Below are 144,179 nucleotides of genomic sequence, written 5' to 3'. Positions count from 1 at the left end.
CACTTAAATTGGCTAACTCTTTTATTTTAGATGCCGCTTTGCAATTAGCCAGATTAGCGGCGAAAAATTCAGGGTTTGCTATCGTGGCGCGCAGAGCGCTTTGGCTAAAGTCTTGGTCAGCGGATGTGTCATCCAAGACAAAATTACTTAACATCCCTTTCAAAGGTAAAACTTTATTTGGACCAGAATTGAAAGAGATTATTTCAGACATCACTGGAGGAAAGGGCCACGCCCTTCCACAGGATAGGTCTTTTAAGGCTAAAAATAAGCCTAATTTTCGTCCCTTTCGCAGAAATGGACCAGCCTCTAATTCTGCATCCTCTAAGCAAGAGGGTAATGCCTCACAACCCAAACCAGCCTGGAAACCAATGCAAGGCTGGAACAAGGGTAAGCAGGCCAAGAAGCCTGCCACTGCTAACAAAACAGCATGAAGGAGTAGCCCCCGATCCGGGACCGGATCTGGTGGGGGGCAGGCTCTCTCTCTTTGCTCAGGCTTGGGCAAGAGATGTTCAGGATCCTTGGGCGCTAGAAATAGTTTCTCAAGGTTATCTCCTGGAATTCAAGGAACTACCCCCAAGGGGAAGGTTCCACAAGTCTCACTTATCCTCAAACCAAATAAAGAGACAGTCATTCTTACATTGTGTAGAAGACCTGTTAAAGATGGGAGTGATACATCCAGTTCCAATAAAGGAACAAGGAATGGGATTTTATTCCAATCTGTTCGTAGTTCCCAAAAAAGAGGGAACGTTCAGACCAATTTTGGATTTGAAGATCCTAAACAAATTTCTCAGGGTACCATCGTTCAAAATGGAAACTATTCGAACGATTCTACCCACCATCCAGGAAAGTCAATTTATGACTACTGTGGATCTAAAGGATGCGTACCTACATATTCCTATCCACAAAGAACATCATCAGTTCCTAAGGTTCGCTTTTCTGGACAAACATTACCAGTTTGTGGCCCTCCCATTCGGATTAGCCACTGCTCCAAGGATTTTCACAAAGGTGCTAGGGTCCCTTCTAGCGGTTCTAAGACCAAGGGGCATTACAGTAGTACCTTACTTGGACGACATTCTAATACAAGCGTCGTCCCTGTCAAAAGCAAAGGCTCATACGGACATCGTTCTAGCCTTTCTCAGATCTCACGGATGGAAGGTGAACAAAGAAAAAAGTTCCTTAGAAATGAGGATTTTTCTGACAGAGGTCAGAAAGTCAAAACTTCTAAGCTCTTGTCAAGTGCTTCATTCTGTTCCTCGTCCTTCCATAGCGCAGTGCATGGAAGTAGTAGGATTGATGGTTGCAACAATGGACATAGTTCCTTTTGCACGAATTCATCTAAGACCATTACAACTGTGCATGCTCAAACAGTGGAATGGGGATTATACAGACTTGTCTCCAATGATTCAAGTAGATCAAAAGACCAGAGATTCACTCCGTTGGTGGCTGACCCTGGACCATCTGTCCCAGGGAATGAGCTTCCGCAGGCCAGAGTGGGTCATTGTCACGACCGACGCCAGTCTAGTGGGCTGGGGCGCGGTCTGGGAATCCCTGAAAGCTCAGGGTCTATGGTCTCGGGAAGAGTCTCTTCTCCCGATAAACATTCTGGAACTGAGAGCGATATTCAATGCTCTCAGAGCTTGGCCTCAACTAGCAAAGGCCAAATTCATAAGGTTCTAATCAGACAACATGACGACCGTTGCTTATATCAATCATCAGGGGGGAACAAAGAGTTCCCTGGCGATGAAAGAAGTGACCAAAATAATTCAATGGGCGGAGGATCACTCCTGCCACTTGTCTGCGATCCACATCCCAGGAGTGGAAAATTGGGAAGCGGATTTTCTGAGTCGTCAGACATTCCATCCGGGGGCGTGGGAACTCCATCCGGAAATCTTTGCCCAAATAACTCAATTATGGGGCATTCCAGACATGGATCTGATGGCGTCTCGTCAGAACTTCAAGGTTCCTTGCTACGGGTCCAGATCCAGGGATCCCAAGGCGACTCTAGTAGATGCACTAGTAGCACCTTGGACCTTCAACCTAGCTTATGTATTCCCACCGTTTCCTCTCATTCCCAGGCTGGTAGCCAGGATCAGTCAGGAGAGGGCCTCGGTGATTTTGATAGCTCCTGCGTGGCCACGCAGGACTTGGTATGCAGACCTGGTGAATATGTCATCGGCTCCACCATGGAAGCTACCTTTGAGACAGGACCTTCTTGTTCAGGGTCCATTCGAACATCCAAATCTGGTCTCCCTCCAACTGACGGCTTGGAGATTGAACGCTTGATTCTATCAAAGCGTGGGTTTTCAGATTCTGTTATAGATACTCTGGTTCAGGCCAGAAAACCTGTGACTAGAAAAATTTACCATAAAATATGGGAAAAATATATCTGTTGGTGTGAATCCAAAGGATTCCCATGGAATAAGATAAAAATTCCTAAGATTCTCTCCTTTCTACAAGAAGGTTTGGAGAAAGGATTATCTGCAAGTTCTCTAAAGGGACAGATCTCTGCTTTATCTGTCTTACTACACAAAAGACTGGCAGCTGTGCCAGATGTTCAAGCTTTTGTTCAGGCTCTGGTTAGGATCAAGCCTGTTTACAGACCTTTGACTCCTCCCTGGAGTCTAAATCTAGTTATTTCAGTTCTTCAAGGGGTTCCGTTTGAACCTTTACATTCCATAGATATTAAGTTTCTATTTTGGAAAGTTTTGTTTTTAGTTTCAGATTTATCTGCTCTGCAGTGTTCTCCGCCCTATCTGGTTTTCCATGCAGATAAGGTGGTTTTGCGTACTAAGCCTGGTTTTCTTCCTAAAGTTGTTTCTAACAAAAATATTAACCAGGAGATAGTTGTACCTTCTTTGTGTCCGAATCCAGTTTCAAAGAAGGAACGTTTGTTACACAATTTGGACGTTGTCCGTGCTCTAAAGTTCTATTTAGAGGCTACTAAAGATTTCAGACAAACATCTTCCTTGTTTGTTGTTTATTCTGGTAAAAGGAGAGGTCAAAAAGCGACTTCTACCTCTCTTTCCTTTTGGCTTAAAAGTATTATCCGATTGGCTTATGAGACTGCCGGACGGCAACCTCCTGAAAGAATCACAGCTCACTCCACTAGGGCTGTGGCTTCCACATGGGCCTTCAAGAACGAGGCTTCTGTTGACCAGATATGTAAGGCAGCGACTTGGTCTTCACTGCACACTTTTGCCAAATTTTACAAATTTGATACTTTTGCTTCTTCGGAGGCTATTTTTGGGAGAAAGGTTTTGCAAGCTGTGGTGCCTTCCGTTTAGGTGACCTGATTTGCTCCCTCCCTTCATCCGTGTCCTAAAGCTTTGGTATTGGTTCCCACAAGTAAGGATGACGCCGTGGACCGGACACACCAATGTTGGAGAAAACAGAATTTATGCTTACCTGATAAATTACTTTCTCCAACGGTGTGTCCGGTCCACGGCCTGCCCTGGTTTTTTAATCAGGTCTGATGAATTATTTTCTCTAACTACAGTCACCACGGTACCATATGGTTTCTCCTATATATATTTCCTCCTGTCCGTCGGTCGAATGACTGGGTGGGCGGAGCCTAGGAGGGATCATGTGACCAGCTTTGCTGGGACTCTTTGCCATTTCCTGTTGGGGAGGAGAATATCCCACAAGTAAGGATGACGCCGTGGACCGGACACACCGTTGGAGAAAGTAATTTATCAGGTAAGCATAAATTCTGTTTTTCTCTCATTAGTACTGCTTTTTTGCTTCCTTAACCCTGTCTGCAGCAGAGGCTAAGTATTTTGAAGTGTCTTTAGAGGTCTTCTTTCTACATAGATAGGTCACTTACAGATAATTACTCATTTTATATAAACAAGTTTTTATGCATTTATTTATGTACATTTAGTATTGCCTTTTTATATTTATCTCATTGTATGAATTATTTCGCTTACAACTCTTTTAATACATTTAGTATTAAATTATATTTTAACATTCATTTCAATTGGCTGTTGTTTTTTTCCTTGATCATTTACCTATCATTTGTTAAAAGATTTTTTTCATATGTATTAAAACATAATCAACTCATATATTTTTTTACCTGCCCTTTAAGGAGCCCACAGTACTTGTTTTTTTCACTTCAATATTCCTTTTGCTAGTTTGTAGGGAACTAGTATCCATCTGTGGTGCTGGTCCTTGCTGTTGGATTTATAGCGCAAGAAGTTTAATCTCTTTTCCAATATAGTCGGTATCCTTCTTCTAACAGTTTCATCTAGAATAGCTATCCTTTGTTACGAGTTACTAAAAAAGTTAGTAATGTCACTTAGGTTTGAAAAAAATACTCGAACTTGTTGATTCTGACTGCTTGCTTGGCTGACAATTAAATTGAGCTGATGTGCGTAGCAATGCACAAAATGTGCATTCTTGTAGGTACGTTTAATTATAGCCTGAACACCTGCATGCTGACCACTCATCACGCTTGCACCGTCGTAACTCTGGGATATCAGTTTCTCTGGGTTGTCTAGAACTTTTTCCAAAGTAGCTTGAATACACATAGCTATAGATTCTGCATCATGTCCAGCTGGATTAGTGAATTCCCAGAATCTCTCAACCGGTTGTCCGTTACCTATAATGTATCTAAAAACAACAACCAATTGGAAGGCAGATGAAACATCAGTAGTTTCATCTGCTATCACTGCTACAAAACTTGCATTTGAGATTTCCTTCTTTATTTGGTTCTGGCAAACAGTAAGCATACAGGCTAATAAATCGTTTTGAATTTCTTTTGACATTCCTTTAAAAACAGTGGCACTAGCGAGATGTTCTTTAAGAGATGCATCAAGCTCTGCTGAGAAGTTTATAAGACCTCTGAAAATGCCTGGATTTAATGAATCATCGCGTTCGTCATGTCATGATATCCTATCTTTTCAATGGGATCTTTCTAACGCCGGTATTTAGAGTCTTGGCTGAAGTGAGCGTTAGAAATCTAACGACAAAACTCCAGCCGCAGAGAAAAGCCAGGAGTTAAGAGCTTTCTGGGCTAACGCCGGTTCATAAAGCTCTTAACTACTGTGCTCTAAAACACACTAACACCCATAAACTACCTATGAACCCCTAAACCGAGGCCCCCCCACATTGCCGCCACTCTATTAAATTTTTTTAACCCCTAATCTGCCGACTGCACACCGCCGCAACCTACATTATACCTATGTACCCCTAATCTGCTGCCCCTAACACCGCCGACCCCTATATTATATTTATTAACCCCTAATCTGCCGCCCCCAACGTCGCCGCCACCTACCTACAATTATTAAGCCCTAATCTGCCGACCGGACCTCACCGATACTATAATAAAGTTATTAACCCCTAAAGCTAAGTCTAACACTAACACCCCCTAAGTTAAATATAAGTTTTATCTAACGAAATAAAATAACTCTTATTAAATAAATTATTCCTATTTAAATCTAAATACGTACCTGTAAAATAAACCCTAATATAGCTACAATATAAATTATAATTATATTGTAGCTATTTTAGGATTAATATTTATTTTACAGGTAACTTTGTATTTATTTTAACCAGGTACAATAGCTATTAAATAGTTAATAACTATTTTATAGCTACCTAGTCAAAATAATTACAAAATTACCTGTAAAATAAATCCTAACCTAAGTTACAATTAAACCTAACACTACACTATCAATAAATTAATTAAATAAAATACCTACAATTATCTACAATTAAACCTAACACTACACTATCAATAAATTAATTACATACAAATACCTACAAATAAATACAATTAAATAAACTAACTAAAGTACAAAAAATAAAAAAAGAACTAAGTTACAAAAAATAAAAAAATAATTTACAAACATTATAAAAATATTACAACAATTTTAAGCTAATTACACCTACTCTAAGCCCCCTAATAAAATAACAAAGGCCCCCAAAATAAAAAAATGCCCTACCCTATTCTAAAATAAAAATAGAAAAGCTCTTTTACCTTACCAGCCCTTAAAAGGGTCTTTTGCGGGGCATGCCCCAAAGAATTCTGCTCTTTTGCCTGTAAAAAAAACATACAATACCCCCCCCAACATTACAACCCACCACCCACATACCCCTAATCTAACCCAAACCCCCCTTAAATAAACCTAACACTAAGCCCCTGAAGATCTTCCTACCCTGTCTTCACCACGCCGGGTATCACCGATCTGTCCAGAGGAGGCTCCGAAGTCTTCATCCAAGCCCAAGTGGGGGCTGAAGAGGTCCATCATCCGGCTGAAGTCTTGATCCAAGCGGGGGCTGAAGAGATCCATCATCCGGCTGAAGTCTTCTATCAAGCGGCATCTTCAATCTTCTTTCTTCCGGATCCATCTCCATTCCGCCGACGCAGAACATCCATCCTGGCCGACGACTTCCCGATGAGTGACGGTTCCTTTAAGGGACGTCATCCAAGATGGCGTCCCTCGAATTCCGATTGGCTGATAGGATTCTATCAGCCAATCGGAATTAAGGTAGGAAAATTCTGATTGGCTGATGGAATCAGCCAATCAGATTGAGCTTGCATTCTATTGGCTGTTCTGATCAGCCAATAGAATGCGAGCTCAATCTGATTGGCTGATTGGATCAGCCAATTGGATTGAACTTGAAACTGATTGGCTGATTCCATCAGCCAATAAGAATTTTCCTACCTTAATTCCGATTGGCTGATAGAATCCTATCAGCCAATCGGAATTCGAGGGACGCCATCTTGGATGACGTTCCTTTTAAAGAACCGTCATTCGTCGGGAAGTCGTCGGCCAGGATGGATGTTCCTCGTCGGCAGAATGAAGATGGATCCGGAAGAAAGAAGATTGAAGATGCCGCTTGATAGAAGACTTCAGCCGGATGATGGATCTCTTCAGCCCCCGCTTGGATCAAGACTTCAGCCGGATGATGGATCTCTTCAGCCCCCGCTTGGATCAAGACTTCAGCTGGATGATGGACCTCTTCAGCCCGATGATGGACCTCTTCAGCCCCCGCTAGGGCTTGGATGAAGATTTAGGAGCCTCTTCTGGACGGATCGGTGATACCAGGCGTGGTGAAGATAAGGTAGGGAGATCTTCAGGGGCTTAGTGTTAGGTTTATTTAAGGGGGGTTTGGGTTAGATTAGGGGTATGTGGGTGGTGGGTTGTAATGTTGGGGGGGTATTGTATGTTTTTTTTTTTCAGGCAAAAGAGCAGAATTCTTTGGGGCATGCCCCGCAAAAGGCCCTTTTAAGGGCTGGTAAGGTAAAAGAGCTTTTCTATTTTTATTTTAGAATAGGGTAGGGCATTTTCTCCAACATTGGTGTGTCCGGTCCACGGCGTCATCCTTACTTGTGGGAATATCTCTTCCCCAACAGGAAATGGCAAAGAGTCCCAGCAAAGCTGGCCATATAGTCCCTCCTAGGCTCCGCCCACCCCAGTCATTCTCTTTGCCGTTGCACAGGCAACATCTCCACGGAGATGGTTAAGAATATGTGGTGTTCAGTTGTAGTTTTTTATTCTACTATCAAGAGTTTGTTATTTTAAAATAGTGCTGGTATGTACTATTTACTCTGAAACAGAAAAGGATGAAGATTTCTGTTTGTGAGAGGAAGATGATTTTAGCAGACAGTAACTAAAATCGATTGCTGTTTCCACATAGGACTGTTGAGATGAAGTAACTTCAGTTGGGGGAAACAGCTAGCAGACTTTTCTGCTTAAGGTATGACTAGCCATATTTCTAACAAGACTGTGTAATGCTGGAAGGCTGTCATTTCCCCTCATGGGGACCGGTAAGCCATTTTTCTTAGTTTCAAACAGAATAACAGGCTTAATATGGGCTATAAAACTGGTAGACACTTTTATGGGCTAAATCGATTGCTTTATTTGGACATTTTATTCATGTTTATGCTGATAATTCACACTTATAAACTTGGGGAACGTTTTTTAACGGCAGGCACTGTGTTAGACACCTTTTCCAGTCAGGGAGGGCCTTCCCAGTTGTAGGCTGAGCCTCATTTTTGCGCCATTACTGCGCAGTTGTTTTTGAGAGCAAGACATGCAGATGCATGTGTGAGGACCAGAAAGTTGTTGGAAAAGTGTCTGGAAGGCGTCATTTGGTATCGTATTCCCCTCTGGGCTTGGTAAAGTCACAGCAAAGGCTGTAGCTGGGACTGTATAGGGGTTAAATTTGTAAACGGCTCCGGTTCTGATATTTTAAGGGTTAAAGCTCTGAAAATTGGTATGCAATACTATTAAGGCTTTAAGAAACTGTGGTGAAATTTTGAACAATTCCTTCATACTTTTTCACATATTCAGTAATAAAGTGTAACGGTTTTGTTTTAAAACGTTTTTTTTGTGCTTTATTGACAAGTTTAAGTCTGTTTTTCATGTCTGTGCCTTCGGATAAGCTATGTTCTATATGTGTGAAAGCCAATGTGTCTCCCCACTCAAAATTGTGTGATAATTGTGCCATAGCGTCCAAACAAAGTAAGGACAGTACTGCCACAGATAATGAAATTGCCCAAGATGATTCCTCAGATGAGGGGAGTAGACATGATACTACATCATCCCCTACTGTGTCTACACCAGTTTTGCCCACGCAGGAGGCCCCTAGTACATCTAGCGCGCCAATTCTTATTACCATGCAAAAATTGACGGCTGTAATGGATAACTCCATAGCAAATATTTTATCCAAAATGCCTGCATATCAGAGAAAGCGCGATTGCTCTGTTTTAAACACTGAAGAGCAGGAGGGCGCTGATGATAATTGTTCTGTCATACCCTCACACCAATCTGAAGTGGCCATGAGGGAGGTTCTGTCAGATGGGGAAATTTCAGATTCAGGAAAAATTTCTCAACAAGCTGAACCTGATGTTGTGACATTTAAATTTAAATTAGAACATCTCCGCGCACTGCTTAAGGAGGTGTTATCTACTCTGGATGATTGTGACAACTTGGTCATCCCAGAGAAATTATGCAAGATGGACAAGTTTCTAGAGGTACCGGTGCAGCCCGACGCTTTTCCTATACCCAAGCGGGTGGCGGACATAGTGAATAAGGAGTGGGAGAAGCCCGGCATACCTTTTGTTCCCCCACCTATATTTAAGAAATTATTTCCTATGGTCGACCCCAGAAAGGACTTATGGCAGACAGTCCCTAAGGTCGAGGGGGCAGTTTCTACTCTAAACAAGCGCACTACTATCCCTATTGAGGATAGTTGTGCTTTCAAAGATCCTATGGATAAAAAATTGGAAGGTTTGCTTAAGAGGATTTTTGTACAGCAAGGTTACCTTCTACAACCCATTTCGTGCATTGTTCCTGTCACTACAGCAGCGTGGTTCTGGTTCGAGGAACTAGAAAAGTCACTCAGTAGAGAGACTCCGTATGAGGAGGTTATGGACAGAGTTCACGCACTTAAGTTGGCTAACTCTTTTATTTTAGATGCCGCTTTGCAATTAGCTAGATTAGCAGCGAAAAATTCAGGGTTTGCAATTGTGGCGCGCAGAGCGCTTTGGCTAAAGTCTTGGTCAGCGGATGTATCATCCAAGACGAAATTGCTTAACATCCCTTTCAAAGGTAAAACTCTCTTTGGACCAGAATTGAAAGAGATTATCTCAGACATTACTGGGGGAAAGGGCCACGCCCTTCCACAAGATAGGCCTTTCAAGGCCAAGAATAAGTCTAATTTTCGTTCCTTTCGCAATTTCAGGAACGGACCAACCTCTAATTCCGCATCCTCTAAGCAAGAGGGTAATGCCTCACAGCCCAAACCAGCCTGGAAACCTATGCAAGGCTAGAACAAGGGTAAGCAGGCCAAGAAGCCTGCTGCTGCTAACAAAACAGCATGAAGGAGTAGCCCCCGATCCGGGACCGGATCTAGTAGGGGGCAGACTCTCTCTCTTTGCTCAGGCTTGGGCAAGAGATGTTCAGGATCCCTGGGCACTAGAAATAGTTTCTCAGGGTTATCCTCTGGAATTCAAGGAACTACCCCCAAGGGGAAGGTTTCACATGTCTCACTTATCCTTAAACCAAATAAAGAGACAGGCGTTCTTACATTGTGTAGAAGACCTGTTAAAGATGGGAGTGATACACCCTGTTCCAATGACGGAACAAGGAATGGGATTTTACTCAAATCTGTTCGTAGTTCCCAAAAAAGAGGGAACCTTCAGACCAATTCTGAATTTAAAGATCCTAAACAAATTTCTCAGGGTACCATCGTTCAAAATGGAAACCATTCAAACGATTCTACCCACTATCCAGGAAGGTCAATTTATGACTACCGTGGATCTAAAGGATGCGTACCTACATATTCCTATCCACAAAGAACATCATCAGTTCCTAAGGTTCGCCTTTCTGGACAAACATTACCAGTTTGTGGCCCTCCCATTCGGGTTAGCCACTGCTCCAAGGATTTTCACAAAGGTACTCGGGTCCCTTCTAGCGGTTCTAAGACCAAGGGGCATTGCAGTAGTACCGTACTTGGACGACATTCTAATACAAGCGTCGTCCCTTTCAAAAGCAAAGGCTCATACAGACATCGTTCTGGCCTTTCTCAGATCTCACGGATGGAAGTTGAACATAGAAAAGAGTTCTCTGTCTCCGTCAACAAGAGTTCCCTTCTTGGGAAAAATAATAGATTCCTTAGAAATGAGGATTTTTCTGACAGATGTCAGAAAGTCAAAACTTCTAAGCGCTTGTCAAGTTCTTCACTCTGTTCCACGTCCTTCCATAGCTCAGTGCATGGAAGTGGTAGGGTTGATGGTTGCAGCAATGGACATAGTTCCTTTTGCACGAATTCATCTAAGACCATTACAACTGTGCATGCTCAAACAGTGGAATGGGGACTATACAGACTTGTCTCCAGTGATTCAAGTAGATCAGAAGACCAGAGAGTCATTGGTGGCTGACCCTGGACCATCTATCCCAGGGAATGAGCTTCCGCAGACCAGAGTGGGTCATTGTCACGACCGACGCCAGTCTAGTGGGCTGGGGCGCGGTCTGGGAATCCCTGAAAGCTCAGGGACTATGGTCTCGGGAAGAGTCTCTTCTCCCGATAAACATTCTGGAACTAAGAGCGATATTCAATGCTCTCAGGGCTTGCCCTCAGCTTGCAAAGGCCAGATTCATAAGATTCCAATCAGATAACATAACGACTGTTGCGTATATCAATCATCAGGGGGGAACAAGGAGTTCCTTAGCGATGAAAGAAGTGACCAAAATAATACAATGGGCGGAGGATCACTCCTGCCATCTATCTGCGATCCACATCCCAGGTGTCAGACTTTCCATCCGGGGGAGTGGGAACTCCACCCGGAGATCTTTGCCCAGTTGACTCAATTATGGGGCATTCCAGACATGGATCTGATGGCGTCTCGTCAGAACTTCAAGGTTCCTTGTTACGGGTCCAGATCCAGGGATCCCAAGGCGACTCTAGTAGATGCACTAGTAGCACCTTGGACTTTCAACCTAGCTTATGTGTTCCCACCGTTTCCTCTCATTCCCAGGCTGGTAGCCGGGATCAAACAGGAGAGAGCCTCGGTGATCTTGATAGCTCCTGCGTGGCCACGCAGGACTTGGTATGCAGACCTGGTGAATATGTCATCGGTTCCACCATGGAAGCTGCCTTTGAGACAGGACCTTCTTGTTCAGGGTCCATTCGAACATCCAAATCTGGTCTCCCTCCAGCTGACGGCTTGGAGATTGAACGCTTGATTCTATCAAAGCGTGGGTTTTCAGATTCTGTGATAGATACTCTGGTTCAGGCCAGAAAACCGGTAACTAGAAAGATTTACCATAAAATATGGAAAAGATTTATCTGTTGGTGTGAATCCAAGGGATTCCCATGGAATAAGATAAAAATTCCTAAGATTCTTTCCTTTCTGCAGGAAGGTTTGGATAAAGGATTATCTGCGAGTTCTCTAAAGGGACAGATTTCTGCTTTATCTGTCTTACTACACAAAAGACTGGCAGCTGTGCCAGATGTTCAAGCATTTGTTCAGGCTCTGGTCAGGATCAAGCCTGTTTACAGACCTTTGACTCCTCCTTGGAGTCTAAATCTAGTTCTTTCAGTTCTTCAAGGGGTTCCGTTTGAACCTCTACATTCCATAGATATTAAGTTATTATCTTGGAAAGTTTTGTTTTTGGTTGCTATTTCTTCTGCTAGAAGAGTTTCAGAGTTATCTGCTCTGCAGTGTACTCCGCCCTATCTGGTGTTCCATTCAGATAAGGTTGTTTTGCGTACTAAGCCTGGTTTTCTTCCAAAGGTTGTTTCCAACAAGAATATTAACTAGGAGATAGTTGTACCTTCTTTGTGTCCGAAACCAGTTTCAAAGAAGGAACGTTTGCTACACAACTTAGATGTAGTCCGTGCTCTAAAGTTCTACTTAGAAGCTACAAAAGATTTCAGACAAACATCTTCTCTGTTTGTCGTTTATTCTGGTAAAAGGAGAGGTCAAAAAGCGACTTCTACCTCTCATTCCTTTTGGCTTAAAAGCATCATCCGATTGGCTTACAAGACTGCCGGACGGCAGCCTCCTGAAAGAATCACAGCTCACTCCACTAGGGCTGTGGCTTCCACATGGGCCTTCAAGAACGAGGCTTCTGTTGATCAGATATGTAAGGCAGCGACTTGGTCTTCACTGCACACCTTTGCCAAATTTTACAAATTTTATACTTTTGCTTCTTCGGAGGCTATTTTTGGGAGAAAGGTTTTGCAAGCCGTGGTGCCTTCCGTTTAGGTAACCTGATTTGCTCCCTCCCTTCATCCGTGTCCTAAAGCTTTGGTATTGGTTCCCACAAGTAAGGATGACGCCGTGGACCGGACACACCAATGTTGGAGAAAACAGAATTTATGCTTACCTGATAAATTACTTTCTCCAACGGTGTGTCCGGTCCACGGCCCGCCCTGGTTTTTTAATCAGGTCTGATGAATTATTTTTTCTAACTACAGTCACCATGGTACCATATGGTTTCTCCTATAATTTTCCTCCTGTCCGTCGGTCGAATGACTGGGGTGGGCGGAGCCTAGGAGGGACTATATGGCCAGCTTTGCTGGGACTCTTTGCCATTTCCTGTTGGGGAAGAGATATTCCCACAAGTAAGGATGACGCCGTGGACCGGACACACCGTTGTAGAAAGTAATTTATCAGGTAAGCATAAATTCAGTTTTTTTTATTTTGGGGGGCTTTGTTATTTTATTAGGGGGCTTAGAGTAGGTGTAATTTGCTTAACAATGTTGTAATATTTTTATAATGTTTGTAAATTATTTTTTTATTTTTTGTAACAGTTCTTTTTTTATTTTTTGTACTTTAGTTAGTTTATTTAATTGCATTTATTTGTAGGTATTTGTATGTAATTAATTTATTGATAGTCTAGTGTTAGGTTTAATTGTAGATAATTGTAGGTATTTTATTTAATTTATTTAATGATAGTGTAGTGTTAGGTTTAATTGTAACTTAGGTTAGGATTTATTTTACAGGTAATTTTGTAATTATTTTAACTAGGTAGCTATTAAATAGTTATTAACTATTTAATAGCTATTGTACCTGGTTAAAATAAATACAAAGTTACCTGTAAAATAAATATTAATCCTAAAATAGCTACAATATAATTATAATTTATATTGTAGCTATATTAGGGTTTATTTTACAGGTAAGTATTTAGCTTTAAATAGGAATAATTTATTTAATAAGAGTTAATTTATTTAGTTAGATAAAAATTATATTTAACTTAGGGGGGTGTTAGTGTTAGGGTTAGACTTAGCTTTAGGGGTTAATAAATTTATTAGAGTAGTGGTGAGGTCCGGTCGGCAGATTAGGGGTTAAGACTTGAAGTTAGGTGTCGGTGATGTTAGGGAGGGCAGATTAGGGGTTAATACTATTTATTATAGGGTTATTGAGACGGGAGTGAGGTGGATTAGGGGTTAAAAACTTTATTATAGTAGCGGTGAGGTCCGGTCGGCAGATTAGGGGTTAATAATTGTAGGTAGGTGGCGGGGACGTTGGGGGCGGCAGATTAGGGGTTAATAAATATAATATAGGGGTTGGCGGTGTTAGGGGCAGCAGATTAGGGGTACATAGGGATAACGAAGGTTGCGGCGGCGTACTGAGCAGCAGATTAGGGGTTAATAATAAAATGCAGGGGTCAGCGATAGCGGGGGCGGCAGATTAGTGGTTAATAAGTGTAAGGTTAGGGGTGTTTAGACTCGGGGTACATGTTAGGGTGTTAGGTGCAGACTTAGGAAGTGTTTCCCCATAGGAAACAATGGGGCTGCGTTAGGAGCTGAACGCTGCTTTTTTGCAGGTGTTAGGTTTTTTTCAGCTCAAACTGCCCCATTGTTTCCTATGGGGAAATCGTGCACGAGCACGTTTTTTAAGCTGGCCACGTCCGTAAGCACTGCTGGTATTTAGAGTTGCAGTGGCAGTAAATTATGCTCTACGCTCCCTTTTTGGAGCCTAACGCAGCCCTTCTGTGAACTCTAAATACCAGCGGTATTTAAAAGGTGCGGGGGGGAAAAAAAACATGCGTAGCTAACGAACCCCTTTGGCCACAGAACTCTAAATCTAGCGGTATGTTTTTTAATATTCAAACGATATGCACTGTCAAGTTGTTGCCGAATATCAACCCTTCCTAGCAAATTAAACTCTAATGTAGAGTTTAAATGTGATTGGGAGCAATTATGTTTATTTGTTTTTTGACTTAAATGTGATAAATCTGCGACACCGTAACTCACCCAGCTTGAATCCCCACTTTGTTTTGCAAACAGGAGACAATAAAAACAAAAGAGCCTGTTAGATAATTCACAGCCACAAATCCATGGATATTTATCATATACCTCAGGTTTGAATTCTCTTTTGTAATCTCTAGTTTTCTCCAACATTGGTGTGTCCGGTCCACGGCATCATCCTTACTTGTGGGATATTCTCTTCCCCAACAGGAAATGGCAAAGAGTCCCAGCAAAGCTGGTCACATGATCCCTCCTAGGCTCCGCCCACCCCAGTCATTCTCTTTGCCGTTGCACAGGCAACATCTCCACGGAGATGGTTAAGAGTTTTTTGGTGTTTAAATGTAGTTTTTATTCTTCTATCAAGTGTTTGTTATTTTAAAATAGTGCTGGTATGTACTATTTACTCTGAAACAGAAAAGGATGAAGATTTCTGTTTGTAAGAGGAAGATGATTTTAGCAGACAGTAACTAAAATCGATTGCTGTTTCCACATAGGACTGTTGAGATGAAGTAACTTCAGTTGGGGGAAACAGTTAGCAGACTTTTCTGCTTAAGGTATGACTAGCCATATTTCTAACAAGACTGTGTAATGCTGGAAGGCTGTCATTTCCCCTCATGGGGACCGGTAAGCCATTTTCTTAGTCAAAAACAAACAGAATAAAGGGCTTATTATGGGCTAAAAAACTGGTAGACATTTTTATGGGCTAAATCGATTGCTTTATTTGTGCATATTATTCAAATTTAGGCTAACTATTGACATTTATAATCTTGGGGAACGTTTATAAAACGGCAGGCACTGTATTGGACACCTTTTTCAGTCAGGGGGCCTTTCTAGTCATAGACTGAGCCTCATTTTCGCGCCATTAATGCGCAGTTGTTTTTTAAGAGCAGGGCATGCAGATGCATGTGTGAGGATCTAAGAATCTCTGAAAAAGCTTTTAGAAGGCGTCATTTGGTATAGTATTCCCCTCAGGGCTTGGTTGGGTCTTAGCAAAGACTGTATCTGGGACTGTATAGGGGTTAAATTGAAAAACGGCTCCGGTTCCGTTATTTTAAGGGTTAAAGCTCTGAAATTTGGTGTGCAATACTTTTAAGGCTTTAAGATACTGTGGTGAAAATTTGGTAATTTTTGAACAATTCCTTCATACTTTTTCACATATTCAGTAATAAAGTGTTTTCTGTTTGAAATTTAAAGTGACAGTAACGGTTTTATTTTAAAACGTTTTTTGTGCATTGTTGACAAGTTTAAGCCTGTTTAACATGTCTGTACCTTTAGATAAGCTATGCTCTATATGTATGAAAGCAAATGTGTCTCCCCTTTTAAATTTATGTGATAATTGTGCCATAGCGTCCAAACAAAGTAAGGACAGTACTGCCACAAATAATGATATTGCCCAAGATGATTCCTCAAATGAGGGGAGTAAACATGATACTACATCATCTCCTACTGTGTCTACACCAGTTTTGCCCATGCAGGAGGCCCCTAGTACATCTAGTGCGCCAATACTTATTACCATGCAACAATTAACGGCTGTAATGGATAACTCCATAGTAAATCTTTTATCCAAAATGCCTACTTATCAGAGAAAGCACGATTGCTCTGTTTTAAACACTGAAGAGCAAGAGGACGCTGATGATAATTGTTCTGTCATACCCTCACACCAATCTGAAGGGGCCATGAGGGAGGTTTTGTCTGAGGGAGAAATTTCAGATTCAGGAAAAATTTCTCATCAAGCTGAACCTGATGTTGTGACATTTAAATTTAAATTAGAACATCTCCGCGCACTGCTTAAGGAGGTATTATCTACTCTGGATGATTGTGACAATTTGGTCATTCCAGAGAAATTATGCAAGATGGACAGGTTCCTAGAGGTTCCGGTGCCCCCCGACGCTTTTCCTATACCCAAGCGGGTGGCGGACATAGTAAATAAAGAGTGGGAAAAGCCTGGCATACCTTTTGTTCCTCCCCCTATATTTAAGAAATTATTTCCTATGGTCGACCCCAGAAAGGACTTATGGCAGACAGTCCCCAAGGTCGAGCGGGCAGTTTCTACTCTAAACAAACGCACTACTATTCCTATCGAAGATAGTTGTGCTTTTAAAGATCCTATGGATAAAAAATTGGAAGGTTTGCTTAAAAAGATTTTTGTACAGCAAGGCTACCTTCTACAACCAATTTCATGCATTGTTCCTGTCACTACGGCAGCGTGGTTCTGGTTCGAGGAACTAGAAAAGTCGCTCAGTAGAGAAACTCCATATGAGGAGGTTATGGACAGAGTTCACGCACTTAAATTGGCTAACTCTTTTATTTTAGATGCCGCTTTGCAATTAGCAAAATTAGCGGCGAAAAATTCAGGGTTTGCTATTGTGGCGCACAGAGCGCTTTGGCTAAAGTCTTGGTCAGCGGATGTGTCATCCAAGACAAAATTACTTAACATTCCTTTCAAAGGTACAACTTTATTTGGACCTGATTTGAAAGAGATTATTTCAGACATCACTGGGGGAAAGGGCCACGCCCTTCCACAGGATAGGTCTTTTAAGGCTAAAAATAAGCCTAATTTTCGTCCCTTTCGCAGAAATGGACCAGCCTCTAATTCTGCATCCTCTAAGCAAGAGGGTAATGCCTCACAACCCAAACCAGCTTGGAAACCAATGCAAGGCTGGAACAAGGGTAAGCAGGCCAAGAAGCCTGCCACTGCTAACAAGACAGCATGAAGGAGTAGCCCCCGATCCGGGACCGGATCTGGTGGGGGGCAGACTCTCTCTCTTTGCTCAGGCTTGGACAAGAGATGTTCAGGATCCTTGGGCGCTAGAAATAGTTTCTCAAGGTTATCTCCTGGAATTCAAGGAACTGCCCCCAAGGGGAAGGTTCCACAAGTCTCACTTATCCTCAAACCAAATAAAAAGACAGGCATTCTTACATTGTGTAGAAGACCTGTTAAAGAGGGGAGTGATACACCCAGTTCCAATAAAGGAACAAGGAATGGGATTTTATTCCAATCTGTTCGTAGTTCCCAAAAAAGAGGGAACGTTCAGACCAATTTTGGATTTGAAGATCCTAAACAAATTTCTCAGGGTACCATCGTTCAAAATGGAAACTATTCGAACGATTCTACCCACCATCCAGGAAAGTCAATTTATGACTACCGTGGATCTAAAGGATGCGTACCTACATATCCCTATCCACAAGGAACATCATCAGTTCCTAAGGTTCACTTTTCTGGACAAACATTACCAGTTTGTGGCTCTTCCATTCGGATTAGCCACTGCTCCAAGGATTTTCACAAAGGTGCTAGGGTCCCTTCTAGCGGTTCTAAGACCAAGGGGCATTGCAGTAGTACCTTACTTGGACGACATTCTAATACAAGCGTCGTCCCTGTCAAAGGCAAAGGCTCATACGGACATCGTTCTAGCCTTTCTCACATCTCATGGATGGAAGGTGAACAAAGAAAAGAGTTCTCTGTCCCCGTCAACAAGAGTTCCCTTCTTGGGAACAATAATAGATTCCTTAGAAATGAGGATTTTTCTGACAGAGGTCAGAAAATCAAAACTTCTAAGCTCTTGTCAAGTGCTTCATTCTGTTCCTCGTCCTTCCATAGCGCAGTGCATGGAAGTAATAGGATTGATAGTTGCAACAATGGACATAGTTCCTTTTGCACGAATTCATCTAAGACCATTACAACTGTGCATGCTCAAACAGTGGATTGGGGATTATACAGACTTGTCTCCAATGATTCAAGTAGATCAAAAGACCAGAGATTCACTCCGTTGGTGGCTGACCCTGGACCATCTGTCCCAGGGAATGAGCTTCCGCAGGCCAGAGTGGGTCATTGTCACGACCGATGCCAGTCTAGTGGGCTGGGGTGCGGTCTGGGAATCCCTGAAAGCTCAGGGTCTATGGTCTCGGGAAGAGTCTCTTCTCCCGATAAACATTCTGGAACTGAGAGCGATATTCAATGCTCTCAGAGCTTGGCCTCAACTAGCAAAGGCCAAATTCATAAGGTTCCAATCAGACAACATGACGACTGTTGCTTATATCAATCATCAAGGGCGAACAAAGAGTTCCCTGGCGATGAAAGAAGTGACCAAAATTATTCAATGGGCGGAGGATCACTCCTGCCACTTGTCTGCGATCCACATCCCAGGAGTGGAAAATTGGGAAGCGGATTTTCTGAGTCGTCAGACATTTCATCCGGAAATCTTTGCCCAAATAACTCAATTATGGGGCATTCCAGACATGGATCTGATGGCGTCTCGTCAGAACTTCAAGGTTCCTTGCTACGGGTCCAGATCCAGGGATCCCAAGGCGACTCTAGTAGATGCACTAGTAGCACCTTGGACTTTCAACCTAGCTTACGTATTCCCACCGTTTCCTCTCATTCCCAGGCTGGTAGCCAGGATCAATCAGGAGAGGGCCTCGGTGATTTTGATAGCTCCTGCGTGGCCACGCAGGACTTGGTATGCAGACCTGGTGAATATGTCATCGGCTCCACCATGGAAGCTACCTTTGAGACAGGACCTTCTTGTTCAAGGTCCATTCGAACACCCAAATCTGGTCTCCCTCCAACTGACGGCTTGGAGATTGAACGCTTGATTCTATCAAAGCGTGGGTTTTCAGATTCGGTGATAGATACTCTGGTTCAGGCCAGAAAACCTGTAACTAGAAAAATTTACCATAAAATATGGAAAAAATATATCTGTTGGTGTGAATCCAAAGGATTCCCATGGAATAAGATAAAAATTCCTAAGATTCTCTCTTTTCTTCAAGAAGGTTTGGAGAAAGGATTATCTGCAAGTTCTCTAAAGGGACAGATCTCTGCTTTATCTGTCTTACTACACAAAAGACTGGCAGCTGTGCCAGATGTTCAAGCATTTGTTCAGGCTCTGGTTAGGATCAAGCCTGTTTACAGACCTTTGACTCCTCCCTGGAGTCTAAATCTAGTTCTTTCAGTTCTTCAAGGGGTTCCGTTTGAACCTTTACATTCCATAGATATTAAGTTACTATCTTGGAAAGTTTTGTTTTTGGTTGCAATTTCTTCTGCTAGAAGAGTTTCAGAGTTATCTGCTCTGCAGTGTTCTCCTCCTTATCTGGTGTTCCATGCAGATAAGGTGGTTTTGCGTACTAAGCCTGGTTTTCTTCCTAAAGTTGTTTCTAACAAAAATATTAACCAGGAGATAGTTGTACCTTCTTTGTGTCCGAATCCAGTTTCAAAGAAGGAACGTTTGTTACACAATTTGGACGTTGTCCGTGCTCTAAAGTTCTATTTAGAGGCTACTAAAGATTTCAGACAAACATCTTCCTTGTTTGTTGTTTATTCTGGTAAAAGGAGAGGTCAAAAAGCGACTTCTACCTCTCTTTCCTTTTGGCTTAAAAGCATTATCCGTTTGGCTTATGAGACTGCCGGACGGCAGCCTCCTGAAAGAATCACAGCTCACTCCACTAGGGCTGTGGCTTCCACATGGGCCTTCAAGAACGAGGCTTCTGTTGACCAGATATGTAAGGCAGCGACTTGGTCTTCACTGCACACTTTTGCCAAATTTTACAAATTTGATACTTTTGCTTCTTCGGAGGCTATTTTTGGGAGAAAGGTTTTGCAAGCTGTGGTGCCTTCCGTTTAGGTGACCTGATTTGCTCCCTCCCTTCATCCGTGTCCTAAAGCTTTGGTATTGGTTCTCACAAGTAAGGATGATGCCGTGGACCGGACACACCAATGTTGGAGAAAACAGAATTTATGCTTACCTGATAAATTACTTTCTCCAACGGTGTGTCCGGTCCACGGCCCGCCCTGGTTTTTTAATCAGGTCTGATGAATTATTTTCTCTAACTACAGTCACCACGGTATCATATGGTTTCTCCTATATATATTTCCTCCTGTCCGTCGGTCGAATGACTGGGGTGGGCGGAGCCTAGGAGGGATCATGTGACCAGCTTTGCTGGGACTCTTTGCCATTTCCTGTTGGGGAAGAGAATATCCCACAAGTAAGGATGATGCCGTGGACCGGACACACCGTTGGAGAAAGTAATTTATCAGGTAAGCATAAATTCTGTTTTACATTTTGTCACCTGGGTAAGGTTAAGCATAGGTGTTGGCCTGAGCATTTTAATTTCAATTTTTCTTTCAATGGGCAACGTTGAAAATGTAATTGCTTTAGCCCAGACACACTAATTTTACTAAGTGCCATCTTAACTGTTAGTTTACACACAAAGAACAGTCCTTTGCTCTTATCTAATATATAACTTGTAGGCAGGTAGCTCTGCAGCTGTTAGAAAATATACAACTTAATAGTTTAATAGTTTTGCGGTTGTTATGTAATATATAACTTGTAGGTAGGTAGCTCTGCTTCTCTGCAGCTGTTAGAAAATATACAACTCAACTTGAAGTAATAGTTTAATAGTTTGGCGGTTGTTATCTAATATATAACTTGTAGGTAGGTAGCTCTGCAGCTGTTAGAAAATATACAACTTAAAAGTTTAATAGTTTTGCGGTTGTTATGTAATATATAACTTGTAGGTAGGTATCTCTGCTGCTCTGCAGCTGTTAGAAAATATACAACTCAACTTGAAGTAATAGTTTAATAGTTTGGCGGTTGTTATCTAATATATAACTTTTAGGTAGGCAGCTCTGCAGCTGTTAGAAAATATACAACTTAATAGTATAATAGTTTTGCGGTTGTTATGTAATATATAACTTGTAGGTAGGTAGCTCTGCTGCTCTGCAGCTGTTAGAAAATATACAACTCAACTTGAAGTAATAGTTTAATAGTTTGGCGGTTGTTATCTAATATATAACTTTTAGGTAGGCAGCTCTGCAGCTGTTAGAAAATATACAACTTAATAGTATAATAGTTTTGCGGTTGTTATGTAATATATAACTTGTAGGTAGGTAGCTCTGCTGCTCTGCAGCTGTTAGAAAATATACAACTCAACTTGAAGTAATAGTTTAATAGTTTGGCGGTTGTTATCTAATATATAACTTGTAGGTAGGTAGCTCTGCAGCTGTTAGAAAATATACAACTTAATAGTTTAATAGTTTTGGGGTTGTTATGTAATATATAACTTGTAGGTAGGTAGCTCTGCTGCTCTGCAGCTGTTAGAAAATATACAACTCAACTTGAAGTAATAGTTTAATAGTTTGGTGGTTGTTATCTAATGTATAACTTGTAGGTAGGTAGCTCTGCAGCTGTTAGAAAATATACAACTTAATAGTTTAATAGTTTTGCGGTTGTTATGTAATATATAACTTGTAGGTAGGTAGCTCTGCTGCTCTGCAGCTGTTAGAAAATATACAACTCAACTTGAAGTAATAGTTTAATAGTTTGGCGGTTGTTATCTAATATATAACTTGTAGGTAGGTAGCTCTGCAGCTGTTAGAAAATATACAACTTAATAGTTTAATAGTTTTGCGGTTGTTATCTAATATATAACTTGTAGGTAGGTAGCTCTGCAGCTGTTAGAAAATATACAACTGAACTTGAAGTAATAGTTTAATAGTTTTGCGGTTCTTATCTAATATATAACTTGTAGGTAGGTAGCTCTGCAGCTGTTAGAAAATATACAACTAAAAGTAATAGTTTAATAGTTTTGTGGTTCTTATCTAATATATAACTTGTAGGTAAGTAACTCTGCAGCTGTTAGAAAATATACAACACTAGTAGGCAACGGCAAGCAGTTTTGCGGTGCCGGTTGCTATAAAATATATTGCAGCTGTTAGAAAATATCAACTAGAACTAATAAGTAATATCTTATAATAATTATAATAATATAGCTCACTAGAGATAAAATATAAAATGTTAAATATGCAGGTTACTGCCTAATTTTAGTATCAGCAGCAGCACAGCAGTTAACTGCTTTTTTTTTTCAAAAAAACTTTTACCTTTTTTTTGCAAAACTTATAATTGCAATCTGCTAATTAATTAAGCTGCTAAAATACTTAAATTTATTAATGGTAAGCAACCGTGACAGCCGTCAACGTTCAACAACTAGTATCAGCAGCAGCAGCAGCAGCAGCACAGCAGTTAACTGTTTTTTAAAAAAAAAAAACTTTTACCTTTTTTTGCAAAACTTCTAATTGCAATCTGCTAATTAATTAATGTGCTAAAAGACTTAAATTTATTAATGGTAAGCAGCCGTGACAGCCGTCAATGGACAACTAGTATCAGCAGCAGCACAGCAGTTAACTGTTTAAAAAAAAAATAAAAAAAAAATTACCTTTCTTTGCAAAACTTCTAATTTCAATCTGCTAATTAATCTGCTAAAATACTTTTTTTTTTTTTAATAGTAAGCAGCCGTGACAGCCGTCAACGGTCAAGGTCAACTAGTATCAGCAGGCAGCAGCACAGCAGCAGTTAACTGCTTTTTGTAAAAAAAAAAAACTTTTTACTTATTTTGCAAAACTTCTAATTGCAATGAATCTGCATTAATTTATCTGATAAAAAATTGTTATTTTATTATTCCCAAATTACTCCACTAAAGAACTCCCTAAATACTCCTAATCTGTCTGTCTGTATCTGTTTTAAGAAAATATAAAAATGAATTTTTTTTAAAAATGACAGACACTGTCTTCTAATTCTACTACTCTCTGACTACTAACTGTTTTTTTTAATTAAACTTAAACTGTCTGTCTGACTCACTCACTCTCTCTCTTCAACTTCAAACAACTGTAGTGTAAACTATTAACTATTATAATAAGCTGCAGGCTTGCAGCAAAAAATATTAGGCTTCTCAGTCCCTACCCTGCCTACTATATCTCTAATCTATTCTCACTCACTCAGGCAGGCAGCAACACAACACAGTCTGTCTGTATTGTATAGTATTTATATCGAGATTGCAGCCAAAGCGGGTTAGCACCAGCAGCAACAATTAGAAATTAAGTAAATATCGATATTTTGGCTTTGTAAATGCAACAACAAAACCAACACAGAGCTCTGTAAAACAAGGCTCCTCTCCTCAACGGCTATCTCCTCAATGAGATTTTCGTGCCGTTGAGTGGGAGGAGCCTCGTGGGGGCCGTCACGTGGACGCAACAGCGTATCAGAGTGAGGCTGGCTAAGGCAGTGGGAGGAGGCAGAGGCAGAGCACAGGCTGAAGTCCAACACCGCACACTTCAGCCTGTGCGATTAAGGCTCTATGAGCAGTGCCGGGTTGGGAGGAGCTACGCCTGCACAGTGAAGCATAGGATCACTGTGCAGGATAGGGGCTCTCTCTATTCGCACGTGCAAATCTTAGGTGTGTCTGTGCACAGCAGCCTGCCTGGTTGGGAGAGGAGGAGTGACAGAAGAGGCTAGTCGCTAGTGACGTCACGCATGACGCAGCTGTTGTGAGGCAGAGCCAAATACTGTCTCCCTCTGCTATGCTCGCAGCTCTGTGTCCGCCCGGTCCTAGCTCCCTCCCTCCTGCCTTCCTAGTATGTAAAATTGTAAATATAGTGGCAGAACTTAGGAAGTTGCTGGGGAATCTGGGGATATAATAATAAAATATGAATTTTTCAGATAGGATCATAGGATGTTATTTGAAAAGTTATATTTTATTAAACAAATATTATTATTTTTTGCCAAAAAAATTTTTGCCAAATTTTATTTTCTCCTTGCCCTGGCTGGGGGTTCACGTGCGAATGTGCACAAATGGAGGAGCCTCCACTGCCTATGCATAGGGTGGATGCTAAACTGCTTTCTTGGAAAGTTTTATTCATTTTGGCTATCTCTTTAGCTAAAAGAGTTTCAGAATTGTCAGTTCTTTCCTAAGACCCTCTTTATCTTACTTTTTAGCAGGATAAGGCAGTTTTAAGGACTTCATTTTACTTTTCACCTAAAGTTGTTTCTTCAGACAATATCAGCAGGGAAATTGTTGTTCCTTCTATGGGGCCTATTTATCAAGCTGTCAACTTACTTGCATTCGACGGCACCAATACGTTCGCCTAAGATTGCCAAACATTGCTGCTGCGGACCTGAATATGCTCTCCAAAGTTACCAAAAAAGCTGTCAAAAAGCCATGCACCAAGTACGGGGCGATGAGCAGAGGACTGTTGTTAACTAACAGTCATCGATCTCGCTGCTCTTCGGCTTTTTCCCAGCTTTATTGGTATACTGTCACTAAACACCCACACTATACTACACAGTTTTACCCCTATCCCGCTGCTCCAGGACCCCGCCGCAACTAAATAAAGTTATTAACCCCTAAACCGCCACTCCCGGAGCCCACTGCCACGCTAATAAATTTATTAACCCCTATCCTGCTGCTCCCGGAACCCACCGCCACCTACATTATGTTATTAACCCCTAATCTGCCCCCCCTACACCGCCGCCACCTACATTATTTTATTAACCCCTAATCTGCCCCCCCGACACCGCCGACACCTACATTATGTTATTAACCCCTAATCTGCCCCTCCCGACACCGTTGCCACCTACATTATACTTATTAACACCTAATCTGCCGTCCCCAATGTCGCCGCCACTATATTAAATGTATTAACCCCTAAACCAAAGTCTAACCCTAACACCCCTAACTTAAATCTAATTTAAATAAATCTAAATACAATTCCTATCATTACCTAAATAATTCCTATTTAAAACTAATCTATAAAATAAACCCTAAGCTAGCTACAATATAACTAATAGTTACATTGTAGCTATCTTAGGGTTTATTTTTATTTTACAGGCAAGTTTATTTTAACTAGGTAGAATAGTTATTAAATAGTTATTAACTATTTAATAACTACCTAGCTAAAATAATTACAAAAGTACCTGTAAAATAAAACCTAACCTAAGTTACAATAAAACCAAACACTACACTATAATTAAATAAACTAAATTAAATACAATTACCTAAATTAAATTATCTAAAGTACAAAAAAACAAACACTAAATTACAGAAAATAAAAAACAAATTACATATATTTAAACTAATTACACCTAAATCTAATAGCCCTATCAAAATAAAAAAGGCCCCCCCCCCCAAAATAAAAAAGCCCTAGCCTAAACTAAACTACCAATAACCCTTAAATGGGCCTTTTGCGGGGCATTGCCCCTAAGTAATCAGCTCTTTTACCTGGAAAAAAAATACAAACACCCACCCAACAGTAAAACCCACCACCCACACAACCAACCCCCCTAAAAAAACTAACTAAAAAAAACCTAAGCTCCCCATTGCCCTGAAAAGGGCATTTGGATGGGCATTGCCCTTAAAAGGGCAGTTAGCTCTTTTGCGGCCCAAAGCCCTAACCTAAAAATAAAACCCACCCAATACACCCTTAAAAAACCTAACACTAGATCGACTTACCGAGAGACATCTTCATCCAAGCCGGGCGAAGTGGTCCTCCAGACGGGCAGAAGTCTTCATCCAAGCCAGGCAGAAGTGGTCCTCCAGATGGCAGAAGTCTTCATCCAGACGGCATCTTCTATCTTTATCCATCCGGCGCGGAGCGGGTCCATCTTCAAGACATCCGACGCGGAGCATCCTCTTCTGCCTATGACTACCCGACGAATAAAGGTTCCTTTAAGTGACGTCATCCAAGATGGCGTCCCTTAGATTCCGATTGGCTGATAGAATTCTATCCGCCAATTGGAATTAAGGTAGAAAAATTCCTATTGGCTGATTCAATTCGTCGGGTAGTCGTCGGCAGAAGAGGATGCTCCGCATCGGATGTCTTGAAGATGGATCCGCTCCACGCCATATGGATGAAGATAGAAGATCCCGTCTGGATGAAGACTTCTGCCGTCTGGAGGACCACTTCTGCCCGGCTTGGATGAAGACTTCTGCCCATCTGGAGGACCACTTCTCCCGGCTTGGATGAAGACGTTTCCCGGTAAGTTGATCTTCAGGAGGTTAGTGTTAGGTTTTTTTAAGGGTGTATTGGGTGGGTTTTATTTTTAGATTAGGGCTTTGGGCCGCAAAAGAGCTAACTGCCCTTTTAAGGGCAATGCCCATCCAAATGCCCTTTTCAGGGCAATGGGGAGCTTAGGTTTTTTAGTTATTTTTTTTTTTAGGGGGGTTGGTTGTGTGGGTGGTGGGTTTTACTGTTGGGGGGTTGTTTGTATTTTTTTTTCCAGGTAAAAGAGCTGATTACTTTGGGGCAATGCCCCGCAAAAGGTCCTTTTAAGGGCTGTTGGTAGTTTAGTTTAGGCTAGGGTTTGTTTATTTTGGGGGGGCTTTTTTATTTTGATAGGGCTATTAGATTAGGTGTAATTAGTTTAAATATCTGTAATTTGTTTTTTATTTTCTGTAATTTAGTGTTTGTTTTTTTGTACTTAATTTAATTTAGGTAATTGTATTTAGTTTAGTTAATTTATTTAATTATAGAGTAGTGTTAGGTTTTATTGTAACTTAGGTTAGGTTTTATTTTACAGGTACTTTTGTATTTATTTTAGCTAGGTAGTTATTAAATAGTTAATAACTATTTAGTAACTATTCTACCTAGTTAAAATAAATACAAACTTGCTTGTAAAATAAAAATAAACCCTAAGATAGCTACAATGTAACTATTAGTTATATTGTAGCTAGCTTAGGGTTTATTTTATAGGTAAGTATTTAGTTTTAAATAGGAATTATTTAGGTAATGATAGGAATTTTATTTAGATTTATTTAAATTAGATTTAAGTTAGGGGGTGTTAGGGTTAGACTTAGGTTTAGGGGTTAAATAAATTTAATATAGTGGTGGCGACGTTGGGGACGGCAGATTAGGGGTTAATAAGTGTAATGTAGGTGTTGGCGATGTCGGGGGGGGCAGATAAGGGGTTAATAAGTATAATGTAGGTGGCGGCGGTGTCGGGGCTGCATATTAGGGGTTAATAAGTATAATGTAGGTGGCGGCGGTGTCGGGGCGGCATATTAGAGGTTAATAAGTATAATGTAGGTGGCGGCGGTGTCGGGCTGCATATTAGGGGTTAATAAGTATAATGTAGGTGGCGGCCGTGTCGGGGCGGCATATTAGAGGTTAATAAGTATAATGTAGGTGTCGGCGGTGTTGGGAGGCAGATTAGGGGTTAATAAGTATAATGTAGGTGGCGGCGGTGTCAGGGCGGCAGATTAAGGGTTAATAAGTATAAGGTAGGTAGCAGCGATATCGGGGACGGCAGATTAGGGGTGTTTAGACTCTGGGCTTATGTTAGGGTGTTAGGTGTAAACATAACTTTCGCTGCTTTCAGACTCCCATTGATTGCTATGGCATCCGCCGCCTCCAGGGCGGCGGATTGAAAACCAGGTACGCTGGGCCGGAATAGTGCCAAGCGTACCTGGTAGAATTTTGATAACTAGCAAAAGTAGTCAGATAGTGCCGAATTTGCATTCGGAACATCTGTAGTGACGTAAGCATCAATCTGTGTCGGACTGAGACAGGCGGATCGTATGTTACGTCACAAAATTCTACTTCTGCCAGTCTGTAGCCTTTGATAAATAAGGCGAATCAGGCTCGCCACAATTACACTGCGGAATTCCAGCATATTGGCGGTTGACGGCTTGATAAATAGGGGCCTTTGTGTCCAAATCTGAAAGATATTTGCATAATTTGTATGTTGTAAGAGCATTGCTTGTTAATTTTTCTGGTACTAGAAAAGGTCAAAGTGTGCTTCTTGGTTGAAACTTTTGATTCACAAGACTTACTTAGAGGCAGGTCAGCCTCCATCACAACAGATGGCCACATCTTGGGCTTTCAAGAATGAGGCTTCAGTTGAGCAAGGCAGCAACTTGGTCTTCTTTGCATACCTTTACCTAATTCTACCATTTTTATGTTTTTGCTTCTTCTGAGGCAATCCTTAAGATAGTAAGCCCAAATATTTTCTGTCATGCTTCAGATAGAGCATGCACTTTTAAGCAACTTTCTAATTTACTCCTATTATCAAGTTTTTTTCATTCTCTTGGTATCTATGTTTGAAAAAGCAGAAATTAAAGCTTTGGAGCCGGACTTTTTTTGGTTCAGTACCCTGAATAGGGCTTGCTGATTGGTGGCTACATTTAGCCATCCAATCAGCAAGCACAACCCAAGTTCTGAACCGAAAATTGGCCGGCTCCAAGGCTTTCATTCCTGCTTTTTCAAATACAGATACCAAGAGAACGAAGAAAAAATGATACTAGGAGTAAATTAGAAAGTTGCTTAAAATTGCATGCTCTATCTAAAAAAAATTGGGTTTACTATCCCTTTAAAGGGACAGTTTACCCAAAACAAGAATTAATTTTAATAGAATTTGCAGACATACTGAAATATATTAGTGCTGGGCAAACATTTAACATCACTTTGTATGTTTAAAAAAACATTTTTTATAATATTCCGTTTTTGAATAGTGTTTCCATACCCCTTACCATTTTTGTTGGCCATATGGCCACTTCAGTCACGCTCCCTGTAGTGCAGTATGCATGCGCCCGGCCCTCAAAATTACGTCACTAAGGGCTGCAACTCATTGCACAGCAATGTCCTGAGCCCTCTCTGGTAGCTAAGTGGTAAATATTTGAGGTTCTAAACAAAGACCAGATGGAAAAGTAAAACCCAGCAACCTGAAGGCAAACTTAGATTGAACAGTGCGATGCACGTCTGTGTTCAGTAATTAGTTTTCACTTCGAGCATAGTGCTGAAAGGCTAAAAGGCAACTGCAACTGCATAACATTTTTTTTATATATTATATGTCAGGGTATCTGTGAATGTCAGTAGATAATACATATATATATACTGTATATATATATATATATATATATATATATATATATAAAAATAAGATAACATACGTATGCAGTCTATAAATATTAAATTTGAGCATGCTTAATACCATTGCTGGATACATTCTGTGTATTGCAAATCTGAGGTCAAACATGAGATGCCTTGCTGATTACACATCAGGATTCAGCTCAGACCCCCTCCCCACTCAATATGCTAAAATTACATTTGCTCAGATCAAAATCTATGTAATAATAGTTACCAGATAGTCAACTCTTTGAAGCTTAAATGTATGCACAAGAAACAGGTTTTTTCATGGACAGGGAACCACTCATCATCTAGATGTTAAATTATCCCTTGCTGAGGTCACGTCACCGTAAAATATTAAAGAAAGTCTTAATAGCAAAATGTGTACTTTGAAAGCATAAAGGTCTTGGAGAGTTAAAGTTTAGACAAACTATCTATATAGTTTTCAAATATTTAATAATATATTTAATATCTGAGAAAAATGCCTAACAGTAATATATTAGATAAATATTTGCTGAATTTAATAAGTAGCTATATAGTCAATTTAAAATGTTTAACTGTGTCAGAATAACAACATTGTTTCTTTCATTTCAGACCGAGGAGAAAACAGTAAATTGTCCCATAAATTATATATAAATTGTGTTTTCATGCACTCAAAATAACACTATCAAGAGATGTGCAAAGATGTGGGCTATATTTATATTGAAAATGAATGAGACTCTAATAAGCATATTTAATATAGAATTGATAATATACTCGTGTTTGATCTCAAATTGTACATTTTCAATGATATTAAATGTTACCATATGTACTGTGCATATAATTTATTAATATCAGAAAATAGTGAGTATATTTCATATACATTTGAAGATATATAGTAATCTATATTTTCTGTGGCGCTTTGATGGTGAAATAGTTTTTCTGTGTCTGCTGCCCCCTAGTGGACTAAAACTGCTATGACAGCCAAACGAATTGACTGTTAAAACATATACATTTCCCAATAAGCCTAAAGCCAATTGAATGTTCAGATCCAAGGGCCAATGAAGGAACAAGCATCTGGTTGGGGCGTATCCAAAACACTCACCAGTGATTACAAAATGAAAGCAGGCTGATCACTTGATAAAAGCTCATGCAATAGGAGAGAAAGGGTTCTTTTGTCTTGGCTGCTAAATTTTGACTGATAACCTTGCTGCCTTTTGGAACGCAGCCACTATATATGCTAACCTTCTTTTTCCAGAAATCTAGAAAGGACAACTAAATCCACCGAAGTCAGATTTATTACGCAATTTAATTGTAACCATAATTTGATTAGTGAAGTCCTTAATAAACATTGGAGGATATTGAAACGAGATCCTATTCTAAATGAATTAATTGGTGAGAAACCTTCAATAGTATTTAAAAGAGCACCAAATTTTAAAAATATTTTAGCTCCAAGCAAAATAGTAAAACATAAAAAGATTTCCAAAGCCAATCAGGGTGAGAATAGAAAAAACAGTCATCAGTCAACTGTCAAAAGAGGAGCCTATAAATGTAACATCAAAAATTGCAAAATGTGTGACCATATTGAGGATAGAAAAACAGCATTCCATTATTTTGTTAATAAGAAAATCTATAAAATCAAAAGTAAACTGTCTTGTGCTTCACATTATGTGGTTTATTTATTGTCCTGCTAATGTGGGATTCAATATGTAGGTCGCATCATCAGACGTCTCAGTAACAGATGGTCCGAACACTATTGCAGTATTCTTAGAAATAAAAAATCCCACAGTGTGATTAAGCATTGTCACACTAAACATAGGGGCAACCCTAATTGTTATAAAACCATACCTATTGAAGAGATTCCCACTTCACATTTATATAACAGGTTCATGAGACTTAGACAAAGAGAGACCTACTGGATCCACAAGCTCAAAACAATCCACCCTATGGGACTAAATATGAATGTGGATCTAGCGGCTTTCTGATCAGTATATCATAATCCTAGTTAGTTCAGTAAGGATATAGGTTCTTTATTAGTTTTAAAGTAAATTATATATTCAGTTTTACAATGCGTATAGGTCACAATAGATACATCTTACAATTTCTATATATATACTTCAATATAATTTTTAGCTTTAATATTAGATAATTTTTGTAGTTTTCACTATATTATTAATTATATAGGTTACACTGAATTCAAACACACATATACACGTATCCAGAGATACATTCGCATTATTCACCATATATATTCTATAATTAATACACCTGACATTAGTTCATTTGATTTAACACTTTTTGGGTTTTAGGTATATTTGTACTATATCCTATAGACACATGACATAAAGCACTTATGGTTTTTATAGTTTATAATTTTATTTTTATTTAGGTACCAATAGCTTAAGTTAATAGATCATTATATATTATCACACTATCGAGACTAAGAGGTTAACACCTACGCAACACCACTCATATCACTAGTGTTAATAAATCACACTTTAGTATAGGTACTGATAATTATACACTTTAGTTTAGTCACTTTAGACACATTAAGTAGTATGGTATAGTTATCATTCTCACACGACAAGCATATAAGTAGAGCACGTTATAGTTTTTATAAGGCAGTACCCCGACATAACTGTACACATTAGGAATTAATTTAGTTGAGTTTAGTTTAATATTTATTATTAATATATTTTTTATGAAGCATGTATATTATGTTTAGATTTAAATATTATTATATTTATCCACGTTCTTAGTATAGTATTGATGAATGCCAAAAATTAAATATATGTAGATAGTGTATTATAAAGATTAAGGAATATTGCACATTGTCATGTTTTAGTATTATTTTTATTTTTTTTATTTAATGTAATTTATGAAATTATCCTAAAGTTTTTTTTTATTAATTATCATTATATATTATATATACTTATAAGTTTACTATTTGTAAACATTGGCTGTTATTATGAATTGCCACAATTCGCTAATGTTTAGCACACCCTTATAAATTTTGGATTGCTTATCATAGTACAATCTGCAATCTTTTTAAAGCATAATGTGTATTAGAATATACTTTTTGTATAACATTTGTTTTATATATATATATATATATATATATATATATATATATATATATATATATACTTTTTAGATATTTTGCATTATTATGATGTATATATGATTGTTAGCATTGTTATGAACTGTTATTATGTTGTTTATAGGGAGCATGTATAATAGTAGTTATGTTCGCCACTGCTAAAACACTGATTTGCAATCCGGAGAGGTATGTCACCATTGTACAATGTGATTGGATTTAATGCACACGTCATTATGGGAGGTGTGTGAATTCTCTAATGTTTGATTGGTCATAGGGGGTACAAATAGAGCAAGGTATCATAAGAAACATATAGCCTGATGAAACGGCACTCAGCCGAGAAACGTGTTGCTAAGCAACAATTTTAATTGTTTTAAATAAAGTGTTCTATACTTTTATCCTTGCTCTGGACCTCGTATATTTTCAAACTCCTTTGTTGGGACAATCCGCCTGGTTGGATTCACACTATTTGGGGCCATTCGTATGCGAGTGGTTTTGTTAGCGTCCTGTATTGGGACTTGATATCAGAAGAAGCTGGTTGTTGGGAGCCTCGCTTTGGTTACAGCGTACACAGCCTTGGAGAGTCAGCTGAACGACTCTGAAGTTTCGGCTTGTCTAATATTGCCCTGGATGTGCAATTCCCTTTGTGAGTATATGATCACCATCGTTCTGTCATTAGTGTCTGCATAGAACTTGCTGCACCAAGAGCGCCTCTCGTTTTTTTGTCTTTCAGGACTTGTTTATTTTTCCATAATTGCAAATGCTTTTCATATGAGGTGAACTGGATTTATCTGAAAAAGCTTAACTTCAAATTGATTTATTTGGTGATGTATATGATTGCTTTATATTTTTATTATTTTAAATCATAGGTATTCTAAAGCTATAGTTAGACTGCAGCTGATAATTTAAAGAGCATATTTGGTATTTTAAGTTCATATCCATAGTCCTGTGTAGTTTAGAACTAGTCAAATTAATGCAAAATAATTTTATTTGCTAGAAAAGAACTTGTATTTTATATTTATAAATCAGTTTTACTATTGTGAATATAAATTGGTTATTGTAGTTAAATTCCTCTGGTGTATTAAGTTATTTGTAGCTATTGTAATATATTTTAAAACTTGTTTATGGTGGCTAAATAAGAGGTTATTTCAGCTCAGATTAATTGGCTAATTATAGACATATTATCTAGTGGCACTGCAGTTGATATTATTATCTTTATCACATTGATGTAATATATTTGTATTAAATAGAAATTATTATCTAGAAAAAAAATATATTTTTTTGGGAGGAAAAAAAAAATTCAAAAAATTATTTATTTTTTTGTTAATATTTCAAAATATTTTTTTTTCCGTTAGTCAAAATTGTATTAGCGTTTTAATTTAACCAAATACTAAGCCAAAATAATAATGTCTGTTACTAGAAGTGAATCAAATGAATTTATACTCAGTGTTGAGATATGTTCCCCAAAATTACCCCATATTTGAAAACTCAGACTTTGTGAATTTATTTTATGAAACATTGCCCGCACACATCAAACTTAATTTGGCTAGAGATTTTGATGAGAACTGCTCATTGGACTGGCTGATCAAAGAGAGTACAAAGTTCTACTCTATTCAGCAGTCCAGTGAACAGAGTGTTTAAAAGGGAACCATGGCCCAGCCCCAAAATTGTGGCAGAAACTAGGGTGTCACCTAGCCCCCTCAATTTGGAGTCTAAAAAGAAAACTTATGCAGAGGTGGTCAGAGAAAACAGGCCTTCCCCACAAAGTTTTAACTCTGTCCCTCCCCCAACACGGGCCGAGGTGCAGAGAGAATATACTTAAAATGGGGGGCATACCCAGACAAATAGTTATCCCCAAAGACATGAAAAAAAGTGTCTCTCAGGGTAACCAGACACCCCAAGTAAATAGTGCTTCCCAAGATATTAATGCTGAACAAGTTGAACCCCAAAGACAAGCACATCAAAATAGAAATAATAGCTATGATTCTGAGGGATCCCAAAGATCCAGGAATCAATACCCTGGGATATCAAAAAATCAGTCCATGGGTAAAAAGAGCTTGTACAAGTGGGCCAACTTAGTATACAGTTAAATCAATTATGTACACTATTTACTAATATGAGTCAAGTTTTGACGACTCACCACCCTAATAATCCTTTTTTAGGGGTACAGCAAGTGGCCAGCAGGTGGGCCACAGGCACAGTCATAAATACTCCGTTATTACCTGAGAGAGAGGGGAGAGATATACCAAACGAAATTATAAATGTTAATAATGATACTAATCATGTTCTCTCCCTACAGACTAGAGACGGAAAGGTTTAGCTGTGACGATGGGCCGCCTCAGCCTGGAAGCTCTAACAATCCTCTTCTTTTGTAGTTTTCTCCTAACCTTATTCCCACAGATGCACTACACAAGAACCCTGTCCAGCCCTATTATAGAAGAAAGGACTGGCAAGAATGAAAATTCTTCTGCATCAGGTAAAGTGGTTGATACAGGTAATTTGTGGCAAAGCCCACAGAAGTGTAAATCATGCTAATTTTATGTGTGAATTGGTAGAAACTGCAGGGAGGTATTATGTATTAGCTGAGCTTCAGAATTCAGCCTCCAACCCTATCATGGAATGTATTGATACTGTATCTCAGGCAACTATTTTTCCCATAGGTACTACACACAGCTAAATGAGCTAACACCCCACAAACCTAAAATAAAAGAATTTGATGGTTCACTAATAGGTGTTGGGGGGTGACTCTCTCAAAGTCTACCATACTGCATGGTTAAAGCTAAAGCTGGAAAACAGGGTAATAAGACACCCTGTCATTATAGTGGATATGCTAACTGATCGTTTAATAATTGGAGGTGATCTCCTGAAGCAATTAAGTTCCATAATTGATTGCATAAATATTGTAATTCGGTCACAAGTAAAAAGATTGCATAAATAATGTAATTCGGTCACAAGTAAAAAGACCCATTAATTATGAGCGGTCCGGCATATCTCGCACCAGACATAACTGTCACATGGTGGAAGAGAAGCCAGATACTGTGGAGATTTATTTCAGGAATAACTCTGTACCTGAAATCACTATCCTACAAATAGATGATCAGACTCCCCTAAGCAGCTTTGATGGTAATGCTTCTAAAATTTCACCTGGAAAGATAGCCAATATTTCCTTAGACGGCGATGTATTAGCCATATCTCTCCACAAGGGGGACGCTAAGTCCCCTAAAGGGGGAGAGCATGCTCAATTCCTCGCAGAAATTGAGAAAGTTAAAGATGATCTATTTATCCTTATGCAAGTGCATGCATTGGAAAGACCAAGTATGCCAAATTGAGCTTAAAACAGGAAGCTAGCTATATAAGCAAAGGCTTATTAGCGCAGATAGCTGAACCTAAAGTGACAAAATATATTTTCCCCAAGATCTCTTTGTCCATAACCTGGATGACAAGTGTGAAAGCTATAACATCACAGCTAAGTGTTTATTATCTATCTCCATAGGTAATAAATCAGTGAAGCACCTGTTTTTAGTTTTAAATACTCACCATAATCAAATATACATTGGCAATGATCTCTTACATAGATATGCCATACAAATAAATTTGATTAACTTTTGCCTCTGGAGCAGGTTAAAGGGGGACCCTGAAGTATTTCAGGATGAAAATGCAGCCCTGAAATCAAACCAGTAACTGCCATATGCTGTAAATATGCAGGTGTATAATGATGTTGTAATCCCTGCTGGGGCTGATAAATTCCTCTTATCCTTACAGGTAAAAAGAAGTCAGAAATTAAAAACTTCTGAAACACTAATTTGCCTCTCCCATAGAATGCAAAGTCTGGGTATAAAAACGACCCATACTCCTATGGTAAATATTGGAACTATTTCAATACATGTTATTGTGCATAACATGACCCCACAGGATATCACCTTATCCAAGGGAACTACCATAGGATATGCGCTGGAATCGAGTTGAGTTATTACATTTTTGGAGTTCTAGAATAATGTAATGGGGCTAATACCTGAAGGATACTTAACTGAAGAACAGTTAATAGAACAATCCTTTGCATCTATGCCAGAGGGATTGTTTACAATTCAGTATATTTATCCCTTTAGCTCAGAGGAAGGCATCTGTAAAATTGAAGAAGCCTCCCAAGTGTTTGATCAGCCGATCAAAGAGGAAGAATACCCAAATACCCAGAATCATGAGGGCAATGTAAACTATAATCATGGGAATCTCACCTCTAGGTTAGAAGAAGCCTATGAGATAGGACAGCCTGAAATCTTTCCAGGATTTCAGCAAATAGTCGAAGAGCAAATCTCCTTAGCTAATGGCTGTTTCAGTGATGATGAACCGCTGACAGCTACGAGAACTCCTGATGGAGTACAAGGATATTTTGCTAGGGATTCTTATGACTGTGGGACTACAGACTATACACATTGCAAGAATCCAAACAGATACCAATGCACCACCTGTCTTTGTTAAGCAATACAGACTTCTTTAGCCTATATGAGTCTCTTGCAGAAATTATAAGAAAGTTGGAAAAAAGGGGAATAGAAAGTTGAGGAAACGTGTCAGGGGTTGTAGAGCTACTTCTAATAACATGTGGATTTGTGGACCGCACTAAGCGGCAATAATAAATTAATTTAAAGGCAGCATAAGCAGTTACATCTGCAGAGCAGCCTGTTACTTAAAATTATCGAGTGTAAATGTGGACCGCACTAAGCGGCAATGACAATTTAACTCAGTGCTGTGCATGTAATCACGTCTGCAAACAGACTGCTACTTAAAATACCGAATGTGAATACAAACCGCATTAAGCGACAATAACATTGCAATTTCAGCGAATAGTAATACCCAGCAGTAACTCTATCACTGGCAATATACAATGTATAAAGGGAACTACACCCGGAGCAGTATCAAGTTTAACAAAAGCGTTTGCTGTACAAAATTATAACAGCCACTAGTACATAAAAGCTATCTCAGAGTTGTGTATGCAGTTTCATCCCACAGGCAGCTGCTACTCATAATAACAAGTGGATTTGTGGACCGCACCTAGCGGGGCAATAATAATTTAAGTTAAAGTAGCATATGCAGTTACATCTGCAAGCAGTGCCCTGTTACTTAAATTATCAAATGCGAATGTGGACCGCACTAATCGGCACTGACAATTTAACTCAATGTTGTGCATGCAATCATGTCTGTAAACAAGAGCAAGTTTTCTCTGTGAAAAAAATCACAAAAAGACAAAGGCGCCTCCTGGTGTAATACAGTTGGTGAAAGAGGTTTGTTAGGTTATCAAAAAGGTACTCACAGTGGAGCAGCACCCAATTGTGCTAAATCAAAAAGACTGGATCTCACAGTGTCCCAGCTCACTGACACTGCAAGGAAACTGTTTTTCTCCAACGTCTTGCCGGACTGACAGAGCTCAGACTCTCACAAAGAGGTTTACATAAAACCAAATTTTATTAATAAGAATAAAATCTCAGTGTCTATTGACACTAGATATTAAAAGAACAGCAACGCGTTTCTCAGAGCTCGCTCTCTGTTTCATCAGACTGCTACTTAAAATACCTGATTATGAATGCAAACCGCACTACGTGGCAATAACAGTGCAATTTCAGTGAATAGTAATACCCTTTAGTAGCTCTATCACTGCATATACAATGTACAAGGGGAATTACCCCCGGCATCCATTAATGTCAACAACAAAGTATAACCTGTACAAAGTATAACAGTCATTAGTAGTTATACTACAGGCATTACTAAGTGTGAATTGTGAACTATATATAACACTTATAATAATATCAACAAAAACATTAATTGCTGATATAGTTTTCTCAATTTAACTCAACAAATCATACCAAATACAACTTAATTAACTCTGCTGTTTCCATTCCAACTAATTAGTGTATTTTATTATTCAACACTGATAAGGGATCACACAAACTATATCAAGTATAAGCAGTCTGTTATTCTAGTAAAAAGAGTTGATGCTAACTGTAGAAGAGGCACTAACAGTGCTGTAACACAAATATACAAATACAGAGGCAGGTGGTTATATTTACAACCAGTAAACATACCTATAATATGTACTCAGTTACAAAAAACTCATTTTTCTGCTGCCTCACGGCCACATTAGCAAACCTAATAAACATAACTATATGGGATTGAAAGTACTGCAGTATTACTAACATATGAAACAATCTTTATTAAATTTTACAAGACAGCAGCAACTCATACATTACACTTATATTTATTTATTACTCTGAGAGGAGTTGAATATTATTGACACTCATTACAGATGATAATGAAATACATGCCAATATTAATCAGCTATAAAGCCATTGTATATTTGGTCAACTAGTCTATCATCATTACAATGGAAGGATAGACCCCAATAAGAGATATAGGTCTTCCCTTAGCTAATGACTTTTTAGTGATCACAATTAATAATTTCCAATCCTATTGCAGATATTATAAGACGTGAATATATGTATAACACACTCACTTCATCATATTCTGCACTAGATAAACTCTGTGTAAATGCATCCCATCTGTATACCATCCCTAAATCACCCTTTAACATATCAAAGGCTTACTGTACATTGAGGATGGGGCTTATAGTTCTGTAGTGGTTTTTAACTTTGAGTCCTTTCAATTTTAATATTCATCAATAAAAGTAAATTTTTAAATTCCCCAATTTCTCATATTTAGTCCAGGCACAGAGTGCTAGATGTGCAGTCTTTTAGTGGGGATCTTTTCCTCTTTTTGCTAAACGAGTATACATGTCTGGCTGGCCTGTGCCATATATTGACCAGTGCCCTAGCGCAGATGCAGGGATCCAAAAATATTCACTGTCCCTCAATTGTGCACAGAGATATTGGACCATAAAGGTACATGAGGTAGTACCAGTATAAGCTCTGCATTCTTGTTCAAAAGGTTCCAATATGCATTCCAAAGGCTCCCGTTTGGATACATAAATTCAGGACATAAATTTGCTGTATTCATGCATAAGGCTATTCCTGATGCACTGGAAAGGGGACGTTTTCCTATGTTGATGTTTTGATCACAGACTTTGGAAAAACACATCACAGAGCTTAAACATGTCCTCAGCCAACTTAAAAGGGCAGGTGACAAATTATCCCTACAAAAAGCTCAATGGTGCCGCAACTCGTGGTAAACTTCTCTGGGACATGAAGTTACTTACTGAAGGGACTAAACTCCTCAGAAGAAAAAGGTGGAAGCTATAATAAATTCTAAGAACCAACTAACAGTAAAGCAATTGAGATTATTCCTGGGTTTGACAAATTATTCTCGCAAATTTATTGATAACTTACTGCAGAATTAGCTAAACCACTGCTACTTCTTTTAAAGAAGGATGTGAAATGGCACTGGAGTGAGGACTCAAGAGACAGCCTTCAGAGAGCTAAAGAGAAAAACTCAAGCACCTTGCTTAGCGTACCCTGTAGGGAGTAAACATTTCTAATTAGAGACAGGTTACACAGATATAAGCATAAGTGCTGTTTTATACCAAAAGCATGATAATTTAAGCAAAGTAATTGCTAATGTGAGCAAAACTTTATCCCCAGTAGAAATAATACTTAGTGATTGCGAAAAAGCCCTCTTAATCTACTGTATGGGCTCTACAAAATTTCCGCAGCTATATACAGGGCGAGAAAATTATTGTAGAAATGCCCCCACCAGCCTTTGCTATATCTGCAAAGTGAGAGAATAAGATGATGGGAACTTGTCCAATAGCCGCCATAAACAGATTGGACTCTTTCCTTACAAGGCTGGCCTTTAGAAATTTGCTACAAACAAAATAAAAGAAATCCAGTCACACAGGGCTTGCTGAGCTCCACGACTGTACTGCTAAGAATCATGGGGAAGAGTTATTAGAAGATGATTTCCTGGAGGAACAATTGCTTTTCCCCATAAAAAATATACAATGAGGACCATTGTCAAACATTACCTTGGGTATATGTTGATGGTTGTTCGTACCCATGCCATTATTGAAAATGAGCGCAGAATTAGTTGCCGGCATGGGTATAAATTGGGCCAATGGATTCCCAAATATTTCTGTAGGTTTTAACATTGGACCAAGATCCAGACAAGTTGCAGAACTACTGTCCTAAAAACCATGAGATGGATATTGAACAAGGTATTCATGAATTGGGTGATCATTACTGACTCAAATTATGTGCGTGACCAGTTTTGTTGAATACCTGCCAACTTGGAAATGAAATGGCATGCAGAAAACTAACAACAAACCAGTCAAACATGGCAAGTTGTTCTGCGAGATTGATAATCTAGTGATATCCAATGGGTTAACCAAACACTGGAAAAAGACAAGGGTCATTCAGAATTCAAGGTCCTGATACGGAAGGCAATGATCTTGCGGATTCATTAGCCAAACAAGGAGCATAACTGGAGAACCACCTTAATGGGTACAATTCCGGTATGAAGGCCATTACCAGAAACAGGCTAAACAACAAAGTGAGCCTAACCTGTTACAATGGAGTCAGGATTCTCTAGTGAGGACCCTGTTTACTAGTCAAAAATAAGACCCCATTACAGGTATCTTCTATAAAACATATAAAAGATCCTGAAAACAACTCCCATCCTCCAAAGAGGACGGTATTGGCAAGGAAGATCTTAGAATTTTAAAGAAGTCCAGATCACACTTCAAGTTACAGGATGGGTTTGTTAATTTGAACCTCCAAAACTGGCATCCAACAATGGGTGGTAGCTACCAGTTCAGAGGTCTCATGCTTCAAAATGCCCATGATGCTCCCACATCTGGTCATCGTGGCGCTAAATTAATTATCAAATATTGCGTGATTATGCCTTTTGGCTGCATATGTTGAAGGATGTTCAAACCTACTGTCAAGGTTGTCTAATCTGTCCACAGTTCCAAACCCACTGCGCCAACGCATAGAGCGCCATTGCAGAAAGGGGGATGGTATTGCCATGGTCAGATATCCAAATTGATTTCTATTGGTCCAGTAACTAGGTCAACAAGAGGTAACAAATACATGTTAAAAGTGCCATGCCTGTTCACTAAATGGGTAGAGTGCATCAGTTCACCTAATACTAGTGCTGAAACATGCACAGCATTGCTCATCAACCACATGTTTTCCATATTTGGTTTACCCCAGAGAATCGAATATGATCGGGGGACCCACTTCACTAGCGAAGTGATGACCGAAATGTGGAAAATACTAAGGGTCAAAAGAAAGCTCCATATTGCATATAGAGTTGCCTCTAGTGGTGGTGTAGAGTGTTACAACAGTCCCACTGTGAAAATCCTCACAAAGTTTGTGAGTGAAACAGGTAAAGACTGGGATCTAAAATTACCTCTAGTCCTAATGGCATGAAGAGCAACTCCAAGTAGTGCTACTAAGATGTCACCTTTTGAATTGATGACTGGTAGAAGAATGGTTCTACCCTCAACATCTATTGTACCGTAAATCAGACTATTACTTGATAAATGCTGCCAATATGCCATCAATATGTGGAGAACCTAAGGAAGCACCTGCAATATGCCTTTGCATTTTCTCAAAGGAACATAGAAAAGTCTGCTAAAACCTATTATGATCTCAAAACGTTCAAAAGGAATATGGAATAAATTATAACATTTATCTTTTATAACTTTGGAAGAGATCAGGTTAAAGATAAGAAATATCTTCCATCATGGAAGGGTTCATTTTGTAATTACTGACAAAATATCTCCAGTTGCCTAGGATACCTAAAAATGATACCTTTATGGATAAATGGGTCCAAATTAATCATTTCCAAGCGTGCCATCCTAGATCCCAACTACAAGTGATAGAGGGAGAATGAAGGTTCATATCCCCCAAATGCACTAAAGAAATATTGTAGTTTAAAGGTGCCTACCTAACGAACATAAATATGAGGATTCGAAAATAACGGACTTTCTTCATAATAAGATTGTCTCTGGTGGATACCATCAATACACTCACCAAAATACCACTGGCTTTAAGCAAATTAAAAATACATGTGTTCTACAAATATTGAAATTAGAAAGGGGGGAATTGTCCAGGGTATCTCTTGAATGTCAGTAGGTAATACACCACACACACACACACACACATATATATATATATATATATATATATATATATATATATATATATATATATATATATATATATATATAATAATAAGATAAAATAAGTATGCAATCTATCAAATATTAATTTGAGCATGCTTAATACCATTGCTGGATACATTCTGTGTATTGCCAATTCTGAGGTCAGACATGAGATACCATGCTGATTACAAATCAGAATTCAGCCTCAGTCCCCCCTCCGCACTCAATATGCTAATCACATTTGCTCAGATAAAAATCTATGTAATAAAAGTTACTAGATATTCAACTCTTTGAAGCTTAAGTGTATGCACAATAAACAGGTTTTTCATGATAGGGATCCACTCTCATCATCTAGATGTTAAATTATCCCCCTGCTTAGCTACATACACATCTCCTCAGATGTCACATCACCGTAAAATAGTAAAGAAAGTCTTAATGTGTACTTTGAAAGCATAAAGGTCTTGGAGAGTTAAAGTTTAGACAAACTATCTATATAGTTTTCAAAATATTCCATATGTGTCTCAGACTGTACAAATAAATTGTATAAATATTGTAATTGTGGATATGAGAAAAATGCCTAACAGTAATATATTAGATAAATATTTGCTGAATGTAATAAGTAGCTATATAGTCAATTTAAATGTTTAACTGTGCCAGAATAACAAAATTGTTTCTTTTATTTCAGACTGAGGAAAAAACAGTAAATTGTCCCATAAATTACATATAAATTGTGTTTTCCTGCACTCAAAATAACACTATCAAGAGATGTACAAAGATGTGGGGCTCATATTATATTGAAAAGGAATGAGACTCCAATAAGCATATTTTAATATAGAATTGATAATATAATTTTTTTTGCTATGAATTAAACTTGGTAGATATATGGAGGCTAAAAAATCCATGTGACATGTGAGTCAAAAGTTCATAAGACCTTTTCTAGAATTGATATATTCTTAATTTCAAAATCATTGGCTATTTGTAAATCAGAAGCGAGTATTAATGACATTGTCATATCGGACCATGCAACGATATCAGTTACGTTCTTTGCGGCATCTACTTCTAAGAACCAAAACTCTTCATATCTCTTTCCCCCGCTTCCTGGTAAATAGTTCTAGATTTGTTAATTGGTTAAAACAGAAGTGGAAGGATTATGCCACATTTAATATTACCTATTTTAACAAAATAAGACTTATTAGGAAGCATGCAAGGCTGTCATGAGGGGGGGAAATTAAATCTTAACTTTGCAGCTGGAGAAAGTCTTGGCTACGGAATCTCCAATTAGCTTCACAAGTTAGAAACGCAGTAGTCAGGTGTTATTATGTTGATAAATCTGTGTACAACTGGGATAAATATTGTAAGGCAAGAAGGGAAAGAGATATCTTTTTAAAACAAAGATCTCAGGAAGAAGAACAACTGAAGATTAACTTCATTTTAGAGGATTCCATGGGAACTCTGCCAAGTAATTATTTGGCTAAATTAGTAAAAATCAGAAAGAATAAAAATCTTATTCAGCTATTAAAGTGGATAGTACAAGATATTCTAACCCAGATGACATTAATATAGTTTTTTTTTAGGTTTTTCAGAAACTTTATGCAGAATCAGAGAATCGATTTGGATAATTCTTACTAACTTTTGGACTAAGATTAAAATACCCAGGATTCTCTAAAGAACTCCAAGTGCTGAATCAGCCTATTTCGGAAGACGAAGATTCTGGAGCTATTCAATCAGCCAGTATTAATAAGGCCCCTGGACCCGACTTTTTACCGATAGACTTCTATAAAATCTTAAAAGATTAATCAAAGTTAGTGAGTTTATTTAATCATTTTTATTTTAGTAATAAAATGTCAAATTATTTTTCTGCTGGTCGTATTTCGCTAATATGAAGATAAGGATAGGATCTAGAGGATCTAGCGGCCTACAGGCCAATTTCAGTCCTTAATGCTGACTATTAAAATATTGACTGCCATTATCCTAACGTAGGTTAGCTGTTTTGCTGGATAAAATTATTCACCCATATCCGACAGGGGTTATGAAAGCAAGAAATTCAGTAAATATTCGGAAAGTTACACCTCCTTTCTAGACTAAGTCTGGAACCTAGATTCAAATAAGCTGAATATTGAATGATATAAGGGTGCGGCCTATACTTACGTTGACGCAGAAAAAGCATTCAACACAATTAATTGGAATTATCTATTTGTAGCTTTAGAGAAATTTGGATTTAGAAATCAATTTGCGGAATTTATTCAAAATCTTTATAAAAATTCCCATATCATACTTATTTATCAATGGTGCATTGTCACCAAGGATATATCTTAGGAGAGGGACAAGGGTCTCTCTCCTATACTTTTAATTTGGCATTGGAGCCCATTTGCCATATTGTTGAGGAATAGTTTACCAGAACTCTCTATGGGTACTCATAGTTTAAAATTCTTCTTTATGCAGATGACCTACTTCTTTTTTTGACAATGCACAACAAAACAATTCCGTTAGTTTACGATTATTCCACTTCTCTTCATTTTCTGGCTATAAAATAAACTTTGCTAAGAGTGAATTGTTATGGCTTTGTAAAACTGGGACTAATTTCTCAGATCATCCATTCAAAGTAGTGGACTCTTTTTGCTATCTAGGTATTGTCCTACAAAGAAATCCAGAAAATTGGTACAAATTGAATTTTCATCTGCTGTTCCAGAAAGTTAAATCTGACCTGGAATTGTGGTCCTGGTCCTCTCTCTTAATTTCTATCTAGGCAAGAGTAAATCTGATAAAAATGATTATCTTTCTGGTGAATACTCTACCTCCTACAAAATCTCCCACTGCTATTATCTAATAGAGATATTTCTGATTTATATTATTGGCAGTCCAAATTTATTTGGGGTAATAAGAAGGATTATATGTAAACAAATTATGCAATTTTTTTGTTGGGGGGGGGGTGTTCCCACTATAGAGTAGGACAGGATAAAACAAAGCTTTTCAGCTCTAGATAAATTACAGATCTCCATGTCATGGAAAGAATCATACTTAAAATTAATTAATAATTATTATTTATCTCCATATAAAATGTCCAGATTCTACCCCATCACCATCCTTTGTGTGCTCACGTTGTTCATTTATAAAGCTGATATTTTTCATCTGTTTTGGTCATGTCCTAAAATTTTGGCAATCTTTGGCAGAATATAGGGTAGGGTATAATAAAAATTATAGGGATTCAAGTCCCTGTTCACAGATTAGAGATATTCTTCTTAACAAGTCTATGAGCTTAGACCCAAGATGGCTGTTAAAGCCCTAAACACTATTATTTTACCCTCAAAACACCTAATAGTTAAAAGTTGGAAAGACCATGCAGCCCCCTAGCTTTTCATTTTTCTTGAAACAAATCCAAATTCTTTTTGAATCCTTATCATACGAAATTCTCAGTAGAGACTACGATAAAAAGCTTTTTACTGGACTGGCTCCCAATAATTAAATCTTACTCTCTCCCAATCTCAAAGACGTATTCTCACCCCATTTCTACAATTCTATTTCTTTTGCTGAGCTTTGTGTTAGTTAATTTATTTCCTCCAGCGTGGCTGGCTAGATCTAGGGAGGTTGGTGTCAGATATTGAGGGGAAGGTTAAGAGCACATGAGTAAACTGAGCCTGAATAAGTTGATAGGTCATTATTAAGTAGTGCCCACCATCAGTTATATGAGATTAAGTAAGAATATAGTTGATAGGTCATTATGAAGTAGTGCCCGCCCATCCGTTTATATGGATTAAGTAAGAATATCTCTCGGTTGCAAGGGTGAACCCGGCAGGATGGGGGGAGCTCCCTCCCCCCCCCCCCCCTCGTTTTCTCCCCCTCCCCCTTTTTTCTTTTTTTCCTCCCCCTCTCTTTTATATGATTTGTCCTAGGGTAAGTTGGGTGTTTCTTAGATAAGATGAAAAGCCCCAACGAGTGTATATCTTGCTTAAATACAGCGACTCAGATTTGATTACAAGGTGTCTACTAATGTAATTTTAGAGTGAATATGAGCTCTTATTTTTGATTAATCTAGCACTGAACGTTCAGACTACTATAATTCTTCTTTTTATAACATATGTTATACTGTATTATTATGTTATTTTTAATGATGTATAGAAAGATTGCTAGTTATGATATTACTTGGAAAAAAATATGACACAGAGGTTATTTCATAATAATGATGTATGGATTATTGCAATGTGGATCTGATGTCAATTTTTGTTTGACGCTTTTTCTTTCTTTTCTCTGGGCATCCCTGCATGATGCAAGGGAAAATGAATGGTTTATGATTTACACTGTTGGGTTATAAATAAAATTAAAAAAATAAATAAAATAAAAAATGGATCGTGGACTCTTGCCACCTGTATTAAAGAAAACATAATTTATGCTTACCTGATACATTTCTTTCATTGTGGTAAGAGTCACAAGACCCCACCCTCTGTTTTGTTGATCGTTTTTTGCTCTGAGCAACATATTTTTTCCCCTGCTCCTTTTATGGTTCTTATTCCTTTTTCATACCTCATTTTGCTTGGCTATATGCTAGACTTAAGGTAACTGTGAAGTGGGAGTGGTATTATATAGAGCTCTTGGGGTTTGGAAATATTTGCCTCCTCCTAGTGGTAAGGAAGAGTAATTTCCAGGAGTAATGGATCGTGGATTCTCACCACCAGGAATTTTTAAGGTAAGCATAAATTATGTTTGTCACGGATACCGGGCTGCAAGGGTTAAACTTCTACCCCCTACTACCTAACCCCTCTCTGGTTCTTGGTGGTTTTGGGCTCAGAGCAACCGCGATCTTCCTTTTGTAAGAATTTGTGTGAGAACCTGATCTTGAAAGAGCTGGTCTCTGACAGACCTATCCCTCTCCAGCTGGCCGGGCACCTGGATCTACCGACCGGCCACCACACCCAGCATCCTCCGGAGATCTTTACTTCCGGCCGCTTCAGAGGCCCCTTGCCCCAGAGCTCAGCTCTTTTGGGGATTGGTACCCCGTGGAAAGGGTAAGACGTGGGCAAATTGCCGGAGGTGAGCTCCATAAGGAACTGGGGTTTCCAAGCCCTATTCAGCAGATGGCCGGCCCCGTGGAATTACCGGCCGGCCATAGCAGCTTGGATTCCCGGTCCCCTTTGACCCAGGTCGCTCCAGCGGCCCCTCATACTAGGGCTCCGCTATTTTTGGGACTGATACCTCTCAGGGAGGACTAGAGTTGGGGTTCCTTCCAGGGGTGAGCCCTCTTAGAAATCGGGGTTTCGGACCTCCCCTCAATACCCATTTCCCAGTGGTCTTCCCGGTGTATGCTGGGTAGCCCCTAACTCCGACCCCCAGTCAAGTATCAAGGCGCTTCTTGGACTGAAGCAACTGGGGGCCAAAGGCTTTTCAGCAGCGACACCCTGGAAGTACCGCCGCTCCCCTGGGATCAACCCGAATGCACCCTCCCTGTACCACTGGACACTTAGGGCCATTGGACATTATGGAGGCGCCAGCCTGTCTGGAGGGGTGGGAATGGCGGGAGATTTGTGGGACCGATAAGACTCTTATCAAGATCAGTTTCTGTATTAATGTGTTGTTTTCCTAATAAAATATACTTCTTGTTTCACCTGAATGCTAGTCTGTCTAGTTATTTGGGTGGGAACTGCTAAAATCACTATTCTCCGCTACTAGCAGCAGGTTCCAGGTATCGGAAGAACCCTCGGATGGAGCTGCCCAGTCGGGGTAGCCGGAATCAATGTTTTTTTTTTCCTGCTTCGTTAAAGTTACAGGAAAATAAAATTTGATATATGCATGTGTCCTAAGATATTTATAGCATAGTTGTATCAAGAATCAGGATAGCAGATGTTAAAAATAAATCCTTTTTAGAAGATTTCTGACTTCCATTTTTTGGTATTGGGTAAAAGAATCAATATTAACTTGACAAGATGTACAGAAGTGTCCTCTTTATCTAATCATTTGGTGGTTTTAAAGTAATACTGTGTACGTTTTGTGGTTAGTGGGGGACATGTGATACCACTGCTCAAGAGGTTGAGAAGCACTTATATAAAAGAGTTGTAACCCCCCATGTGCCCGTCGTCTGGTTAAAAAAAATGCAGCAAATATAAGCTAACATTTCTGGGGTGGCAGTAAGGAAGCAGACAAGTGGTATATATACTAAATACACCACTGCGGCAATACATATAGATACAATTAGATAGCATGAAATCCCTATTACAAAATTGCACACACCACCAAAGCTGACTGATCAATCACCAAGGCCCGATTCTCAGAAACATGGAGAGAAGTGAGCAGCTTATTTTACTGAGCTCTATATTGTAAAGTAAGTATCTCTACTTGATGTAAAGAATATTAGCGAACTCCCCTTAAAGGGACAGTAAACACCTAGCGATTTTTATATAAAATGTTTAGTACTGCGTAATGAAACAACTTTGCAATATATTTTGATTATTTTTTTAGCCTCATTTTCATGTAATTTAGATCTAAACATTTAACAATTTCTAATTCTCAGAACTTCAAATTCACCCTGCTGAGTTCTCAACACTAACTATGCTACATATCTGTCAATAATTGGCTTTAACAGATAACTGCAAAAAAATCCACTTTACACTAACTTTATGACAGTGGCTAGCCTTGCTGTCTGTGGACTAAAAATCAAGATTGGCTTCTCCAAATAAGGCAAATGGTAAGTGAAGTTTGGCTATTAAAAATGCAGAAAAAAAGGATGTTAGTTTGATTTAAAAATGTTTAGATTTGGTTGGTATGTTTTTTCTATAGTAACAACATAAATATCTTGGGCTTCCGGTGTTTGACGTCAGGCTGAGGAGGAGGTGCAGTTGGGAGGAGCGCGTGGATGAGTGCGCTAACAAACACTGTTGTAGATTTCCTAGGCCGGGATCATAGCGGATCTGGACAGGCCGGAAAAGATTACACCTTACAAGGACACCTGGTGGTCCTGAAGCCCGCATCAAAGAACAGCGAGTGGGAATACTCACGGTAGTCCGTCACATACGGACCGGAGGCTTGGAGGCTGCATATGAGCCGGTATTGGCCCTATGGCAGGAGGCAGAAACACCGCTTCAGGATACACTGTGGACCCGTCTAGGCAGTCCTCTCCCTCTCGCGGAGGAATCGGCTGGAAGGGGGACAGCCTACGGGATAGGTGCAGCTGCAGCTGGCAGCAAGACTGAATCAGAGTCGGCGGAGGTGAGAAATACCCTGTCACAGGTAGGGCCATACCATAATAAATAAGTTATTCTGGCTTTCTGTATGGGACATCCATAAGGGCCCTAGGAAAAAGGGGCTTAATAGAGGAAAGGAAATTACCCGCGAAACTGAGACTATCTTGCTTGGCTTATTGATATATCCCTGAGTACATGGAAAAGGCTTTATTGTCTCTGCATACATAAGAGGCATTAAAGGGACACTGTACCCAAAAATTTTCTTTCATGATTCAGATAGAGCATGTAATTTTAAGCAACTTTCTAATTTACTCCTATTATCAAATCTTCTTTATTCTCTTGGTATCTTTATTTGAAATGCAAGAATGTAAGTTTAGATGCCGGCCCATTTTTGGTGAACAACCTAGGTTGTCCTTGCTGATTGGTGGATAAATTCATCCACCAATCAAAAACTGCTGTCCAGAGTGCTGAACCAAGAAAAAATCTTAGATGCCTTCTTTTTCATATAAAGATAGCAAGAGAACAAAGAAAAATTGATAATAGGAGTAAATTAGAAAGTTGCTTAAAATTGCATGCTCTATCTGAAACACAAAAGAAAATTTTTGGGTACAGTGTCCCTTTAAGAGAAGTTACAGAACTGTTCTATTTTTTTTGTCGATAAATACCTTCAGAAGCAGGGGGACATGATAGAAGGGACACTATCAGAATAAAAATATACTGTCACCTTTTACGGGACTATATGGAGCTCAAAAAGAAGTTTGATATGTGAGACATAAGACGCATTAACTTACTAGTGCCAGGGCTTGATATGAATACTTGGATGTTGGACTTCAATACAACGCTAGCAAGGGAAAGTGTGCCATAAAAATAAAAACCCAAAAGTTATTCAGGGATCTCTATAAATAAGTGCCTGAAAAAAAAAAAAAAAAAAAAAAAAAAAGGGGGAACCTGATACTTTCCCAGAAACTTTTTCTACTCTCAAAAAAAAAAAAAAAAAAAAAAAAAAAAAAGAGAAAGAAAAAGAAAAGTCTGCAACAAGATCTGAGAGTTGTGGAAAGTGTCTACTACTGCATATATGTTAATGTCACGATCTATATTGTTAATGATTATTAAGCTCTAAATGTTATCTCTATGCTCAAGAGGTATAATACAGTTAATCATTTTTAAGAAGGTTTATATACGTATTATATTGCTGTAAGGGTTCTGTCGATAGAATTATATTAAAACGTATCTATAGCATATAAGTACAGATATAGGAGGTTATCTGAATCTAGCCTGCATCATAGAATTATGTATGTAGGTGTAGGCGTAGATGTAAATACATATACATATATGCATAAGAACTCTAACTAATCACTGTGTGGAAAATAATAACAGCAGTCTATGTATAGCTACCTCGATAATGTTATGAATTTCGCAGTGCTTTAAATATAGTGCACAAACACTTACACTTGTTTTACTCAACGCACTATTGCATTCTTAAAAAAAAAAAAAAAGTATCACATAAGGAAAAGTACTTTTTCTATCTATCCCATTTGGGGAATATTGCTAAGTTTGTATCACTACACACACACATATATATATATATATATATATATATATATATATATATATATATATATATATATATAGTTTTTTCTACATTTTTTTTTAATTCACCATTTTTTCTTTCTTATATTCACATATGGATAGATTCCTATCTAATAAATCACCTGTAATGCCTGCTAAAAACAGAGATAAAAGGGTAACAATGAGGAACAGTGTAGAGAATAGCGCAGAGATTAGGACAGAAACCGTAGGTATAGGTATTAACCCTGCAGATATAAGTGAAATTTCAAAGCAAGTAGCAAACCTGCTGCTACCTCAATTTGATAAAATTAGACAAGATGTGGCAGCATTAACAATAGAAACCAAACAGTTTATAACAAGAATTACAGAGGCTGAAAACAGGATTTCAGTAGTAGAGGACACATTGGTCACACAGGAACAGAATGTACAATCACATAGTGAGCAAATTGCAGACATGCAGAGGAAGATTGAGGAACTCGAAGACAGGTCACGTAGGAATAACCTGAGGGTTGTAGGGTACCTGAGATTGCTTTTCAGGATCTAATGAAGTTTGCATCCACTATCTTGCCACAGGCTTTGGGAATAAACACACAAGAAAGAGTAATACCAATAGAAAGGGCACATAGAACAGGTTATTCAAAAGCCCCATCAGAAAATGGAGTATATAGGAGACCAATTATGATTAAGTTCTTGAATTTTCAAGATAAAGTAACCATTCTTAGAGCCTATAGAGGATAACAATTTGGAAATAGCACAAAATAAGGTATTAATTTTCCAAGATTTTTCGGCCCATGTCTAAAAGGAGAGAAATGGCTCCATACTGTACAAAATTGATACAGGAAGGCTTTTAGCTAGAATGATATACCCTGCTAATATAAAGATCATTGCAGAAGATAAAATAGCTTTCTCAGATCAAGTCAGGAGGTATTAGAATTTAAAAAAAAAATGGCGATGGGAGCCACTGAAAAATGGTTTTATAGAATAAATTTTTATCTGGAAAATTGGAAAAAAAAATTTTCTCTCTCCGTGGTTTTTTTTTTTTTCTCTCCCTCTCTCTGTCACTCTCGTTCATGAATATAGAGTTAATTTTTAGGTATGGCTAACACTAAAATAATATCATGGAATGTGGGCGGTATAACCAGCCCGATAAAGAGGAAACGCTTACTTGCTGATATTAAAAAAAGTAAAGCTGATATAGCTCTAATCCAAGAGACACATCTCACCAAAGCTGAAAGTGATAAATTAAAGGTAAATTGGGTCCAAGAAGTAATAGCCACACCATGTACATCTAGGAAAAGAGGAGTGGCAATTTTATTCCATCGAAACTTGGAATACCAAATTCTATCTAAAGAGATTGACATTAAAGAAAGATATATAAAATTAAAATCCAAGTCAAAGACAGAATATTTGTAATTTGTAATGTATATGGTCCAAATAAAAATGATCCAATCTTTTGGTTAGAGTTAAGAAATAAGTTATATCAATTTTTGGATTTTACCATGATAATAGCCGGTGATCTTAATATGACATTTAATAACATAGACAGATTGAAAACTGCAAATAAGGAGACTGAAAACAGGACATCAAATAAATTGCTTAAGAAATTTTGAAAGACCTTAATTTAACTGATGCTTGGCGTTTATAATCCCTACACGAGCATATACATGTCAAGCTAAGAAGTATAAGTCACTTTCTAGAATTACTTTTTTTAGTCTCAACAGCAGTGCTAGGTTTAAAACCAGAATTAGAGATTGGAGATTTCACAATCTCAGACCACGCCATAATCTCTCAAGATGTACTGGGGGGAAAGAATGTATGATATAGCTAGAAGCTACAAATTCCCAACATATCTTGCATCCAATCTTAAATTTAAGAATTGGATAATTCAACAATGGCATACATACAAATTAAATAATCCAGCAGATAATTATAGAGAGGAAACTTTTTGGGAAACAGCCAAAGTTGTTTTAAGGGGGGAATTAGAAAATATTCTATGAATTGTAGGAAAGATGCAAATCGGAAAGAAAACCAATGTTCAAGTTATTTAAAAAAAGATATAATGCTTATATCGGTACCCCTACAAAAGAGAACTGGGACAGATATATAAAGCAAGAGCGGAATGGGCATTAATAATAGAACAAAAAAATAATATTAAAGATCTTAGACTCAGAGCGAAATTCTATCGCTTTGGGGATAAAATTGGGAAACTATTGGCTAATTGCGTTAAGATACAGAGTACAAAAAATGTTATCAAAAGGATCAAAGTAATGATAAATATAACAGACCCTGTCAAGATACAGGAGGAATTCTTTAAATTTTTAAAAAATTATACTCTAATCCAGAAATAAATTTAACAAACAAGGATAGTTTTGGCAGGATACTCCCCTACCACAAATAGATACAGAAAACTTAGAAACTTTAAATACACCAATATCTCTCACAGAAGTTTTGGGGCGATTGACAACATAAAACTTAATAAGGCGGCAGGTCCGGATCTATTACCTGGAGAATTTTATAAAATACTGAAAGCTCAGATTGCCCCCAGTTTGATGAATCTTTTTAATTTCTATCTTATCAAAGGAGAAGTTCCTTCAAGATTTTTCTCAGAATCTTTAATTACAGTGATACATAAGAAAGGGAAAAACCCTGAACTTATAGATTCTTATAGACCTATTTCTTTATTGAACGCCGATTATAAAATTTTTACAAGTATTCTGGCTAAAAGATTGAAAAAGATTATTTCTCCTTTGGTAAGTATAGATCAAACTGGATTCATGCCTAATCGTAATCCGTCAGCCAATTTACGTAAAGTTTTTCTACTGTTAGATGCATGTGCAAATCTATCTAAAAACAATAGGGAAAGTAGGTCACTACAGAACTCTGCCATACTATCAATTGACGCACAAAAAGCATTTGATTCAATAATTTGGGATCACCTGTTTTTTACGCTACACGGTTTGGGTTTAAGCATCAGTTTGTAGAATGTATTAAAGCTGTATATTCTAATGCATCATCGGCCCTATTAATTAATGGTATCAGAAAACAACTTTGAATTAGCAAAAGGGACAAGACAAGGCTGTCCAATATCACCACTCTTGTTTAACTTGGCAATTGAGCCTTTAGCAATTAAGCTTAGAGAGCGCTTAGAAGGAATATCCTTAGGAAAGCAGAAATTTATACTGTTACTATATGCGGACGATTTACTTTTATTTATTAAAGATGTTAACTTAGAGTGGGTAAGGTATTAGAGACTATACAAATTTGGCTCATTTTCTGGATATCAGATTAATACAGCAAAATCGAGTTATTTTGGATCTTGCAAAATGTGAAACGAATTATACAAACCCCATTCAAAGAAGTAAATACACAATTCACATATCTGGGTATAAATATATGTAGTGACCCTGAATTATGGTATAAAATAAACTATATTCCATTGATTAATAAAATCAAGCGAGATCTGGAAAGCTGGGCTAAACTACCACTCTCACTCACTGCCAAAGTAAATCTAATTAAAATGATATTAATACCCAAGTTTTTATATCTTATGCATAATATACCCGCTCTGATGCCCAAAAAGGATATTGAAAATGTGTACAAAAATTTTAGACTCTTTATATGGGGCAAGGGACGCAATAAAATCGCATTGAATACATTAATGCAAGCTAAGAATATGGGGGGTCTTTCACTCCCTTCACTTAAGATATACAATAGTATTTGTCTAGGGAAAGTGGCATTAGACTGGCTCACACAAGGTAATTATATTGCTTCTTTGGTGGCGGAGGAATATATGGTAGCCCCATATAGCTTGCAAGCACTGCTACATTGCCATGTAAGAAAGTTACCAGCCAATGTAAAAAACACTATGCCTATATGTAATATTTTTAAAGCTTGGCACCGTATCTGTGACTGGCTTAAAGCTGACCTATACGGTCTCCAAACTATTTACCGATAGTTGGGAACCCGTATTTTATAGCCGGAATTAATAATAAACTATTTAAAAATTGGGCCAATAGGGGCTTAAAGTATATTTATCAACCTAAAAGAACGGGAGGCCCTAATATACAAACGTTTCTAGAACTTAGGCAGCAATAGGTCTATCTAACCTAGACTTTTACGCGGTACTTGCAAATACGTTACTGGTATAATTCAATAACTAGGAGGCCAAATCATATCTGGGTAAACCCTCATAATAACATTCTGGATTAATTCTATATCAAGCCGGTATCCATTCCTTAAAATACTGGCTCAACGTAATACTAGAACAGTCAGGTGAAGAGAACCTCAGGCGCTTGGTCCATATTTGGACTTCAGAGTTCCAAGATATACAAATAGAAGATAATAGTAGAAGTATACAGAAAGCAGAAAATGCTACGTTGGCAGCAAGTTGGAGAGAAAGTCACTTAAATTGATAAATTAAAGCTATATTGCACCTGTTACCTTAAATAAATGGTATCATAACTCTGAACATCTATGTCCTAGATGCGCAAACAGTGACGCTGATATAATACATAGGTTTTGGATGTTGCCCTAAAATCTATCAATCCTGGGCCAAGATAAGCTAATTGGCTAAGCAAATATTAAAGGTTACTGTTAAATTGGAAAAAAGGACATATATTTTTCTTGGTTGACTATGATAATAGTAGACAAAATAAATGTGCGTTTTATTAATAGCATGATATTAGGTGGTAGATATTTGATCCTTAAAGGATGGAAAGATAAAAAAAACCCTTCAATACATAACTTAACGCATATTGATGATGAAACAAGGCTGTAATGGAACAATTTGATTGTTCCGTCGGGCTCTGAGTCATGTTATCAAGAAATATTGTAATAAATGGATACAGTTTCATAAAATCATATGATAAAAATACACAAGCTAAGTTTTTAGTCCTTTTCTCACACTGTAAATATGTGGACTATCTTTTACAGAGGAGCCAGATATGAATGGATGACGGGGTGGAGTGGTAGGGGAGAGAGATAGAGAAAGAGAGAGGAAAATATATATATAATTTTTATTTTTTTTTTTGTCTGCTTGTTGGCCATTTCCAATACCGATTTTGGCATATCCTTTCTATTACCCACGGCCAATTGTTAAGATGATCTGAACTACTAGTATGTGTATGGACTTAATGTTCTAGATGAGGTGATAACCCAAATCCTGTATAGATTAGTTGTGAAAATAAAGATGTTAGAGGTGTAGAGGTATTGCATTAGTCAGATAGACGAAGGTGCTGGATGCTAAGTATTTTTCTTTCAAATTACTTTACATACATGGATGTAATGTATTTCCTTTGCTATATGTTGATAAAGGAACTTTATGATTAGAAATTAAGATGGAAACAGAATGTTTTTGACTATTGAGCCTTATGAAATGCATAATGTAAATTGCAACAACACTTTTTCTAAGTTTTGTGTTTCTTTTTGCTGTACACTCTCTAATGTTGCAATAAAAATTAAATATAAAAAAACAAAACAAAAAAAACAAACAATATCTTGTAATTGCAAAAGTGTTTACTGTCCCTTGAAGGGACAGTAAACACAGAATTTTTGTTGTTTAAAAAGATAGATAATCCCTTTATTACCCATTCCCCACATTTTGCATAACCAACACCGTTATAAAAATACACTTTTTACCTCTGTGATTACCTTGTATTATGGCTCTGCAAACTGCCCCCTTATTTCAGTTCTTTTGACAGACTTGCATTTTCTAGCCAATCAGTGCTTGCTCTTAGCTTCACGAGCCTGAGCTCATGTTATCTATATGAAACACTGAACTACTGCCCTATAGTGGTGAAAAACTGTCAAAATGTATTCAGATTAGAGGTGGTCTTCAAGGTCTAAGAAATTAGCATATATACCTCCTAGATTTAGCTTTCAACTAGAATACCAAGAGAACAAAGCAAAATTGGTAATAAAAGTAAATTGGAAAGTTGTTTAAAATGACACCAGAGAGCTTTAGAGATCCAGGCCCCAATGAGCACAGCAGTTACATCTGCATATACAAAATACAGCACACCCACTAAACTGTTACATTACACCCTCAACTGCAATGGTCTGGTAATATCTACAACAAAAAAGACAGAAAATGCACATTAACATTTATTAAAAGCAGATGTTCTGTAGTTAGTTTTGTAATTCTCCTTCTACAAATACACCTCTGCCCCTTACACATGCCATCTCATCACGCCTCCTGATTAATTGTATCCTCTTCATTCTTTAGGCTCATTTATATTCTACGGGCGGACAAGGGTTGTACATATTCGCCCCTATCGTACAGCTTCTCCTTTGGTGGGCAGAAATTTGCTTTCCATTGCACACAGCTCTCCTGTGCACCTCATGTGCAACCCCCGACCGCACACAGTCAATCACGAGCGACAGGAGTCTGTCAAACTCCCCGGTCAGAAGAGACTGGGGACATTGAAATTCTCCACATATGAGGTGGATAACATGGCAGGTAAGCAGGGGTCTGATGACCGCTGCTTGATAAATTGCTTGTGCAAACTTGCAGTTGAAGGGCTTAAAAATCAAGCCCTTTCTGTCTTTACTATACCATATATGCCCTATAGGGTGACCAGATGTCCCGATTTTAGGGGACAGTCCCCGGAATAAGGAGACTGTCCCCAGACAATATGTCCCTGGAATGTCCCCGGAAAGACAGTCGGAGCCCCCGTGCATGTTAGAGGTGCTTGTGGGAGTTGATCGATTTATCTGTTTTAGACATTGATTCGTTACGTAGATATACAGCTGCGGGTTCCGCTTTCCCTGGATACTTCACCACTGGTGCTCACAGTGCAACTGAAGCTAAAAAGCTTTGCAAAGGGATCAAAGGTGCAAGGTAAGCCTCTCATTGGTTGTTAGTGTTAACTTAATAGCGGAAGTATGTTATATATGTGCCTGCGCAATGGAATCGAGAGGCTGAGCCCATGTTAGGTAGGTCTAGTATGTTAAATTGGCATGTTTAGAAGTACGTAATCTTTCTAAGATTTTGATTGGTCATCTTCTGGTGAATGATCTTTACTAGTGGCCTATATTAGGCAATATTACTAAAGCGTTAGTATTAGAGATTTGTATCTTTGGCTATGAGTAATGCCGCGTGTTAAAACCTGAAAGGTACTGCATTGCTTGTAGGGGTATGTTATAGTATACGTTTGACATTTTTATTCGTGTTTTTTTGGGAAAAAAGGGATTATAGTTCTCTATCAAAGAATAAGATTATCAAGAAATAACTTTTTTTTTTTTTATGTCAGTGTTTGAGCTGGTCTTATACAGGCCTGGGATCCTTGACCTTGATTAATGGATCATGCTGCTTGGACTGGTGGTAGAAGATAGGTCAGCAATGTGGTAAATCCCCTGGCTTTCTAAATTTTACTAAGCTTTTTTTTTTGAGGGGAACAAAGCAGGGATTAAACACATAAGCGGGATTTGACCTGGCTGGTTCGTTTTGCAAGTGATAATTGTAGGGGCAAAATCTAATTTACTGTAAGGGGCTTAAAAAAATGTCCCCGGATTTCATTTTAAAAATCTGGTCATCTTATATCACTACCTAAATTACATTTACCTTCCTCAACTTCACTATAACTTAAAATGCATTTTAAGGAACATGAAAGCCACAATTTTTATTTCATGATTCAGAGTGCAAAATTACAAAAATAAATAAATTGCAATTTACTTCTTTTTATCAAATTTACATTATTCTCTTGGTACTCTTTCTTGAAATTAGTAGGTAGGTTCAGGAGCATAAACGTGTCTGGAGCACTATTTTGCAGCTACAATGCTTATAACACTGTCATACATTGAGAAAAAAATTGCTGACATCTAGTCCACAAAAGCTTTCTAGCAAAAGTGCTGCATCTCTCCAGTTGTGCAAGCTACTAAGATTCTATAAGTGTTATCCGAAGAAGGATAGATAGAACAAAGTACATTTTTGTTTGGGCTATTTGAATCGAATAGAAATATTGCAAACGCTATTTTCACTTCGAGCTATTACTAAACAGCCCATCACATTGAAAAAGTCCCTTATTCACTGCTATCCAGCTGGCACCTTACATGATCTGTGATTATATAAAACAAAGCTTTACTGCCCAAACAAAATATAACGCACAAAGTCTGACTTCTTGGAACAGTAACAAAACGCGTTTCCGGTTGACTGCCGGAAGTGATTCTTGTTCCCTATAGGGAGTTTTGGCAATGGCGGCGGGAGGGATAGGTTGAGAAGGCAGTGGTAGGTAAATCTCCTTCCGCGTGAACTCCGAGCACCCGCGGGGGGTGATGGATTCACTGTTGGTTTCCGCCAGCCGGTCGAGGATGAGGACTCGTCTGCAGGTCACCAGAGGAGCCTTCCTCAGGGTTCCGGCCTCATCCCTAAGAGGAGGAGCTCGTCCAGGTGACGCACTGTCCTGTGTTTATGTGTGTGACAAAATGAAGGGTGACTGGCTTGTATACCGTTTTACTGTCTCTATATTGTTCTATATATAATTTACCCTACTCGTGCACATTTGAATAAAATGAATGTGTGTGTGTGTGTATATATATATATATATATAATATATATATATATATATATATATATATAAATATACTATATAATATATATAATGTGTGTGTGTGTGTATATACAAAGTTTCCTCCATGAGGCTTCTAATACAGCGATCTTATAATATTTATTTTTGTTTTATAGTCATATTGTTACGTTTAATAATACTATGTTTCTATTTCACATGCAAATGCCAGTATAGGAAACTTTGTGGATGAATGATTGTTTTTATTTTTCCAATACTTCATTAGTAGTCATCACTTCCAGTGAGTTGGGTAGACCCAGGTTTTCTTTTACTGTATATGAATACAATAGAGTGTTTACATTTATTTTAAACAAATCTAACCTGAAGCAACTAAGTGTTAGTATATGCAACATAAAGCAGCCTGTTTTTTAAGCCACTACAGACAGCCTCTTAACACATGCTTTTTATTTGCTTTTCACAACTGGAGACTGCTAGTTCATGTGGGCCATATAGATAACATTGTGCTCACACACTAATTGGCTAAAATGCAAGTCAATAGATAATAGTCCATGTGATCAGGGGGCTGTCAGAAGATGCTTTTGATACAAGATAATCACAGAGGTAAAACGTATATTAATATGACTGTGTTGGTTATGCAAAACTGGGGAATGGGTAATAAATGGATTATCTATCTTTTAAAACAATAAACAATTCTGGTGTACACTATCCCTTTTAATTATACAGTTTAATTTTGTGCTTTAAATAGCTTAAAGTGAATGTAGATTTAGATGATAAAGTGCCCGGTTTTAAAAAATTCGATTAAATACAGGGGCACTTTAATTCATAAAAATTTAAATTTCACTCGTGTTGTGAAAATACTTACCTTTTAATCTTGACAGCCGCTGCATCGCTTCCCCCGCCCGTCACAAAGCCTCTTCCCGGGTCTAAAATGCGGAATTGCAACGACTGGGGGAATCACTGGAGCCGCTGTCAAGATTAAAAGGTAAGTATTTTCACAACACAAGTGAAATGTTAATTTTGATTAATTAAAGTGCCCCTGTTTTTAATCAGATTTTTTAAAACCGGGCACTTTATCATCTAAATTTACATTCACTTTAACCCCTTAACGACCAAGGACGTACGCCACACGTCCTCAAAAAAAATACACTTAATGACGGAGGACGTGTGGCGTACGTCCTTGGTCTGGAAAGCAGCTGGAAGCGATCCTGCTCGCTTCCAGTTGCTTTCCGGTTATTACAGTGATGCCTCGATATTGAGGCATCCTGCAATAACCTTTTTTAGCAATCCGGTGCAGAGAGAGCCACTCTGTGGCCCTCTCTGCACCGGACATCACCGGCTAGTTCCGTTGGTGGGTGGGAGCCGGTTCGGGAGGCGGGTGGCGGCAATCGTTGGCCGTGATGATGTGTAGGGGGGCGGGATCGTGGGCGGGGGTGATCAGAGGGGCGCGCGCACGTGCACGGGAGGGCGGGCGCGCGCACAGGGAGGGAGCGGGTGGGAACCGCTACACTACAGAAAAATTATGTATGATAAGTTGCAAAAAATATTTTTAACTATGTAAAAATAAATTAGTCAGGGGGGGTGGGGGATTGGTCTGTGGCGGGGGGGGAAGCTACACTACAGAAAAACAGGAAAAAACAAAAAAAAAAAACACATTTTTTTTTGCAAACTGGGTACTGGCAGACAGCTGCCAGTACCCAAGATGGCCCCCAATAAGGCAGGAGGGGGAGGTTAGAGAGCTGTTTGGGGGGGATCAGGGAGGTTGGGGGCTAAGGGGGGGATCCTACAAAGTAGCATATGTAAATATGCTAAAGATGTATTTTATTTTTTTTAAAAAAACTTTTATTTTAGTACTGGCAGACTTTCTGCCAGTACTTAAGATGGCGGGGACAGTTGTGGGGGGGGGGAGGGAAGGGAGCTGTTTGGGAGGGATCAGGGGGTCTGATGTGTCAGGTGGGAGGCTGATCTCTACACTAAAGCTAAAATTAACCCTGCAAGCTCCCTACAAACTACCTAATTAACCCCTTCACTGCTAGCCATAATACACGTGTGATGCGCAGCAGCACTTAGCGGCCTTTTAATTACCAAAAAGCAACGCCAAAGTCATATATGTCTGCTATTTCTGAACAAAGGGGATCCAGAGAAGCATTTACAACCATTTGGTGCCATCATTGCACATGCTGTTTGTAAATAATTTCAGTGAGAAACCTAAAATTGTGAAAAATTTAGCGTTTTTTTTTAATTTGATTGCATTTGGCGGTGAAATGGTGGCATGAAATATACCAAAATGGGCCTAGATCAATACTTGAGGTTGTCTACTACACTACACTGAAGCTAAAATTAACCCTAGAAGCTCCCTACATGCTCCCTAATTAACCCTTCACTGCTGGGCATAATACACGTGTATTAGTAAAAAGCAAAACCAAAGCCATATATGTCTGCTATTTATGAACAAAGGGGATCCCAGAGAAGCATTTACAACCATGTATGCTATAATTGCATAAGTTTTTTGTAAATAATTTCAGTGAGAAAACTAAAGTTTGTGAAAAAAATTGTGAAAAAGTGAACAATTTTTTATTTGATCGCATTGGCGGTGAAATGGTGGCATGAAATATACCAAAATGGGCCTAGATCAATACTTTGGGATGTCTTCTAAAAAAAAATATATACATGTCAATGGATATTCAGGGATTCCTGAAAGATATCAGTGTCCCAATGTAACTATCGCTAATTTTGAAAAAAAGTGGTTTGGAAATAGCAAAGTGCTACTTGTATTTATGGCCCTATAACTTGCAAAAAAAGCAAAGAACATGTAAACATTGGGTATTTCCTAAACTCAGGACAAAATTTAGAAACTATTTAGCATATGTTTTTTTTTGGTGGTTGTAGATGTGTAACAGATTTTGGGGGTCAAAGTTAGAAAAAGTGTGTTTTTTTTCCATTTTTTCCTCATATTTTATAATTTTTTTTTATAGTAAATTATAAGATATGATGAAAATAATGGTATATTTGAAAGTCCATTTAATGGCGAGAAAACGGTATATAATATGTGTGGGTACATTAAATGAGTAAGGGGAAAATTACAGCTAAACACAAACACCGCAGAAATGTAAAAATAGCCTTGGTCCCAAACGGACAGAAAATGGAAAAGTGCTGTGGTCATTAAGGGGTTAAGTAACATTGCAAAATTATAACTTTTTTCATTATTTATATAAGTATTACACTACTCCCGCCCGGGTACTTTATATTGCCACCTGGCTAGCAAACCTTTCTGTGAAGTTATGAAATGCAGGATGCTGATTACACCTGTTGTGTGGTTTCTTAGTCCCAAAAGAGGCTGTTGAGAACAGCAGTTGATTTGCTGGCAGATGGGCCACTATGCTTTTTGGCCCTCGGTGCATTTGTACCAATTGTCATAGCTGTAAATCCACTTCTAAACACCTGAATAATTAGGGAAGTGTGTTTGAGACGTAGAAACTGGTGCTTAAAGGGACAGTGTACACCAATTTTCATGGTACTTCATTTAGTAGACACTATAAAGAAGAATATGCACAGTTACTGATCTAAAAATCCAGTATAAAATCTCCAAATTTAGCACGGTTTGTGAGGTTAGGCTGAGACACCCAGTGAAAGGGGCTGGGCAATCAGGAACAGCAGACACTCCCCCCTCCCCTGCATATGAAAAGACAGATTACACTAACAAGAGCAGCAGGACTCTGTAGACTTGTGTCTCCATCTGATATTTTGGGGCTTGGTTTGGAGTCTGAAATAAGCACAATATTATTAAAAATAAGCAAAACTATACATTGTTACAAAACCACCCCCATATGGGCTATATAAATAGCTCATCTACAAAGCATTTTGCAAAGAAAAAATTAGTGTATAATGTCCCTTTAAACCTAGAGACTTCAAGTAACAGTGTACTTAATTTATATATTTGTGTAGATTGATATTGTATATCTACAATGAAATATATATTATATTTGTGGCCTGTATTAAAATGCAATGTCACTATTCAAATATGAATACTCAGCAATTCAAAATTGTAATAACTGTATGAAAACAATAAGTAATGTTTAATGGGATATTAAACAATGTTCCTTTGGTAAAAACAAATGTTAAATCAAAGTAAACCTAAAAAGAAACGGATTGTGTAAAAACAAAAAAAAAAATTGTTTTATTGCATAAGGAGCAGTTAGAAATTCCCAGTATAGCCCCTATTCTTAGTGTCATAAGAGAGCTGACATCTTGGCTACTTAGGTTACATTCTGACTGATCTGAGGCATGAGCAAATCTGACTTATGTTGTCGTCTGTTCACTTAATAGTAAACCAGCTCATCTTATTCTAGAAGTTTTATGACATCAGGCTAGATCAGAGGTTTTCAAAGTCTTGCACATTTGCACCTCCCCCCCCTTTGGCCCCCACCATGCACACACGCACAAGCATACAAGCACGCACACATACAAAAAAAATAATTTAACATCAGTTTTAATCACTAGGCAAACATAGCTATGCATGTACAGCGGTGTTAACATTTTTAGCATTTCTATCCCTTTAAACAGCATGGAATTTTATCAGGTGGGGTAACCAAAAATTTCAAAAGTATTGGAATAAGTATAATCAAGAATTAATATTCGAAAATATAATATATTTAACAAAACACTATACACATAATGAGGGTAAAGGATCTTGTCAGAACATCTAAATATTAATTATTTCTAACTGCCTATGAATCAGTCTTCAGTACTGTGCTTGCTGTAACTAGGATGCCCCTCAGCTTGGTACATTGATGCATGTGCTTGCTGTTCCCACTGTAGAATATAGATATAATATTCATATAATGAATATATGAATATATCTATGTAGCTGTGAGGCAAAATCTTGTTCTACAGTGGGAGCAGCCAGCACATGCATTCGTGTACCAGCTGAGGGCCAACCTAGTTACAGCAAGCAGTGTGCGCGCCCGGTGGGTCACAATAAGGGCTGCAGTCAGAGAGACAAGGAAAGTATCATCAGAGCCCGATTCTTGGCCGTCTGTACTTATGGCTGAGCACCTTCTGAGTATCATTGCTGTAAGTCTTCTTGTCACTGTGCTGTTCACTGGGGAGTTTGGAGAAAACAAGCAACAAATTGCTGCGCTAAAAATAATACAACACAAAAAAGCCACAGTAAATAGGATTTTCCAGATAAATCCCAAAGACAGACTAGAATCAAAATATAGAATTTTAGTGTAAAAACAAAACAAAAAAGTCTATAGGCTATGGCACTATAAACACTATATATAAGTGCAGTATCAGGCTATGAGCATAGAGGTTTCAAACAAATGAGCGTCCTTTTTAAAAGCTGCGAAGCCTGATACATTTTGGAGATGATACGCAAGGCTCCTGAAGCTGCATTACCCAAGAGGTGATCCCGTACAAGCGAGGACTTAAAGGGACACTGAACCCAATTTTTTTTCTTTTGTGATTCAGATAGAGCATGACATTTTAAACAACTTTCTAAATTATGCACATTATCAAATTTTCTTTATTCTCTTGGTATCTTTATTTGAAATGTAAGAATGTAAGTTTAGATGCTGGCCCATTTTTGGTGAACAACCTGGGTTGTCCTTGCTGATTGGTGGATAAATTCATCCACCAATAAAAAAGTGCTGTCCAGCGTGCTGAACCAAAAAAAAGATTAGATGTGTTTTTTTCCTCAAATAAAGATAGCAAGAGAACGAAGAAAAATTGATAATAGGAGTAAATTAGAAAGTTGCTTAAAATGGCATGCTCTATCTGAATCATGTTCAGTGTCCCTTTTATATCCAAATTCGGTGTAAGTATTGAATGGCACCTTATTTGTTTGCACCTTTATACTTTTGACGAGGACTCCTTGTCTCACTACAGGATCCTTGTATTTCCCTAATACTGGCTGGTTGTACATCAGAATCTTTGATATTTCCACAAATATTCCTTGCCACTCTGATTCATAGAGACTGTCATGTTCCGTGTTTTCATACTCATTGGGGAGTTTGGCAATGCACATTAATTTAAAAAACAAAACACTTCTGCTCCTGTTTCCGCACCTCCCCTTAAAGGAAGACTCAAGTCAAAATTAAACTTTCATTATTCAGATAGTGCATGCCATTTTAAACAACTTTTCAATTTACTTACATTAACAAAATGTGCACTGTATTTTTATATTTAAACTTTTTGAGTCACAAGCTCCTAGTGAGCATGTGCAAGAATTCACAGAATAAAACGTGTATGCGTTTGTGATTGGCTTATAGCTGTCACATGGTACAGGGGGAGTGGAAATAGACTTAACTTTTAAAATTGTCAGAAAAAAATCTACTCATATGAAGTTCAGACTAAGTGCTATTGCATTGTCTTGTTATCTTGCATTTGATGATTATGCAAATCTACAGTGTTGACTGGTCCTTTCAGAGCTCTGGCGTGCCCCACAGTTTGGTAACTGGTGGACTAGATAGACCTTCTTTTAGAGTCCCCAGCCTTCTTTTAGGGCTGTGACAGGAAGTAATGGACACTGCGCAGATGTAGCGTAAAAAGAAAAAGGTAAAATCCATTTAAAACGATGAATACATATTGCAATAATTTCTATTAAAGGGACATAATGGACTTGAAAGTGATGCAGCATAGCTGTAAAAAGCTGACACGAAAATATCACCTGAGCATCTCCTTGTAAAAAAGTAAGATATTTTACCTCACAATTTTTTAAACGCACCAGATTAAGTGCTGTGTAAACAGTTATATTTCAGCTGCTGTCCAGCTGCAGGTAAAAGGGGAAAAAAAGGAAATGAGCTGCAGCCAATCAGCAGTGCTGAGGTCATGAATTGTGATGTTATGAGATTTAATGTTAAACTTCCTTAAAGGGACAGAAAACCTACAAAATAATGTGCAGAATTATATAACACTAGCTGTTGCCCGCGGCTTCGCTCATGTGGATTTTGTGATTTGTGAAAAACGCGACCACTCGCAACGATGTGTGCCCTCACGTGTTTGCCCATTAGGGTTACACACTTGCTGACTTGAACTTCTTGAATTTTCGTTAATTCTGTGTTTCTCGTAATCTAAATACTAATTTTCATATCTGTAACATCTTTTGGTTTTTAAAGTATAGGTATCTTCATAAACCACCCTCCTTAAGAGGATTTTCGGGAAATGGTAAAACACGTATTTCTTTATTTTTAAAGGAGAATCTAAATACCAATTTTCACGTCTGTAATATCTTTGTTTTGTTTTTTGAGAGAGAGGTATAAATCACCTCCCCTCTTTTGACCCCCCTTAACTGTATTTTCGGGAAATGTTAAAACACGTGTTTCTTTATTTTTCAAGGAGAATCGAAATACCAATTTTCACGTCTGTAACATCTTTGGGTTTTTGATATATATGTATCCTCATACATCGCCCTCCTAAAGTGGATAAACACAGCATCTTTAATTACGCAAAATCCAAATGTATTATAATAGTGATCCATATGTTGAATGTCATAACAAAATAAATTACAGTATGGATTGTTACAGACCCAAATGTCCACAATGTAAAACGCACTATCATGCTGAATATAGCCTGTGCAATCTATGTACAAATATGAAGCATTGCAATCACTCCTCAAAGCAGCCTAAAAATCACTGGGTTTTTTTTCTTCTCTGTTTCGCAAAAATGTGGTGGAATCTCACTGTTTAATTAGACTGCAGACGTCGGACTTGTTAGGGAGTGTAAAAAGGTGAACACTAGTTATATCACCATTATCTGACCTAAAACCTTTTACACTCTTTAACAGTCACGCTTGTGTTCTCCTGGTCGGTAAAAATGTGGTGGAATCTTACCCCCCTCATCACCGATTAGCGCACGGGACATGAAGAACGCTCACACAGCTCTGTAAAACTATGTCAGGCTCATATTTGACAGAACTGTGAGTGTGATATTCAAGTCCGATGTCTGCAGGAGAGTTGTTTGCAATGTTTCACATACACAGACCGCACAGGCTATCTCCAGCATGAGAAAGCGGCATGTGAGTTAGGCACTTCCTGCTTTAAGCACACTAGTTAGGGAGTAAGAAGAAAACCCTAACTGTAACTAGTGTTTGACTTACATCTCCATATGTACTGAACGTACTGCAAGTTCTTTTTCTAAATTTTATCACCTTTAGCATCAAAATAGCTAATACATATATATATTGCAAAAGCTTTATTAAAATAGCCCTCATTTGTTTTGGTGTATACTGTCCCTTTTCAAAGTCCCAGAAGCCAAGGAGCTACAAGAATTCGGGATCTTACATTTTTATACTGTTTTGTAATACATATAAATGTTTACTTTTTCTGTTGCTTTGTGGTTTTCAACCAAATTCTATTGTCTGTATGGCAGGTTTATAAAGCGTAAGAAATTTGATGACGAACTAGTGGAAAGCAGTCTTGCCAAATCCACTAGCCGTGCCCGTGGACCAAGTGGTGGGGATCAAGGACGTTTTTCAGGCAGCGAACCCTCCTCAAGTGAAAAAAAGAAGGTAGGTCACTTAAAGGGACAGTCTAAACCAAAATTTGTTATTGTTTTAAAAGATAGATAATCCTTTTATTACCCATTCCCCAGTTTTGGATAACCAACACAGTAATATTAATATACTTTTTATCTCTGTGATTACCTTATAGCTAAGCATCTTCTGACAACACCCTGATCACATTACTTTTTATTTATTATCTATTGACTTGCATTTTAGCCAGTTAGTGCTGTGTTGTGTTTACTCTTAAAGGACCAGTCAACACTGTAGATTTGCATAATCAACAAATACAAGACAATGCGATAGCACTTAGTCTGAACTTCAAATGAGTAGTAGATTTTCTTTTTCTGACAATTTTAAGTTATGTCTTTTTCCACTCCCCCTGTACCATGTGACAGCCATCAGCCAATCACAAATGCATAAACGTACCATGTGACAGCAATCAGCCATTCACAAATCCATACACACTTATTCTTGCACATGCTCAATAGGAGCTGGTGACTCAAAAAGTTTAAATATAAAAAATACTGCACATTTGTTAATGGAAGTAAATTAGAAAGTTGTTAAAAATTGCATGCTCTATCTGAATAATGATAGTTTAATTTTGATTGAGTGTCCCTTTAAATAACTCCACGCGCGTGAGCACAATGTTATCTATATGGCCCACATGAACTAGCAGTCTCCTGTTGTGAAAAGCAAATGAAAAAGCATGTGATAAGAGGCTGTCTGTAGTGGCTTAGAAACAGACAGAAATTTAGAGGTTTAAATGTTATAAAGTATATTAATATAACAATGTTGGTTGTACAGAGCTGAAGAATGGGTAATAAAGGCATTATCTATCTTTTTTAAACAATAACCATTTTAGTGTTGACTGTCACTTTAAAGAGAAAATATGATGCTTTGACAATGATTAGGCATATTCTGAGTGTAATCTTGGCTTCTAAATTCTGGATTCTTAAAAGAAAGTTGAGTTAACAATAGGGGCCAATAAAGTAATTGCAAGAATAACGGCATTTTAGTTGTCAAATTAATACAAATTATATTTAAGCAAGTAGGGACAGGAATTAGAGTAGTAACTCAGGAAAATTGGTTCTATGCATGAGCATGTCTCCTTATCTTCATAACCAGTTGTAAAGTTTATAAAGATGATTGGCGTAAGATAATGCGCTATTGTTTACTAACTTTACTTATTAAATGATTGGTGCTTTTATTCTTGTGCTCATATTATAAGATGAAAGTAATATTTTATTGCTTAAAGGGACACTCAAGTCAAAATTACATTTTCATTATTCAACAACAGCATGCAATTGTAAACATCTTTCCAATTTACTTCCATTAACAATATGTGCAGTCCTTTTTTTATTTTTTTTTATTTTATAAACAAGCAGATTGTACAAAATATTCAGTTGACAGTGTTTTTCGTTATACATTCGGATTGCTGGCAACCAGTGCCTTATACAATTATATTTAGTAGTTCCATAAAGTCCGTGAGCTATCTACTTTTAACTTGGGCGTTTTGGCCCCTTCAGTATTTCAAATAGTAATAATTCAAAACAGATAAGTCAAGAGTTACTTAAATGATTCTCATAACGGTTTAACATAGTATTTTAAAACAATATAATCCACTCAGCCTTATATTTAACACTAGTTAGTAACTAGGTTTCATATTTTTCCCCCTCATTTTGCAAGTGCAGTAGTACATGTAGTGTGCAAGTGTTTATTTCTCACCTTTCTTGTGCACACTACTCGGAGTAATTTTTGCAGTCTGACCACTGAACCAACATGAGTTTGTGAATGTCTGCTGTCCCCTGTTGAATATGATGATGATGATATCTTTCTAAGTGTATTGGGGTATCTACTTGCTGTTTCCACTCCTCCACTGTTGAAATCGTCCATGATTTCCAGTGCTTTGGGATTAGCCTTTTAGCACTGTTTAGCATAACTAACAACAAGGCTCTGTTCTATTTGCTCTCGAGTTTGGGTAGTGATACATATAATAATGTTTTGGGTCTGTTATGTAGCTGTTTCCCTTTTGTGTATTCTATGTTGTTAAAAATCCCTATCCAGTACATGTCTAACTTGGGACAATCCCACCAGATGTGTGTTAGTGTTCCATCCCCTCTGCAGTCTCTCCAACACACACTGAGGCTGATTTGTAAATACGCTGTAACCTACTGGGGGTAAGATACCACCTGGATAAAAATTTATAACTGGACTCTTTAATCTCGCTTAGCGACTGAAGCCTGTTTCCTTCATATTCGAAGGGTATCTTTTGACCTAGCTCTTTTTCTCTGTGGTTCCAGGGCACTACAGGATTTTGTTATATGGGTGTCAATGGTGAATGTGTTGAAGAGGTATTTGTTGACGTGTGTACAATCTTATCCCACTGTACGAAAAAAATCTAAGAATAATGGGTAGGTCAGTGTTACCGAAGACCTATCCTTTGCTGAGGTCCAGGCCTGTAAGCCTGCATTTCTCGTACCCAGTATATCAGTCTAATTGTACCCATATTTTGTTAGGGTCATTATAACACCAGTCTATAAGTCTCTGCAGGGAAATAGCTTGCTTGAAAGTGTGAATATTTGGTACTCCAAGTCCTCCCTTATCTCTGGGGTGGTAGTGTTTTCTTGGCTATTCTGGGCCCAATAGCGCCCCATGTGTATTTTTCCAATGTATCTTGTGCAGATATTGTGTTGGTAATGGTATGGGAGTGGTCTGTAACAGGTACAGTAGTCTGGGAATTTACATTCATTTTAACCACATTAATCCGACCCACCCATGAGATCGATTTATTCTTCCAACTGAATAAGTTGGCGATTAATGTGCGTTCTAGAGTTTTATAATTGGCTTGATATATAACTTGTGGCTCTGGGGAGAGGTATATTCCTAAGTATCTCATTTTAGTTTGTTGTATTCATAAGGGGCAGTCTTGTAGTATCTCGGACAGTTCTTCTGGATCATATGAAATGTTTAGTAATTTAGATTTCGTTATGGTAAGATGAAAGTTAGAGAGCCGTCCATATTCTTTAAAAGTAGCTAAAGTTTTGGCCATAAACATGTCGATTTTGGTTAATGTAAGCAGAACATCATCTGCGTACAGCGCTAACTTATGTTTGCGTGTCCCTGATATGTGTCTGTCCTCACATATTTTCTGAGCTAGGACTTCTATGGTTATGGCGAAGAGGATCAGGGAGAGGGGACAGCCCTGCCTTGTTCCATTTTTAATAGAGAATTTATCAGATAAGAGGCCGTTTACCTTAATCTGAGCTGTGGGGCTTTGATATAATGCAAAGCTTTGGTTTATAAAGGTTTCACTAAATTTAATTTTATGCAAGACCGCCTTCAGAAATTGCCAATGAACTCTATCAAATGCTTTTTCAGCATCTGTTGAAACGACTATTAAAGGGACAGTCAACCCAAAATTTCAAATAGGTAATTCCTATAAACTTGCTAACTTTCTTTTGTCTCGTGTGGCTGTTTAAAATGTCTGTCTGCCCCCTCCCATATTTCGTCACCAGTATCTTCATTGTGCAGCTCTAACAGCTAATTTTTGCCTGTACATACTCCCGTGTCACTGCCGTGCATTGCGCATGCGCAGTGGGCTTATAACGTTGTAGGAAAATGAGAAGGGATTTAGAGTTCCTATTTGAAACCTCCCCCCCTACAGCGTTACTGCGCATGCGCAAAACACGGGAGTGTGTATGGGTGAAAATAAGCTGTTAGAGCTGCACAATGAAGATAGTGGTGACGAAATATGGGAGGGGGCAGACAGACATTTTAAACAGCCACACGAGACAAAAGTAAGTACTAATACTTAGAAACGCTTTAGGCTACTAAATTGGTCTATAGTTCAAAATAATAATCGTCAGCAAGTTTATAGGAATTACCTATTTGAAATTTTGGGTTAACTGTCCCTTTAAAGGTATGTGATGTTGGGCATATGTTGTCAATTGTAATACTTTTAATGTGTTGTCTTGCACCTCTCTCCCAGGCACAAAACCCACCTGAATCCGGATGGACTAGTTTTGAGTAGGAACCTGTTCATTCTGGTGGCCAAGATCTTTGCATATATCTTGATATTTCAGAATTAAGTAGAGAAATGGGACGGAAATTTTCCGGTTTATCTGGTCTTTTCCCTGGTTTGGGAAGAACTGTAATATTTGCTTCTAAGATTTGCTTTGTGAATCCACACTCTCTCTTAATGAGTTGAATAGGAATGCTAGAGGTGCTAGCAAACGGTGAGTATATGTTTTGTAATATTTGATGCCCAGTCCGTCTGGTCCTGGGCTTTTTACGATTTGGCATATATGTATGTATGGTGTGTGTGTGTGTGTGTGTGTATTTATGTATATGTGTATGTACAGTGGATTTAACCCTTTCGTGACAGGGTTAAAGTGTCTACATCGGAACACCTGTTCCGATGTAGACAAATTGAAACTACGGGATCGTGCATACGATCGCGAGATTTCAATTATTGGATCGCATCTGGGGGGCGTCCCTACAACCCTAGGAACGCCCTCCAGACCGCGATCAAGTCCTTGAAGCGCAGAAGGCTTCAGGACAGCCGTTTGATATGACGTTCTATTCCGTCATAACGGCTTTAAAGCCCAGTGTAAATATGACGGAATAGAACGGCATAACGGCGTTAAAAGGTTAAAAAGTCTACACACCCCTATTAAAATGTCAGGTTTCTGTGATTTAAAAAAAATGAGACAAAGATAAATCATTTCAGAACTTTTTTCACCTTTTAATGTGACCTATAAACTGTACAACTCAATTGAAAAACAAACTGAAATCTTTTAGGTGGAGGGAAGAAAACAAAAAAAAACTAAAATAATGTGGTTGCATAACTAATAATGCAACATGGTTGCATATAACTGGGGATGTAGCTGTTCTCAGAAATAAGCAATCACATTCAAAATCATGTTAAATAGGAGTCAGCATACACCTGCTATCATTTAAAGTGCCTCTGATTAACCCCAAATAAAGTTCAGCTGCTCTAGTTGGTCTATCCTGAAATGTTCTTAGTCGCATCCCACAGCAAAAGCCATGGTCCACAGAGAGCTTCCAAAGCATCAGAGGGATCTCATTGTTAAAAGGCATCAGTCAGGAAAAGGGTACAAAAGAATTTCCAAGGCATTAGATAAACCATGGAACACAGTAAAGACAGTCATCAAGTGGAGAAAATATGGCACAACAGTGACATTACCAAGAACTGGACGTGCCTCCAATATTGATGAAAAGACAAGAAGAAAACTGGTCTGGGAAGCTACCAAGAGGCCTACAGCAACATTAAAAAGGAGCTGCAGGAATATCTGGCAAGTACTGGCTGTGTGGTAAATGTGACAATAATTTTACGTATTCTTCATATGTCTGGGCTATGAGGTAGAGTGGCAAGACGAACGCCTTTTCTTACGAAGAAAAACATCCAAGCCAGGCTACATTTTGAAAAAACACATCTGAAGTCTCCCAAAAGCATGTGGAAAAAGGTGTTATGGTCTGATGAAACCAAGGTTGAACTTTTTGGCCATGATTCCAAAAGATATGTTTGGCGCAAAAACAACACTGCACATCACCAAAAGAACACCATACCCACAGTGAAGTACGGTGGTGGCAGCATCATGCTTTGGGTCTGTTTTTCTTCAGCTGGAACTGAGGCCTTAGTTAAGCTAGAGAGAATTATGAACAGTTCCAAATACCAGTGGATATAAAAAGTCTACACACCCCTGTTAAAATGTCAGGTTTCTGTGATGTAAAAAAATGAGACAAAGATAAATCATTTCAGAACTTTTTCCCCCTTTAATGTGACCTATAAACTGTACAACTCAATTGAAAAACAAACTAAAATATTGTAGGTAAAGGGAAATAAAAAATAATAATATGCTTGCATAAGTGTGAACACCCTTAAACTAATACTTTATTGAAGCACCTTCTGATTTTATTACAGCACTCAGTCTTTTTGGGTATGAGTCTATCAGTATGGCACATCTTGACTTGGCAAGATTTGCCCACTCTTCTTTGCAAAAACACTCTAAATCTGTCAGAATGCTAGGGCATCTCCTGTGCACAGCCCTCTTCAGATCACCCCACAGATTTTGAATTGGATTCAGGTCTGGGCTCTGGCTGGGCCATCCCAAAACTTTAATCTTCTTCTGGTGAAGCCATTCCTTTGTTGATTTGGATGTATGCTTTGGGTCGTTGTCATGCTGAAAGATGAAGTTCCTCTTCATGTTAGCTTTCTAGCAGAAGCCTGAAGGTTTTGTGCCAATATTGTCTGATATTTGGAACTGTTCATTATTCCCTCTACCTTGACTAAGGCCCCAGTTCCAGCTGAAGAAAAACAGCCCAAAGCATGATGCTGACACCACCATGTTTCACTGTGAGTATGATGTTCTTTTGGTGATATGCAGTGTTGTTTTTGCGCCAAACATATCTTTTGGAATTATGGCCAAAAAGTTCAGCTTTGGTTTCATCAGACCAGAACACCTTTTGCAACATGCTTTTGGGAAACTTCATATGTGTTTTTGCAAAATTTAGCCGGGCTTGGATGTGGTTTTTTTTTTTTTTTTTTGTGTGTGTAAGAAAAGGCTTCCGTCTTGCCACTCTTCCCCATAGCCCAGACATATGAAGAATACGGGCAATTGTTGTCACATGTACCACACAGCCAGTACTTGCCAGATATTCCTGCAGCTCCTTTAATGTTGCTGTAGGCCTCTTGGCACCCTCCCAGACCAGTTTTCTTCTCGACTTTTCATCAATTTTGGAGGGACATCCGGTTCTTGGTAATGTCATTGTTGCACCATATTTTCTTCACTTGATGATGACTGTCTTCACTGTGTTCCATGGTATATCTAATGCCTTGGAAATTCTTTTGTACCCTTCTCCTGACTGATACCTTTTAACAATGAGATCCCTCTGATGCTTTAGAAGCTCTCTGCGTACCATGGCTTTTTCTGTAGGATGCGACTAACAAAATGTCAGGAAAGACCTACTAGAACAGCTGAACTTTATTTGGGGTTAACCATAGGCACTTTAAATGACAGGTGTGTACTGACTCCTATTTAATATGATTTGAATGTGATTGCTTAATTCTGAACACAGCTACATCCCCAGTTATAAAAGGGTGTTCCCACTTATGCAACAATATTATTTTAGTTTTTTATTTTCCTTTACCTAAAAGATTTCAGTTTTTTTTTTCAATTGAGTTGTACAGTTTATAGGTCACATTAAAGGTGGAAAAAGTTCTGAAATGATTTAGCTTTGTCTAATTTTTTTACATCCCCGAAACCTGACATTTTCACAGGGGTGTGTAGACTTTTTATATCCACTGTGTATATGTGTATATAGATAGATAGATTATATATCACCTGGGTGCAGCTTCTTTAAGCCCAGTAATGCTTTTCACAGAGAAGAACTTTCCTGTAGTATATCAGTCTGATCCTGCCTATTACGGTCAGTCCAGCGCCTAGTCTTTCAGATTGGGATTTATTAACCTTCAGACATCATGAAGTTTTAGACGTTGTAGTTGGTTGTTTGTGGCTTTTAGAACTTTTTGTGGTGTACTTGTCTTTCCCGTTGAGGTGTTGCGTATGGATCTAATGATAAGTTAAAATCTCCTGCCAAGAACAGTGTGCCTTTTTGTGTGTTTAAACAAAAGGTGGGTCACCTGCTTGAATACTATGTGTTGTCCCTGGTTGGGAAGGTATACATTTGCAAGTGTTACATATGTGTTTAACAAGATCCCTATTACTATTAGATATGAGCCGTTAGGATTTTTGATTATTTGTGTTGGTTGAAAGTGAATAGAGTTTTTGATGACTATGCCTACTCCGCCTTTCTTTGAATGGCATGATGCCAAGAAAACTCTTCTAAGTTTGTTGTTTATGAGCTTGGGCTCCCTTCCTTTTTTTAAAATGTCTCCTGGATGTATAATATATCTCCTGCTTCTTTATGTAGTTGATTAAAAGCTATCAACCTTTTTTCTGGGCTGTTGAGCCCCTTGGCGTTAATTGAAATTAGTTTAAGGGGGTTTGGTTGTGTCTTCTCTTTGCCTGCCATTGGTATGTTGGCCCTGATGTATAGCAATGCATGAAGGATGCGCAGGTTTGAGGTGTGTACCAAGTATCTTGTGGACCTGCCTTGAGGAGATTGGGGTTTAGTATTTCCACGTCTTGGATGATCCGGTGGGGTAATAGAGAGCTTTAGTGCTTCACAGAAGCGTGTTAAGTCCTCTTTGGTCTTAAACATTGCTGTGATATCTCCCCTAGTTGCTATGATACTGACTGGGAAGCCCCACCTGTAAATTATTTTCTGTTCCCGGAGAACGGTGGTGATGTAGTTTAGTTGCCTCCGTTTCTGAAGTGTTTCTGGGCCCAGGTCCGTGAAGATTTGGATGCAGTTTCCTTCTTCTGTCTTGAGTGTTTTAGAATTTCCCCCTTTTCTTTGAAGTGGAGTGGTTTGAGTATTACATCCCTCGGGGGTGCTTTAGGTGGGAGTTTGGCGCAATGTGCTCTTTCGATGGCGACTTCTGGTGCGCTATTATCTCCCTTAATGGCCCTAAATAAGTCTTGGAGACAGAAGTACAATTAGTACGGCTGCACCGGACAAAATAGACGTAAAAATGTGTATTTATTTGGGCAAAAGCATAAAACCAAAATGTACTGACATAGTAAAAAACAAGTAGAAATGAGCTCACTCCACACCGGAGTGAGCGGAGGTAGCAAAAAAGGAAACTGTATACGCGTTTCGTGCGGGGCTGCCGCACTTGATCACTACATAAAATAACACATCCTAATGCTACCACAGATGATAGAATTAGCCATGTAAGGGTTAACCAGAAGTTTTGCTAATACATATAGCTGGCACACCAAGTTGAAAGGACTGTACCTAAAATGCAGAACTGTGATTAACACTTTAAATTCATTCTTTATAAGAAAGTGTGATTAACATATCATATATGTGCTTGAGAGAAACCCCCACAAGCATTTATGAAAAAGCAGAGACAAAAAATTAGCAAATGATAAACATGTTAACATAAGTTATATTAATTAGTTACACAAACAAATTAACATCAGCCTCAACATTTAGTCCCTCTGGTGATCTAGTTTGCAGAAAAAAGATCCACTTCACTTCATTTTTACAGAGGGCCTAATCCCTATCACCCCCTCTTTTTGTCCAGGGTATATGATCAATAGCTTGAAAGGCAGCCAATGAAGAATCCCCATTGTGTTCAAATTTAAAGTGCGAAGCTACTGATGTGAACACATCAGGGTCATCAATGTCTCTGAGGTGTTCAAGAGCCCTATCTTTTAGGGCCCTTTTTGTTTTACCTGTATATTGTTTTTTGCACCCCCTACAGATGAGGAGGTACACAACATGTGTAGACTTGCAAGAAAGTGGAAACCTAATATCATACTCTTTATTGGTGACACTAGATTGAAAAGTGTTCCCCTCAATAACATAATTACACGTTTTGCAAATCCTAGCCCTACATTTGTAGAGCCCTGTTCTCCTTCTAAGCCAAGTCCCAGATTTCTTCTCTGGTAACATAGAGGGCGCAACCAAATTTCCCATAGTTTTGGCACGTCTGGAGACACATTGTACCCCATCTGAGATTACTTTACTGAGAATTGGATCATTCTCAAGTATCTGGAGTTTGCGCCCTCTGTTACCAGAGAAGAAATCTGGGACTTGGCTTAGAAGGAGAACAGGGTTCTACAAATGTAGGGCTAGGATTTGCAAAACGTGTAATTTATGTTATTGAGGGGAACACTTTTCAATCTAGTGTCACCAATAAAGAGTATGATATTAGGTTTCCACTTTCTTGCAAGTCTACACATGTTGTGTACCTCCTCACCTGTAGGGAGTGCAAAAAACAATTGGCTGCCTTTCAAGCTATTGTTCATATACCCTGGACAAAAAGAGGGGGTGATAGGGATTATGCCCTCTGTAAAAATGAAGTGAAGTGGATCTTTTTTTCTGCAAACTAGATCACCAGAGGGACAAAATGTTGAGGCTGATGTTGATTTGTTTGTGTAACTAATTAATATAACTTATGTTAACATGTTTATCATTTGCTAATTTTGGCTCTGCTTTTTCATAAATGCTTGTGGGGTTTCTCTCAAGCACATATATGATATGTTAATCACACTTTCTTATAAATAATGAATTTAAAGTGTTAATCACAGTTCTGCATTTTAGGTACAGACCTTTCAACTTGGTGTGCCAGCTATATGTATTAGCCATGTAAGGGTTAACCGGAAGTTTTGCTAATTCTATCATCTGTGGCTATTTAAGGGTAGCATTAGGATGTGTTATTCATGTAGTGATCAAGTGCGGCAGCCCCGCACGAAACGCGTATACAGTTTCCTTTTTTGCTACCTCCGCTCACTCCGGTGTGGAGTGAGCTAATTTCTACTTGTTTTTTACTATGTCAGTACATTTTGGTTTTATGCTTTTGCCCAAATAAATACACATTTTTTGAAGATCTTACGTCTATTTTGTCCGGTGCAGCCGTACTAATTGTACTTGTGTTTGGCTGTTGCTTGTTGGCTGTCCTGGGCGGAGACACCTCCTGTATGGCTCCTGGATTTTGACGTCATCGGATAGGGGGGGGCGTGAGTGTGTACACGCTGAAGACACACCGAAGATACGCTGTGTGGCTCTTTCTGCGAGACGATGGGTAACAACTGCTTCATTTTATTTGTGATAAGTCTTGGAGACAGCCCTCCAGTGCCACTGGTTGAATGGTCTCTGGTATTCCACGTACTCTGAGGTTGTAACTCCTGCTCCTATTATCTAGGACCTCCACTTTCTCCAGAAGATGGTGTATTGTCTCGTCTTGCTAATATACTAAACGGGAGATAAGTTGGATATCTTTGCATGTTGTGTTATGATTTTCTTCTAAATGTGTGACCCTTTATGTCACTCTTGTCAAGTCCCTTTTCAAGTCTCCATACCAATTTTTCACTTCTGACATAATTTCTTTAATATCATCCTTAGGTGCACAGTCCTTTTTATATTTAAATGTTTTGAGTCACCAGCTCCTACTGAGCATGTGCAAGAATTCACAGAATATAGATATATGCATTTGTGATTGGCTGATGGCTGTCACATGGTTCAGGGGGAGTGGAGATAGACATCATTTTTAAAATTGTCAGAAAAAAATCTACTCATTTGAAGTTCAGACTAAGTGCTATTGCATTGCATTATCTTTTTATCATGCATTTGTTTAATATGCAAATCTACTGTGTTTACTGCTCTTTTAAGCAGAAACCTGGGGCATGTTGTATAGTCACAGCCTGGCCCGACCGCGCCATAACACTAAGTGCAGCTTGCTTCTGTGCTGTCTGACAGAAGCAGCGAGCTGCACTTAATGTTATGGCGCGGTCGGGCCGGGCTGTGACTATACAGCTGGCCCGATGCGCTGTGTAAAAAAAACAGACCCGCTCAGCAGAGTACAGAGAGCGGGTCTGAAAAACTGACATATTTTTAAAAAATTCAAAGGGAATAAAAGGGTTTATAACGATAACACTAAAATAATGTTATATAATTCTGCACTATGTGCAGAATTATATAACATTATTTTTTAGGTTTACTGACACTTTAAAATCAGTTATTTTATTTAATAAAAAACCTTTAGTTATGTATAACATGTTAAAAATGTTCAAACCTAAAACTTTTTATTTATTTTTATTCCCCAAAATTCAGTTTCATTTACAGGAATTACTATATTAAAGGGACATTGAATATTACAGTATACATGTACAGTATTATTTATTTTGATCTTACATACCTTAAACGATTGTGCTTGTTTTACTCCATCCATAAAGGCTGGTACTCATATTGTTCATGTTGTTTAACACACCAAGGAGGGTAGTAAGATGCTTCTTATAGTATGTCATAAATAGTAAATTAAATGGTAGACATTTTGGTTTTATTTCCTTTGCTATCAATGGATTTTGTTGAACCATTTTAGCAGGTCTGTAAGACTGTCTCTGCTCCAGCTCCACCATCTCCAGCACCCAGTCCTAGCATCACAAAACGTATCAAGAAAAGCAAACAGCCCCTGCAAGTAACCAAGGACCTAGGCAGATGGAAACCTGCAGATGATCTGCTTCTTATCAACACAGTGCTGCAGGTTGTAGTCCCTAGTTGTCTAGTTTGTGTTTTTCACAGTTATATAATGTTTTTTTTTTTTTTTTACTTGATATTTTTATTTATTTTTTACCCCCCCCCCCCCCCCACTAATGATCTTCAAGCTGTACACTTGGGGGTCAAGTTCAGCTGCCGCTTTACGCTTAACGAAATACAAGAACGTTGGTATGCCCTACTATATGACCCTGTGATCTCTAAGTGAGTATTATGAGATTATTTTCTTTTAAACAAACTAAGGAAATTTTCACACTGATGATACTTTTTGTCTCTAGGTTATCATGCCAGGCAATCCGACAGCTGCACCCTGAGGTCATTGCTGCCATTCAGAGCAAGGTGTTGTTCAGCAAAGCAGAAGAGCAGCTATTAAGCACAGTGAGCTCTGTAGGTATTTACATATGTTTCTTTGTCATTCTCTGCAATTCTGTTTGTTTTCTGTATGGTGCTAACTCTCTGCTCCTCTACAGACCTCTCAACCCTCACTGGATTCATTCCAGGAGTTGCTAAACAAACACCCGGAGGTGTTCTATATGTCACGCACAGCCAAATCTCTTCAGGGTCACTGGCAGCTTATGAAACAGTATTATCTTCTGGATGACCAAACAGGTGTGATACACAGTTCCATTTTCTTTCTTTAATAAATGTATGTACAAACCAGGAAACTAGCATAATTCTTGATATAAATAGGTTTTTACGTAAATTCTTCTCTAGTTCATTGTTTTGGTTCTAACATGAAAATTAGATGCATAATAAATGTCCTTTTTTATTATATTTTTAAACAAAAGGATTGTTTTTATCTCTACAAAAGACATGAAGGGTCACCAAATTAACCCCCAAATCCTGCCTACAAACCACCCCAGTTTAACAAATTTTTGCCACCGTCAAGAATTTTAAATTTGGGTGTCTTGGAGACCCAATAACTCGCGCAATTAACAATTGGGTAACGTGCCTTTAACCTTGTCTCTTCAGAGTGCGAATTCAGATATTTGATCCACGTTACACAGTGCCAAATTACAAAAACAGAAGACATACTAAAATAAACAATACATGCAGAGAGAGTTCTTTAAAATAAAATGGGACATAAAATAAACACAATACAATACTTATTACCAAAGTCCTTCAGGTATATGGGAGAACCTGCTTCAGTTGTTACTACGTCTTGTCCCAGGCAAGTTCTGAATACTTTTTCTGTAACATTCAGTTATAACTCAGTTTTCCTTTGTCTTGTCAAGCACTCTGCCCTTGTAATCCAGTTTCTCTGAGGTAAAATACAGTAAAAGCATAACTTATACATTGTATTTTTTTATTATGCTTAATTATGGAGGGTTTTATTTTAAAGGGACAGTCTTAACTATAAAGATAGATAATGCCTTTACTACCCATTCCCGAGCTTTGCACAACCAACATTGATATATTAATATACTTAATAACATTTAAAGGGACAGTCTAGTATAAATTAAACTTTCATTATTCAGATAGGACTTTTAATTTTAATCAACTTTCCAAATTACTTTTATCATCAAATTTGCTTTTTTCTCTTGGTATTTTTAGTTTAAACTAAACATAGGTAGGCTCATGTGCTAATTTCTAAGCCTTTGAGGGCTGCCTCTTATCACATGCTTTCTAAATCTCTTTTCAACACAGGGACAAAGTACACGTGGCTATATAGATAACACTGTGTTCAGGCACAGGGGGTTATTTAAGATTTAGCACAACTCAATGCTAAATGCAAGACAATAGATAATAAACAGTCACAGTCATGTGATCAGGGGGCTGGAAGAAGGTTCCTAGATACAAGGTAATCACAAAGGTAAAAAGTATATTAATATACTGTGTTGGTTATGCAAAGCCACTACAGACAGCCTCTTAAAGGGACATGAAACCCACATTTTTCTTTCATGATTTAGAAAGAGCGTGCAATTTTAAACCACTTCCCAATTTAGTTTAATTATCTTGATAGCCTCTGTTGAAATTAATATCTAGATAGGCTCAGTAGCTGCTTATTGGTGGCTGCACATAGATGCCTCATGTGATTGGCTCACCCATGTGCATTGTTATTTCTTCAACAAGGGATATCTAAAGAATGAAGCAAATTAGATAAAATAAGTAAATTGGAAAGTTGTTTAAAATTGTATTCTCTATCTGAATCATGAAAGAACATTTTTGGGTTGCATGTCCCTTTAACCACATGCTTTATTTGCTTTTCACAACAGGAGACTGCTAGTTCATGTGGGCCATATAGATAACAATATGTTCACACCCGACGAGTTATTTAAGAGTTAGCACAACACAGTACTAAATGCAAGTCAATAGATAATAATAAAGTCATGTGATCAGGGGGCAGCCCTGCAGAGGCTTAGGATACAAGGTAATCACAGAGATAAAAAGTACATTAATATAACTGTGTTGGTTATGCAAAACTGGGGAATGGGTAATAAAGGGATTATCTATATTTTAAAACAATATAAATTCTATTGTAGACTGTCCCTTTAATGTTAATTTTTCTAGTAGGTTTTCCAATTTGATCAAGTGTTTTCTTCAGTTTCCTTTTTCCTTCTATTGGCTAAATACAATGCAGCGCTCAAAGTCTAATTAAAAATGTGTTTATTACAAAGAGATATTAGGCTTGAATCTCACTTAAAATTGTGTTGTAAAATAATGTATCTGGGCTTTTAGCTTTACACGCGATGTTATGGGATACAATGGATTGTCCTTTATGATATACTTCATTGGTCTTCAACAGAATTGTTATCAGTTATTTTGTAGCAAGAAGAGGACATTGTTTTGGTCTGTAAATGGTATTGCTGTTTTATAAAAAATTTTTTTCTTTATATATAAAATTATAGAGCTTATACATTTTCTCATTTGCATTTTGTATTTTATCCTGTTATACCTATATTGCCCAGTGATCTATTACTATTGAACGGGAACCTCATGTAACACCTTGTTTGTATTAATACCGCTATCTTGATGGAATTTGGTACCAGCCTTGCTTATACTGTGTAAGAACACAGGCATTTGAGTATGATGTAATTTGTAATTATCTACTGTTTATCTGATACACTGCACATGTTCGACTCAATTCTTGACATAAATTGTGTAGTATCTGTGGTTTCTCTTAGTGTAGACGAGGATAACTCTATGTAGGATGATAAAAATATCTTTTAATTTGCATTATATGAAAGAGTAGTAATTATATATGTAAAAAATGCTTGAATGGTAAGTGGTTAAGGGACATGAAGCTCAAAAAAATATAGCATATAAAATATTAAACAAACCAAAATACACATTCATTTATTTTTCATTCCTTTCCTGTAATATAGCACCGAGGGATAAGCAGAAAGAGAATTTACAAGGACCAGGAATCGACACACACACGCGCACACACACACACACACACACACACACACGCACACACGCACACAAGCCCCACAGCTCTGATAGAGGACAGCAACACACCTCACAGGTGTAAAAATACTGTTTTGTTTTTTTAAGCCCTGAGCATCCATTTAGAAAACAAACAAACAAGCAAACAAACAAACTTTTCAAATAACCTGCAAAGGGGTTAGTAGAAGTAATGCTTTGGACCTGCAGAGCATTGCTGGTCTCGAGCGTAAACTGCCACTTATCCGATCAGCAGTGCTACTCGCACGACTAAGCTGTGTATTTAGCACTGCTGCGGTTCATAGGTAGTACTTCTACTGTGTGTTTAACACTAGTGCAGGGTCTATAGTTTCAAAGGACATGACGCTCAACATTTTTCATGCAATTTTAAACAACTTTCCAATTTACTTCTTTTATCACATTTTATTCGTTCTTTTGCTGATAAAAGCTCAGGAGCATACACGTGTCTGGATCACTATATGGCAGCAGTTTTGCAAGAATGTTATTCATTTGCAAGAGCACTAGATGGCAGCACTATTTCCTGTCATGTAGTGCTCCCAAGTTATTTCTTCAACAAAGAGCACCATGGGAACAGCGCAAGTTTGATAATAGAAGTAAAGTTAAAAACTTTGTTTTTAAATTGACACAGCATGCAAGCTGCAAGTGAACTATTCAACTTTTTTTCTTGTACAGTTCTGTAAAATATGATTTTTGCCAATTTGTTTAAAGGGATAGAAAGGTGAAATTGAAAGGCTCCTAGGTGAATTGCCTGTATATAATGCTTCTGAGATATTGCGGGTTTGGTTCCAGACCACCGCAATAAAGCGAATATAGCAATATAGTGACCTAAAAATAATTTTTTGTTTCCCAGTACTTATAACAGTTATATTTACACTATACTGTAGTCTATTAAGTGTGCAATAGCATTATGTCTAAAAAAAACAATGTACATACCTTAATTAAAAAAATACTTTATTGCAAAAAAAGGCTAAACACCATCTGAGCCTTAAGTGAGTCGTAATCTTTTTGCTGGTGGTGTGTATATATGTGTATTCATATGTATTTATGTGTTTATGTGTCTATAATGTTTTAAAAATGTTGCCAATAGATTTGCTCCACACAGAGCTGCAATAAAACAAGGTATGCCTGTACTTCCAATTAGCAAAAATGCTGCTAGTAAAATATATTAGTTTTTCTGCTGCATACACACATATCCTGTGAGGGCCCGTGCACCAGTATTCAAACACCATGGTTGCTCAGAGAGCTGTAAGTGGTGTGCATTGCATCTGAAAACTTCATTTGTGTCATACAATATACTGCTGACCCTCTGAGACGACGGTGTTGTGTTTGGATACTAGTACACGGGCCCTAATAATGTTATAAAATATTTATTTTAGACTATTTGTTATTTGTGATGCATCAATTAAAAGTTTTGTGCTACATTTTCCCTTTTTAAATTCTTTTTTTCATAAGATAAATTAGTATTACGTGTACTACTTGTAATAAAATAAATGGGAATTTAATAGTTTACCATCTATTTTTGGTAAGTTTAGTATGAGTAAAAGCTTAAACTCAATGTTTCCTGTAACTGTTTTTATCTTAGTCCAGCCATTACCCAAAGGTGATCAAGTACTGAACTTCTCGGATGCTGAGGATATGCTTGATGATAGCAAACTCAGGTTAGTATCTGTTAATGTTCAGTCTACTGCTTACATAGGTGTTTTATTGTAATTCACCTATGTGGGGAAAACAATTCTGCCTGCTAAACATATTCAGCCATGTCTGGAATTGTTGCCATCATGTGTTAATCATATTTTTGGGTTTCTTGACATTTGTTAGTTTTTTAATTTAATTATTTTATTGATTCCTTCTTGTAAACATTTTGTTTTACATGACTTTACAGAGATACACGGGATGAAGTTCTAGAACATGGTGAGTTCTATTTTGTCATTGGTTAATCAGAATTCTTCTGAGTTTGAGCAGCAGTTGTGCTTATGTTTCCGGTTTCTTTTCTTGTTTTAGAACTGACAGTTGCTGACCGGAGACAAAAACGAGAAATCCGTCAGCTGGAACAGGAGCTGAACCGGTGGCAAGTGCTAGTGGACAGTATCACAGGTGAAGTGGTCTTGTTTGAGATTTTAATATTGTAATGTATTTTTTTTATTCTTCTGAAGACATTTATATTTATTTAGTGAGTTTCCTATCTTTTCACATAAAGCAGTTAGTTTTCTTTTGTTAAAGAGACATAATACCCATATGCTAAATCACTTGAAAGTGATGCAGCATTAAAGGGCCAGTAAACCTAGAAAATGTTATATAATTCAGACAGAGCAGGAGCGAGCTACATTGAGTGTAATGGCGCGGTCGGGCCGGGCTGTGACTAGACAGCTGCCCAGATGCGCTCAGAGGGAAAACCAGACCCGCTCAGTAGAGTACAGAGGGCGAGTCTGGAAAACCCTTTTGTTTAATAAAAAGTCACAGGCAATATTATGTTATATAAAGCTAGCACTACTATAATATTATATAATTATGCACTATGTGCAGAATTATATAATATTATGTTCTAGGTTTACTGGCCCTTTAACTGTAAAAAGCTGACAGGAAAATATCACCTGAACATCTATGTAAAAAGGGAAAATATTTTACCTCACAATTTCTTCAGCTCACTAGAGTAAGTGCTGTGTGAACAGTTATACTTCAGCTGCTGTACAACTGCTAGTTGGAAAACAAAATAGCCCATCAGCAGTGCTAAGGTCATGCATTGCTTTGCTGTGATCTCATGAGATTTCCTTGAAATTTCATGAGATTTCATAGTAAACATCCATAGTAAACTGAATAGGAAAATGATCAGTGCCATAGAATGTTACACAGTCTCTGCAGCGTGAAGCTTTGGTCGATAATGCAGCACTGCTCAGTAATGCAGTATTTATCATGGTAACACTTAAACCTATGACACGACTAGAAACGGGAAATTTGCAAGAGGGGCAAGATAAAAGGATACTGACAATAAAACAGGACACTTTCAGCTGTGTGTTGATCAGGGGTGCCTATTGTTTAGTGAGATGGGGGGGTCTTTTTTGTTTGGCACTGTGATCCACTTATGCATATTCTAAGCATAAGGAAATCTAGGCTTGTATTAAATAATTATATTTATATAATACAATGACCAATATTCTTCTTTTGAAGTACCTTTTTGAAAAAAAAAATTGAGGCCACTGTAAGAGTGCAGAGTAACATTCCCTTTATCTGCCACTGCTTGTTGAAACTTTTTTTTTTGTGATCTACACAACAGAGATACTGAAATATCAATTTTTAGCTTTTACACATACTTGGTGTCAGTTGTTGCACAGCTTGATCTGAAATTTTAACCAAGTTATTGTATGATCCCTAGGGCAGGTTAGGGAACATACAAATTATACAGGCTTTTTTTGTAATGCACAGTCAATCTTTATGGTTGGCTTTTAGGCTTTAAAGGGTGAGAATTCTCTGCACTTGTCTGTTCATAAAATAATCCAATAGCAATGACTTTTTAAAATCTTATAAGGAAGCTACAGTTAGCCTGGAGTATGCTTGTTCGTTACAGTGTATTAGACCCTGAGTGATGTATACCTTACCCTGATTAGTCAACTTTTTGAATTCTGTTTGTGTTTATTTGGAATCCACTTCTGCCCAACCAGTGAGTTAATGCTCTAAGATACTAAAATGTAATGTTTTCTAGAAATATATAAAAATGCAGTATATTTACTTGTATTCAGGTCGGAAAAGTTATTTTTCCCCGACAGTCATATTTGATATGATACAACAAAAGTATGCTATTATCAGTGCTTGACCTATGTGAATTTGCCTTAAAAATAAAATTAATTTCAGCTTCTTTTATATTGTCTAGGCATGAGCTCCCCTGATTTTGACACACAGACCCTGGCTGTATTACGAGGACGCATGGTGCGATACCTAATGAGGTCAAGAGAGGTAAACTGATTAGAGAAACACAGCAATTCATTATGTAGTTGTATTTCTAGATAATGTGCTTAGTTTTCAATTTCTCCAACATTGGTGTGTCCGGTCCACGGCGTCATCCAAAACATGTGGGAATATTCTCTTCCCCAACAGGAAATGGCAAAGAGCACAGCAAAAGCTGTCCATATAGTCCCTCCTAGGCTCCGCCCACCCCAGTCATTCTCTTTGCCGCTGAACAAGCAGCATCTCCACGGAGATGGTGAAGAGTATGTGGTGATTAGTTGTAGTTTTTTATTCTACTATCAAGAGTTTGTTATTTTAAAATAGTGCTGGTGTGTACTATTTACTCTGAAACAGAAAAAGATGAAGAGTTCTGTTTGTGAGAGGAATATGATTTTAGCAGCAGTAACTAAAATCGTTTGCTGTTTCCACATAGGACTGTTGAGATGAAATAACTTCAGTTGGGGGAAACAGTTGGCAGACTTTTCTGCTTAAGGTATGACTAGCCATAATTTCTAACAAGACTGTGTAATGCTGGAAGGCTGTCATTTCCCCTCATGGGGACCGGTAAGCCATTTTCTTAGTCTCAAACAGAATAAAGGGCTTAATATGGGCTATAAAACTGGTAGACACTTTTATGAGCTAGATCGATTGCTTTATTTGGGCATTTTATACAGCTTTATGTTGAAATTCACACTTTATAAACTTTGGGGAACGTTTTTTTTTTACGTCAGGCACTGGTTTAGACACCTTCCCAGTCAGGAAGGGCCTTCTCTGTAGTAGGCTGAGCCTCATTTTCGCGCCATTACTGCGCAGTTACTTTTGAGAGCAGGACATGCAGCTGCATATGTGTGGGTCTGAAAGTAGTTGAAAAGGTTCCTAGAAGGCTTCATTTGGAATCGTATACCCCCCTGGGTTTGGTAAAGTCGCAGCAAAGGCTGTAGCTGGGACTGTAGAGGGGTTAAAACTGTAACCGGCTCTGGTTTCCTCATTTTAAGGGTTAAAGGTCTGAAATTTGGGGTGCAATGCTTTGAATGCTTTAAGACACTGTGGTGAACAATTCCTTCATAGTTTTTCAAATATTCAGTAATAAAGTGTGCCCTGTTTAAAATTTAAAGAGACAGTAACGTTTTTTTTTTTTAAAACGGTTTTTGTACTTTATTGACAAGTTTAAGCCTGTTTAACATGTCTGTGCCTTCAGATAAACTATGTTCTGGATGTATAAAAGGCCAGATTCATAAGATTCCAATCAGGCAACATGACGACTGTTGCTTACATCAACCATCAGGGGGAACAAGGAGTTCCCTGGCGATGAGAGAAGTGACCAAAATCATAAAATGGGCAGAGGATCACTCCTGCCACCTATCTGCGATCCACATCCCAGGAGTGGAAAACTGGGAGGCGGATTATCTGAGTCGTCAGACTTTCCATCCGGGGAGTGGGAACTCCACCCGGAGATATTTGCCCAGTTGACTCAATTATGGGGCATTCCAGACATGGATCTGATGGCGTCTCGTCAGAACTTCAAGGTTCCTTGCTACGGGTCCAGATCCAAGGATCCCAAGGCTACTCTAGTGGATGCATTAGTAGCGCCTTGGAACTTCAACCTAGCTTATGTGTTTCCACCGTTTCCTCTCATTCCCAGGCTGGTAGCCAGGATCAAGCAGGAGAGGGCCTCGGTGATCTTGATAGCTCCTGCGTGGCCACGCAGGACTTGGTATGCAGACCTGGTGAATATGTCATCGGCTCCACCATGGAAGCTACCTTTGAGACAGGATCTTCTAGTACAAGGTCCATTCGAACATCCAAATCTAGTTTCCCTCCAGCTAACGGCTTGGAAATTGAACGCTTGATTTTATCTAAGCGTGGGTTTTCGGATTCTGTAATAGATACTCTGGTACAAGCCAGAAAACCTGTAACTAGAAAAATTTACCTTAAAATATGGAAAAGATATATCTGTTGGTGTGAATCCAAGGGATTCTCATGGAGTAAGATCAAAATTCCTAGGATCCTTTCCTCTCTACAAGAAGGTTTGGATAAGGGATTATCAGCGAGTTCTCTAAAGGGACAGATTTCTGCTTTATCTGTCTTGTTACACAAACGACTGGCAGCTGTGCCTGATGTTCAAGCTTTTTTTCAGGCTTTGGTCAGGATCAAGTCTGTTTACAGACCTTTGACTCCTCCCTGGAGTCTGAATTTAGTTCTTTCAGTTCTTCAAGGGATTCCGTTTGAACCTCTACATTCCATAGATATCAAGATGTTATCTTGGAAAGTTCTGTTTTTGGTTGCTATTTCTTCTGCTAGAAGAGTTTCTGAGTTATCTGCTTTGCAGTGTAATCCGCCCTATCTGGTGTTCCATTCAGATAAGGTTGTTTTGCGTACTAAACCTGGTTTCCTTCCTAAGGTTGTTTCCAACAAGAATATTAACCAGGAAATTGTTGTGCCTTCTTTGTGTCCGAATCCAGTTTCAAAGAAGGAACGTTTGTTACACAATTTAGATGTAGTTCGTGCTTTAAAGTTCTATTTAGAAGCAACAAAGGATTTCAGACAAACGTCTTCTCTGTCGTTTATTCTGGCAAGAGGAGAGGCCAAAAAGCTACTGCTACCTCTCTTTCCTTTTGGCTAAAAAGCATCATCCAATTGGCTTACGAGACTGCCGGACGGCAGCCTCCTGAACGCATCACAGCTCACTCTACTAGGGCTGTGGCTTCCACATGGGCCTTCAAGACCGAGGCTTCTGTTGATCAGATATGTAAGGCAGCTACTTGGTCTTCCCTGCACACTTTTGCCAAATTCTACAAATTTGATACTTTTGCTTCTTCGGAGGCTATTTTTGGGAGAAAGGTTTTGCAAGCCGTGGTGCCTTCTGTTTAGGTAACCTGATTGGCTCCCTCCCTTCATCCGTGTCCTAAAGCTTTGGTATTGGTTCCCACAAGTTATGGATGACGCCGTGGACCGGACACACCAATGTTGGAGAAAACAGAATTTATGCTTACCTGATAAATTACTTTCTCCAACGGTGTGTCCGGTCCACGGCCCGCCCTGGTTTTTTAATCAGGTTTGATGAATTTCTTTCTTTAACTACAGTCACCACTGCACCTTATGGTTTCTCCTAGCCTAGGAGGGACTATATGGACAGCTTTTGCTGTGCTCTTTGCCATTTCCTGTTGGGGAAGAGAATATTCCCACATGTTATGGATGACGCCGTGGACCGGACACACCATTGGAGAAAGTAATTTATCAGGTAAGCATAAATTCTGTTTTTTATTTTCTGTGGGCAGATTACACTCGGTAGAGCCACCAAAGATAATCAGATTGATGTAGATCTGTCTCTGGAAGGTCCAGCTTGGAAGATATCTCGTAAGCAAGGTCAGTATATAAGGATACATTTTTGTTTTGTTTATATTCATTGAATTGTGTTCTCAGAATAGTAAATTTGATACACGTTAAGAAATATGTGACACAGTGTGTAATGACTTATCGTTTAGCCCAGTTTGCTAATAAAAAGCTACTTAAATATTATTTTTATTAAAAGCCACAGATCAGAGGTAAAAAAAAAAGAAAAAGAGGGGGCGCCCTAAGTGTAGGAGAGAAGATGTGACCAAATAATTCTATACTTCTATAATAATTCTATACTTATGTATCTAGATGTTAGATTAATATTAAAAAATGCTAAAGTGATAAATCAAGGTGATATACTGTGGGAACCAGTGTCAATGTGGTTTTAAAGTGATAAATCATACAATGTGCAATGTTATACAGTGTTAATCGATAGCAATGTGATACAGGGTAAAAGTAATAAACAATCAAAACAAACACAGTGATAATAAAATGAAAGTCTCTATTGGGATGGGAGGCAGCTATCTGTGATGATCCAGGCCAGGATCCAGGAGCAGCAATCTATGAAGAGAAAAGACAGAAGCGCCACATGGCCCAATATTGTTTGATCCAGAATAAATAGATCTTAAGGTGATGAGTAAACTCACGTTTAGTAGAGCACCTCAGTTAGTGCTAGATATACGGTCTGGGATCTATTTGGTCACCCAGAAGACCAACTTCCTGCACAGGAGCTGATGTCTGTATAGACAGAAGGAAAACACAGGTGCCAATATGGCCTAGTATTGCTGGTGCAAAGGTGTCAATACAAGTAAAGAGATGAATAATACTCACAAAGTGTAAAGCACCTCTCGTGGTGCTATAGAGGCATGAAGGGGTCAATTCAGTCACCCAACAGACTTGTAGGCCAGACATCCAAATGGATCCAGAGGTGCAAAAGGATCCACAATTGATCCAGAAAAGGAATTAATCCTCAGGAAAAGGATAAAAGATATATATCCCAAAGAAAGATGCAGCAAGTGTTCAAAATATTAAAAAGTGACTTTAATAAAATTGTAAAAATAACAGGCAACGCGTTTCTCAGCCAATGGCTGTTTCATCAGGCTTCATAAAATGTTTACTGAACACCTCATTTTATGAAGCCTGATGAAACAGCCATTGGCTGAGAAACGCGTTGCCTGTTATTTTTACAATTTTATTAAAGTCACTTTTTAATATTTTGAACACTTGCTGCATCTTTCTTTGGGATATATATCTTTTATCCTTTTCCTGAGGATTAATTCCTTTTCTGGATCAATTGTGGGATCCTTTTGCACCTCTGGATCCATTTGGATGTCTGGCTACAAGTCTGTTGGGTGACTGAATTGACCCCTTCATGCCTCTATAGCACCACGAGAGGTGCTTTACACTTTGTGAGTATTATTCATCTCTTTACTTGTATTGACACCTTTGCACCAGCAATACTAGGCCATATTGGCACCTGTGTTTTCCTTCTGTCTATACAGACATCAGCTCCTGTGCAGGAAGTTGGTCTTCTGGGTGACCAAATAGATCCCAGACCGTATATCTAGCACTAACTGAGGTGCTCTACTAAACGTGAGTTTACTCATCACCTTAAGATCTATTTATTCTGGATCAAACAATATTGGGCCATGTGGCGCTTCTGTCTTTTCTCTTCATAGATCAGAGGTAAACCATGTGTGTGGTGCTCATTTCTCTAACACAATTCAAATGGTTTACCAGACTTAATCAGAGAGAGTGAGCTAGCCTGAAATGCAGTTAGAATTGTTCCTTAAAATAAAGTTAACGAGAATGAATATACTATATTAACAAAGTGCAACACATTATTTATTTCTACATTTAAATCACATCAATATTTTCAGTTGATATTTATTTACAATTAATATAACAAATTGCATTTAAAGAAACATGATACCCAAATGTTGAAGCACTTCTAAGTGATCCAGCATAACTGTAAAAAGCTGACTACAAAATATCACCTAAACATCTCTGTGTAAACAAGGAATATATTTTACCTCAGAATTTCCTCAGTAGTCGCATCCCATTGTTAAGGTTACTTTAAGCAGCCAATCAGAATGCTAGTCTGAGAACTAACAAGGGAACGTGCATCTGACCTGTGCACAGTAAGGTTATTTCCCTCCTCAGTTAAATCCCTTCACTACCAGGACTTTCAGAGAAAAACTTGCCCAAAATACCAGAGAATTTATATATAAATTGATCTAGGCCCATTTTGGTATATTTCATGCCACCATTCCGCAGCCGAATTTTCAGCTAGTGTCTGAAATTGTAGGTACTGGCATATACATTATGCCGGTATACATAATAATATACAGATATTTTATATATATATATATATATATATATATATATATATATATATATATATATATATATATATATATATATATATATATATTGTCTGAGGGGTAAGGAAGTTTTCTAGGAAATCTCACAAGATTTCAGTGAAAGCTCATGAGATCACAGTAAAGCGAAGTATGACATCAGCACTGATGAAGCTGATTGGTTATTTTATTTATTTTTATTTTAAGTTTTGTTTTCACCATGCAGCTGACAGAAGCTACATCATATCTGTTCACACATCACTTACTATTGTGTGAAATGTCTTCCTTTTTTACAAGGAGATATTCAAGTGATATTTTCTTGTCCTCTTTTTACAGTTACACTGCATCACTTTCAAGTGATTTTTGCATATGGGTATTAATGACCCTTTTAATACAATAAAATAGTAAATTCATTCACATAATCCACACACATCATCTATTAAAAATAGAAAAAATATATCTTATTTTGGTATTTGTTACACATCAATAAATTATATACTATAATACGTGTTTGGAGGATAGGCAATTACCAAAGAAAATAATATTATTAATATAAACATTTTCTTTCCTAAGATATGGTGAGTCCACAGCTTCATCACTTACGGTTGGGAATATCACTCCTGACCAGCAGGTGGAGGCAAAGGGCACCACAGCTAAGCTGTTAAGTTTCACTTCCCATCCCACAACCCCCAGTCATTCTCTTTGCTTTCGGTGCAAGAAGGAGGTGAAGTTTGGTGTCTGAAGAAAATTGGATTTCTTTTACTTCAAGCAAAATTTTAACTAGTCTGAATGCTGGAGTAGGTTTACTCTGATCTTTCCTTTCAAGATTGGGTCTAGCCGTACTCCCTATTAGTCTCTTCAGTAGGGCAGTGGTGGCTTTAAAGCAGTTAGGAACTTGTGAGGTGGGCCTTGCTGCATTTTCCTAACATATTTGCTGCACATGGTACAGAAAGCCAGAGTAGATTTACTCTGTTCTTTATTTTTTTTACAGGTCTCTGTGAGGAGTGGCATCCTCTCACGCCATGTAAACTATCCTCCTGCCAGATGGCTAGATGCAGGTAAGTACCCTTTTGTCTTCTAAGTATGGGAGACTGTGCACTTTAAAGGATCTGCAAACATTAATTGGGACAATATATAGCCCAGGGAGGATATTATTATGGCAGTGTGCAGGCACTTGATGTGGCAAAATTATGTGAGTGACTGTTTCCCCTTTATTGGTGATGAAGGGGTTAACAAGGTATGTGGCGCTCATTTTTATTATTGAATGATTTGGCTGCAGATTTTTTCTGGACAATTAAGTGTTTGACACTGAATTTTGTTTATTGGTCCCTGCTAGGGACGATATTGCTCTGAGTATATGTATATTGGGTCTGGAAGTGTGCTCTTTGTGAAGGCAGTTTACTCCTCAGTCCGAATTTGGGGCTACCACTAATCTTCTCCTCCGCTCCTAGTCAAAGCGCTGCTGACTGGTTTTCTTTAATATGTTATTAGTAACAGGTAAAGGCGCTCTGTTTCTGTTTGCACGCCTGTTGAGATGTGACAGACGCCATTTTGACTCCACCTTCGTTCTGAAATCTTGAGCGGAGTGGTGCCATTTTTTGCAGGTTGCTGATTCCGGTCACGTGACTCCGCTTTCTAAACCGTCGGAGAACGGAGCGGTGATGTTGGTTTATGTCCCTGAGTGTTAGAGAACTCAATCTTAGAGGCTATTGCAAGTGTACCATTTAAACCGTTTGGGACCTGTGTGGGTCAACGGTCATGGAGATGAGCTCTCTTACGGTATCTTTTATATCTACTCTTACAAGGTCCTTAAAGTGACAGTGCACATATTATGAGAAAGTCCTTTTATATATAATATGGGAATTTTTATATTACTTTGGAACAAGGTCCTGTTCCTGTGTATTTGTGCCTCTTATGTCCTACGCCAATTTCTTATGATTAAAGTGACAGCACAATTTTTAACATGTTTCATTTTTGTGCTTGTTTCTGTGAAGTTGTTCACGGAGCTAGAGCTCTGCTCCTATGGGCATACATCTGCTCAGCCTTGAATTATATACTTTTGTTTCTCTTATTTTAATGAGAACTTTGTTTTAAAGGAAAATTCCTTTTTTATTTTTCTGAGCCTCACGTCTCTTGGGATGATGCTGTTCAGGCAGCCTTCACGGCGTCATATACAGTGCCCTGCGGTTCCTCTCAATCTCCTGGAGGAGTTTATTTGCTTGCAGATATTGTTGCTCATGTATTTTCTGCTGTATCTGCGACATTGTCTGCTTTTCCTATGTTTCAGGAAAAAAACGCAAGAGGAACGTTAGAGATTCAAATAGTAAGGTTTCTGCTCCACCTACTGCTACGCAGGCTACCCTCCGTCATAAGTCTGATGTGAAGGATACATCGGTAGCCTCTGAGAGTGAAATCAAAGGTTCAGACAGTGTAATTCCTTCATCTGATGCTGAAGTAGTATCTTTAAGTTTAAGCTTGAACTCTTTTGTGTATTGTTAAGGGAGGTCTTGGCTAGCTTGGATGACTGATACGCCTGTCGTTGTCAACCCTAAGAAATCTAGTAAACTTTATAGTTACTATGATGTTCCTTCCTCTGCGGGAGTGTTCCCTTTTCCAGTCTGAGAAGTGCAGCATCTTTTGGGTGCATCACCTTGTCTGACTCAATTTGGTAGAGACTCCTTTGGGAAACCCAAAGCCGGCTGACTCCTCTGGAGGAGATCCAAGATAGGATTAAGTCTCTTAAGCTAGCCAACCCCTTTTCTGATGCTAACATGCAAGTTATTATAGCCTGCAGTGCATTGTGGCTAAAATCTTGGTCAGCAAAAGTTTCCTCTATGTCCAAGCTTTTGGCGCTTCCTTACAAGGGTAAGACCTTGTTTGGGCCCGGTCTGGCAGAAATAATTTCTGATATTACGGGTGGAAAAGGGTCTTTTCTAACTCCCAGACGAGAAGAACAGACTTAAAGGACGTCAAAGTAAATTTTGTTCCTTTTGTAACTTCTAAGGAAAGTGTTCCTCTCCTCCTCCTTCCAAGCAGAAACCGTCCAAGTCTTCTTGGAAACCCAATCAGTCTTTGGATAAGGGGAAGCAATCAAAGAAACCCACAGCTGAGTCTAAGTCAGTATGAAGAGTTTGCATCCGGATAGGATCAAGTGGGGGGCAAACTTTCTCAGTTTTATCAAGCTTAGATATGAGATGTCACAGATGGGCTGTGGACCTAGTATCTCAGGGTTACATAATAGAATTCAAGACTTTTACTCCCATGGGCAGATTCCACCTTTTCAAGATTATCTGTAATCCAGACAAAAAGAGGCTGTCTTGAACTGTGTTCAGGATATTTCCTCCCTGGGAGTGATAATTCCAGTTCCAGTAAGGGAACATAGATTAGGATTCTATTCAAATCTGTTTGTGGTTCCCAATTAACTGGGAACCTTTCGACCCGTTCTAAACCCGAAGTGTCAACAAGTTTCTCAGAGTACCGTCCTTCAAAATGAAACCATCATTCCATTCTTCCTTTGGTCCAAGTGGGTCAGTTCATGGAGACCATAGACCTGGAGGACACGTTTTTTTTCAATTTCCTGAGCTTTGCCTTTCTGTCAAACTTTTTTCAGTTTGTGGCTCTTCCCTTTGGCCTTGCCACGGCTCCCAGTGGGGGCTATCTTGGCAGTGATCAGGTTTCGGGGAATTGTGGTGGTGACCTTCCTGGACGACATAATGGCTCAGGTGCCACCTTTCAACAAGTCAACTCTCATACAGAGATCTTTTCTTCATTCCCACTGGTGGGAAGTGAATCTGAAAATGAGTTCCCTTGTTTCAGCTACAGGGGTAGTTTTTCATAGGAAGCAAATTAGTTTCCCTATCTCTGAAGATTTTTTTGACAGAGATCAGAAAATCGAGGATTTTTCCTCTTGCCTCTTTCTGCTCTCTACTGTTTGGTCCTTCAGTGGCCCAGTGTATAGAGGTAATTGGTCTGATGGTTGCTTCATTGGGCATCATACCTTTGCTCGTCTCCATCTGTGAGTCTGCTGTTTTGCATGCTCAGTTAGTGGAACGGGGATCATGTGGTTCTTGGAGGATAGATCTGGATCTGTCGACTTTTGATTCTTCCTGTGGTGGTTTTCTCAGGAGTTTGTCTCGGGGCACATGCTTCCGGAGACTTTCCTGAGAAATAGTGACCATTGACGTCAGCCTGTTGGGTTGGTGACTATGGACTTGGGAGGAGTCGGTTCTCCTCATAACCATCCTTGAGTTGAGAGTGATCTACAATACTGATGGCTTGACCTTATTTGTTTTAGCCAGGTTTTCAGGTTCTAGTTGGACAATTACATCTTGGTGGTTTACATCAACCACCTGGGAGGAACCTGGATTTCCTCAGCCATTATTGGCGTGGATTGTTCAGTGGGTGGATGCTCTCATTTGTTTTGTATATCCACTATTCCCATTTCAGGAATGGATACCGGAACGTCTTGAGGAGTCAGATTTTTCATCCCTGGGAGTGGGTGCTTCTCCCAGAGGTGTTCTCCTGGTTAACCCTCAAATGGGGGGGGTGCTGGATTTGGAGATGGCGGTACGCCAAGCTTCCTAGTTAAGTTTAAAGGTCAAGAGATCAGCAAGCTGCTCTGTTAAATTCCCTGGTGGTTCATTGGGATTTCAGTCCGACATCCCTGTTCCTCAGTTTGCTCTCCTTCCACGAACCATTGCTCGTATCAAATAGTGAGCATCCGTATTTTGAATAGTTCCTGCATAGTCTAGCAGGATCTGGTACACAGTCCTAGCGGGGATGTATCTCTTCCACCTTGGTGGTGGTTCCTGAGGAAGGACCTTCTGATTCAGGGTCCAGTCCTTCATCCAACTTTTGTTTCTCTGAAGCTTTCATTTGGAGATTGAATTCTTGATTCTCTTTCTCTAGTTGAAAAGTTTAATTTGTTTGTTTTTCCGACTGCAGGGCTGCAGTCTCCTGAGAGACTTATGGCTCATTCCACGAGGGCTGTCTCTTCTTTTTGGACTTTCACAGATGAAGCTTATGTCAATCAGTTTTGCAAGGCTGCAACTTGGTATTTTCTGCATACTTTTTCAAAATGTTTAAAATTTGTTTCTTTAGCCTCATCTGAGGCTTCTTTTGGGAGAAAGTTTCTTCAAGCAGTGGTGCCTTCTGTTTAGGTCTACCTGTCTTGTCCCTCCCTATTCATCTGTGTCCTGTAGCTTGGGTATTGGTTTCAAACAGTAAGTGATGAAGCCGCGGACTCACCATATCTTAGGAAAGAAAATGTATGCTTACCTGATAAATGTATTTCTTTCCGGATATGTGGAGTCCATGGCTCCGCCCTTTATTTCAAGACCGTTATTTTTTTTACTAAACCTCAGGCACCTACACCTTGTGTTACTCCTTTTTTCTCCATTTCCCTTCAGTCGAATGACTGGGAGTTGTGGGAAGGGAGTGATACTTAACAGCTTGGCTGTGGTGCTCTTTGCCACCTCCTGCTGGCCAGGAGTGATATTCCCAACAGTAAGTGATGAAGCCATGGACTCACCATATCCGAAAATAAATACATTTATCATTTAATAACTAGTATGTGTTTAGTAATTATGTTTAAAACTGACCAATATATAATAAACTACAGATTTAACTCTCTGAAGTTACATGCTAATAAATCCATTCATATTTAGGGTATACAGTAGACTTTTTTTTTGCATTACTGAATCTAGCTAGATATGTGTTTAACCACCCCTAAAGAGGTTAAACACAAGTGCTGCCAGGAACCCAAGTATTACAGTACTTAAACAGAACACAGCCTTTAATTGTGTTATGAATTCAAGCATGTCAAATATTATTACTTTATTAAAGGGACATTTTATGGCACATGTTATTACAGGGTATGGAAACAAAATGATGGGGTATGAGACTAGATCTCTGAATAGTTTAAAAAAAAAAAAAAAAAGTTTAGATAAGATAACTTTTGCCAATATCAAAAATTAGATTCCATATTTTAATTGCACAAAAAACGCATTGTGTATTTGTGATATTTCTGTTTTTATATAAATAAATATAAAATCATTGTGATTGTTTCAGCTACTTTGTTTCTAGCTATTTATATGTAAAATGTCAATAACTTGATTTTATGTTAGTCATAATGGTACCTAATAGGTGATAAAGATAATTGTGACAGTCCAGAGAATTGGTATGGGGACATATTGAGCTGTCCATTTGTGCACTGTAAGAAATTGTAATATTAAAGCTTATTTACTATGTTTAAATAGATATTAAACTAAATTTGTTTTATTATTAATCTCCATTAATTTGACAACCCATTTGGTTACCCTTGTATTTAGAGAAAAAAGGTATACTAACTTCAAAATGAAGCTTTCATGATTCAGAGCATGCAGGTTTAAAAGACTTTCTAGTGTACTTCATTATCAAATTGCGTAGTCTTTTTATATGTTCACTTTATGAACTAGCAGCTCCTACTGAGCATGTGCAAGAGTTCACAGTGCATACCTATTTGAGTCTGTGATTGGCTAATTGCTGTTGCATGATACAGGGGGCTGGGAAATTAGACATTTTATTACATTTTTTAGAAAAAAATATGTTGCTCATTTTAAATTCAGAGTAAGTGCTATTACATTGTCTTTTTATCACTGCATTTAATGGTCCTTTTTAAGTACTTTAAATTTACTATTAAGAATCCCAAAAGGTGGTAATACAATATCCATTAGGCACTTCATGTGATGTGTCTCGCTTCCTTTATGTAAATTTAAAGCTATATTACAGTCCATTTCTTTAGGAAAAGATAAGCATAATCCATTTTCATTAACTATTCAAGTGCGTCAGTAGCTCAATTTACTCTCTATATCTAATATGGATATAGTTTTTAACATTCAGTTATTTTTAAGTGGATTTTTTTATTTTTATTTAACAGCCTAGCCCTCTTGAATACCCTTTTGGCCACTTTCATATTGCTGATCTTAGCTCTTATTATAAAAAATTTAAATTGTTTATTGCACACATCATGAATTGATAGTCTATTCTATTCTATTGGGTTTTTATAAAGCGCGGCTAATCACCCGTAAGGGTCTTGAGGCGCTGAAGGATACCGATTTAGGTGTGAGTAGTTACGGAGTTCAGTCGAAGAACCAGGTTTTGAGGTCCTTTCTGAACTTCGTTAGGTCGGTAGCCTGTCTGAGGTCCAAAGCAAGGGTGTTCCAGGTTTTGGCTGCCTGGTAAGAGGAACTGCCTCCAGCCGTGGTTTTTCTTATGCGGGGGATGAGAGCGAGGGATTGGTCGGCCGATCGCAGTTGCCTGGTGGGGGTGTAGAAGGTGACACGGTTTAGGTATTCAGGGCTGATGTGGAGGGACTTGAACGTGTGGGGGAGAAGCTTGAAGGTTATTTTGTTGATATTACTTGTTAAGGGAAAAAAGAGAATTTGAAACGCATTATACAGATGCCTATCGTTATTTATACAATTAGCTGACTTGTTTTTACTTCCACTTTAGCCATATATCTCTTGCTTTTGTTATTGTTTTTAAACACCCTGCAAAATGACTCTTGAAATGTCTGTGAAATGCCTTCTTTTTCCTGTTTTTCTGTTACATTGTGTACATAACTCAAGCAGCTATTTTAATGGATTGAAATGGCTTGGAAAACCAAAGCTAAGATAACGTTGCTTACTGGAATTGGGACCATTGCTTAAAGAAGCTGAAAGGGAAAGAAAGTCAAAATTAAACTTTCATGGTTAAGACAGGATGCATCTTTAAACCACTTTCTAATTTACTTCTGTTATCTTATTTGCTTCATTTTCTTGGCGTCATTTGTTTAAACAAAGCATACATAGGTAGGCTCAGGAGCAGCAATGCACTGTGTGGAGCTAGCTGCTGATTGGTGGCCTCTTTCCTTTTTAATATGAGGAGTCCACGGCATCATTCCTTACTGTTGGGAAATACTGAACTTGGCCACCAGGAGGAGGCAAAGACACCCCAACCCCAAAGGCTTACATACTCCCTCTACTTCCCTCATATCTGTCATTCTTTGCCTTTCGTCACATGAGGTTGGCAGAGAAGTGTCAGTAGATTCGGAGTAGTTCCTTATGAAGGGAATCTACCCTTTGAAATGGGACTGGAGTTTTAAATAGTCTTGTCAGCTTCTCAGTGAGAGCTTTGATGAAAGTTGGAGTCTGGAGATGCAGGGAGAGTCTTTCTGCAAACCCATCCAGACTCGTATTAACAGCTCCTAAGCAATCGCTGTTGACGAGTTTCACTCCCTGCTTCAATCACTCAAGTCCATGTCATGAGCGATGCTACAAGACTGTCACACTTGAGAGGCTGTGTTTCAGTTCCACGGCATAGATTCCGGTAAGATCGTTTCATTTTTTACACATACGATAACGCCAGAAGACAGGGTCACAGTGTGGCTCTTTTTATCGGTTTGGAATCAAGGGTTAATCTCTGTTGAGGGGGATTATTGAATAGTTGGGATTAATCACATAACATTTATTGGATTATGCTGCGACTTGTGTGAGATGTTGTTTTTTGGGCTCAGGCAAATGTTGGAACGTACAGGTTTTAAATTTAGTTTTTTTGATCTGCGTAGCTTGAAAGGCTTGGCAAGCTTTTTTTGCTCTTATAGCAGGGCCTTCCTACATTGCGCACCATGTGACCGGGTTTGGTCACACTTTATTTCCTCTTTCCTAACAGTGCTGGTAACCAGAGATGAAGCGTTTTCTCGGTTTTGCCTGGGTCATAGGAGGTGGTGAGTGCCCCAGCCATTGGGGGTATAAAGGTGCCGTTTTTTTCTTATTAATCGATAGTCTGCTTTTTAAGCGAAGCTATGCAGGATTCTGATGTGTTAGAGGGTACTCCCTCTTTACCTAAGCCTAATATCTGTCTATATTGTGAGGAGGCTGCGGTATACCCGCCCGCTCAACTATGTTCCACATGCCTTGATAAAGTAATCATGTCAAAGAAGGTTAATATGTTTGATAACACTGAGCCATCCACCTCTGAGGAGTCTCCGTCCCATGAGGGGAGCACCCTACAGTCATCTCCTAATACACATGCAGCTTCCCTAGCACTACTAATCCTCCATCTGGAGGGGGGCTTTTACTGCACAGTTACAAATGGCGATGTCTCTTGCCTTTAGTGCTATACCTCGCCCTGCTAAGCACAAGCGAAAGGTCAAATATTGCTATCCTTCCCAGGGGTCATCAACTAGTTTGTTGGATTTATCTGATACAAGATTATCCGATGATGAAGGCGCCTCTGATACTTCAAAGGGGGCGCACTTTCTGGATCGGAGTCTGCTGCCTCTAAACCTCCAGCTGCAGAGGAACCAGACTTTAGATTTAGGATTGAACACTTACGCTCTCTGTTGAAGGAAGTTTTTGCTTAATTAGAGGTTCCAGAGCCCAAATTGCCTAATTAACCTTTGATTCCTAAAGTAGATAAGGTCTACGAGGTCAGGGTTGTACCACAAACTTTCCCGGTTCCTGTGAAGATGGCGAACATTAAGAATGAATGGGAAAGGATTGGTTCTTCCTTTTCCCCTTCATCTTCCTTTAAGAAATTGTTCCCGGTCCCGGACTCTCAATTGGAGTTGTGGGGTTCCATCCGCGAGGTGGATGGCGCTATCTCCACGCTTGCTAAACGCACTACTATCCCGGTTGAGGATAGTGCGTCGTTAAAAAAGCCCATGGATAAGAAGATAGAAACTTTGTTAAGAAAAATGTTTCAACATACATGATATTTGTTTCATCCGGCAGCAGCTGTTACTGCGGTTGCTGGAGCGGCTACCTACTGGTGCGACTCCTTATCTGAGTTGACTGAGGTGGAGGGTCCCCATCGACGTGATCCAGGAAAGACTTAAGGCCTTAAAGGTTTCTAATTCCTTTATTTGTGATGCAAATATGCAAATTATTCGCCTGAATGCTAGGGCTTCAGGTTTTTCTGTTCAAGCCCGTAGGGCATTCTGGCTGAAGTCCTGGTCTGCGGACATGACTTCCAAGTCCAGACTTCTTTCCCTCCCCTTTTAAGGGAAAGACTTTATTTGGTCCAGGCCTGGACTCAATTATCTCCACAGTTACTGGAGGCAAAGGTGCCTTTTTACCACAGGATAAGAGGAACACAAGCCTAATGGACAAAGTCCCAATTTTCCTTCCTTTTCTTCTGATAAATCCCAAGGTCAGCAGCCCTCTGCAAAAACCCGAGCAATCCAAGAGTATTGGAAGCTGGCTCAAGTCTATAATAAATCCAAGCAGAGCAAGAAGCCCGCTGAGACAAAGTCAGCATGAAGGGGCGGCTCTGGATCACGTAGGGGGCAGACTGACGCTCTATTCAGACGCTTGGTTTGGTTGACCCGTGCAGGACCAGTGCGTCCTGGAGGGCAATCGCTCAGGAATACAAGATGGGTTTCAAGTCTCATCACCAAGGGGCAGATTCCTCCTATCAAGCCTGTCTTCCAGGCCAGAAAAGAGAACAGCCTTTCTTGGGTGTGTGAGGAAGGAGGGAACTTTCGCCCGATTCTGGACCTAAAGTGCTTAAACAAATTTCTATCTGTCCCCCTCGTTCAAGATGGAGACGATAAGGTCCATTCTTCCCTTAGTTCAGGAAGGACAGTTCATGACCACTATAGATCTGAAGGATGCTTACCTTCCCGTTCCAATCCACAAGGAACACTTCAAGTTCCTAAGATTTGCGTTCCTGGACTAGCACTTCCAGTTTATTGCCATTATGTTTGGTCTAGCTACTGCTCCAAGAGTTTTTACGAAGGTTCTAGGGGCTCTGCTTGCATTTGCCAGAACCAGAGGTATAGTGGTAGCTCCATATTTGGACGATATTCTGGTTCAAGCACCATCTTGTCATCTGGCAGAAGACCAATCGGAAACTCTTCTGTTTCTTCTTCGATCTCATGGATGGAAAATAAACTTACAGAAGAGTTCTCTTATTCCCAGTACCAAGATGGAATTCCTGGGTACTATAATAGACTCCATATCCATGAGGATATTCCTTGCAGACCAGTGACGTTACAAGCTAACATCTGCTTGTCTTGCCCTCCAGACCTCCTTAAGGCCCTCTGTGGCTCGGTGTATGGAGGTGATTGGTCTCATGGTGTCCAGCATAAACATCATTCCTTTTGCCAGATTCCATCTCAGACCACTACAGCTGTGCATGTTGAGACAGTGGAATGGCGATCATTCGGATCTGTCTCTACAGATTTCTCTGGGCAACCGGTCGAGAGAATCGCTCTCCTGGTGGCTCTGTCCAGATCACCTGTCCCAAGAGACATCATTCTTGAGACCATCCTGGGAGATGTGACTTCAGACGCAAGTCTATCAGGATGGGGAGCTGTTTGGGGTGCCAGGAAGGCAGAGGGCCTGTGAACTTGAGAGGAATCCTTCCTCCTGATCAACATTCTGGAACTTTGGGCAATCTTCAATGCTCTGAAGGCTTGGCCTCTTCTGGGTTCGTCCCATTTTATCAGATTCCAATCAGACAGCATAACATCGGTGGCTTATATCAACCATCAGGGAAGAACGAGAAGCTCCCTAGCAATGAGGGAAGTATCTCGGATTCTGGAGTGGGCAGAGGCCCACAACTGTTCGCTGTCAGCGATCCACATTCCGGGTGTGGACAACTGGAAAGCGGATTTCTCTTGTTAGGTGTATCCAGTCCACGGATCATCCATTACTTGTGGGATATTCTCCTTCCCAACAGGAAGTTGCAAGAGGATCACCCACAGCCAGAGCTGCTATATAGCTCCTCCCCTAAACTGCCCATATCCAGTATTCTCTTGCAAGCTCTCAACATAGCTTGAGGTAGTTAGAGGAAAGTGGTAAAATATAGTTAGTTTTTTTCATCAAATCAAAAGTTTATTGTTTTTAAATGATACCGGAGTGTACTGTTTTTATCTCAGCAGCATTTAGAAGAAGAATCTGCCTGCGTTTTTCTATGATCTTAGCAGAAGTAACTTAAAGATCCACTGCCGGTTCTCACATATGTCTGAGGAGTGAGGTAACTTCAGAGGGAGAATGGCGTGCAGGGTATCCCTGCAATAAGGTATGTGCAGTTAAGTTTTTTCTAGGGATGGGAATTGCTAGAAAATGCTGCTGATACCGGATTAATGTAAGTTAAGCCTAAATACAGTGATTTAATAGCGACTAGTATCAGGCTTGCTATCAGAGTGTATATACTCTGATTAATGTGCAATATAAAACGATTGCTGGCATGTTTAATCGTTTTTTATATATGCTTTGGTGATAAAACTTATTGGGGCCTAGTTTTTTCCACATGGCTGGCTTTATTTTTGCCTAGAAACAGTTTCCTGAGGCTTTCCACTGTTATAGTATAAAAGTTACAGTTGGTGCAGTTAAAATTACAAACTGTGACATTCAGCTTCCCTCAGCAGTCCCCTGCATGCTATAGGACATCTCTGAAGGGGTCACGAGGCTTCAAAAGTAGGAGCTGTGGCAGTTGTTATGACTGTTTTAAAAAACATATTTTTCATTTGTTAATCTGTTTTTTGTATTAAGGGGTTAATCATCCATTTGCAAGTGGGTGCAATGCTCTGCTAACCTTGTTACATACACTGTAAAAATTTCATTAGTTTAACTGCCCTTTTTTCACTGTTATTTCAAATTTTTGCAAAATTTGTTTCTCTAAAGGCACAGTAACTTTTTTTTTATATTGCTTGTTAACTTGATTTAAAAGTGTTTTTCCAAGCTTGCTAGTCTCATTGCTAGTCTGTATAAACATGTCTGACATAGAGGAAACTCCTTGTTCATTATGTTTAAAGCCATGGTGGAACCCCATAGGAGAATGTGTACTAAATGTATTGATTTCACTTTAAACAATAAAGATCAGCTGTTATCTTTAAAAAGAATTATCACCAGAGGATTCTGACGAGGGGGAAGTTATGCCGACTAACTCTCCCCACGTGTTCAGACCCTTTGACTCCCGCTCAAGGACTCACGCTAAAATGGCGCCAAGTACATCAAAGACGCCCATAGCGGATTACTTTGCAGGACATGGCGGCAATCATGGATAATACCCCCTGTCAGCGGTATTAGCCAGACTGCCTGAGTTCACAGGAAAGCGCGATAGCTCTGGGGTTAGGCGTAATCTAGAGCGCGCAGACTGTTTTAAGGCCCATATCTGATACTGCGTCACAATATGCAGAAAGCTGAGGAAGAGCTTCAGTCTGTGGGTGACGTCTCTGACTCGGGGAAACCTGATTCAGATATGTCTACTTTTATATTTAAGCTTGAGAACCTCCGGGCTGGTTGCTTGAGAGGTTTTAGCTGCTCTGAATGACTGTGACACAATTGCAGTGCCAGAGAAATTATGTAGACTGGATAAATACTACGCGGTGCCGGTGTGTACTGACTTTTCCCAATACCTAAAAGGTTTACAGAAATTATTACTAAGGAGTGGGACAGACCCGGTGTGCCGTTTTTCCCCCCCCTCTATTTTTAGAAAAATGTTTCCAATAGACGCCACCACACGGGACTTATGGCAGACGGTCCCCTAAGGTGGAGGGAGCAGTTTCTACTTTAGCAAAGCGTAACCACTATCCCTGGTCGAGGACAGTTGTGCCTTTTTCATATCCAATGGATAAAAAATTAGGTTACCTTAAGAAAATGTTTATTCAACAAGGTTTTATCCTGCAGCCCCCCTTGCATGCATTGCTCCTGTCACTGCTGCTGCGGCGTTCTGTTTTTGGAGTCTCTGGAAGAGGCCTTTCAGACAGCTACTCCATTGACTGAAATACTTGACAAGCTTAGAACACTTAAGCTAGCTAATTCTTTTGTTTCTGATGCCATTGTTCATTTGACTAAACTAACGGCTAGGAATTCTGGATTCACCATCCAGAGCGCATAGGGCGCTATGGCTTAAATCTTGGTCAGCTGACGTGACTTCAAAGTCTAAATTACTTAACATTCCCTTCAAGGGCAGACCCTATTCGGGCCTGGTTTGAAGGAAATTATTGCTGACATTGCTGGAGGTAAGGGTCATACCCTTCCTCAGGACAGGGCCAAATCAAGGGCCCAAACAGTCTAATTTTCGTGCCTTTTGAAACTTCAAGGCAGGTGCAGCATCAACTTCCTCTGCTACAAAACAAGAGGAACTTTTGCGCGATCCAAGCCGGCCTGGAAATCTAACCAGGCCTGGAGCAAAGGCAAGCAGGCCAGAAAGCCTGCTGCTGCCTCTAAGACAGCATGAAGGAACGGCCCCCTATCCGTCAACGGATCTAGTAGGGGGGCAGACTTTCTCCTCTTCGCCCAGGCGGTGGGCAAGAGATGTTCAGGATCCCTGGGCGTTGGAGATCATATCTCAGGGATATCTTCTGGACTTCAAAGCTTCCCCCCTAGAAGGGAGATTTCACCTTTCGAGATTATCTGTAAACCAGATAAAGAAAGAGGCATTCTTACGCTGTGTGCAAGACCTCCTAATAATGGGAGTGATCCATCCAGTTCCACAGATGGAACAAGGACAGGGGATTTTATTCAAAATCTGTTTGTGGTTCCCAAAAAAGAGGGAACCTTCAGACCAATTTTGGATCTAAAGATCTTAAACAAATTCCTCAGAGTTCCATCGTTCAAAATGGAAACTATTCGGACAATCCTACCTATGATCCAGGAGGGTCAGTACATGACCACAGTGGATTTGAAGGATGCTTACCTTCACATACCGATACACAAAGATCATCATCGGTTCCTAAGGTTTGCCTTTCTAGACGGGCATTACCAGTTTGTGCTCTTCCCTTCGGGTTAGCTACAGCCCCAAGAATTTTTACAAAGGTTCTGGGGTCCTCTTCTGGCGGGCCTAAGACCACGGGGCATAGCAGTGGCCCCTTATCTAGACGACATCCTGATACAGACGTCAAACTTCCAAATTGCCAAATCTCATACGGACATAGTGTTGGCATTTCTGAGGTTGCATGGGTGGAAAGTGAACAAGGAAAGAGTTCTCTATCACCCCTCACAAGGGTTTCCTTCCTAGGAACTCTGATAGATTCTGTAGAAATGAAAATTTACCTGACGGAGTCCAGGTTATCAAAGCTTCTAAATTCCTGCCGTGTTCTTCACTACATTCCGCGCCCTTCGGTGGCTCAGTGCATGGAAGTGATCGGCTTAATGGTAGCGGCGATGGGACATAGTGCCATTTGCGCGCCTACATCTCAGACCGCTGCAATTATGCATGCTCAGTCAGTGGAATGGGGATTACACAGATTTGTCCCCTCTGCTAAATCTGGATCAAGAGACCAGAGATTTTCTTTCTCTGGTGGCTATCTCGGGTCCATCTGTCCAAAGGTATGACCTTTCGCAGGCCAGATTGGACAATTGTAACAACAGATGCCAGCCTTCTAGTTGGGTGCAGTCTGGAATTCCCTGAAGGCTCAGGGATCGTGGACTCAGGAGGAGAAACTCCTCCCAATAAATATTCTGGAGTTAAGGGCAATATTCAATGCTCTTCTAGCTTGGCCTCAGTTAGCAACCCTGAGGTTCATCAGATTTCAGTCGGACAACATCACGACTGTGGCTTACATCAACCATCAAGGGGGGACCAGGAGCTCCCTAGCGATGTTAGAAGTCTCCAAGATATTTCGCTGGGCAGAGACTCACTCTTGCCACCTATCAGCGATCCATATCCCAGGTGTAGAGAACTGGGAGGCGGATTTTTCAAAGTCGTCAGACTTTTCCATCCGGGCAGTGGGAACTCCATCCGGAGGTGTTTGCTCAATTGGTTCATCGTTGGGCACACCACATGGCGTCTCGCCAGAACGCCAAGCTTCCTTGTTACGGATCAAGGTCCAGGGACCCAGAAGCGACGCTGATAGATGCTCCTAGCAGCACCGTGGTTCTTCAACCTGGCTTATGTGTTTCCACCGTTTCCTCTGCCTCTCTCGACTGATTGCCAAAATCAAACAGGGAGAGAGCATCGGTGATCTTGATCGCGCCTGCGTGGCCACGCAGGACCTGGTATGCAGACCTGGTGGACATGTCATCCTTTCCACCATGGCCTCTGCCTCTGAGACAAGACCTTCTACTACAAGGTCCTTTCAATCATCCAAATCTAATTTCTCTGAGACTGACTGCCTGGAGATTGAACGCTTGATTTTATCAAGTCGTGGCTTCTCCGAGTCAGTCATTGATACCTTAATACAGGCATAAAAAGCTGTAACCAGGAAAATCTACCATAAGATATGGCTCCAAATATCTTCATTAGTGTGAATCCAAGAATTACTCATGGAGTAAGGTTAGGATTCCTAGGATATTGTCCTTTCTCCAAGAGGGTTTGGATAAAGGATTATCAGCTAGTTCTTTAAAGGGACAGATTTCTGCTCTGTCTATCCTTTTGCACAAGCGTCTGGCAGAGGTTCCAGATGTCCAGGCATTTTGTCAGGCTTTGGTTAGAATTAAGCCTGTGTTTAAACCTGTTGCTCCTCCATGGAGCTTAAACTTGGTTCTTAAGGTTCTTCAAGGAGTTCCGTTTGAACCCCTTCATTCCCATTGATATCAAACTTTTATCTCGGAAAGTTCTGTTTTTGATGGCTATTTCCTCGGCTCGTAGAGTTATCAGCTTTACAATGTGATTCTCCTTATCTGATTTTCCATACAGATAAAGTAGTTCTGCGTACAAAACCTGGGTTTTTACCTAAGGTAGTTTCCAACAAGAATATCAATCAAGAGATTGTTGTTCCATCATTGTGTCCTAATCCTTCTTCAAAGAAGGAATGTCTTTTACATAATTTGGACGTAGTCCGTGCTTTAAAGTTTTACTTACAAGCGACTAAAGATTTTCGTCAAACATCTTCCCTGTTTGTTGTTTACTCTGGACAGAGGAGAGGTCAAAAGGCTTCGGCAACCTCTCTTTCTTTTTGGCTTCGGAGCGTAATACGCTTAGCCTATGAGACTGCTGGACAGCAGCCCCCTGAAAGGATTACAGCTCATTCTACTAGAGCTGTGGCTTCCACCTGGGCCTTTAAAAATGAGGCTTCTGTTGAACAGAATTTGCAAAGCGGAGACTTGGTCTTCGCTTCATACCTTTTCAAAATTTTACAAATTTTATACTTTTGCTTCTTTGGAGGCTATTTTTGGGAGAAAGGTTCTACAGGCAGTGGTCCCTTCCGTTTAAGTACCTGCCTTGTCCCTCCCTTCATCCGTCTACTTTAGCTTTGGTATTGGTATCCCACAAGTAATGGATGATCCGTGGACTGGATAACAAGAGAAAACATAATTTATGCTTACCTGATAAATTTATTTCTCTTGTGGTGTATCCAGTCCACGGCCCGCCCTGTCCTTTTAAGGCAGGTTTAAATTTTAAACTACAGTCACCACTGCACCCTATGGTTTCTCCTTTCTCGGCTAGTTTCGGTCGAATGACTGGATATGGCAGTTAGGGGAGGAGCTATATAGCAGCTCTGCTGTGGGTGATCCTCTTGCAACTTCCTGTTGGGAAGGAGAATATCCCACAAGTAATGGATGATCCGTGGACTGGATACACCACAAGAGAAATAAATTTATCAGGTAAGCATATATTATGTTTTCCTCAGCAGACAATCCTTTCATCCGGGGGAAATGATTTCTCAATCCCGGGCTGTTTGCGGAGATTTGCAACAAATGGGGGATGCCTGAGATAGATCTCATGGTGTCCCGGCTCAATTCCAAGCTACCCAGATATGGGTCGCAGTACAGGGATCCTCAAGCGGAGCTAATAGATGCATTAGCAGTGCCTTGGAGGTTCAATCTGATCTTACATTTTCCCGCTGTTACCACTTCTTCCTCGCAAAGTGGCGCACATCAAGCAGGAGCAGGCATCAGTGATACTAATTGCTCCATTGTGGTCGTGAAGGATGTGGTTGGCGGACCTAGTGGGGACGTCCTCATCTCCTCCGTGGAAGTTATCTTGTCGCAGGGACTGCGTGGAGATTGAACGCTTAGTCCTAGCCAAGAGAGGGTTATTGATACTCTCATTCAGGCTTGTAAGCCTGTTACTCGTCGCATCTATCATAAGGTGTGGAGAGCTTACTTATTCTGGTGTGAAGAACGTGGTTTAGCTGGCATAAGGTTAAGGCTGCCAGGATACTTTTCTCCAGGAGGGTCTGGAGGAAGGGCCTCTGCCAGTTCCCTGAGGGGACAGATTTCAGCCTATCTGTTTTGCTGCACTAGAGGCTTGCAGAGCTTCCTGACATGCAATCTTTCTTTAAGGCTCTGGTTAGCATCAGACCTGTGTTTAGATCGAATGCTCCACCTTGGAGTTTGAATCTTGTTTTTAAGGTTTTGCAACGGGCTCCGTTTGAGCCTATGAATTCGGATGACATCAAATTGTTGTCCTGGAAGGTTCTTTTTCTATTGGCTATTGTGTCGGCACACAGAGTTTCTGAAATAGCTGCCTTGCAATGTGAGCCTCCTTATCTGGTGTTCCACACTGATAAGGCTGTCCTACGTACCTGCTTGTGTTTTCTTCCTAAGGTGTGTCTGATCGCAACATCAATCAGAGATTGTGGTTTCCTCTTTGTGACCTAATCCTTCTCCTTTGAAGGAACGTTTACTTCATAATTTGGATGTGGTTCGAGCTTTGAAGGTTTATCTTCAAGCTACTAAGGATTTTAGACAAACTTCTTCCTTGTTTGTTATCTACTCTGGGAAGCGTAAGGGTCTGAAGGCTTCTTCGACTTCCTTATCTTTTTGAATGAGGAGTGTTATACGCTTAGCTTATGAGTCAGCGGGACTTAGACCTCCTCATAGGATTACGCCTCATTCCACTAGAGCGGTGGCCTCCTTGTGGGCCTTTAAGAACGAGGCCTCTATGGATCATATTTGTAAGGTGGATACCTGGTCCTCCTTACATACATACTTTTTGTACATTTTATAAGTTTGACGTTTTTGCTTTGACCAAAGCAGCTTTTGGGAGAGGTTTTTGCAGGCTGTGGTACCCTCAGATTAGGGTCCGTCTCTCTTTTACCCCTCCCATTATCATTCATTGTCCTCTAGAGCTTGGCTATAGTTTTCCCAACAGTAAGGAATGATGCCGTTGACTCTCCTCATATTAAGAAGGAAAACATAAATTATGCTTGCCTGATCATTTAATTTCCTTCTGTATGAGGAGAGTCCAAGGCCCCGCCCGTATACTCCGATGGGCAGACCTAAATTAGGTTTCTCTTCTGGCACCATTTATACCCTGATATTTATCCTACTTTTCTTGTTCCCTTGGCAGAATGACTGGGATATGAGGGAAGTAGGGGGAGTATTTAAGCCTTTGGCTGGGGTGTCTTTGCCTCCTCCAGGTGGCCAGGTTCAGTATTTCCCAACAGTAAGGAATGATGCCGTGGACTCTCCTCATACAGAAGGAAATGAAATTATCAGGTAAGTATAATTTTATGTTTTTATTGGCTCCCAGTAGTGCAATGCTGCTCCTTCAAGAAAAATGTTGGCTTTCATATTTTAGAATTTCAATTCATATAATATTTAACCTGATATTGTTTCTTAGTAATGCCAGAATGCATCTGTTTTCTTCATACAACTGCATTAATTATGGTGCTCGTTTAAATCTAAAACTATTGTTGGGTACCAGCAAAGGTGACTAACAGTGTATATAACCTGTGTTTTATATATATATATTTTTTAGGCTAGAGGGATGGATGTATAGTTGTGTGTAGAAAGATCTGTATAGTTAGATGTCTAATTTATAAGTCTTTTTTTTTAAAGTTGCCTTTGTCTTGTGTGTGTTTCTCACATTGACAGCACAATATGAATCTGCTCAGGGGATAGAGTTGTGAGATTTATTTTTTTTTTTAAAACCTATATACTCCTTGTTAATGTATTTTTTCTTCACCATCTTAACGTTATCAACTATGTAATTTTTGCCCTGTAGGTGTTATCAAACTGAAGAACAATGGAGACTTTTTTATAGCCAATGAGGGCCGTCGAGCTCTTTATATTGACGGTCGTCCTGTACTGCCAGGCAGTAAATGGAAGCTCAGTCACAACTCAGTGGTAGAGGTGAGCACCTTCAAGGGATAACAGTATGTTTTGGTATTTTCATTGAGAGAAGGGGACATTGTCTTCCAAGTTACATTATTTAAAAGGGTAAATACCTTTCTTTCATGTAATTAGCAAGAGTCCATGAGCTAGTGACGTATGGGATATACATTCCTACCAGGAGGGGCAAAGTTTCCCAAACCTCAAAATGCCTATAAATACACCCCTCACCACACCCACAAATCAGTTTTACAAACTTTGCCTCCTATGGAGGTGGTGAAGTAAGTTTGTGCTAGATTCTACGTTGATATGCGCTCCGCAGCAGGTTGGAGCCCGGTTTTCCTCTCAGCGTGCAGTGAATGTCAGAGGGATGTGAGGAGAGTATTGCCTATTTGAATTCAATGATCTCCTTCTATGGGGTCTATTTCATAGGTTCTCTGTTATCGGTCGTAGAGATTCATCTCTTACCTCCCTTTTCAGATCGACGATATACTCTTATTTATATACCATTACCTCTGCTGATTTTCGTTTCAGTACTGGTTTGGCTTTCTACAACATGTAGATGAGTGTCCTGGGGTAAGTAAGTCTTATTTTCTGTGACACTCTAAGCTATGGTTGGGCACTTTTTTATAAAGTTCTAAATTATATGTATTCAAACATTTATTTGCCTTGACTCAGGATGTTCAACATTCCTTATTTCAGACAGTCAGTTTCATATTTGGGATAATGCATATGAATAAATAAAAAAATTTCTTACCTTAAAATTTGACTTTTTCCCTGTGGGCTGTAAGGCTCGCGGGGGCTGAAAATGCTTCATTTCTCCAACATAGGTGTGTCCGGTCCACGGCGTCATCCTTACTTGTGGGATATTCTCTTCCCCAACAGGAAATGGCAAAGAGTCCCAGCAAAGCTGGTCACATGATCCCTCCTAGGCTCCGCCCACCCCAGTCATTCTCTTTGCCGTTGCACAGGCAACATCTCCACGGAGATGGTTAAGAGTTTTTTGGTGTTTAAATGTAGTTTTTATTCTTCAATCAAGTGTTTGTTATTTTAAAATAGTGCTGGTATGTACTATTTACTCTGAAACAGAAAAAAGATGAAGATTTCTGTTTGTAAGAGGAAGATGATTTTAGCAGAAGTTACTAAAATCGATTGCTGTTTCCACACAGGACTGTTGAGATGAAGTAACTTCAGTTGGGGGAAACAGTTAGCAGACTTTTCTGCTTAAGGTATGACTGGCCATATTTCTAACAAGACCATGTAATGCTGGAAGGCTGTCATTTCCCCTTATGGGGACCGGTAAGCCATTTTCTTAGTTAAATAAAAGAATAAAGGGCTTCATAAGGGCTTAAAAAACTGGTAGACATTTTTCTGGGCTAAAACGATTGCTTTACTAGGCATATTTTGCAGATTCTAACTATTAATGGTTATTATAATCTTGGGGATTGTTTAGAAAAAACGGCAGGCACTGTGTTGGACACCTTTTTCAGATGGGGGCCTTTTCTAGTTATAGACAGAGCCTCATTTTCGCGCCACTAATGCTGCAGTTGTTTTTGGAGAGCAAGGCATGCAGATGCATGTGTGAGGAAGCTAAGAATCACTGAAAAAGCTTATAGAAGGCATCATTTGGTATCGTATTCCCCTCTGGGCTTGGTTGGGTCTCAGCAAAGCATATAGCTGGGACTGTATAGGGGTTAAATGTAAAAACGGCTCCGGTTCCGTTAATTTAAGGGTTAAAGCTCTGAAATTTGGTGTGCAATACTTTTATGCTTTAAGACACTGTGGTGAAATTTTGGTGAATTTTGAACAATTCCTTCATACTTTTTCACATATTCAGTAATAAAGTGTTTTCAGTTTGAAATTTAAAGTGACAGTAACGGTTTTATTTTAAAACGTTTTTTGTGCTTTGTTGACAAGTTTAAGCCTGTCTAACATGTCTGTACCATCAGATAAGCTATGTTCTATATGTATGAAAGCCAAGGTGTCTCCCCATTTAAATTTATGTGATAATTGTGCCATAGTGTCCAAACAAAGTAGGGACAGTAATGCCACAGATAATGATATTGCCCAAGATGATTCCTCAAATGAGGGGAGTAAACATGATACTACATCATCCCCTTCTGTGTCTACACCAGTTTTGCCCACACAAGAGGCCCCTAGTACATCTAGTGCGCCAATTCTTATTACCATGCAACAATTAACGGCTGTAATGGATAACTCTATAGCAAACATTTTATCCAAAATGCCTACTTATCAGAGAAAGCGCGATTGCTCTGTTTTAAACACTGAAGAGCAAGAGGACGCTGATGATAATTGTTCTGTCATACCCTCACACCAATCTGAAGGGGCCATGAGGGAGGTTTTGTCTGAGGGAGAAATTTCAGATTCAGGAAAGATTTCTCATCAAGCTGAACCTGATGTTGTGACATTTAAATTTAAATTAGAACATCTCCACGCACTGCTTAAGGAGGTATTATTTACTCTGGATGATTGTGACAATTTGGTCATTCCAGAGAAGTTATGTAAGATGGACAAGTTCCTAGAGGTTCCGGTGCCCCCCCGACGCTTTTCCTATACCCAAGGGGGTGGCGGACATAGTAAATAAGGAGTGGGAAAGGCCCGGCATACCTTTTGTTCCCCCCCCCTATATTTAAGAAATTATTTCCTATAGTCGACCCCAGAAAGGACTTATGGCAGACAGTCCCCAAGGTCGAGGGGGCGGTTTCTACTCAAAACAAACGCACTACTATTCCTATCGAAGATAGTTGTGCTTTCAAAGATCCTATGGATAAAAAATTAGAGGGTTTGCTTAAAAAGATGTTTGTTCAGCAAGGTTACCTTCTACAACCAATTTCATGCATTGTTCCTGTCACTACGGCAGCGTGTTTCTGGTTCGAGGAACTAGAAAAGTCGCTCAATAAAGAATCTTCGTATGAGGAGGTTATGGACAGAGTTCAAGCACTTAAATTGGCTAACTCTTTTGTTTTAGATGCCGCTTTGCAATTAGCTAGATTAGCGGCGAAAAATTCAGGGTTTGCTATCGTGGCGCGCAGAGCGCTTTGGCTAAAGTCTTGGTCAGCGGATGTGTCTTCCAAGACAAAATTGCTTAACATTCCTTTCAAGGGTAAAACATTATTTGGACCTGATTTGAAAGAGATTATTTCAGACATCACTGGGGGAAAGGGCCACGCCCTCCCACAGGATAGGTCTTTTAAGGCTAAAAATAAGCCTAATTTTCGTCCCTTTCGCAGAAACGGACCAGCCTCTAATTCTACATCCTCTAAGCAAGAGGGTAATACTTCACAACCCAAACCAGCCTGGAGACCAATGCAAGGCTGGAACAAGGGTAAGCAGGCCAAGAAGCCTACCACTGCTACCAAAACAGCATGAAGGGATGGCCCCCGATCCGGGACCGGATCTGGTGGGGGCAGACTTTCTCTCTTTGCTCAGGCTGGGCAAGAGATGTTCAGGATCCTTGGGCGCTAGAAATAGTTTCTCAAGGTTATCTCCTGGAATTCAAGGAACTACCCCCAAGGGGAAGGTTCCACAGGTCTCAATTATCTTCAAACCAAATAAAAAGACAGGCATTCTTACATTGTGTATAAGACCTGTTAAAAATGGGAGTGATTCATCCAGTTCCAATAAGAGAACAAGGGATGGGTTTTTATTCCAACCTGTTCATAGTTCCCAAAAAAGAGGGAACATTCAGACCAATTTTGGATCTCAAGATCCTAAACAAATTTCTCAAGGTTCCATTGTTCAAAATGTAAACTATTCGAACGATCCTACCTACTATCCAGGAGGATCAATTTATGACTACCGTGGATTTAAAGGATGCGTACCTACATATTCCTAAGCACAAGGAACATCATCAGTTCCTAAGGTTCGCTTTTCTGGACAAGCATTACCAGTTTGTGGCACTTCCATTCGGATTAGCCACTGCTCCAAGGATTTTCACAAAGGTACTAGGGTCCCTTCTAGCGGTTCTAAGACCAAGGGGCATTGCAGTAGTACCTTACTTGGACGACATCCTGATTCAAGCGTCGTCTCTGTCAAAAGCAAAGGCTCATACGGACATAGTCCTAGCCTTTCTCAGATCTCACGGATGGAAGGTGAACAAAGAAAAAAGTTCTCTGTCCCCGTCAACAAGAGTTCCCTTCTTGGGAACGATAATAGATTCCTTAGAAATGAGGATTTTTCTGACAGAGGTCAGAAAATCAAAAATTCTAAGCTCTTGTCAAGTACTTCATTCTGTTCTTCGTCCTTCCATAGCGCAGTGCATGGAAGTAATAGGATTGATGGTGGCAGCAATGGACATAGTTCCTTTTGCACGAATTCACCTAAGACCATTACAACTGTGCATGCTCAGACAGTGGAATGGGGATTATACAGACTTGTCTCCGACGATTCAAGTAGATCAGAAGACCAGAGATTCACTCCGTTGGTGGCTGACCCTGGACAATCTGTCACAGGGAATGAGCTTCCGCAGACCAGAGTGGGTCATTGTCACGACCGACGCCAGCCTGGTGGGCTGGGGCGCGGTCTGGGAACCCCTGAAAGCTCAGGGTCTATGGTCTCGGGAAGAATCTCTTCTCCCGATAAACATTCTGGAACTGAGAGCGATATTCAATGCTCTCAAAGCTTGGCCTCAACTAGCAAAGGCCAAATTCATAAGGTTTCAATCAGACAACATGACGACTGTTGCAAATGTCAATCATCAGGGGGGAACAAGGAGTTCCCTGGCGATGGAAGAAGTGACCAAAATAATTCAATGGGCGGAGGATCACTCCTGCCACTTGTCTGCAATCCACATCCCAGGAGTAGAAAATTGGGAAGCGGATTTTCTGAGTCGTCAGACATTCCATCCGGGGGAGTGGGAACTCCATCCGGAAATCTTTGCCATAACGCAATTATGGGGCATTCCAGACATGGATCTGATGGCGTCTCGTCAGAACTGCAAGGTTCCTTGCTACGGGTCCAGATCCAGGGATCCCAAGGCGACTCTAGTAGATGCACTAGTAGCACCTTGGACCTTCAACCTAGCTTATGTATTCCCACCGTTTCCCTCTCATTCCCAGGCTGGTAGCCAGGATCAATCAGGAGAGGGCTTCGGTGATCTTGATAGCTCCTGCGTGGCCACGCAGGACTTGGTATGCAGACCTGGTGAATATGTCATCGGCTCCACCATGGAAGCTACCTTTGAGACAGGACCTTCTTGTTCAAGGTCCATTCGAACATCCGAATCTGGTTTCCCTCCAGCTGACGGCTTGGAGATTGAACGCTTGATTTTATCAAAGCGTGGGTTTTCAGATTCTGTAATAGATACTCTGATTCAGGCTAGAAAGCCTGTAACTAGAAAAATTTACCATAAAATATGGAAAAATATATCTGTTGGTGTGAATCTAAAGGATTCTCATGGAACAAGATAAAAATTCCTAAGATTCTATCCTTTCTACAAGAAGGTTTGGAGAAAGGATTATCTGCAAGTTCTCTGAAGGGACAGATCTCTGCTTTATCTGTTTTACTTCACAAAAGACTGGCAGCTGTGCCAGATGTTCAAGCATTTGTTCAGGCTCTGGTTAGGATCAAGCCTGTTTACAGACCTTTGACTCCTCCCTGGAGTCTAAATCTAGTTCTTTCAGTTCTTCAAGGGGTTCCGTTTGAACCCTTACATTCCGTAGATATTAAGTTATTATCTTGGAAAGTTTTGGTTTTGGTTGCAATTTCTTCTACTAGAAGAGTTTCAGAGTTATCTGCTCTGCAGTGTTCTCCGCCCTATCTGGTGTTCCATGCAGATAAGGTGGTTTTGCGTACTAAGCCTGGTTTTCTTCCGAAGGTTGTTTCCAACAAAAATATTAACCAGGAGATAGTTGTACCTTCTTTGTGTCCGAATCCAGTTTCAAAGAAGGAACGTTTGTTACACAATTTGGACGTAGTCCGTGCTCTAAAATTCTATTTAGAGGCTACTAAAGATTTCAGACAAACATCTTCCTTGGGCGTCACTATTGTCTCCACATTATTTAAGTCTCATTATTTATTGCTTCTGGTTGCTAGAAGCTTGTTCACTGGCATTTTTTCCCATTCCTGAAACTGTCATTTAAGGAATTTGATCAATTTTGCTTTATATGTTGTTTTTTCTATTACATATTGCAAGATGTCCCACGTTGAAACTGAGTCAGAAGATACTTCTGGAAAATCGCTGCCTGGTGCTGGAGCTACCAAAGCTAAGTGTATCTGCTGTAAACTTATGGTATCTGTTCCTCCAGCTGTTGTTTGTACTGTTTGTCATGACAAACTTGTTAATGCAGATAATATTTCCTTTAGTACTGTTACATTACCTGTTGCTGTTCCGTCAACATCTAATACTCAGAGTGTTCCTGATAACATAAGAGATTTTGTTTCTAAATCCATTAAGAAGGCTATGTCTGTTATTCCTCCTTCTAGTAAACGTAAAAAGTCTTTTAAAACTTCTCATTTTTCAGATGAATTTTTAAATGAACATCATCATTCTGATTCTGATAATGGCTCTTCTGGTTCAGAGGATTCTGTCTCAGAGGTTGATGCTGATAAATCTTCATATTTATTTAAAATGGAATTTATTCGTTCTTTACTTAAAGAAGTCCTAATTGCATTAGAAATTGAGGATTCTGGTCCTCTTGATACTAAATCTAAACGTTTAGATAAGGTTTTTAAATCTCCTGTGGTTATTCCAGAAGTTTTTCCTGTCCCTAGTGTTATTTCTGAAGTAATTTCCAGGGAATGGAATAATTTGGGTAATTCATTTACTCCTTCTAAACGTTTTAAGCAATTATATCCTGTGCCATCTGACAGATTAGAGTTTTGGGACAAAATCCCTAAGGTTGATGGGGCTGTCTCTACTCTTGCTAAGCGTACTACTATTCCTACGGCAGATGGTACTTCCTTTAAGGATCCTTTAGATAGAAAAATTGAATCCTTTCTAAGAAAAGCTTACTTGTGTTCAGGTAATCTTCTTAGACCTGCTATATCTTTAGCGGATGTTGCTGCAGCTTCAACTTTTTGGTTAGAAGCTTTAGCGCAACAAGTAACAGATCATAATTCTCATAGCATTATTATTCTTCTTCTTCAACATGCTAATAATTTTATTTGTGATGCCATCTTTGATATCATTAGAGTTGATGTCAGGTATATGTCTCTAGCTATTTTAGCTAGAAGAGCTTTATGGCTTAAAACTTGGAATGCTGATATGTCTTCTAAGTCTACTCTGCTTTCCCTTTCTTTCCAGGGTAATAAATTGTTTGGTTCTCAGTTGGATTCTATTATCTCAACTGTTACTGGAGGGAAAGGAACTTTTTTACCACTGGATAAAAAATCTAAAGGTAAATTTAGGTCTAATAATCGTTTTCGTTCCTTTCGTCACAATAAGGAACAAAAGCCTGATCCTTCACCCACAGGAGCAGTATCAGTTTGGAAACCATCTCCAGTCTGGAATAAATCCAAGCCTTTTAGAAAATCAAAGCCAGCTCCTAAGTCCACATGAAGGTGCGGCCCTCATTCCAGCTCATCTGGTAGGGGGCAGATTACGTTTTTTCAAAGAAATTTGGATCAATTCCGTTCACAATCTTTGGATTCAGAACATTGTTTCAGTAGGATACAGAATTGGCTTCAAGATAAGGCCTCCTGCAAAGAGATTTTTTCTTTCCCGTGTCCCAGTAAACCCAGCGAAGGCTCAAGCATTTCTGAAATGTGTTTCAGATCTAGAGTTGGCTGGAGTAATTGTGCCAGTTCCAGTTCTGGAACAGGGACTGGGGTTTTATTCAAATCTCTTCATTGTACCAAAGAAGGAGAATTCCTTCAGACCAGTTCTGGATCTAAAAATATTGAATCGTTATGTAAGGATACCAACATTCAAAATGGTAACTGTAAGGACTATCCTGCCTTTTGTTCAGCAAGGGCATTATATGTCTACAATAGATTTACAGGATGCATATCTGCATATTCCGATTCATCCAGATCACTATCAGTTTCTGAGATTCTCTTTCCTGGACAAGCATTACCAGTTTGTGGCTCTGCCGTTTGGCCTAGCTACAGCTCCAAGAATTTTTACGAAGGTTCTCGGTGCCCTTCTGTCTGTAATCGGAGAACAGGGTATTGTGGTATTTCCTTATTTGGACGATATCTTGGTACTTGCTCAGTCTACACATTTAGCAGAATCTCATACGAATCGACTTGTGTTGTTTCTTCAACATCATGGTTGGAGGATCAATTTACCAAAAAGTTCATTGATTCCTCAGACACAGGTAACCTTTTTAGGTTTCCAGATAGATTCAGTGTCCATGACTTTATCTTTGTCAGACAAGAGACGTCTAAAATTGATATCAGCTTGTCGAAACCTTCAGTCACAATCATTCCCTTCGGTAGCCTTATGCATGGAAATTCTAGGTCTTATGACTGCTGCATCGGACGCGATCCCCTTTGCTCGTTTTCACATGCAGCCTCTTCAGCTCTGTATGCTGAACCAGTGGTGCAGGGATTCCACAAAGATATCTCAATTAATATCTTTAAAACCGATTGTACGACACTCTCTGACGTGGTGGACAGATCACCATCGTTTAGTTCAGGGGGCTTCTTTTGTTCTTCCGACCTGGACTGGACTTTCAACAGATGCAAGTCTTACAGGTTGGGGAGCTGTGTGGGGGTCTCTGACAGCACAAGGGGTTTGGGAATCTCAGGAGGTGAGATTACCGATCAATATTTTGGAACTCCGTGCAATTTTCAGAGCTCTTCAGTCTTGGCCTCTTCTAAAGAGAGAATCGTTCATTTGTTTTCAGACAGACAATGTCACAACTGTGGCATACATCAATCATCAAGGAGGGACTCACAGTCCTCTGGCTATGAAAGAAGTATCTCGAATTCTGGTATGGGCGGAATCCAGCTCCTGTCTAGTTTCTGCGGTTAATTGGGAAGCGGATTATCTCAGTCGCCAAACGTTACATCCGGGCGAATGGTCTCTTCACCCAGAGGTATTTTTTCAGATTGTTCAAATGTGGGGACTTCCAGAAATAGATTTGATGGCCTCTCATCTTAACAAGAAACTTCCCAGGTATCTGTCCAGATCCAGGGATCCTCAAGCGGTAGCAGTGGATGCATTGTCACTTCCTTGGAAGTATCATCCTGCCTATATCTTTCCGCCTCTAGTTCTTCTTCCAAGAGTAATCTCCAAGATTCTGAAGGAATGCTAGTTTGTTCTGCTGGTAGCTCCAGCATGGCCCAAAGAATAGTGTAGTCCACAGCACTAATGTATTTTCTTAATATGCTTTATTCAGACATATAAAACAGCAACGTTTCGTGACCATATGTCACTTAATCATGCTATACTTAACTTAACAGAAGACTCTATTTTTAAACATTCATTTTCGCGCCAGTTTCTCTGTGATTGTACTCTGGCACCATCTTGTGGATTTCTTGAGAAATAGCAGGACAATCTGTGAAGTAAGTAACAATTTAAAAACAATAATGTAATAATAATGACTGACAGTACAAATGTATTCCACCTATCCTATTTAGTTAAACAAAATCATCTACTATATACAACTGGATATTGAACTATGTATTTTGTACACTATCATGTAATTTAGAGAATTATTATAGATTCATCAGAAATAGCAAGATAAATCATAATCCCTATTTAAACCTTTAGGGGACAAAGTTTCCAACTTGTGGATCCACCACATTTCCCTCCTTTTCAGTAAAGTCTCTCTGTCCATGCCATTCCTGGGCACTTTAATCTGTTCAATCACCTGCCATTTTAGCTGGCTAATCCCATGTCCTTTTTCCAGGAAGTGCCTGGACAGAGGGGCTTCCATGTTCTTTCGCCTAATGTTGGATCTATGTTGTCATACGATCCCTCACTTTCTGAGTAGTCTCCCCTAAATAGATGAGAGAACACAGACACTTAATTAGGTATATGACATGTGTTGTTTCACAGGTGTAATAACCATTAATATCAAATTTTCTCCCACTATGTGGGTGAAAAAAATGTGGGCCTTTGATAATCGAGTTACAGCTCATGCAACTCAAACAAGGAAAACTTCCCTTCTGTTTGGTGCCTATTAATGTTTGTCTACACTTCTTTTCTGGTCCTATGTCTGTCCTAACTAGCTGATCTCTTATGTTCCTCACCCTCCTATAGGCCATAAGTGGTGGTTCATTGAAGTGTGGGATATGCTGGTTACATTCCCTTAACACATGTCAATTTCTGCGTATTATTTTTGACACTTCTCTACTCAGCGGGCTGTATTAAGACACAAACATTATTTTGTGGTCCTGATTTACTTTTTTCCTAATAGGTTTGGGATTTCTTATTTCCTCAATTTTTAGTTTAATTAGATTGGGGGGATACCCCCTATCCAAAAACTTTTTGGCCATTTCCTTCATCCTAATCTCACTATCCTCTTCTCTACTTAAGATTCTCTTGACCCTAAGAAGCTGACTTTTGGGGAGGGAATTGATTAGATTTTTTGGATGAAAGCTATCGTACTGTAATAACGTGTTCTTATCAGTATCCTTGGTGTACAGGTCAAAGCGTAAGGTATTGCCATCTTTATGGACTCTGGTGTCCAGGAAGGTTACTGTTTCTTCGCTATAGGTCACAGTGAACTGTAGACCCCTAACCATGGAATTCAAATCATTTACAAAGCCGATAAGGGTTCCAATGCTGCCCCACCACACGCCAAACACGTCATCAATGTAGCGCCACCACACTGATCCGTATTTTTTAAATGTCTCATGTTCATATATGTTCTTATTCATGAACAAATTGGCGTATGATGGGGCAACATTGGAACCCATCGCAGTACCTTTTACCTGCACAAACCATTCATCTTGGAAAAAAAAATAATTCCAGTAGAATATCAACCTGAGTAACTGTTCAATAAACTCACTTTCTCTATCAGTGTACCCACTGTTCACCATGAGCTTCTTTTTTATAATAGCTATTCCTGTCTCATGTTTGATAGATGTATAGAGACTTTTAACGTCCATGGTGAACAGTAGGTACCTGTCAGAATGCAACTCCAGCTCTCCTGCTTTACTTAAGAAATGATTGGTATCTTTCAAATAGCTGGACATTCGCACTACCTCTGGTTGCAAAATTTTATCTAAAAATTTAGAGATATTCGTATACGCAGACTCCACACTGGAGATAATGGGTCGCCCTGGTGGTTTACCCAGGTCTTTATGGACCTTCGGGACCGTATAAAATATTGGATTACGTGGTGAGTTTACGTATAGGTAATCTGCCAACTTTTTATCAATAATCTCCATATCAAGAGCCCTTTTTAGTATGGATTGTATTTCTTTCTGTATTTTAGCAAGAGGATTGGCTTCAATTTTGATGTGTCTCCTGATCACTCAGTTGTGTCTTAATTTCATTTACATAGTATGACTTATCCATAATGATGGTGGCCCCTCCTTTATCCGCTCCTTTCAGTACAATTGTGTCATTCTTTTTTAGACTATTCAATGCTGCCTTATCTTGTTTATTATAATTCATCATATTGACCAATTTCCCCCCTTCCCATTTGAGGGCCTGATCTTTTCTGTTTTTGACAGCCCTGAGGTGTTTCACAGCATTATCCACAAGATTAATAAAAGTATTAACACTGTTGTTGTTAATGTTTGGATTAAAGGTACTCTTTTTTTTTTTCCTCAGACCTAATGTTTGCAATGACCATTTGCCAATATTACTATTGTCAATTATATCAGACTCTCTCTTATCATTACAGAACCATACTTTGAGCTTTATGTTTCTATACAGTCTCTGTAGGTCTTTCTCTAGCTCAAAAAAGTCAGTGTCCTGAAACATACAAAATGACAGTCCTTTCCTGAGGACCTTGTCCTCGTCATTAGTAAGTGTATGTCCTGATATATTTACCACTGCACCGTGGTCATCGATCACTTCTTGTGGCCTCTGCGATTCGACTTCCTCATGCCCCCTCTCTGTGTAGCTGCTCCGGGTGCCTTTGTGATGTTTACGGCCTCCCCGGTGGTGTCGCTCTCTCCGCCGCTCAATTCTAAAGGGGACAGTGATGCCTGATCAGATGACGTACCAGAGGCACCGGAAGTGCTTGTATTACTTCCGCTGCGTCCTTTCTTCCCTCTAGGCTGATTGGTCCTACGTCTCCAGCTTCCTCTCTGTGTCGGGCCGTTACCATGGTTACCATAACGCCACTTGTATACTCGGCCCTGTTTGTAATCGTCCTCATCCCTCTGGAATTTTGTCCTTTTCGTCTCTTTGATGGTCTTTTGTTCCGTCGCTACCTTCTCATTTATGGATTTTTCTAACTTCTCAAATTCTTCAGTTGGTAATGAGGTAAGCAATGTTTCCTTATGTTTCTCTATTGCTTCTGCTTGTATGTCCATTTCTTTCAGGAGGGATTCGACGGTCCAGACCATCAGGTCATAGGAACATTTATTTACTATTGCCTCGAACTTATCGCAATATTCTTTTCTGTTTTTTAAGAGAGTAGGGCTGGTGCTCATCCTGAGTCCCCTCGGTATCCGTTTTACCCGGTAATACTCAGCTAGCGTTGTGGCATGGAGATCCCATCTCATCTGTTTCATTTTTAGGCTCTCATATTCTTTGCCCACGTTAGTTGCTGCTGAGGTCCTGAGGAACTCCCTTGACCCTTTTGTTAAAGCTGTGATCCTTGCAGCATCTATCTCAGAATAGGCAAACATTTTGCTGCCGTCCGTCATTGTATCCTTGTCTGTGTCTGTATGCATAGTAGCTAGCAGAATCTTTCTTGTTACAGTGTGCAACAAATGCCCGGCAGTACCGTATCAGAATATCCCAATGTGGGCCAGCACTCCTGTAGTCAGTGCACGCGAAGACAGGGGTAAAACTGCCAAACCCCACTAATAATCCAAAGAATAGTGTAGTCCACAGCACTAATATATTTTCTTAATATGCTTTATTCAGACATATAAAACGGCAACGTTTCGTGACCATATGTCACTTAATCATGCTATACTTAACTTAACAGAAGACTCTATTTTTAAACATTCATTTTCGCGCCAGTTTCTCTGTGATTGTACTCTGGCACCATCTTGTGGATTTCTTGAGAAATAGCAGGACAATCTGTGAAGTAAGTAACAATTTAAAAACAATAATGTAATAATGATGACTGACAGTACAAATGTATTCCACCTATCCTATTTAGTTAAACAAAATCATCTACTATATACAACTGGATATTGAACTATGTATTTTGTACACTATCATGTAATTTAGGGAATTATTATAGATTCATCAGAAATAGCAAGATAAATCATAATCCCTATTTAAACCTTTAGGGGCCAAAGTTTCCAACTTGTGGATCCACCACATTTCCCTCCTTTTCAGTAAAGTCTCTCTGTCCATGCCATTCCTGGGCACTTTAATCTGTTCAATCACCTGCCATCTTAGTTTAGCAGGGATTACACAAAGATATCTCAATTAATATCTTTAAAACCGATTGTACGACACTCTCTGACGTGGTGGACAGATCACCATCGTTTAGTTCAGGGGGCTTCTTTTGTTCTTCCGACCTGGACTGGACTTTCAACAGATGCAAGTCTTACAGGTTGGGGAGCTGTGTGGGGGTCTCTGACAGCACAAGGGGTTTGGGAATCTCAGGAGGTGAGATTACCGATCAATATTTTGGAACTCCGTGCAATTTTCAGAGCTCGTCAGTCTTGGCCTCTTCTAAAGAGAGAATCGTTCATTTGTTTTCAGACAGACAATGTCACAACTGTGGCATACATCAATCATCAAGGAGGGACTCACAGTCCTCTGGCTATGAAAGAAGTATCTCGAATTCTGGTATGGGCGGAATCCAGCTCCTGTCTAGTTTCTGCGGTTCATATCCCAGGTATAGACAATTGGGAAGCGGATTATCTCAGTCGCCAAACGTTACATCCGGGCGAATGGTCTCTTCACCCAGAGGTATTTTTTCAGATTGTTCAAATGTGAGGACTTCCAGAAATAGATTTGATGGCCTCTCATCTAAACAAGAAACTTCCCAGGTATCTGTCCAGATCCAGGGATCCTCAAGCGGTAGCAGTGGATGCATTGTCACTTCCTTGGAAGTATCATCCTGCCTATATCTTTCCGCCTCTAGTTCTTCTTCCAAGAGTAATCTCCAAGATTCTGAAGGAATGCTAGTTTGTTCTGCTGGTAGCTCCAGCATGGCCTCACAGGTTTTGGTATGCGGATCTTGTCCGGATGGCCTCTTGCCAACCGTGGACTCTTCCGTTAAGGCCAGACCTTCTGTCGCAAGGTCCTTTTTTCCATCAGGATCTCAAATCCTTAAATTTAAAGGTATGGAGATTGAATGCTTGATTCTTAGTCAAAGAGGTTTCTATGACTCTGTGATTAATACTATGTTACAGGCTCGTAAATCTGTATCTAGGGAGATATATTATAGAGTCTGGAAGACTTATATTTCTTGGTGTCTTTCTCATCATTTTTCCTGGTATTCTTTTAGAATTCCGAGAATTTTACAGTTTCTTCAGGATGGTTTGGATAAAGGTTTGTCTGCAAGTTCCTTGAAAGGACAAATCTCTGCTCTTTCTGTTCTTTTTCACAGAAAGATTGCTAATCTTCCTGATATTCATTGTTTTGTACAAGCTTTGGTTCGTATAAAACCTGTCATTAAGTCAATTTCTCATCCTTGGAGTTTGAATTTGGTTCTGAGGGCTCTTCAAGCTCCTCCGTTTGAACCTATGCATTCATTGGACATTAAATTACTTTCTTGGAAAGTTTTGTTCCTTTTGGCCATCTCTTCTATAATTTCTGAATTATCTGCTCTTTCTTGTGAGTCTCCTTTTCTGATTTTTCACCAGGATAAGGCGGTGTTGCGAACTTCTTTTAAATTTTTACCTAAGGTTGTGAATTCCAACAACATTAGAGAAATTGTGGTTCCTTCATTATGTCCTAATCCTAAGAATTCTAAGGAGAAATCATTGCATTCTTTGGATGTAGTTAGAGCTTTGAAATATTATGTTGAAGCTACTAAGAATTTCCGAAAGACTTCTAGTCTATTTGTTATCTTTTCCGGTTCTAGGAAAGGTCAGAAGGCCTCTGCCATTTCTTTGGCATCTTGGTTGAAATCTTTAATTCATCATGCTTATGTCGAGTCGGGTAAAACTCCGCCTCAAAGGATTACAGCTCATTCTACTAGGTCAGTTTCTACTTCCTGGGCGTTTAGGAATGAAGCTTCGGTTGATCAGATTTGCAAAGCAGCAACTTGGTCTTCTTTGCATACTTTTACTAAATTCTACCATTTTGATGTGTTTTCTTCTTCTGAAGCTGTCATTGGTAGAAAAGTTCTTCAGGCAGCTGTTTCAGTTTGAATCTTCTGCTTATATTTTCAGTTTTTTTCTTTATAAGATTTAAACTTTATTTTTGGGTGTGGATTTTTTTCAGCGAAATTGGCTGTCTTTATTTTATCCCTCCCTCTCTAGTGACTCTTGCGTGGAAGATCCACATCTTGGGTAGTCATTATCCCATACGTCACTAGCTCATGGACTCTTGCTAATTACATGAAAGAAAACATAATTTATGTAAGAACTTACCTGATAAATTCATTTCTTTCATATTAGCAAGAGTCCATGAGGCCCACCCTTTTTTTGTGGTGGTTATGATTTTTTTGTATAAAGCACAATTATTCCAATTCCTTCTATTTATGCTTCGCACTTTTTTCTTATCACCCCACTTCTTGGCTATTCGTTAAACTGATTTGTGGGTGTGGTGAGGGGTGTATTTATAGGCATTTTGAGGTTTGGGAAACTTTGCCCCTCCTGGTAGGAATGTATATCCCATACGTCACTAGCTCATGGACTCTTGCTAATATGAAAGAAATTAATTTATCAGGTAAGTTCTTACATAAATTATGTTTTTGTGAGAATTGAACAGTGCTTCACAATTTCACTTCTGATCTTTGCAGAGCACTTCTTTTATATTGTCTTTTTTAACTTCTAGTAAGCTAATTGATTTGTAGAACTGACAAGTGTTTTTTCTAATAAGATGTTAAAATATTGTGGGTCTATTTACATGATCTCGCTACTAAGGTTGGTAAAATGTGGTCAGTTACATCATTGGTCATATCAGGGTAGCTAAGACATGCTAGTGGTTTGCTTGGTAATTTATGAAAAATAATTGATTTCTTTGCTTATACATGGTTAATTTAAAGGGTCAGTAAAGTCACAATTAGACATTCATGATTTAGACAGAGCATACAATTGTATACAATTTTCCAATTTACTTCTATTATTAAATTAGCTTCCTTCTATTGTTATCCTTTTCTAAAAGGTTTATCTAGGTAAGCTCAGGAGCAGCAAAGAACCTAGGTTCTAGCTGCTGATTGATGGCTGTGTGTGTATATATATATATATATATATATATATATATATATATATAGATATATATATATATATATATATATAGATATATATATATATATATATATATATATATATATATATATATATATATATATATATATATATATAGATATATATATATATATATATATAGATATAGAGAGAGAGAGAGAGAGAGAGATCTCTTCTCCTCCTCGTCTCTTCTCCTCCTCGTCTCTTCTCCTCCTCGTCTCTTCTCCTCCTCGTCTCTTCTCCTCCTCGTCTCTTCTCCTCCTCGTCTCTTCTCCTCCTCGTCTCTTCTCCTCCTCGTCTCTTCTCCTCCTCGTCTCTTCTCCTCCTCGTCTCTTCTCCTCCTCGTCTCTTCTCCTCCTCGTCTCTTCTCCTCCTCGTCTCTTCTCCTCCTCGTCTCTTCTCCTCCTCGTCTCTTCTCCTCCTCGTCTCTTCTCCTCCTCGTCTCTTCTCCTCCTCGTCTCTTCTCCTCCTCGTCTCTTCTCCTCCTCGTCTCTTCTCCTCCTCGTCTCTTCTCCTCCTCGTCTCTTCTCCTCCTCGTCTCTTCTCCTCCTCGTCTCTTCTCCTCCTCGTCTCTTCTCCTCCTCGTCTCTTCTCCTCCTCGTCTCTTCTCCTCCTCGTCTCTTCTCCTCCTCCTCTCTTCTCCTCCTCCTCTCTTCTCCTCCTCCTCCTCTCTTCTCCTCCTCGTCTCTTCTCCTCCTCGTCTCTTCTCCTCTCCTCTCCTCATCTCTTCTCCTCTCCTCATCTCTTCTCTTCTCCTCTCCTCATCTCTTCTCTTCTCCTCTCCTCCTCTCTTCTCCTCTCCTCCTCTCTTCTCCTCTCCTCCTCTCTTCTCCTCTCCTCATCTCTTCTCCTCTCCTCATCTCTTCTCCTCATCTCTTCTCCTCATCTCTTCTCCTCATCTCTTCTCCTCATCTCTTCTCCTCATCTCTTCTCCTCATCTCTTCTCCTCATCTCTTCTCTTTTCTCTTTTATCAAACAAATTTCATAATAGAAGTAATCTGGTAATTTGTTTAAAATTGTATGTTCTACCTAAATCATGAAATAAAAATGTTGTTTGGTGTCCCTTTAAGTAACTGGATGCACACATTTAAAAACTGTAAGTTGTCGATGTACATACCTTTTTTAAGCCTTATCTTAGGTAGGTTCAGTCTCAGTATTATCTTAAGCTTCATCTTGATGTTTATATATAAAAACTTTGTAATATATTTGTATTGTTATTTAATTCTGAAAATGATGGGGTTCCAATTCTAAGAATTCCTTCACAAGCCTCACTCTGCCCCGTTCCCAACTTGTCCTCAGCAGAGATCAGATGAGGAATAAGGCAAGTGGTGGGGGAGTTAGCTATTGAAAAACAATTTAAACAAACAAGGTGTTAATTTGGTCCGAAACCTGTAACACTTGACTTAAATGTTAAAGGGACAGTACACTGTAAAATTGTTTTTATATTAATCTATTTTCAATGACTTGTTATACCAGATGCAGAGTATAAAATGTATGAGAAATTGTATTTTCAGGTTTATTTGTGTACAGTTGTGCTCATAAGTTTACATACCCTGGCAGAATTTATGATTTCTTGGCCATTTTTCAGAGAATGTGAATGATAACACAAAAACTTTTCTTTCACTCATGTTAGTGTTTGGCTGAAGCCATTTATTATCAATCAACTGTGTTTACTCTTTTTAAATCATTGAAGATAAAGAGGGCGCCACATAGCGTGATATTGTTTAACAAAAGAAAAGGATAACACAAGACAGCGAGGTAATGTGCTTACCAATATCTGTGGTACTGTTCTGTGACCAGTACTGTCTCGCCTGCTAGCACTTTAATCAGTGGCTAGTACACTGTTGGATGCGATCCTTCCCGGAGCTTATCCTTGAATCAGGGAATCGTGCTGTGAGCGTTTCTCTGTTCAGCTGTTTCCCTGTGTTGTTCGATTGGGTTTGTAACTCATAAGAAATGCACAACTTCCAGGTTTTAAAAGAAAACTTTAAAAGGCTTTATTATAACGCGTTTCTCAACCGCCAAGGGTCGTTTCTTCAGATATCAAAGCGAATAAAAAATGTTACAAGTTGGTACAATTTATACACATTTGTTTGATTAAAAAGGAAGTTGTCACAAAAGTTGCAAACCAATGAAAAAACATTGCATGATTCAACTGAGCAAGCCGGATAAAAGGCTTGACAGGTGTTACAATTAGTGTGAATTTGCACAGCATGGAAAAGTCATGATTTTTGGAATAAAAACAGCTGTAAAATTTAGCTAAAAAAGAGAGGCCTTCGATTTAACAACACATGTTTAAAAAGAAAAAAGTACAATCAGTGTTTCAAGATTTCAATTTGAAATGGTTACAGTTGACACAAAATGCCATGGAAAACAATGTACCATAAAAAAATATATATAATGTTGATGCCATAATATGATAAATTGAAAAATAGTAAACCTAAATGCTCTGTTTTTATACTGCATGCTGCAAAGGAATATTTGCAACACACACTATAAACTTAAATTCAGGATAATAGTGTCATAAAAAAAGAGATAAGCTTAAATGTTATATTATATATTGGAGAACCATTTGCAACAAACAGTATATAAGATGTATGTCAGCGTTTTTTTATATATAATCACAATTTGAAGGTTACGGTTTGAAATAATTGCAATAAACATGAGATGTAATATACCAAAAACATGTTGGCACACAATATATACAATGTAGGTGTCATTGTATAGTAAATAGTAAAAAAGGTGGTAAGCCTAGATGCTGTGTTACATATTAAAGGGACATTCGTAACATGCGGTGTAGAAGACATGTGTCAGCACTTTATGAACTTGAATTCAGGATGATAGTATTGTAATAAGAATAAACATAAATTCTGTGTTGCATAAAAAATCATTTGCAACAAACAATATATAAAGTGTATCTCAATGCTTTGTAAAACTGAGTTTAGGATGATAAGGTTGAAATGTAAACTTGTATATGAGTAATGTAAATATGTAAAAAAACCTAATCTAACTGAAAATTGTGTGTCAATTGATACATATCTGCATATGAGTGATGCAAATATGTAAGAAATAATCTGACTAAAAATAGTATGTTAATTGATACGAGGAAGAGGTTAAATATCAATAGATGTTCAGAATGATAATGTTGATGTGTGAACTTGTATATGAATATTGCAAATGTGTAAGAGCAAATTCACACTAATTGTAACACCTGTCAAGCCTTTTATCCGGCTTGCTCAGTTGAATCATGCAATGTTTTTTCATTGGTTTGCAACTTTTGTGACAACTTCCTTTTTAATCAAACAAATGTGTATAAATTGTACCAACTTGTAACATTTTTTATTCGCTTTGATATCTGAAGAAACGACCCTTGGCGGTTGAGAAACGCGTTATAATAAAGCCTTTTAAAGTTTTCTTTTAAAACCTGGAAGTTGTGCATTTCTTATGAGTTACAAACCCAATCGAACAACACAGGGAAACAGCTGAACAGAGAAACGCTCACAGCACGATTCCCTGATTCAAGGATAAGCTCCGGGAAGGATCGCATCCAACAGTGTACTAGCCACTGATTAAAGTGCTAGCAGGCGAGACAGTACTGGTCACAGAACAGTACCACAGATATTGGTAAGCACATTACCTCGCTGTCTTGTGTTATCCTTTTCTTTTGTTAAACAATATCACGCTATGTGGCGCCCTCTTTATCTTCAATTTTAAACAGTTATACCCCTGCTCTCTGGGAACAAGAGGAGCTGCCTACACAGAAGAACAGCCTATACATACGGTCTGCCATCCACATTTGTTTAAAGCAGTGGACTGAGCGAGAGCACTCGACGAAGACCAAGACCAAGTGGCTAATTTGTGAGAACATTACACTTTCTGGGATCACAGATCCATTTTCTATGTTTGTCTTATTTTGTTTTTAAAAAAAACAGCGCGCCTTTTTATCTCCTTGTGAGATACCATACTAATCTTTTTAAATCATAATGACAACATAAACTACCCAAATGACCCTGATCAAAAGTTTACATACACTGGTGATTTTGGACTGATAACATGCACACAAGTTGACACACAGGGGTTTGAATGGCTATTTAAAGGTAATCACTCTCACCTGTGATCTTTTTGCTTGTAATTAGTGTGTGTGTATAAAAGGTCAATGAGTTTCTGGACTCCTGACAGACCCTTGCATCTTTCATTCAGTGTTGCACTGACGATTCTGGATTCTGAGTCATGGGGAAAGCAAAAGAAGGATCTGCGGGAAAAGGTAGTTGAACTGTATAAAACAGGAAAGGGATATAAAAAGATATCCAAGGAATTGAGACTGCCAATCAGCAGTGTTCAAACTCTAATCAAGAAGTGGAAAATGAGGGGTTCTGTTAAAACCAAACCACGGTCAAGTAGACAAACTAAAATGTCAGCCACAACTGCCAGGAAAATTGTTCGGGATGCAAAGAAAAACCCACAAATAACTTCAGGTGAAATACAGAACTCTCTGAAAACATGTAATGTGGCTGTTTCATGATGCACAATAAGGAGGCACTTGAAGAAAGATGGGCTGCATGGTCGAGTCGCCAGAAGAAAGCCATTTCTACGCAAATGCCACATAGTATCCCGCTTACAATACGCCAAACAGCACAGAGACAAGCCTCAAACCTTCTGGCACAAAGTCATTTGGAGTAATGAGACCAAAATTTAGCTTTTTGGCCACAACCATAAACACTACATTTGGAGAGGAGTCATCAAGGCCTATGATGAAAGGTACACCAATCCTACTGTGAAACACGGAGGTGGATCGCTGATATTTCGGGGATGTGTGAGCTACAAAGGCACAGGAAATTTGGTCAAGATGAATGCAGTATGTTATGAAAAAATACTGGAGGAAAATTTGCATTCATCAGCCCGGAATCTGCGCATGGGACGTACTTGGACATTCCAACATGACAATGATCCTAAACACAAGGCCAAGTCGACCTGTCATTGGCTACTGCAGAATAAAGGGAAGGTTCAGGAGTGGCCATCTCAGTCTCCTGACCTCAATATCATTGAGCCACTCTGGGGAGATCTCAAACGTTCAGTTCATGCAAGATAGCCCACAAAATTAACAGGAACTGGAGGCATTTTGTCAGAAAGAATGGGCTGCTTTACCATCTGAGAAGATAAAGAGCCTCATCCACAAATACCACAAAAGACTTCAAGCTGTCATTGATGTTAAAGGGGGCAATACACGGTATTAAGAACTGGGTTATGTAAACTTTTGATCAGGGCCATTTGGGTAGTTTGTTGTCATTGTGATTTAAAAAGAGTAAACACAGTTGATTGATAATAAATGGCTTCAGCCAAACACTAACCATGAGTGAAAAAAGTTTGTGTTATTCAAATTCTCTGAAAAATGGCCAAGAAATAATCAATTCTGCCAGGATATGTAAACTTATGAGCACAACTGTATATGAAGTAGCTGTTTTTGTGCTTTTAAACCACAGCCTATTACAATGGGTTGAGCTTCAGGTTATCATTAATATGTTGCAAGGCAATAAAGCATCTTGTAATTACAAGCTGTTTATGTCTCCAACGAATTTCCACTATGCATCCCAAAATTAGCATCCTTTCAATATTATCCTCGTCTTTTTAAATCTTACTGTTTCTTTTTCATCCTCTATAGATCTCTGGGCTTCGCTTTGTGTTCCTGATCAATCAGGATCTTATCGCTCTTATCAAAGCAGAAGCAGCTAAAATGATCCAGCCATGAGGAGGATGGCATTGTATAATCTCGGAGTGTAAAGAGGGAGTAGAAAGAATGCACAAGTTTAGTGCACAGAAACAGCTGTTGAGTGTCCCCTCCCCCCCCCCAAGAATATTGTTGGTTGCTTCCTGAAAAGAGACTGAATATATTGTCAATATGACAGAAAAGATGACTTTGTTACAGAGGTTCCCTGTTTGTTGTAGATAGATTCTGCCGGTTCACACTCATGTCAGGTGTTTTATATTATTTAGGGTATTTTTTATGGTTGTTTCATTTATTATTATTATGAATATTTGTTATCTGCGCTCTAAACATATTAAATTAACCATGATTTATAAACTGTGTGCCTCATGTATACATTGTTCATTAGAGAGTACACCTCATATACAGTTAAACAACGCGTTAAAAGCAAAACTTTATTACAAATTACCAGAATGTCATTGCATTTATAATTTCTTGGTCAAAAGCAGTTATAAAAAGCAGGGAGCTGTTTTAGCAGCATGCAACAGAAGTTGTGGGGGATGGAGGTGGTGCATTTCCATACAGAGAAAGCACAATGTTACTGGTACAATCTCTTCTTAGCAAAGCATTTTTCTTTTCTGTTAGCCAGCAATAAAGTATTAATTGGCATAAACAAAAATATATGAACTGAATCTGATCTACATAATGGTCTACTTGTTGCCTTTCAGTAATAACAAAACTGCTAATAAGGCAGCGATTCTTCCTCTCAAGCTATTTTGTATGTAGTTGCATTCTTTTGTTTCGGTTGCCAGATTTGTTATACAAATTATTATGCCTGAAACATTTGATGTGTCCATTTTTAGAAACCGCACACTAGCTCTTATAAAGGGAATTTGAAAAGACACCAAAGTCAAAATTAAACTTTCATGAGTCAGGGGATACAATTTTTAAAAAAAACAAAAGTTTCCTATTAACTTTTTAACTATCAAAATGTGCAAATCTTTATGCTCACTTTCTAACGCACCAGCTCCTACAAGTGTGCATGGTATATATGTTTTATGATTGACTTATAGCTGTCACAGGGGATACAGGGGAGGCAAAATTTAACTGACATTTGCCAGAAAAAAAATCCATTGAGTTTCTAAAAAACAATGGGCACTTCTATGTTGTAACTTAGGTTTCCTCTTACGTAATCTCTTCTGCTCAGTCCAATTAGAGACAGATATATAACAGGAAATAATGTATGCAAACAATGGCTGAGGGAAACCCTGTTAGTCACTTTATCACTGTTGTACATCACACAGTTAATGTTTGCCAAAAAAAAAATATTCTTAAAGGGACATGTCATTTTAAACCACTTTCCAATTTACTTTAGTCACCAATTTTGCTTTGTTCTCTTGGTATTCTTAATTGAAAGTTAAAGGAACATGAAACCCAATGTTTTTTCTTTCATGATTCAGATAGAGAATAGAATGTTAAAAAAACATTCAAATTTACTTCTATTATCTAATTTGCTTAATTCTTTAGGTATCCTTTGCTGAAGAAATAGCAATGCACATGGGTGAGCCAATCACAGGAGCCATCTATGTGCAGCCACTAATCAGCAGCTACTGAGCCTATTTAGATATGCTTTTAAATAAAGTATATCAAGAGGCTATAGCAAATTATATAATAGAAGTAAATTGGAACGTTGTTTAAAATTGAATGCTCTATCTGAATCATGAAAGAAAAGATTTGGGTTTTATGTCCCTTTTAAACCTAGGAGGTTCATATGCTAATTTCTAAGACCTTGAAGGCCGCCTCTAATCTGAATGCAGTTTGACAGTTTTCACTACTAGATGGTGTTATCTATATGACATACTTGAACTAACACTGTGCTCACGCACGTGGGTTGTCTAGTAGTCAGCACTGATTAGCTAAAATGTCAAAAGAACTGAAATAAGGGGGCAGTTTGCAAAGGCTTAGATACAAGGTAATCACAGAGGTAAAAACATAATCCAGTCCACGGATCATCCATTACTTATGGGATATTCTCCTTCCCAACAGGAAGTTGCAAGAGGATCACCCACACCAGAGCTGCTATATAGCTCCTCCCCTCACTGCCATATCCAGTCATTCGACCGAAACAAGACGAGAAAGGAGAAACCATAGGGTGCAGTGGTGACTAGTTTAATTAAAATTTAGACCTGCCTTAAAAGGACAGGGCGGGCCGTGGACTGGATACACTACAAGAGAATAAATTTATCAGGTAAGCCTAAATTATGTTTCTCCTGTTAAGTGTGGTCAGTCCACGGGTCATCATTACTTCTGGGATATTAACTCCTCCCCAACAGGAAGTGCAAGAGGATTCACCCAGCAGAGCTGCTATATAGCTCCTCCCCTCTACGTCACACCCAGTCATTCTCTTGCACCCAACTAATAGATAGGATGTGTGAGAGGACTGTGGTGATTATACTTAGTTTTATACCTTCAATCAAAAGTTTGTTATTTTATAACAGCACCGGAGTGTGTTGTTCCTTCTCTGGTAGAGTTTGAAGAAGAATCTACCTGAGTTTTTTGTATGATTTTAGCCGGCGTAGTTAAGATCATATTGCTGTTCTCGACCATCTGAGGAGAGGTAAACTTCAGATCAGGGGACAGCGGGCAGGTTAATCTGCAAAGAGGTATGTAGCAGCATATTATTTTCTGACAATGGAATTTGACTGAGAAAATTCTGCCATACCGATTTAATGTAATCTAACAGCCTTAAATGCAGTAGTAGCAACTGGTATCAGGCTGTCATGTATGTATATTTTACACTTCCGTATTCTGGGGAATGGCACTTCACTGGGATAATACTGTATGCATAAGACTTTAGCCTAATTTGCAGTGACTAGCAACAGGCTTTCTAATGTCATTTCATTTATTTGATGTTAAACGTTTTTGCTGGCATGTTAAATCGTTTAATTTTCTGAGGTACTGGGTGAAAAAATGTTTTGGGCACTGTTTTTTTCCACTTGGCAGTCGTTTTATTTAATTTAAGACAGTTTACTGATCTCCCTCACTGTTGTGTGTGAGGGGGAGGGGCTTATTTTGGCGCTTTTGCTACGCATCAAAAAATTCAGTCAGAAGTCTCTTGTCTTCCCTGCATGATCCGGTTTGTCTCTACAGAGCTCAGAGTTCAAAACTTATTTTAAGGGAGGTAATCACTCACAGCAGAGCTGTGAGGTTGTAGCTGACTGTGATAAAAAACGTTTATTTCTGTACTTTTTTTCTGCTATCAGGGTTAGTTATCCATTGCTAATGGGGGCAATCCTTTGCTAAAATGGTGTATTTACCGTAAAAGATTGATGTTATAGTTTGTTCTCAACTGTCATAACCTTTTTCTGTGCTTCTTAAAGGCACAGTACGTTTTCATATTATTGTAAATTACTTTGAAAAGTATTTCCAAGTTGCTAGTTTAATTGCTAGTGTGTTAAACATGTCTGACTCAGAGGAATATCTCTGTGCTATATGTGCTAAAGCCAAAGTGGAGCCCAATAGAAATTTATGTACTAATTGCATTGATGCTACTTTAAATAAAAGTCAATCTGTACAAATTGAACATATTTCACCAAACAACGAGGGGAGAGTTATGCCGACTAACTCGCCTCACGTGTCAGTACCTGCATCTCCCGCTCGGGAGGTGCGTGATATTGTAGCGCCGAGTACATCAGGGCGGCCATTACAAATCACATTACAGGATATGGCTAATGTTATGACTGAAGTTTTGGCTAAATTACCAGAACTAAGAGGTAAGCGTGATCACTCTGGGGTGAGAACAGAGTGCGCTGTTGATAATAGGGCCATGTCTGATACTGCGTCACAGTATGCTGAACATGAGGACGGAGAGCTTCAATCAGCAGGTGACGGTTCTGATCCCAATAGAATGGATTCAGACATTTCTAATTTTAAGTTTAAACTCGAAAACCTCTGTGTACTGTTAGGGGAGGTTTTAGCAGCTCTAAATGATTGTAACACCGTTGCAATCCCAGAGAAATTATGTAGGCTGGATAGATACTATGCGGTACCGGCGAGTACTGACGTATTTCCTATACCTAAGAGGCTTACAGAGATAATTGCTAAGGAGTGGGATAGGCCCGGTGTACCCTTTTCCCCCCCTCCTGTATTTAGAAAAATGTTTCCAATAGACGCCACCACACGGGACTTATGGCAGACGGTCCCTAAGGTGGAGGGAGCGGTTTCTACTCTGGCTAAGCGTACCACTATCCCGGTGGAGGATAGCTGTGCCTTTTCAGATCCAATGGATAAAAAATTAGAGGGTTACCTTAAGAAAATGTTTGTTCAACAAGGTTTTATATTGCAACCCCTTGCATGTATTGCGTCTGTCACGGCCGCGGCCGCTTTTTGGTCCGAGTCCCTGGAAGAGACTCTTGACTCAATAACTATAGATGAGATTTTCAAACAAGCTTAAGACACTTAAGCTAGCTAATTCATTTATTTCGGATGCCGTAGTTCATTTAACTAAACTTACGGCCAAGAATTCCGGATTCGCCATTCAGGCACGCAGAGCACTGTGGCTAAAATCCTGGTCAGCTGACGTTACTTCTAAATCTAAATTACTTAACATACCTTTCAAAGGGCAGACCTTATTCGGGCCCGGGTTGAAAGAAATTATCGCTGACATTACAGGAGGTAAGGGCCATGCCCTGCCTCAAGACAAAGCCAAACCTAAGGCTAGACAGTCTAATTTTCGTTCCTTTCGGAATTTCAAAGCAGGAGCAGCATCAACTTCCTCTGCACCAAAACAAGGCTGGAGACCTAACCAGTCCTGGAACAAGGGCAAGCAGGCCAGGAAACCTGCTGCTGCCCCTAAGACAGCATGAATTGAGGGCCCCCGATCCGGGAACGGATCTAGTGGGGGGCAGACTTTCTCTCTTCGCCCAGGCTTGGGCAAGAGATGTCCAGGATCCCTGGGCGTTAGAGATCATATCTCAGGGATACCTTCTGGACTTCAAATCCTCTCCCCCAAGAGGGAGATTTCATCTGTCAAGGTTGTCAACAAACCAAATAAAGAAAGAGGCGTTTCTACGCTGTGTACAAGATCTTTTACTAATGGGAGTGATCCATCCGGTTCCGCGGTCGGAACAAGGACAAGGGTTTTACTCAAATCTGTTTGTGGTTCCCAAAAAAGAGGGAACTTTCAGGCCAATCCTGGATTTAAAAATCCTAAACAAATTCCTAAGAGTTCCATCGTTCAAAATGGAAACTATTCGGACAATCTTACCCATGATCCAAAAGGGTCAGTACATGACCACAGTGGATTTAAAGGATGCTTACCTTCACATACCGATTCACAAAGATCATTACCGGTATCTAAGGTTTGCCTTCCTAGACAGGCATTACCAGTTTGTAGCTCTTCCATTCGGATTGGCTACGGCTCCAAGAATCTTCACGAAGGTTCTGGGTGCTCTTCTGGCGGTACTAAGACCGCAAGGAATTTCGGTAGCTCCGTACCTAGACGACATTCTGATACAAGCTTCAAGCTTTCAAACTGCCAAGTCTCATACAGAGTTAGTACTGGCATTTCTAAGGTCGCATGGATGGAAGGTGAACGAAAAGAAGAGTTCTCTCTTTCCACTCACAAGAGTTCCCTTCTTGGGGACTCTTATAGATTCTGTAGAAATGAAGATTTACCTGACAGAAGACAGGTTAACAAAGCTTCAAAATGCATGCCGTGTCCTTCATTCCATTCAACACCCGTCAGTAGCTCAATGCATGGAGGTGATCGGCTTAATGGTAGCGGCAATAGACATAGTACCCTTTGCACGCCTACATCTCAGACCGCTGCAATTGTGCATGCTAAGTCAGTGGAATGGGGATTACTCAGACTTGTCCCCTACTCTGAATCTGGATCAAGAGACCAGAAATTCTCTTCTATGGTGGCTTTCTCGGCCACATCTGTCCAGGGGGATGCCATTCAGCAGGCCGGACTGGACAATTGTAACAACAGACGCCAGCCTACTAGGTTGGGGCGCTGTCTGGAATTCTCTAAAGGCTCAGGGACAATGGAATCAGGAGGAGAGTCTCCTACCAATAAACATTCTGGAATTGAGAGCAGTTCTCAATGCCCTTCTGGCTTGGCCCCAGTTAACAACTCGGGGGTTCATCAGGTTTCAGTCGGACAACATCACGACTGTAGCTTACATCAACCATCAGGGAGGGACAAGAAGCTCCCTAGCAATGATGGAAGTATCAAAGATAATTCGCTGGGCAGAGTCTCACTCTTGCCACCTGTCAGCAATCCACATCCCGGGAGTGGAGAACTGGGAGGCGGATTTCCTAAGTCGTCAGACTTTTCATCCGGGGGAGTGGGAACTTCATCCGGAGGTCTTTGCCCAAATACTTCGACGTTGGGGCAAACCAGAGATAGATCTCATGGCGTCTCGACAGAACGCCAAGCTTCCTCGTTACGGGTCCAGATCCAGGGATCCGGGAGCGGTTCTGATAGATGCTTTGACAGCACCTTGGACCTTCGGGATGGCTTGTGTTTCCACCCTTCCCGATGCTTCCTCGATTGATTGCCAGAATCAAACAGGAGAGAGCATCAGTGATTCTAATAGCGCCTGCATGGCCACGCAGGACTTGGTATGCAGATCTAGTGGATATGTCATTCTGTCCACCTTGGTCTCTACCTCTGAAACAGGACCTTCTGATCCAGGGTCCCTTCAAACATCAAAATCTAATTTCTCTGAAGCTGACTGCTTGGAAATTGAACGCTTGATTTTATCAAAACGTGGTTTTTCTGAGTCAGTTATTGATACCTTAATACAGGCTAGGAAGCCTGTTACCAGAAAGATTTACCATAAGATATGGCGCGAATACTTATATTGGTGCGAATCCAAGAGTTACTCATGGAGTAAGGTTAGGATTCCGAGGATATTGTCTTTTCTACAAGAAGGTTTAGAAAAGGGTTTATCCGCTAGTTCCTTAAAGGGACAGATTTCAGCTCTGTCCATTCTTTTACACAAACGTCTGTCAGAAGTTCCGGACGTTCAAGCTTTTTGTCAGGCTTTAGCTAGGATCAAGCCTGTGTTTAAAACTGTTGCTCCACCATGGAGTTTGAATTTAGTTCTTAATGTTTTACAGGGTGTTCCGTTTGAACCCCTTCATTCCATTGATATCAAGCTGTTATCTTGGAAAGTTCTGTTTTTTAATGGCGATTTCCTCGGCTCGAAGAGTCTCTGAGTTATCTGCCTTACATTGTGATTCTCCTTATCTGATTTTTCATTCAGACAAGGTAGTTCTGCGTACTAAACCTGGGTTCCTACCTAAGGTGGTCACTAACAGGAATATCAATCAAGAGATTGTGGTTCCATCTTTGTGTCCTAATCCTTCTTCGAAGAAGGAACGTCTGCTACACAATCTAGATGTAGTCCGTGCCCTGAAATTTTATCTACAGGCAACTAAGGATTTTCGACAAACGTCTTCCCTGTTTGTCGTTTATTCTGGTCAGAGGAGAGGTCAAAAAGCTTCGGCTACCTCTCTCTCTTTTTGGTTTCGTAGCATAATACGGTTAGCCTATGAGACTGCTGGACAGCAGCCTCCTGAAAGAATTACAGCACATTCTACTAGAGCTGTGGCTTCCACTTGGGCCTTTAAGAATGAGGCTTCTGTTGAACAGATTTGCAAGGCTGCAACTTGGTCTTCTCTTCATACTTTTTCCAAATTTTACAAATTTGACACTTTTGCTTCTTCGGAGGCTGTTTTTGGGAGAAAGGTTCTTCAGGCAGTGGTTCCTTCCGTATAAAGAGCCTGCCTGTCCCTCCCGTCATCCGTGTACTTTAGCTTTGGTATTGGTATCCCAGAAGTAATGATGACTCGTGGACTGACCACACTTAACAGGAGAAAACAAAATTTATGCTTACCTGATAAATTCCTTTCTCCTGTAGTGTGGTCAGTCCACGGCCCGCCCTGTTTTTTATGGCAGGTCTATAAAAAAATTTAAATTATACTCCAGTCACCACTGCACCCTTTGGCTTCTCCTTTCTCGTTGGTTCTTGGTCGAATGACTGGGTGTGACGTAGAGGGGAGGAGCTATATAGCAGCTCTGCTGGGTGAATCCTCTTGCACTTCCTGTTGGGGAGGAGTTAATATCCCAGAAGTAATGATGACCCGTGGACTGACCACACTACAGGAGAAAGGAATTTATCAGGTAAGCATAAATTTTGTTTTTCTCTTGTTAAGTGTATCCAGTCCACGGATCATCCATTACTTATGGGATACCAAAGCTAAAGTACACGGATGATGGGAGGGACAAGGCAGGATTAAACGGAAGAAACCACTGCCTGAAGAACCTTTCTCCCAAAAACAGCCTCCGAAGAAGCAAAAGTATCAAATTTGTAAAATTTTGAAAAGGTGTGAAGCGAAGACCAAGTCGCAGCCTTGCAAATCTGTTCAAAAGAGGCCTCATTTTTAAAGGCCCAGGTGGAAGCCACAGCTCTAGTAGAATGAGCTGTAATCCTTTCAGGGGGCTGCTGTCCAACAGTCTCATAGGCTAGGCGAATTATGCTCCGAAGCCAAAAGGAAAGAGAGGTTGCCGAAG

General features: G+C 39.3%; 1 protein-coding gene across 1 annotated transcript; it reads left to right on the top strand.

Annotated features, from left to right (window-relative positions):
• Nucleotides 1–59,552: 59,552 nt before the first annotated feature.
• MCRS1 (microspherule protein 1) lies at nt 59,553–135,973 on the top strand. The gene is given in 14 exon segments (XM_053708085.1): nt 59,553–59,595; nt 59,598–59,682; nt 68,186–68,324; nt 80,293–80,454; nt 80,560–80,669; nt 80,744–80,852; nt 80,936–81,074; nt 85,456–85,531; nt 85,756–85,784; nt 85,875–85,967; nt 87,739–87,821; nt 91,091–91,178; nt 113,372–113,499; nt 135,554–135,973. Coding segments are annotated over 14 exon segments (1,356 nt in total). The 5' UTR covers nt 59,553–59,567; the 3' UTR covers nt 135,641–135,973.
• Nucleotides 135,974–144,179: the final 8,206 nt, after the last annotated feature.

Source organism: Bombina bombina, chromosome 3 (genome assembly GCF_027579735.1).
Source record: "Bombina bombina isolate aBomBom1 chromosome 3, aBomBom1.pri, whole genome shotgun sequence".
Classification (NCBI taxonomy): Eukaryota; Metazoa; Chordata; class Amphibia; order Anura; family Bombinatoridae; genus Bombina; species Bombina bombina.
Note: the sequence above shows the minus strand (reverse complement) of the source record. Positions and strands in the feature narration are given on the sequence as shown.